Below are 144179 nucleotides of genomic sequence, written 5' to 3'. Positions count from 1 at the left end.
GTTGGTAGATATTACAATTTCTCATAATACAATAAAATAAAATATTTTGGAGGAAACTTGTGGAGATGAAGCACAAATAAAAACTGATGATTTCTACTATAATCAAAAGAAAATTATCAAATATTCTTTCACATATATTATTTGGAAAGACACAATTATAATGTAAATAATCTGTTTATACTCCTACTTCAGCCTCATTTTGGGTGATATGAGAAAAATATTTTGAGCATATTGGAAAAACAAAATATAGTTTCTCAGAAAACGTGTCTGGATAAATTAAAACCACTGATTTCAGTAAACTCAATAAGTCACTCAGAGATTTATATAAATATATATCTTCAAAATAGCACTTTTTTGAATATGAACAAATAGGAATTTTATTGGGTTCTTTTCCAGTGGCTTATGTCAACTTGATTAACTGTAGCAAGTAACACACTTTCTAAATCAATCTCTAAATCCCTGAATTTATAAAGCTGGTCTGAATATAATTTAAGGTATAAATTTGCAGTCTATTACTATTGATAGGGATAAAAATTCTCATAGATGGTTAATATGAAATATTTTTTCTGGAGGGAAAACATAAACCTTTGCATTTAAAATCGATAAAATTCAAACTTTGTGGATGATTAATAAACATTGTGTTTCACTCATCCCTAAAGCAGAAGAGGGCATTGTTTCTGTTCTGTTAAGATTCCTTATCCCAGTATTTAATTTTCCTTACAAACTTTAAATATCGAATGTCATATTGCCAAAAGACTTGCTTGATAGAGAAATACAAATTTTTGCAAAGGAAGAAATAAATCACAACTATTTGACTATATTCATCCATTCCAATTATGTATCTTCAAGAAAACTAACAGTATAATGGTATGCTACTAAATTCCATATTACTGGAGTAAATAAATTTAATCTTTAGCACTCAGAACTTTTATTTGGAGTGCCTTATAAGAAAATAATAATGATAATTAGTTAATTAAAGAATGAGTAAATTATACTGATTTATTCTCTTCCTAACATTGTTTTTTCATTTTCTGACCAGTGCTTCTCATATGTCAATGTACTTGACAGAGCAGCTTAGGCAAGCTCTCTGGCATGTGAGTGTGACATTGTCCACTTCTCCTAAACTCCACAGATGAGGCAGAGTGTTGATTTGAAAGCCACATCCTCAGTAGGAAAGTTCAGGCCTAAACTAGACATATGGTTACATTTTTGTATCATGATACTTCAAATTTTCAAAACTGTATAAATTTAAGAAAACCAATCTCAGACCTAATATGCTAAGGCAAATGATTTTTTTAATGGTGGGACAAAGGGCAAACTAATTCAGCAGTAACACTCAATAGACATTATATTGGAAATGAACTATACAACTTGGGGGTGGGGAAGAATAAGAATTAAGAGGAAAAATTCTGGAAGAAAATGAAGAAATGAGAAAATGAGAAGCAGGTGACACTTCAAAAAGAAATGTACTCAATACCCGACTTAAGTTAACTGTAACCCCTCTGTATATCACTTGTATAATAAAAATTTTAAAAAGAATATGAGAAAATGTGATTAGAATATGAGAAATCACTATTTTAGAATGTAATCTATATGTCACATAGAGGTGTTTGTACACATGCAGTTACTGACAGACTTTTTTCCCCTTTTTTAATTTATAATTTTTTAATTAGTTGTACAAAGGGTTTCCAATTTAGCATACTATTTTATGAGTACAATGCACCTTGACAAATGTTATATACTTTTAATAGTTCCCTCTCGTGTCTCCAACCCCAATCCTTCTCTCAATTTTCTTAGTTTTATTTTCACATAAATACATTGAAGATTATGACTTCATTCACCCATCTTTCCTCTCCCTATTTGTCTTTCTTTTCCTCCTTGGGTTCAATTCCCATTTTACCATGTTTCATCTTTGTAGCACTTACTTTGTTAAACTGTAAATTAGCTGTTCTAAGGGATTATACTTGGCTGTTCTCTACTTAGAGTGGTTTACTACCACCAAGGGCATTTAAGAGAGCAACATAGTGCGAAACTGAAGAAATTTTCATATTTAGGCAGTTGTCTGATTTTTGAAAGCTAGGGGAACATCAGGTAAACTACATTCTCTTTGAGCTTTCAAAAACCATACGAGATTACTGTAGCTAGCTGAGAGAAACCAAAACTTGTAACAATAACCTTGAAAATCCAACAAAATTACCTTCAAATTAAAAAAGAAAACTCATTCAAGGAGAGACATTTTTGTAGCCTTGATAGCTTGACTATTTCTTAAGTATTGAAAATGTGATAGGCTTCAGATGGCAATAAATACTAATAGATGGAAAAAGTAGAAGGAGCTTCCTCCACAGAGATGAGAGTGAATTTCTGAATGGAAATAGGACTGAGATACAATGGGTCTGGCATGTGAAACTCTGGCAAGCTTGAATAGGCTACTTTCATTATCACCCACATATTTGTATCCAACTGAAAACTCATATAATCTCTCACATTTCCTACACAAGAGCATCATAGATATACTAATTCATAGTCCCGTGAATGAAATAATCTTGCAGTAAATGACAATATCAATTAAGTAGTGAAGTGGATTTGTCACCAAACAGTAACCTGTTTTGGTTTCGGTTATTTATATCTCTCTCAGTCTGCACTTATTATGTAAGCATTTGGCACACATTAAAATGAATGGCATGCTGATGTTTATATGATGTTTTCCTACACAGACAATGACTGGATCATAGGAACTAATATTGAACTGTTACTTCCTATGGTAAATTGTGCTGGACAAATTGGGGGTGAAAGTTTTCACTTCTCCAGAAACAAAAGATTTGATTCATGGAGATCCTTGTGGTAGTTTAGTCCTATTTATTATATTCCCTATTGATGTTGGTAAACTTTTTAGTATAGGAAGAAAAATTTGAGACTGTTTTAAGAGAAGTACCATAAGAAAGAGATAAGACAGAAGTAAATATAATAGAATATGTCAGGAAGCATTTTCCCAGGAGTGGAACATAGTCCCTAAATATGTGTTCCTTAAGTTGTATTCAGTAAATTTCAGTGTTTAAAAGTGACCTGAAAAAATTCCCAATGTTACATCCCTACAAAATATATGTATGTCTGTTACTGTAAACTACAAGGATTCAGGGATGAGTCAATACTTTTATAATTTTACATTGGTCTCTGATTCTGACCTATTTGTCTTGATGCATCTCGGCTTCCAATTCATGATAAAATAAAAACAATAACAAAAGCATTTCTATTTTTAAAACAATTAAAAACCTGTTAGTGCTGAAAGCATTGACTGCATTTGGTATTTATTAAGTCTAGAGTAATACTGATCATCAAATCCACGAAGCTAATTAGAAACTTTTCCTTGCTTCTATTCAGCCCTAACTTTATGCTCACCCTTGCCTGGGAAAAATAACCATTTTCTGCACTTTTTCATGGGAGCAAAGAACCTTGCTAAGGCTGAAAAGCCTACTATGGGCTGCTGTTCACTTCTAAAATCTACAATGTGAAGCACAATGATTTTCACATGATCTATACAAAATAAGTCAGTTTACATTGACTGATGATGTAAACCTAAGGTTCTCATGTACCCCAGTCTCATTATAATATTTTATTACTTTATCTTAAATTATAGTCACCTTGAAGCTTGCTTATATCTTATAATATTGGAAAAACAACATCCTTATTTGTTCACATTAGAGAACTAACACAAAATTAACTTACATTTCAAGAGGGAGACAATATTCTGGTATTGGGTATGGTGATTGGGTTCTGGTATTGGGGTGGTGAATGAACTTTAGTCACCAAACTGTCCAACATAGAATCCAATATAGTAAGAACTGGCTATACATTCTTGAGGCCCACCATAACAAAACATAAATATCATAGTTTCTTGGCAGTCATTGAATTACATTTGGATGACATATCAGATAGAAAATGTTTAGTACTTATTTTCGAAGACTTCCTCTACCTCTTGACATCAGAACCATTGTTCTTTTGCCTTTTTGAAAATATACTCTTCCAAAGAAAAACCATAATATAATAAAAAAAACATTCAAAACAAGGGAATGCCAGATAGACCTGCCATTGATGGTGAGATAAATGTAAGAATGAGGGCATAGTGTCTCCAGAAATCAGATACCATTTAAGTAAGAAAAATCATTGAATTCTGTATAGAAATAGTGTGGGGGGAGATTTTGCTGCTTTGGTTTGTCCATGCAGGTAGCAGTACTTGTATGATCCTCTTGTTTCTTAACTTGAGCCTTCTATTTTTCTTTCACACTTAATAATTCATCATGGGAGAATCATAAGATCATTCTTCATTGAATCCGTGTAGGACACACCCAAATCTATCAGTTTTAGATATACATGTGTTAAAATGTCAGGTTAAGATACTATTACTCTTTCATAATTTTCCTACTATAATCATAATTCTCTCAGAATTAAAATATCTCTTCACATTCTCTTTTAATTCTCTTTCAAATGAAAATAATGTGGTTACTTTGAATAATCATAGTGCATAAATATGAGGACTCATTTGATCATAAACTACAAAACTACATGTAATAAAATTACAGGGCTTATATAATCTTTAATGGCCAAAGAAATTAATTTTATCAAACACAATACATATATGACATATAATGAAGTGCTTGAATCTAGATATTAATAGAATTTAAAAAATATGTTAATAATATACCTATGATGAATTATTTGAAGCTTAAATATTAATATCATTTAAAATATATATTAAGTAAAATTACCATATAAACCTATAAAATATATTTTATAAAACAAAGCAATATTTAGTGATTAATCAAGAGTTCACCTTTCTATACTTGTAACTAAATGTTAAATATTGCAAACCAAGCTAACACAACTGAAGTTCACATTCAGTGTATGATTTGGAGGTTTTTTTAAGCCTAATCTGATTTGAAGTAAATTTCATAAAGTAAAATTTTTTTCCAAGTGCAGAGCACTAGAAAATTGCTCTCAGAGCCCATAAAGCATCTGGCAGGGCTGTTGACTGAATTTCGTTTTTTCAGGTACTTTAATATAATCCTACAGGCAAACAAAAAAATAGAAACAACAGATACATTATTGTACTACTTATTGATTCAAATACATCAAAATTTTTCTATCCTGTCAAACACATAAATAAAAATATTAGTCATAGATATTTTATGTGGACTTCAAGTTCTTATATTCTATATTTTCTCACACCTTTTTTCTACTGTAGTATAAAACCTTGGTCTATTTTCAGATCTCAGTGATGTTCTGAACTCATTGATAATTCACTTGTCTTGATTATGATTAATTTATAACACTTTAGATTCTGTTACTCTATACAACAAAACATGAACTGAGTAGATTGGATTTGAAATTTCAAATCATATATTTTCTTAGAAAAAAGTATTATCTTAAAAGGTATTATTTCAGAGGTTAATATTTTACTTAACAATAAAATGGCCCCTTAAAGGAAATTTCTTAAAAGAAATTATTCCAGATGAATTCTCATACAAATGTTTTCTACACAATCTGTTTTTATTCTTGAGTTTTTATGTTTATAGTACTGTCAATTTATTTTTAATTTTAAATTGGTAAAATTCTCACTTCATATTAATATAACATTCTAAAACAAATCTTTTCACCAGAATTCTACTATGACATAACTTTTTTATTAATTTAGTGTGTTAGTGATTGGTTGAATCATTGCATTTGTATTTTACTTTCTTAACTTATACTTGTACACAAATTAATTAGTTGAAAACTAGTCTCTAAAACAGGTAGAATCAAATCATAGATAAAAATGTTTGTGTTAACTATAAACCACTGTATTTTAAACTTTTATTTTAGGATAGTATTTGCTCAAAAATCGCTAATTTGGGTAAGTTAAATAATATGTAAATGCAATGACTTAACCAATCATAACTCACATGATTGATAGGAGTGTATAAGGAAAGGTGAAAGATGTGGAAAGACTACTGTGGGTAGCATTAAACAGTTGACTGTTAGTGATCAAGTGAAATCCGGAATCTATAAAGCCTTAAATTTATGAAAGAAATGTGGGTCCTGCTGAGAGCATTTTGAGAAATGATATAGATTATGGAAATGACCCCCTGCTAATTTTGCTGCATGCAAATGAGAAAAGAAAAAGGTAATGAGCTCCCCCCCCCAAAAGAAATAAAAGCTCATGACCTGGGACTAGGCAAAAAAATAAAGACTTCAGCACAGCAACATTAGAAAAGGGATTCCGGTGCTTCCTGGCTTAATCACTGTTGGTGAGCATTGGTGAGCAGAAGAATAGACCCTGCATTTTTATCTCCACCTCCCAAAGGTTTCCCCATCTCCACTATCTTATCAAGTGTATACCCTGAAAAATGAACTTGGTAAAGTAGCCTGGTCTGAGATTCAGGGATTGATCTACTTGAGTAGAAAGGGAAGCAAGAAAAGGCAGGTCAAGGGAGAATACAGTAGTAAAACTGTAATTCACTCTCTGATAGGAAGACAAGAGAACAGCTGGAGGGTAGGGTCAGAGACCTGTGTTGTCATGACATGGGATCAGAGCCCTGGGCCTCATGCTGCTGGTACACACTGCTTTGTTTTGACTGTATGCTTACTCTCCATGGAGAAATTGTGGGAGAACAGCCACTGATCAGGAATTTTCCCCACCAAATCTGCATTGATAGAACATTTCTGGTCTGATGAAACTTCCATCTTAGTAGTCCTTTGACTATAGAAGGGGCATAGGACAGAATCCCTGTAACAGGCATCCGCTTCACATCAAGCCAGCATGGTCAAAATCCTCTTGTCTATGTTTGGACTTCAGGGGTAAGGATGCATTATATTCATAACTTGATCTGCTGAACCGAAAGCCCTGAGTACAACGATGTGAAAGAAAAAAAAAACAGAGGCTGATGGTATTGTTTAAGTTGATGAAACACCTCCCTTGCCAGTGTAAGGCCCTGTGTTCAATCCCCAGTACTGATAAAATAATATCTTCCTCTTCAATCCATGCACACTCATTCACAATCTACAAACACACATGCAGACACACACGCAGAGGGTAAATTGCACAAGAAAAGCCCTGAGAAAGAAAGAACCCATCCATTTCTCCTCAGCAGAGTATCGACTGGCAATTTTTAGATTATTTTGTCTTTTTCATGTTGACAGTATTTGACAAATTAGTCAATATTACTTTCTTTCTGTGTTTCAGTTGAAAAAATGGTCTCTGTAAACCAGTTAGCAGAGGAAGAATCAATAATTATCATATCGATAATTATGTCAAATGACATTTAATAGTGACTACTTAGAATGGCCAACTACCTTCTAACAATTATACTTGATAATCTCTTAGAGGGGCAAGGTCAGTAATTCATACATCCTATTTAGTGTGGCGAGGGCTCTAACATATTTTCTGTATGCAGTCTTAAGGGTACATTTCCAGAAGTGGTTTCATATTGCTCTAAAACTTTACAGAACACACTATAATGTGAAAATGTACTGGCCACAAATGACTCCAAATTTTTGTTTAGAAATATCTTGGCAAACTAAAGATAATATAAACTTGAAACCTGCTCATCTCTTTTTAAAATTTCTTAAGGCATCTAGACCTCAAAAGTTATGGTAGAATATGGATGTCAGCAGAGATATCATAGAAACTTTACGGAGCCTCATAAATTTTATTAGACGAACATTGTGGGAACGAAAGTAGCTCAGAACTTTCATCTCCATTTTCAAGATATATAAAAAAGCAAAACTGCTTCATCATTCTAATTCTATTGCCTAGAACAAAGCTAATGTCTTAGCTCTGGTCATAGCTTTATAGAAGCACAAAGAAATATGGTCATTACAAATGCCTTTGAGTTTTGTTTAAGTTACTTTATGTTTATATTCAGTCATTTAACACAGCACAGGTTAATATTTTATCCTAAGGTATCTTTCCTCTATAGTTGAAAACTTCACACTAAAATTTCACTAGTACCTCTACCTAGATTTTGATTTCTAAAGCAACTTTCAGTCTCTGAGTTACAGGAAATGTTTGAGCTATATTTGCACACTTATTTCAGTTATGACTTGTTATTTCCTCCATATAAGTAACCAGAAAAAAATTACATAAAAAAAATCAGTTCACAAAACAGTATGGTGTTTCCTCAAAACACTAAATATAGAGCTCCCTATGACCCAGCAGTTCCACTTCTTGGCATTTACCCAATAGTCCAGTAACAAGGATATACTAAAGCCACTAGCACAATGAACATGTACCATAACAAAGATATGGAACCAACCTGGATGTCCCTCAGTAGTTGATTGGATCAATAAGATGTGGTATTTATAAACAATGGAATTCTATGTTGTCATCAGAAAGAACAACATCTCCCCATTTGTAAAGAAATGTAAAAACTTGGAAAAATTCATATTAAGTGAAGTAAGCCACACTCAAAACAACATAGGCTCATTGGTCTCCCTCATTTGTCATAATTAGTACAAACCTTGGACTCTCCTAGCAGAAGTTTACAATAGGGCAAAATCTAGATACATAAGACCATATAGGATGAGGCTAAATGAAAGGACCTCTAGGATATGGAAACAAGAGCCATATAATGTAAGATTGTTGATCTTAATGTACTATGTTATTTTTCATCTCTTTTGTTTTCCCTTGGTTATTCTTATATTGTTACAGTATCTTACCTGGTTATCTGGTATATTGTATGTTTGTTTATTTGTTTATGTGAAAGAGGATAGGGAAGGGGGAAAATAAGATGAGTGGAGGTGGTGGTGGAGGGAAATGGGCACAAAAACATGAGAAGGAGTATCAATATTTGTGAAGTAATGCACCTTTTATCTGGTGAATATAATGTAACTCTATTAATTACAATAAAAAAGAAAACCATTCATGATGACTAAAAATCATGAATACATGTTTAAAAAAATTGGAAATCATGTGACAGTTCCTTCAGTAGCCTTGAAATAAATATTATTCAGAGGATAGAAGTAGAATGACCTACAGCTGTGCAGAGACAAGAAACTTCATTGGGCTGAGTGTGGTAGTACATCTTACTTTTTAGAAGATCCATTAACTCGAAGACAGAGAAGTAAATATATAGTACATGTCATGTATTATATGATATATTATGTGTATGTATTATATATTTATATATTATACAATGTATCTATTGTATGATAAGTAATATAAATATTAAATGCATCATATAGTATATACAATGTATTACAAAATATGCAGCATATTATGCAATATATAATATCATATGCAATGCATGTTTTATATATAATATTATAGTGTATTACATACTCTATTTTGACCAGAACATTATATGACTATGATAAAATGAGTATTCTGTGTTGATAAATGTCAATGCATTGACTAAGAACTATTTTAAACGTTTTTCAAACTAATAGTAATGACTTTCAAAGTATGATGCCAGGTCTGGGCATGTGGCTCAGTGGCAGGGCATTTGCCTTGAACACATGATGGGCAAGTTGAGGGAAGGGATTCTGACTAGTATAAGTTCTGCCAATATAGTCCTGGGTATTGAATATTATCTACAATACTAAGCATTAAGCCACTACAAAAACTAAACTGAAAGCAGGAAACAAAAAATTCTACGAAAGACAGACAATTTGACCTCCATATAGTCTAGCTAGTATATCTCACTGCTTTTTTAATGTAGTTTTCCTTATTCTTAATATGTTTCCTTCTTCTTAAATATCGATTTGAAAATTTAATATATACTGCATAGGGATAGTTTTAAATAAAAAGTTATTTTTTATCCATGTAGAGTAATTAAAGTATACATAAATCAGACTAGATGATTTCCCATTCCTTTCATCATGAATCTCCAAAAGAAAAATAACACTGGTAATTCTCTTTGCTCCCAGATGACTCTGATTTTATTTAACGAGATGCGACCTGCTTGATCTGTAGTTTGATATTTCAATTATCATCAGAATAATTATCATTCTCTACTACTATCATTTCTACCACCACCACCACCACCATCATTCATTAGTAATCACAATAAACCAAATATGAAATCTCCTATCAAAGTGAGAACGACATAGCTGAAAACATTACATCTCACATATAAAATATTTAACTCCAATCATTGTGTATGTTACAAACTTATCTCCATGTGCCAATAACCATCTGGCTTGTAATTTTATTACTGAATTTAATTTTACATATTCCTTGGCTCTTGTTTACTTAATTTCTCCAAATTTATTCAGCTTTGATGCTGGCACTATTGTAGCATTTCTCATATTTTATCATTAACTTTTGATATCATCTAATTTTTAGAAGCCATATCAAATGTGCCTTTGAATGCTTTACTCAATAGCCAAAGCTATAAATGAATAAAAATATATTGAATGAATAAATGGATAAAACTTCCCATAGTCTGACTTATATTTACCTCCATATGATGATAATATGTAAATATACAAAACTTTTCATTAATGTTCATGACCTTAATAATTGGCAGCAATATCTTTATCCCCAGCCTACACTAAATTATTGCAAAACATTTGATGTTCCTTGCTATTGTTCAATTTCTTTCCATTGTTATGGGGTCAAGAGGAGGGGATTCCACATCCATCCAGGTGGGGATTCCACGTCCCACCAGAGTCCACCACACAGAGACAGTCTCATATAAAAAGGTGAATTTATTGGGGAAGCAGATGGTGAACTGACCGCCCAGGGACACAGTGCAGACTCAGGAGCTGACACTGTGACCCTGAGCGGCTCTCATGCAGGGTTTTTAAGGGCAAAACCCATGCGGTCCAACCTGGCCACATAGGTGGCCAATGGGATAGTCACATACACAGAGGGACCATACCAGCTCTGGCCACACGCAGGTAGCCAATAGGGTTACAGACCAGTATTTGAATTTACCTATCACCTTAGTTGGAATTGGCAAGCAAATTGGAAAGGTCACCACACAAAGCCGGGCCCCTCCCCACCCAAGTGGATATCCCTCCTCATGGGGGTGGGGAGAAGGTCAAGGTTGCCCCTCCCTAGAAGGGCAAAGGTGGCTGGGCTGTACCACATATCCCTCCTCATGGGGGAGGGGTTGGGGTGGTCAAGGTGGCTGGGCTGTACCATTGTCTACCTTCCACAATGGGGCGGGGGAACTCAGGCATTCTGGATGGCGCCAGTCCTTGCTCCCCTTAATACTCCCTGCTCTCCTCAACACCATATTTGAGAACAATATTTCACAAAAAGTGACATAAGTTAATTTTAAGATTATTTTTGTCTTTTAATAGAGGCATTCATTTCACTGCCAGGTTTCCTAAAATATGTGACAAAGTTAATTTTTTTCCTAGGTCTGTCAATCTTTCTAAATAGGATGAGTGTCAACCATGTGGATTTGAGGAAGAGGTACTAACTGTAGGGAACTAATTTAAAAAAAAAAAGAAAATTTCTCATATCCCCTGTCTACCAATGGCTCCTTGCCCTGGTTAGGCTTGAAGCATGTCCACATCTTTTATGGATAGTGTAATGAGTAGGGTTTGACACTACCCTTCCTAGAATCCAAAAGGATTATATGACCTTAAAATAAAATGCTCATCACTTTTCCATCTGTAGATATCCACTTATGAAAAGGAAGTTGCTTTCTTATTGTGCTACTGGGAGAAATGAATGAATTGAATGGCACACCCAAAACATACATGTATGTTACTCAACTTTGGCCCAACTTAATAAAGTCAAACATTCCTAAATAGGGATGAAACCATTGCTAAGTGATTAAAAAATATAAGCCTCTGTACTTAAGATGTCTAAGTAAAAGATAGACAAGTCCTGTATATTACTAAGATATAGAGGGAAAATGTTTTAAATTAAGCATAGGTCAAACTGGATGATGTGTCATGTCTGTGATCCTACCTACTCAGAAGACAGGAGTAATTGTGGTTTCAGGCTATTCTAGGCAAAAATTAAAATGTATAAAATCACATCTGAACAAGGAAAGCTGTGTGTGATAGTGTGTGCCTATCCTCCCAGCTATGGCAGAAAGAATGTATAGGATACCTTGGTCCAGGCAAATTTGTGGAAAAAGCAAACTCTATGCCAACCAGAGGGGGCAAAAGAGTTGGGGGACATGGCTCAGATTGTAGAGTATTTGCCTGGAAAGTACAAAGAACTGAATCCACACACACCATTACTACCAATTCATTATACCAATAAGAAAGGGGAGAAAACGTTGTGGTTTATCTCATGTTGTTACCTTGTCTGACTTTGGTGACCAGTATATTGTGCATACGTTAATCTGTTTATTTGAAGTAGAAAAGGAAAGGGGAAAACCAAGATGATTGGGAGGGGGTGAGGAGAGGGAAAGTGGAAGAAAAACATGGCAAAGCATATCAATGTTCAAGAGGTAATGTACCCACTACCTGATGAATGTAAGTGTAATCCCTCCATATATCACCCTGACAATAACATACAATAAAAAATCATTAAAAAGAAAAGGGAAAAATACACAAAATACATATTTTTAAAACCCAAGGTAGTCAATCTTGAGAGCAGTATCAGCAGGCATTCACAGAAAGATGATTAATAATTTAGTGTTCTGTTAGAAGTATCCACATACTCCATTAAGAAATCTTAAAATCAGAATACTTCTATTCTCAGCTTTTGTTCTCATTAAAATGCTGTGTTAGAATGAGAAATTTTCATATTTTTACTACACTGAAATAGGACAAAACTAGAGTATAACAATGAAAAATCATTTGTTTTTCTCAATAATCATTTACCAATCTATATGTGGGTACATATGAAGATAAGTCTGTGCACACATACTTGTGGTCAATGTGCATATAGGTTGTTACATAATGTTGCCTTTAATTACCATTTAACTTTACAGCAATAATTAAACATTGGGAATGAAAAATTACTATATTTTTAAAGGATCTTTCACAGTAACTATAAGATATTTATTATTTAGCTAGGGAATTTTGCTCTAGAAGTTTCCTAGCAAAATTAAAAATGTAAGTTTTCTTTACTGCACACAATCTGGATAATTGTTTAAGAATGAATTTTCTTAGTCAATGCTAATTGACTCCCTATTACATAATAATATTTGAAAAGTATGCAAGTGATTACTAGAGCTTACTACTTTTTTTTCCCAAAGATTTTAGTGTGTGGGAAATTGGTTGGTAATCAGTCTGATAGAGCTTTCAACCTGAAGCTGTTTGTGTAGGCACCCTAATTAGTATTCTGCAATTCTTGTTGTTTAGAAATAGTTATGCTTAAACATTCATTTTTGAATGAGGACTATGACAATTTAATTAAAGTTTAAACTCCGGTAGCTGTTGAAGATCATACATAATCCAATTACTTATTATTCAATTAATTTAATAGCAAACCACTTTGCTATAATTACTGTTAATCTCTTGATTTTTTTTTCTTCTCTGTTTATCAATGACCTGTGAGATATCTTAGAATAAATTATATTGGGACATAATTATCAGCTATCCCAGCTAGAATTAATGGTTAAATAATATTCCATTACCAAGAATTCCCTATCTACTTTAGTTAGCAAGTGAGAAAGTGAGAATATGGTTGCAATACTTGTATGCCTTTTCTAATCTTAAGATTCGGCAATTTTAGCCAGGAGCCAATGACTCGTGTCTGTAATGGTAGTCACTCAGGAGCTGGGGATCCAAGGATCTTATTTCAAAGTCAAAGGGGACAAACAGCCCAAGAGACTTGTGTCTCTATCACAAAACCATAAGTGCAGGAATCGCTCAAACAGTAGAGCATCAGCATTGAGTAAACAAGCCAAGCAAGAGTGAGGCCATGTGTTCAAGCCTCAGTACACACACACACACACACACACACACACACACACACACACACACACGCTTGGGATCCTTGATTTTACATCTTCTAAATCAGAAAAAAGAAATGTGTTATCACGAATATAGTATAATGACATTTCAGTACTGAATATTTACAGAAATTGAATATGAGTCCAAGAAAAGAGATATCCCTCCTGATGGTAGATTTTGGAATTCATGTGTAGGTTTCTTATAGCTAATTCAAAAGACTGAAGTGTTTAGATTTTGGAATGCTTGCATATGAGACATATTGCAGAAGATCTCCAAATCTCAACGTAAAATTCATTATGCTTCATGGACATCTTAACATAGACTTGGGAGAATTTTATTAAACTTATTAAACTAATTAAATACTTTTTTTGAATGAAATAGAGTTCCTTGAGGTAAAAGTTTCCCTCTGTGACATTATATTCGTGCTCCAAGGTTTTAGATCTTGGAACATTTTCAAATTTCAAAATTTCACTTTAGCAATTCTCAATCTGTATATGAAAAATCAAGAGCCTTATTAGTCTCCCTTTGTTGACATGTTTTCTTTGCAAAGACATTTATAGTAACTGTCTGTGTCTAGTTGTAAAACATGTTAATTTTTAAGGTTTACTAGAAATCACTATAATGCATATTGATGTATTTCTGTCTGGTTTTGGTATATATGATTATATTTTAAAGGGACTTAGATTAGACATTATTTACAGTTCTGTTCTAGATCTTTCTCTTTATCTAGATCAATAATTCTGTTAACTATTTCTCCAATATTACTCAAATAGTTTTATAATATTTCACTCCATGGACAATTGTTTATTTTAACCATATTCTACTCCAGAACATTGGTATTTCAATGTTTTTTTTCCAAAAAATGACTATTCTCCTACATATTTTCTATGTTTTATTTTCTGAAGTAGGAGTATGGTATCAAATATGTTAAAGAATTATAATATGCTTTTTATGTACTGAAAATTATTTCTTTGGAAGTGTATTGTCAATGTATATTCCCATAACACTGTTTGAAAGGCCAAAGCTCTAAATACTCATTTTTAGTTTTATGTCTAATATAAAATTTCTGTAACTATGTTACATGACAATGGAATTAACACAGGTTTACTGCATTTCCTGTGTCCTTAATAGCACCATGTGTGATAACAAAATAAACAAGAATTTGAGACTTTCAATACATTATTTTTAATATATGTGTGTGTTTGTATTTTTGTATGTGTAAATCTTAGGCTCAATTACACTATGAAGTACAAAACATAGATCTCCAAATACTCATGGATTGTAGGATTATACAATAACAGATATTTTAATGGTAAATATTTGTTCAATATCTATTTTGTAAGATTGATGGAATAGCACATACTTGAGTTCTGCCAAGTTAGTGATTTAGAAAAGGGGTTATGGTTAAGCAATGCAATTATTGTTAAGGCTTGTACATGAAAGTTACACATGAAACTAGCTCACACGCTTGCTGGAAAAACTCAGAATATATGTAACCCTGACTTCTGAGAGCTGTTAAGTTAGAATGAGGCACATGGACTGATGTTTTCAAAGTATTGAACACATACATATAGTTATGGAAAATATTGAGCATTATTGTAATATTGTTAAATTATTTTCTAGTACATTTATCCAATCACCAGCAACTTATTTAAGAATTCAACTTAATCATTAAGCTCTTGTATCAAATACCTAAATGGATGTAATAATTTTAGTGAATTAGTTGAATTAAACAACATAAATAGGAGTCACACATACATGAACATGCAAATATAAACTCTACAATATATATTAGTATACTTTTATATGCTTTTTTATAATAAATATATAGTACTATGTAACAAGCAAAAGGAATATAATATGAAACATATCATATTTAGAATATAATACATACATATTTAGAATATGTATGTTCACAATGTAGATATATGACTTGGAAAATGTTTTACACATGTATAATATATAAGTATATATATGTACATATAATACATTAATAACAACATATGCTATATATTAGATATCATACTATTAAATTCATATATGCTACTCACTTTATGTATAGATGCTTCTAAATCATTATTTTATAAAGTATTATAGTCATAAAATCAAAAAACTCATGTAAAATGTACAAATATGTGATCTGAATGGGACAGCAATCTAAAATGCATATCTGTTACCCTAATTTTAGAATAATTAACTGTTTTCTCTAATGGGTATTCTATGGGTTCTTGGGGTGCGGTATTTTAGGAAGAGAAAGAACATTTATAGGCAATGTGATGTGAATTGTTCATTATAAGACTTGCATAGACTGATCAGTAACAAACTGGAACAACTGAATGACTAATGATAAAAATTAGATTCCATCCTATTTATAATTCTTTTCCATATAATTTGACCTTATGTATAATATTTTTTCTACACTACCTACTCCCTGGTTCTGAGCTCTCTATATCCACATTTAGATAACCAGAGTAATCTTGGGGAATCTCTCAATTTACTATTGTTCTCTGAAAGAAAAGTTTTAGTCCACGTTAATTTTACCAAGAAGAATGAATAAAATTGGTGGCATCTCATTTCCATTATTATTTTTAAACTTATCTGCTTAGAATTTAAAGTAGATTTAACCAGGAATATTAACCTCTAAGCTACAACATATCATTATTCTTGATTTGTAATAGTATGTTTGGGGACATTTATATGCAATAACCCATCAACGTCATCTCTTTCTTAATAGAAGTAAGGGTCACCATTATCTTCCTAGGTGTCCTCTTGTGTACAACTGGTCATGTCAGAATAAGTATAAACGCAGGCAATTAGATATCATCATATTATTAAACCTAGCACCTTGAGCTTTAATATTTCATTGTTCAATTAAATTTATTCTAAAGACTAAGCTTTTTGCACAGTGAGCAGTCAATATAGAAAACGAATAGGAATGACTTTCACCCAGAAATAAACATTGCTTAGCACTGTTTATTAATGATGTAAAGAGCATGATGTGGTTTAATTTTTAGAACAAATATTAGAACCAAATTTTGAGGCACTAAGACAGACAAGTACAAGGCTAAGGCAAATAGGTTCAAGTAAAGTCCATGCACTGTCTGGCATGTCTTGACTACAGACTACATGGGGTACCTACAGAGAGGATCAGAAAGATTCATAAGGAATACTGCTACTTGGAAATTACCGGCTGTGAACCATCACAGAGGGCCTTGGGACCTAGGAGAGGTTGAGGCTGAGAATTCCCAGACATAACCAGCAGAAAAAGTCTGAGAGTGATCCCTGCACTCAGTTCCCACAGCAGCAGGACCACTGACATGTAAGCACCATCCTGAATTCAAGTCAGCAGGGAAGACTATTCAAAGACCCGGCTCTAAATAGCCTTCTCTGCTACAACATGTTCAGAGAGGAAAAAAAATAAAACCAAACAAACACAGCTGCCCTGGTCAAAGAAGCAGAAATGCCTAGAGTTAGAAATGTATCCAATGCTGCTTCAGGAAAGCAGAAATGTCCATTGTTGTTTAGTTTAGTTTTTATCATATGTGTTGGTTTCTTTCCATGCTTTGGTTTATTTTTCTTTTAATTATTATGCCTGACAACACTGACTTTATCCTGAATATAAAATAATATGCTATGATTTTAAAAGAAGTTTTGGTACAAGGGGAGAACTATTGGATGAAGGAGAGGGAAAGAAAAGGGTAATGAGGGTAAATATTATACAAGTTTATAAATATGCACAGGAAAAATAGCATAATGAGAATTAAAACATTTTACAAAGAAAGAGGAAGCCTGGGACTGGTATCTCACACCTGAAATCCTACCTATGCAAAAGGCTTCCTAGTTTAAAGCCAGCTTAGAAATCATATCCATGTGACTCTAATCTACAATTAATGAGCAAAAGGCTAGATGGGCCAGGAGTTTGGCGTAGTGGTAGAGTGCTTGCCCAGCATGCACAGAGACCCAGGTTTTATTCCTTTGTACCACATACATAGAAAAGCTGGAAGTGGTGCTTTGGCTCTAGTTGTAGAGTGCTATCCTTGAGAAAAAAGCCCAAGGTCAGTGCTAAGGCCCTGAGTTGAAGCCCCAGGACTGGCAAAATAAATAAAAATAAAAAATTAGAAATGAGGAAATGAACCAAAGTTATAGAGCACCATCCACAAGGAGAAAAAACTAAGCAAGAGCATTCTGCTATTGAGGAAACAAGATGTGGCTGATCAAGGTACATTCAGCACCATGGCTTTGGGGGAATTATTTGTATTTGTCTTGTTTATTTCAGGATTCTTAAAATGCCTTCTTTGCCCTACAAAACAGGAATGGAAGTGAGATTTTAAAAAAGAGGTCCTTCATACCAGAGTCAATTTATTTAATTTAGATTCTGCAGTTTAGAATATGCAGAAAGTGTTCAGCAATGGCAGACCTGTTTTTTTTTTCCTTTTTTGCCAGTCCTGGGCTTGAGCTCAGGTCCTGAGCACTGTCCTCGGACTTTCTCAAGGCTAGAGCTCTACCACTTGAGCCTCAGCACCACTTCCAGCTTTTTTTTTAATATTTGTATGTGGTACTGAGGAATCGAACCCAGGGCTTTGTGCATGCTAAGCAAGCACTCTACCACTAGGCCAAACTCCCACCTTGGCAGACCTTTCTTTATATCTATATTCATATTTAGAAATTATTTATCAGAGATGTTATGGAAGTATGTCGAGTTATGTAATAGAGAACTTTGTAGATAACTGCATAACAGTTAAACAATACAACCTGTATAACTAGGATGTAAACATTTAGTAGTATTGTAGTTGAGTCTGATTGCTAACATTCTAAATAGTATATAATTCAGCTCTTAAAATCATATACTATAATTAATAAACTTTTGATGTTGGCTAATTGATTAAAAATTTATCAATATTTTCTATGAGTTTTTATACTCTGATTTGCAGCCCTCTAATTCTACTTATTTAAGGAGTGAAGGAGATATTTCTATCATCAGATAGTCAGAAATAATGATAGGATAGATATACATACACATATCTATGTATGTTGGATATGTTATAGAGAAAAAATTGATATAATTGATTCCCCTAACTCAATCATTGGGTTACTGTAAACAAAAGATTTCTCTGGGTGTGAATCTAAAGCTGTACTCAATTTTCTGATGCAAAATCTTGAGATGCATATTTAATTAATAATATTATGACCCTGGTTAATCCTAATTTATCTCACAGAATTTTTAAATATTTACGGGTATTTTATATTGCACAGATTCTTATTAATCAGAAGTATCTTTCACCCTTGTGTTGGTTTTATCCCCTATCCCCAAATCTTTCCTAAAAGATGAAGCTTTCATTTCTCTGAGTGTGACAAGTAGATTTTCTTTGGACTGTTTCCAAGTTGGAAGCTGAATTTTCACTATTGTCTGCCAGGTTTAAGATGCTTTAAAGATGCTTAACAGTTATCTTGTTAAAGATCCAAAATATGCTCACTTAATATTCCTGAAATACATGAACTAAAGAATAAATTACATTGGTTCTCAACCAGCAAGAGGAGGACTTGTCGATATGAGTATATGATATAGACACATGAATTAGGTAAAAAGTATTCGTAGCTAAGAATGAAAGTTTTCTTGACCCAGAAAGAAAGTGTTCATAACCTGAAAGAAGATGGAGACTGCATTGTGAATGGGAATCTGGGTTGTCATTAGTGGGCAGGTGCCAGGCAGGCAGCCAGACAGAAGCTTTGCCATTGGAATGTTGGCTCTCATGGAATGACTTCACACCAGCTAACATATATCATCTAGCTACAAACATACATGCAGATACAAACAGTTTAGGATGTAAACTTGGTATTTCACAGAATATGCTGGAGATAATTCTGCCAAGGAATTCTCTCTTGTAGACAATACTCAATGGGAGAAACTTTAACTTACATCATTGTGTGAGTACATAGACATAATAGGAATTGAAGCTGTGGCTGCAGAAAGGGTGGTATCATACAGCAATGATATACTGCGTTTTTATAACAAAATTCTACCAAGGTCAGTTATAATGGTAAATTGTAGTTTTGCTTGGAAGCATCACAATGTGATATTGTTTCATCTGTGATCCAACTTGGTCGATTAGGGGTCATTCAGAACATAACTACATGTTGTCATTGTAGTAAGATGTCACTTGCTCTTCTGCCAATTAACTTACACTGGCCATTTTTTTTCTGGTCCCCTGCAGGAGCAGGAGAATGTCTTGAATTTATGATTTCCCAGGCTAATATTAGTCGGGGGTATCCTTTGTAAAGAAATAAAACAAATTCATGAATGTAAAATGTTTTCCTTATTTAGAATGATAAAATTATTTTATATAATTAGAATTACCTTAATTTTATTAATGTAAATTTTGCAAAAATGCATAAGAATATTGATAGATTCCTTTGAGGGTGACATGAAGTTCAAGATTCATTTGTTCTTGGTAAGTCCATCCAGTAAAGGATCAATATAATCAGTATCCAGGAACAGTTTTCTGTTCTTGGATCAGATGATACAGTGAGTATCACTAAGATGGAGAAGCTATAATGAAGATAGCCGGGGGTGAGATGCAGTTCAGCTATAGAGTGCTTGCCTGCTAAACATGAAGTCCTATTTTCAATCTCTAATCTCTGATTATGACAGAGGCTAGGGGTGTGTGTGTGTGTGTGTGTGTGTGTGTGTGTGTCAGAGAGAGAGAGAGAGAGAGAGAGAGAGAGAGAGAGAGAGAGAGAGAGAGAGAGAGAGAGAGAGAGAGAGAGAGAGAGAGAGACGGACGGACAGACAGACACAGACAGACAGACAGACAGACAGACAGACAGAGACAGAGAGAGAGACAGAGAGAGAGACAGAGAGGGGGGAGACAGAGAAGGGAGAGAGAGAGAGTGAGAGGGAAGGAGAGAGAGGGGGGGAGATAGAAGCAGAAATGGGGAGAAGGGGAAAAAGAAAGAGGAGAGAAAGTGAAAGACAGGTAAAGACAGGAGATAGAAGATGTAAGGAAAGATAAACATGTACAGCTTCTGTTGATGATGCTCTTATTTACTATACTCAGGACACATGCTAAAAAGCTATACATAAACAAAAATGGAGAAAAGCATCATGAGTAGTTTTGGAAAGCTACATTCCTGGCATAAAGGAAAAATTTTGTTTTCAAAATGCTCTTTATTTTTTTAACCTCAGAAGTTATTGATTTGTCGATTCTAATGGGGATAAGCCAAGTAACTCCTGAATTCACTCAGGAAGAGTCACTTGAACATAGAGTTAATAAAGATTGCTTTTATTTCTGATGTTATATTTATTAACTATCGCTGTTCATATCTGGTGATTTCCCCTCCTGCACACTACACTCAAGAAGTTTCAGGAGGATAAATGTATGTTTTACATTGATTTTTTTTATCACACAGTGTTTTCCTGCAGTAGTATTAGATGGCTAGGTCATTGTAGTAATTATGCAGTCATATTCCCCCAGTGGGTCTTTCATCTACTTTAGTAATATAAAATCAATAATGTCTAAACAAGGACTGAGATGGCCTTTTAATGTTCACCAAAGAGCATTTAGGCATCTGAGATGTCTGACAAGTCTGCTTGATCCATTTTGAAAATAGTGGCAAATTTTTTTCCCCTGTATCTTAATTGTACAAAGAAAACATGCTTCTCCAGGCAGTTAAAACTTAGCATGCAATTTTAAGGTTATAGTCTGCATATGCTAATAAACATCAGCCTTAAATACTTATCTATCATTAGAGGAGTAATACATGCCATTGTGCAAAATATTGTTTCACATGCATAGAAATACATAATTAAAAATGATATTTTGAGCCAAGTGCTGGTTGTTCAGGAGGCCTGTAATTAAAAATATTCGGAAGGCTGAGACCTGGAAGATCATGGCTGAGGCTTAGCCCAGGCAAAAAGTCTATGTGACTCAATCTCCAAACTAATGAACAAAAAAGCCAAGCCAAAAAAATGTGGCATAAGTGATAGAGAAACATCTGTGTGGAAGCTCTAGTCCCTGAAATTAAACTATAGTAATGGGAAAAAATAAAAACAGTTCTGTATGACTCCTCTTAAAAATTAGCTTTTGAGATGTCATTGGAGCACACATATGGTTTGCATTTATTTTGTGTCACATTCAAAAGCAAAAAAGTAGGATTTAGTCAAGATGCAGGTGCTAATATTGTAACATCCTTTCTTTGATTTTATGTTTAATTTTTCTGTGATCTTTATTGTATAAATTAAATATATATTATATAAATACATATAATCATTGTATAAATGAAATATGTATTGTGCAAATTAAATTATATATATAACTGATTTTCTTATAAAAACAAAAGCTTGAACATGTAAATTCTTCTTGTGTATTCTTGGTCATCTAAATTTCTGTTTTAAAGAAGCCTTTGGGTCATCTTGGTTCCTTCCCCTGCCCTTGAATTAAAATGTATGATTCCTCAATGTCTCCATAGCCCCACTTTCATTTCTGTAACTGTTTAGCACATGGCCCTAATCATGAATGGGCTTTAGTAATATACTTGGGAGGTAAACTCAGAGCAAATTGAGAATTCATTTCAAGCCAAGACCTTCCATTGAGTAAGGTTAAACTGAAAAATGCTATAAGAAAAGTCCAAAATTCCACTGAGAAGCCCTTCATTTCAGTTTGAGCAATCAAAAGACCCAATTAATACAACATCTCATGCAGTATTCACATATCTTGAATTAGCAGGTCAGCTTGTTAAGCTAACTTATTTTTCCAAGAACACCATTACATCACGTCACTGAAGAATATGAACCAGCCACCCAGCTCTACAGAGTTACTGAATCAAATGAATTCCTGGCATACCAAAAAGATATTCATTTTTCCCTTTCTTTAAACATATTTTAAATTGTTATTGCATACCACCACATGAGGTATATGGTATATGTATATGAGTATGTGGTAAATCACCTAAGGTAAAGGTGTTCCCAATCTCAAATATTTACATATCCTTAATTCTTCTGTGTATACATTACCTGTAAATTTATGGAGGCTAATGATGAAGGTCTTCCCTGGGATTTAGAAGCCCACATAGTGGATGATTTTGAAAATTATATGAGACAATTAAAGTAGTATTTTCATGCTCTGAGCACCTCTAAGCCATAATTATGGCAGGGAGAATACACACACACACACACACACACACACACATATATGTCTACACTCTCTTATTTTATAATCATACATTTCTGACCATTTTGAATACCACCATGCAATCAGAATGATCATGCCAATAACTCTCTAATCAAATATGCTTACATATTTTAAACATGTTTAGAAATAATCACCAGGACATCTCCTATGTACAGATCATGCTATATTAACTGTCAAATTAATAAATTTGGAATAAATTAATGTCAAATTTCCTTTCAGTCTTTCCTAACTTCTTCTTATCAACTATATTCTATTTCTAATGCTGTCTATTGCTCTTGTGAGAAACATGTTTAACATATCATGCTTGGTAAGTGGAAGAAAAAAGATGGAATAAAGAATAACCTAGTCTAACCTTGGTGACTTTCAAGATGAAAACATGTGACATTAGTCAATTTGAATTTTTTCTATAACCTGGAAAAGGTGAAGAAACAAGTTCAACCCAAAATGAAAAGATACAAAAAATTCCAAGAGTACCTTTATTTTAACCCAGTGAGGTTCATGGCAGACTTCTGACATATAGAACTGTACGATAATAGACAAGTTTCTTTAAGACAGGAAGTATTTGTTAATTGCTTATGGCATCTGTGGAAAAGTAACACATGGGTCAAAGAACTGAAGTGAAATCTTATCTAAGCTCTAGCTTCAATCGGACAGGTGCCTTTGGAAAAATATATATTCTGGTAAAATAATTCAGCAATTTATTTTTTAGTTGACTGCATAATATATGTGTAATTACAAGATCCTGGGAGTCATAAACATTTGAGTCCCAGATTTTCTGGCAATGTTTTTTTCTCCCACAAATATTACATAGGGAAGCATACCTAGGGAAAATCAGAAGAATGTTGAGGACTCTGCTCTGGCATGAAGAAGGGAAATGTAGCCACCAAAAAAAAAAAAATTCTCCCAAGACTCAGCTTCCTTTCTTCCCTTGTGATGTCACCCCTAATCTTGAAAAGAATAAGAAAGTCTTCCATCTTTCAAAGTCTTGAAAATATATGCTGTTTCCAAGTAATCTATTTTAATCATAATGATATGAATAAACTGAAAGAATAAAAGGCTATGCCATGAAGACAAAAAATGAACGAAATACTGAATTAGTATAAGAATTTTAGATACGGGACACTTGAGGGTAAGGCATATGATCATAAAGTCATTAAAGGATATATTCTCTAAGCAGACAGGACAACCATAAAAAGTATGTCCTTAATGTACTATGTTGTCTCTCATCTCCTTTGCTGTCCCTTGGTTATCTCATATTGTTATAGTATCTCACTTTGTTATCTGATATATTGAATTTATTTGTATTTGGATATTTGAAATTTGATAGGGAAAGGGGGAAAACCAAGACGGGTGGGAGGTGTGGGGGGGAGGGGAATGGGTACCAAGACATGTGAAAGGGTATCAATGTATGTGAATTAATGCACCTTCTATCTGGCAAATATCATGTAACCCTTTTACTAATTACAATAAAAAAACGTAAAAAAAGTATATATATATATGCATATATGTATATATATGAATAGAGGTATAAAATTATGTCAAAACTGAAGGGAGAGATGAGAATATACCCATTTATAGAAGTAGGACAGGATGATTTTTCTGCCAAGAATCCACATGGGATCCTCAATGCTATTATTACTTTTATTTAATAAAATCTGAATGTGCTACACATATGTTATATGTTATACATTCAGGACATATAGATGCTACTGTAAAAATTATTACATTATTAAATTGTTATTAAACCATTATTGCATTTTTAAACTAGAATGATGTTTTGTTCTAGTTTTCTTCTAGCATAAAAAAAATGTATCAATAACCAACTGGTGTCATTGTTTGGGTTGGCAATCAATGACCATTACATGCTGAATTTGGGCCACTGCCTATTTTGTAAATAAGATTTGTTAGAAGCAACCAAGCTCATTTGCTTGTTGTCGTCTACTTTTGGATTAATGATACTACCACAGAGTTGAGTTGTTGCTATGGAAACTATGACTGGAAAAGCCTAAAATATTTACTATGTAGTTCTTTACAGACAGTGTTTGCTAATCCCACCACATGTTATAATATTAATATTGTGCCTCTCACACTACAAAATTAATGTGTGCCTTTGCCTAAATGTAACATTGTTTATAAAACAAGCTCCATGTTACCTTTTCTGGATTACTCAAAATAAGAAAGATGACTTTGGCAATAACTTTGAACAAATTATTATGAGATTCAAATGTTTACTCATTTGAAAATTTAATGAAAAATAGTATTTCTGTGCATCATTTTTAGGTGGAAATATCTGTACAAAATTATTAGGCTCGTAATTGGTCCTTACTGATTCTTATTAAAAAATATTTTAAAGGTCAGAAGATGGCACCGAGACAATAGGGACCCAGCCTAGCTCTCTCCCACAAAAACAGAGAATCAGGGAATCCCACAAGCCAACTACCTTAAGAAATCCACAACAAATTCAAGAAGCAATGGAGAAGGACTCAAACCAGAAAAGAAATCCAGATAAAGCTTATATCCAATGTTCTCAAAGAATCCAAAAAGGGAGGACCCCTCCCCCACCCCTAGCCTTGGGCTCCAAGCTACAAAAGATGGTAGAGGGCGCTGGGCCAGGAAGCCCTGAACTCCAGCTGTGCCAGCAAGAGGTGGAATCTAGATGCAGGAACCAGCGCAGGAGTTGGGTGGAGATCAGAGGGGAAGTGAACGACCCTCCAACACCAGGGAGCAGCTCACATTTCACCCTGTCAGTAAGTAGCACAGTGGGTTCCCCCAAACCCATTGGGAAAGCAGAGCTGGTGGCGAGCTACAGAACTTAAACCAGACCCCTCCCACCCCACCAAGAAAGACTGGCAAGTGTAGGGGGCAAGGAATTTAGAATCCTGTCCCTTCCCCCAAAACCCCCTCCCTCAGGCTATTGACTGCAGACTGACAGGTGGGCAGGTGCTGAGAGCCAACATCCCATCAAAGGGGGCGAAGGTGTCCCTGCTCCCACCTGCCCAACAGCCTCCTCTCCAAGGCCACTAAAACTGGAGACTGAGGGGCGCTGAGACCCTGCCTTCCAACAGCGTGTTGGGGGTGTGCATAGTCTGGGAGCCAGCATCCAACTGATCCAAACCTAAAGGAGGCGCCCTCCTGCTGGGATCCTCCAGCAAGACAGCACCAAGGGGCCCTCCATGGAGTCACAGAAAGACTCTCTGCCAAAGTGGCTGAAACACAGCAGGGAACTGAAGTGCTGAGCAGCAGGAGCCTAGCTCGTCCTCTGAGAGCCAGAAAGGAACAACTCTGCCATTGGAGACCATGTCCTCTGATGGGCCCCGTCCCTGGGAATAGGGAAGAATCCAGTTGGGCTGGTTTAGCTGAGAGTTCCCAGAAACTCCCAAAGGCTAGGCCCTCAGGTGGGCCCCGCCCCTGGAAACAGGGTCTCAGGCTAGCTGAGACCAAAGTGCACAATTCCATCCTATGGCCTGCTGTGGGGCCACTGGTTAGGCTGAGAGCTGGCTGTGCAGCAGCACACAGCCTCTGGGAACAAGCCGACACACCTGTAAAAGCTGCAAACTCTGACTTAGTCAGCGGGGGAACTAATTTGGCTTAGAACCACACATATACACAGATTCCCAGAACCACCAGTCCCAAACTACCATCTACCAAACACAGAGCGAACCTAAAACAACAGTCTTCAATGCCTTGGAAAGTGCAATGACAAATTACAACATACACAAATAATCAAAGTCCCACACAAACCCCAAAAGGAAACAAGAGTGAAGGGATGAAAGAGATGTAACCATCCCAAGAAATGACACTTGAAGAGACACGAAACATAACTCTATTCAAGGGGATGATTGTGGACATGACTAAAGAGATTAAAGCAGAATTCCAAAAACAATTCCAGGAACATAAGCAGGAAATTACCAAAATGCTCCTCTAATTCAAAAGAGAAATGGAGGAAAATATTAATACCCTCTCAGCGGACATGATCAGTTCAGTATCCACAATTCAAGCAAAAATGGATGCATTAAGCAAGAGATTGACTGAAATAGAGAATAATATATCAGGAATGGAGGATAAAACACAAGAACTGGAACAGAGAATCATCAGTCTGGAGAAATCAGTCAGAATTCACCAAAGAGAACTCCAGGACCTGGCAGAGGCAGGCAAGAAATCCAATCTTCATATAATAGGGATCGATGAAAGGCAGAGTTTATCGATAAAGGAATGCAACACTGATTCACCAAAATCAGAGCAGAGAACTTCCCCAACCTCAAAAGGGAAAATACTCACATTATTGAAGGTTTCAGAACAGGCAAGATGCTAGAAGGAACTTGTCTAGACACATCATAGTAAAAACTACACCTGAATGCCAAGGAGCTAATCTTAACTGCTGCAAAAACAAAGAGCTATACTACAATGGGAAAAAATTAGAATAACTGCATATCTCTCCACGCAAACCCTAAATGCAAGAAAAGCTTGGAAAAATATCATTCATGACCTGAAGACCAACAACTGCCAACCCAGACTGATATATCCAGCAAAACTAGCATTTACATTTGAGGGAGAAACAAGAATATTTCATACCAAAGAGAAGCTAGATAAATACATGCACATACCAGCATTACAAAAAATATTAAATTATCAAGAACAAATTGCAGAACAGCAAGAACCACCATCAAGAAGCAACCACCTATAAATCACTAAACACAAAAGGGGAAAAAAGAGAGAGAAAGAAACTCAGAAGTAAAAATAAATAATGACAAAGGATACTGACCACTTCTCCATAATTTCCCTAAATGTGAATGGGCTGAACAATCTAATCAAAGACACAGAACAGCAGACTGGATTAAGAAACAAGACTCCATATGTTGCCTCCAAGAGACCCACCTCACTGCCAAAGACAGAAACAAACTCCAAGTGAAAGGATGGAAAAAATTTTCCACTCCAATGCACCAGAAAATAAAGCAGGAGGAACAATCTTAATCTCTGAAAATATTAACTTCTCAGTGAAATCAGTACATAAAGATAAAGACAGCCACTACATATTAGTAAAGGGTACAATCCATACCCACAATATTACAGTTCTAAACATTTACTCCCCCAACATGGGAGTACCCAAATTTGTCAAGCAAACTCTCTTAGAATTACAGAACAAGATAGACTCAAACACAATGATAGTGGGAAACATCAATACGCCACTCTCACCAAATGACAGGTCAACACAACAAAAGCTAAACAAAGACACCATCAACTTAAATGACACCATAACCCAGCTGGGCTTAACAGATGTACACATCCAACAGCAAAACTTTATATATTTTTCTCAGCAGCACATGGAACACACTCCAAAATAGATCATATAATAGTTCACACAGAAAACTTAAGCAGATACAAGAGAACTGATATAATCCCATGTATTCTATCTGACCACAGTGGAGTCATTCTAGTTCTGAACAATGCAGTAAAAGTCAAAAAACATTGAAACACTTGGAAGCTGAACAACACACTTCCGAATAACTCCTGGATTACAGATGGGATCAGAGAAGAAATTCAAAACTTTCTTGACTGTAATGACAATCAAGAGACACCTCAAAGGAATTTATGGGACAGAGCAAAAGCAGTTATAAGGGGCAAATATATCGCACTAGGAGTGCGTATTAAAAAGACAGAGGAAGAGCATGTAAATAACCTAAGAAAGAAATTAAGCAACTAGAAGATCAAGAAAAAGTTAACTGACCTTCCTTAAGATCCTACCATACCACTTCTGGGCATCTTTCCTGAACAGCATAACCCAAGATATGATAAGGACACCTGCTCTGCTATCTTCATCTCTGCACTATTCACAATAGCCAGGTGTGGAAACAATTCAGATGCCCTACTGCAGATGAATGGATACAGAAAATGTGGTATGTATATATTTATATATATATATATATATATATATATATATATACAATGGAATTCTACATAGCCAACAAACAAGATAAAATAATGGCATTTGCAGGGAAGTGGATGAGTCTAGGGAAAATCATGTTGAATGAGACAAGTCAAGACCAAACTAACAAAAGGTGCATGATATCCTTAATATGTGGTTATTAGATCCAAACAGTGTAAAAGTGAGGACTCAAAAGTTGTGTACCCAATGCTATGGACATGGTACTGGAAATATAAACACAACTACATAGACATAAAAATTTATGCCTCTATAGACATAATGTTTTATTACATAGATTAATATATATCTATGACATCCAAACTCTCAGCTAATTTTGATTATGTTCTATATTCTAAGTGCCAGTGATTGTATACAGAGATTATTTGTTTGTTAAATGTGTCATTTGAAATATGATGTAAAATCAATGTTGATAAATTCTTTTTTTCATATTTTTTATGGTAATTAATAGAAGGATTACATGATATTTGCCAGATAGGAGGTGGACTAATTCACATACATTCATACCCTTTCACATCTGTTGATCCCCATTTCCCTCCCTCCCACTCTCACCCCTCATCTTGTTTTCCCCCCTTCCCTATACAATTTCAAATAACCAAATACAAATATATCCGATATATCAGATAACAAAGTGAGATACTGTAACAATATGCGATAACCAAGGGACAGCAAAAGAGATGAGAGATAACATAGTACATTAAGGACAACAATCATTCATTATATGGCTTTTGTTTCTATATCCTAGAGGTCCTTTCATTCAGCGTCATACTATATGGCCTTATGTATCAAGGTTTTGCTTTATTGCAAATCTCTGCTAGGAGAGCCCAAGGTTTCTACTGATTATGACAAATGAGGGAAACCATTGAGCCTAAGTTCCTTTGAGTCTGGCTTAATTCACTTAATATGATTTTTTCTAAGTCTTTCCATTTCCTAACATATGGGGCGATGTCGTTCTTTCTGACAGCAGCATAGAATTCCATTCTGTATAAATACCACATCTTGTTGATCCACTCATCAACTGAGGGACATCTAGGTTGGTTCAATACCGTTGCTATGGTGAATAGTGCTGCAATGAACATTGTTGTGCTAGTGGATTTAGTATGTCCTTGTTTCTGGATGGTTGGGTAAATGCCAAGTAGTGGAATTACTGGGTCATAGGGGAGCTCTTTTCAGGAACTGCCATACTGCTTTCCATAGTGGTTGAATGAGTTTGCACTCCCACCAACAGTGTAGGAGTGATACCTTGTGGCCACATCCCCTCCAGCATCTGTTGTTATTAGTTTTCTTGATCCTGGCCATTCTAACTGGAGTGAGGTGGAATCTTAGAGTTGTTTTGATTTGCATTTCTTTTATGACCAGAGATGTTGAGCATTTCTTCATGTGTCTATAGGCCATTTTTGTTTCTTCTTCAGAGAAGACTCTCTTTAAATCTTTGGCCCATCTTTTATTGGTATGGTTGTTACTTTGGAGATTAGTTTTGGAGTGATTCAATTTTTTGAGCTGTTGATATAATTTAGATATGAGGCCTTTGTCTGTTGTATGGTTGGTGAAGATCTTCTCCTACTCTGTAGGCTTCCTAATTAATTTACTAGCTATGTCCTTTGCCATACAAAAGCTGTGCAGTTGAATGCAGTCCCACTTATCCAGCCTTTCTCTGATTTGTTGTGATTCTTGGTCCTTATTAAGAAAGTTTCTACCTGTGCCAAGGAGGCCTAGTGTATCTCCTATTCCTTCTTGTAAAGTTTTCAGTGTGTTGGCTTTTACCTCCAGGTCTTTGATCCATTTGGAGTTAATTCTAGTGCAGGGTTACAAAGGAGGATCCAACTTTAGTTTTCTGCAGGTGCCTAACCAGTTCTGCCAACAACACTTGTTGAAGAGGCTTTCTTCCATTCTATTTTTTTGGCTCCCTTGTCAAAGATTACGTGGCCATAGGCCTGTGGTTTAATATCTGGGTCCTCAGTTCTATTCCATTGGTCTTCAGGCCTGTTCTTGTGCCAGTACCAAGCTGTTTTGAGAATTATAGCTTTGTAATAGAGTCTAAAGTTTGATACTGAAATTCCTCCTGAGCTGTTCTTTCAGCTAAGAAGTGTTTTTGCTATACGGGGTCTTTTATTATTCCATATGACATTTTGGATTGCTTCTTCTATTTCTTTAAAGAATGACATTGGGATATTGATGGGTATTGCATTGAATTTGTATATAACCTTTGGCAAGATTGTCATTTTCACGATGTTGATTCTTCCAATCGAGGAGCATGGGAGGTTTTTCCATTTCCTCAATTCTGCTTTAATTTCCTTTTTCTGTGTTGTAAAGTTTTCGTTGTAAATGTCCTTTACATTCTTAGTTAAGGTAATTCCTAGGTACTTTATTTTCTTTGAGGCTATTGCAAAAGGAGTTGCTTGTTAATAAATTCTTCAATAAAAAAAGAAAAGTAAAAAAGGATTTTAAAAGTTGAGATGAAATTTACTATCCATAAGAACTTTATTAGGCATATCTAGCTCCCATAATTAAATTCAAATAATTCAATTATATTAAAAATTCTTTCTTATTCATGATACTTTCATAGACATATTTATAAACTGATAATGTATGATCATGTAGCAAACAGAAAATTCAAAACCAGTTTCCTATGACTCATACCTGTAACCCTTGCTATTCAAGGTGCTAAAATCTGAGGATCACAGTTCCAAGCCAAGGTGGAAAGGGAAATCCATGAAAATCTGATCTCCAATTAACCACCAGAAACTACAAGTGAAGTTTGTCTGAAAGGATAGAGCACCACTCTTGAATAAAATAAAGTTGCAAGTGCCCAGTTCCTGAGTCCACAGTCCAGTTGAAAAAAAGATAGTACTACAGTTAAGTAAAAAAGATAAATATAGAAAAGCAAATTGATTAGATTTTTCAGAATAATGTAAAGTGTATGGGAGAAAAATTACTTGAACAATTTTAAATGTATTTTTGAGGTTCACAATAGCTCAATTGCTATGTATATATGAACACATAAAATGATGCTAATAAAAATGAAATAAAAAGGAAGAAAGAAATATTAAGCATTTTTATACTCTCGAAATTTAGAACTCTAAACCTATTGATCTGTACTCTTGACTCAACCACTCCATCCACTCTTTAAGGTTATTTGAAACAATAGCTTTTCCTCCCCCCCCCCAAAAAAAACCCTAATGTATCCTATGCTTGTGTGAGCTCACACATATGAAATTTTTCTCATAGAAATGATGTAATTTTGACCTTCCTTACCTTTAAAAGTTTGATTATTAGATGTACTTTCAATATGAAAAAATATACTATAACGATTTCTTTATTTTTATTCTATTTATAAACCTGTTTTTACAAGAAGGAAACACTCTCAACACATTTTTTATTGATCTTTTCTTTCCTACTTACACAAACTGCTGTCTGTTGAGAAGAATATGAAAATCTAAGGAAATTACAGACCTTCATACATAACAAATGAGATTTAGGGCACTAAATACACTTGGAAAAAGCTGAGATGATAAAATGGATATGAGCAGTATATCAATGGGGTGTACAAAACGAGATGTGCAGTCTTTTTCTTGAAATGAAATGTGCAATGATCCACAGTACTTTAGTAAATATATTTGAATATCTTTTAAAAAATACTTAGATTGTGTTTATAGAAGTTCAGGAATTTGGTCACTATTGTCCATTTTGTTGTTTGGGTTATTGTGAATCTGTTTTGTTTTTGGAAATCTGATCACAATTGGGTTAAATAGACTCCAATTTAAGTCTATCAGGTATTGTTTCACCTGTTCAAAGCATTCTGACTTAGATGAACTATGATTATATTATTTTATTATTTATTTTGCCAGTCCTGGGCTTGAACTCAGGGCCTGAGTCTCAGCACAACTTCTGGCATTTTTTTCTATGCACGTAATATTGAGGAACAAAACCTGGGCCTTTGTGCATGATAGGCAAGCACTCTACCACTAGGCCAAACTCCCAGCCTGATTATATTATTATCTTTTTTTTCTTTCCATATATTTCTATTGTAATTAATAGAAGGGCTACATTATATTCACCAGATAGAGGGTGCATTACTTTACAAACATTGATATCCTTTCTCATGACATGGTCCCTATTTCCCTCCCACCCTCCCCCTACTTTTCTTGATTCCCCCCTTTCCTATCTAATTTCAAATAAGCAATTAAGCACATATAAAATATATTAGATAAAAAGGTCAAATATTATAACAATATGAGATAACCAAGGGATGGCAAAAGAGATGAGCGATAACAGTACATAAAGGACAACAGTCACTTATTATATGGCTTTTGTTTCCTTATCCTGGAGGTCCTTACATTTAGTGTCATACTATTGGCCCTAATGCCTCTAGATTTTGTCCTATTGTAAATTTCTGCTAGGAGAGCCCAAGGTTTCTACTGATTATGACAAATGAGGGGGACTATTGGGCCTATGTTCCTTTGAGTCTGGCTTACTTCACTTAATATGATTTTACTAAGTCTTTCCATTTCCTAACATATGGGGCAATGTCATTCTTTCTGACAGCAACATAGAATTCCATTGTGTATAAATACCACATCTTGTTGATCCACTCATCAACTGAGGGACATCTAGGTTGGTTCCATATCTTTGCTATGGTAAATAGTGCTGCAATTAACATCTCTGTGCTAGTGGATTTAGTCTGTCCTTGTTTCTGAACGATTGGGTAAATGCCAAGTAGTGGAATTGCTGGGTCGTAGGGGAGCTCTATGTTTAGTCTTTTGAGGAACTGCCATACTTCTTTCCATAGTGGTTGAATGAGTTTGCACTCCCACCAACAGTGGGATCCCTCCTGGCCACATCCCCTCCAGCATCTGTTGTTATTAGTTTTCTTGATCCTGGCCATTCTAACTGGAGTGAGGTGGAATCTTAGAGTTGTTTTGATTTGCATTTCTTTTATGACCAGAGATGTTGAGCATTTCTTCATGTGTCTATAGGCCATTTTTGTTTCTTCTTAAGAGAAGACTCTCTTTAAGTCTTTGGCCAATCTTTTATTGGGATGGTTATTACTTTGGAGATTAGTTTTGAAGTGATTCAATTTTTTGAGTTGTTCATACATTTTAGATATGATGTCTTTGTCCATTTTATGGTTAGTGAAGATCTTCTCTCATTCTGTGGGCTTGGCACTTAACCAGTTCTTTTTAAGCACTCATAAGATCAAATAAAAGTCATAGTCATTTTCCTTCTTAAAAATGAACATTTTATATATATTTATAGACTGAAAATTACATTTCAGTTCAGCTGATATTTGGGTCTTTTGCCAATGATATTCTCTGCATAGTATTCATATTTCTCACAGAATCACATTTATTCTGATACTACATTTACATTTAAAATTTCTGTAACATTTTGGGAGTTTGCTTGGGTTAAATTTTACAATGTAAATAAGCTGTGTTTATTGAAAGCAATTTTACTTAAAAAGTCTTAAAAACTGAATTACACATGGTAGCAAATATGGTTAGCATTTTCTAGTCTTTCATTGTTTTTTGTTTTTGTTTTTGTTTTTGTCCAGTCCTGGGGCTTGAACTTGGCCTGAGCATTGTCCTTGAGCTTTCTCAAGTCTAGAGCTCTACACCTTAAGGCATAGCACCACTTCCAGCTTTTTTTTTTTTTTTAATGTGTATGGTACCAAGGAATCGAATCAGGGTCTTTATGCATGTAGGCAAGCACTCTATCATTAGGCCAAACTCCCGGACCTCTTTCATTATTTTAATGGCTGGGTAATTCTAAGCAAGGTCTATCACTTGTACCAGGGGACACAGGCAATATTGGATTGTTATATCACTTTCTGTATCAGAACAAGTAAAATGAGGAAATTGGAAATTTTGGGGATAAAAAAATAATCATTTATTCTAGCTTCTGTGAGATTTAGAAACTACGTTGTGTTATAGAGTTTAATCATTCTCATTTTTCACTGAGACAACTGCAAATTACTTTGGCCATAAAATAATCTTTCTTCTTTAAAATTCCAGGTACCTTACTGAAGTTGATCCTTTTATTCATTAATGAAACTAGCTACTAATGAAACAGTATTTAAGTTCAATTTAAATAAATTTCTACTAAACTCCAATTGTTAATATTTTATATCATTTTGTTTCTCTGAGATACAATTATTGACCTGCACTATTATAAATAGAAAAATCAAAACATGCAATGAATTTAAAATCAGATAGTTTTTAAATGATAAATTGTTAACAAATACTTCTAATCTCAATTGGCATAGGTAACATTTTTTTCAAATTACCCACTTAAATAATCTTCTCTTAAATAGCTTAACATCTCTTCTTCATTTCCCGGAATGTTCTTCAATACATTTTTTCTTTTGTTTTGTTTTCTTTTGTCTTTATCATTTATTTATTTATTTTTGTCCTGGTACTAGGACTTGAAATCAGGGCTCAGTTCTATCCCTTAGCATTTGCACAAGGCTGGAGCTTGCCACTACAGCCACACTTCTATTTCTGACTTCTTGGTTGATTAGAGACAAATGCATCAGAGAATTTTCCTGCCCAAGCTGGCTTTGAAATGTGATCCTCAGATCTCAGCCTCCTGAGTAGCTGGAATTACAGCGCAGAGCTGCTGACACTCATTTCCTAATATGCTTTTATGAATATAAAATCATTGAAGATCTTTCTTTTTCACTTACTTGATTTATTTGAAAAGGCCAGCATGTCTAGTACCCTAGTTTTCATGAACAATTATGGATACATAACTGAGGTTTCATTCAAGGTCCTCAAAGTACAAATAGTACTGAATACTATAAACTTTTTTAAAACATATCCATTATCGATTTTAACTTATGTATTGGATACAGTAAGGAATTTACAAGATAATAGTAACATTGATTTAAATATGATATTTAACTAAACTCTATCTTGTCTCTTTTATTATTAGGATAATATATAGAGGGGTTACAGTTACATTCGTCAGGTAGTAAGTGCATTATTTCTCACATATTGATACTCTTCTCATGTTTTTGTCCCCATTTCCCTTCCCCATCCCTCCCAATCATCTTGTTTTCCTCTTTTCTTCCCTATTTCAAATAAACAAATAAGCATATATACAATATACCAAGTAAGAAAGTCTGATGCAATAACAACATGAGATAACCATAAGGGCAAAAAAAGAAGAGAAATAACATAGTACATTAAGAATAACACTCACACAAGCAGTATGATGATTCCTCAAAAGATGAAACATAGAGCTCCCCTATGACCTGGCAGTTCCACTACTTGGCATTTACCCAATAGTCCAGTAACAAGGACATACTAAAACAACTAGCACAATGATATTCATTATTTACCATAGTGAGAAACCAACCCAGATGCCCCTCAGTAGATCAATGGAATAAGAAGATGTGGTACTTACACACAATGGGATTCTATGCTGCCAACAGAAAGGATGACATCACCCCATTTGTATGGAAATGGAAAGACCTGGAAAAAAATCATATTAAGTGAAGTAAGCCAGGTCCAAAGGAACATAGGCTCAATGGTTTCCCTCATTTGTAATAATAGGTACACATCTAGGACTCTACTAACTGAGGATTACAATAGTTCAAAACCTAGATACAAAGGGTCATTTAGGATGAGACTGAATGAAATGAACTCTAGGATACGGAAATAAGAGCTTTATCTTATCTATCTTGTCTCTCATACAATTTCTTCCTCTTGCTTTCAGTCAGGGTGAGTGAGTTCTTTGGTGTGCACATTAAGTATGTCTTGATCTTGTCCTCCATAACTTTGTCAGACAGCTTTAGAGCAAATCCATTGTCCTCTGTTTTATGCCTTGTAGCCTCCTTTATGTTTTTATGATTAACATTTCAGTGATCTACTACCATAAAAAATGAATTTATATTAGTTTCTGCTCCTTCACAACTCAGATCAACCTGCAATTATTGGATAGTTAATGTTAAATAGATCTTCAATCTGTAAGTGACAACATAAGCAGACATCAGTCAGAATATGTAATTGATGGCAAACGCACTGCTTCCATTCTTCAGGAAGAGCACACTTCCACTTGTATTTGAAGACATGCTTTGTAGAGTTTCCTTGCTTCCTAATCAACTTGCCCCTGCTTTGCCACAAATGGGACAGCAGCTCGGTATCTCTTGTGGAAGCTTTTTCAGTCACTACTGTGTCTGCTGTTCAGAGTGTGTGACTCCATCCCTCACAAGCACATGTCATCCTGTACTCGTTTTCAGGGAACTCCTTGCTAAAAATCTTCATCCAGGCTCAAGGTTTTTTGTTGTCTTTGTAAAACTTTAACATTTTGTTGGTCTTCGCTCCACATTAATGGTGTTTTGTAGCTATAATGTTTGCCATTTGAGTTTTGACAAAAAATTAACACAAATAAACCTAACATAAATTTGCTTTTCCATCTCATAACTTTGTAGATAAGATCTTAACAATGACAATGTATTTTTTCTTTCATTCTGAAGTTCAAGAAATTTTATCATTTGTGTGTTGGCCAGTCCTGAGACTTGAACTCAGGACTTGAGCACAATCCCTTAGCTGTCTTGCTCAAAGCTAGAGCTCTACCACTTGGGCCATGGCTCCACTTGTGTCTTTTTGCTGGTGAATTGATAAGAGTCTCATGGACTTGCCTGTATACGTTGGCTTAAACTATGATCCTCAGATCACATTAACCTGAGTAGGCAGAATTACAGGCTTAAACTACTTGCAGCAGGCCTTAATTTTTTTTTAAGAAATACATATGTTCTCTATGACATCTTTAAATTGTCAGCATCACCACATCTATGTTATGAGATCATTATTAAGTTTACTGGAACAAAAGTAATGTGATACCACAAAAGTGAAACTAACATATTGGTATAGATAATTAACTGGTAGGAATTTAACTTCTATACTGCATTATCTGATCTTATGATAAGCCAAGCAATTATTCACATGTCCATCAGGACAGAGTAGATTGACATGAAATTTTATCATGTAATTCAGAATATCATGTAATTTAAAACTGAGCCATTATTTGTGTCTGGAAATTTTCCATTTATCATTTTGAAACCATTATTTTCCATTGGTAATTGAAACTAGAAAGCAAAATTTCAAATGGGGAGATTACTACATATCAAATCCTTGTCTCATCATCAGCCAAAATCCACATACATTTTCTAAGATAACACTTTGTACATAACAAAAGTCATATTCCTCTTCTTATTTTAAGAGTTCTTTAGGGGTCTGGGAGTGTGGCTTAGTGATAGAGTGCTTACCTAGCATGAACCAAGCCCGGGATTCGATTCCTTGGTTTCACATACACAGAAAAATCCGGGAGTGGTTCTGTGAGTCAAGCAGTAGAGTGTTAACCTTGAGAAAGCCCAAAACAGTGCTCAGGCCCAGAATTCAAGCTTCAAGATTGGCCAAAAAAATTCTCTGAGTCTTCAACTTTGGAGCTTTTCCTTGTAATGGATGTCTGTGAACATACCTTTATATTTATTATGTTTCTGTAGTACTCCCAAATCTGAAAGCTCTGTACATGTGGAAAACATTCTGTCACTTTTTGTTTTGAAAGTTATGAATTTGCTTGATAGTCTTTCCAAAGTTAACTTATCTAAGACATTATGGTTAGCTTTTCTCTTATGCCCTTTAAAACATATATATATATATATATATATATATATATATATATATTTGCCAGTACTGGGCTTGAACTCAGGGCCTCAGCACTGTGCTTGGACTTTCTCAAGGCTAGAGCTCTACCACGTGAGAGCACCACTTCTGGCTTTTTTTCTATGTATGTGGTACTGAAGAATTAAACCCCCGTCTGTGTGCATGCTAGGCAAGCACATTACCACTAGGCCAAACTCCCAGCCCTAAAATGTAAATGTTTTCGATTTCAGAGGAAAAGATATAAGTCTACAGGACTTTATATATTTATATATTTATCTAATTACTAAAACTATCTTCAACTATATAAGACTTTACTATTTAAATATATTTAATATTTAAAGATAAATCATCAACTAATAAGCATTTCTAAAATGTCATGGTTAAACCATACATTGATTTAAAAAAATTTAAAGACAATTTTTAAGGAAAAAAGTACTAATAATAAGGAACATCAAATCTTTATTAGTTAACATTTTGTTTTCTATTTACAAACATAGAAGAGTTGATATCAAATAGGAAAGTCTCTGTTCTAGTTTTCAGGTTTGTTATTAAATATGAACACCAAAATTAAACAGCTCTCTGTTCACTTGGATACGGACTTGAACATTTCAGAGATATCTAATGCCTCCTGCTAAGAAGTTGAAATGCTTGGCTTTTGTGAGTAGTCCAACCTGCCAATTAGTCCTAGAGCTCAGTTAAGGGGAAAAGATATTAAACAAAGGATGCTCTTTAATCTAGAACACTTCCCACCATGACTGTATGTACTGCTAAATCTCGCAGATTGACATGTTACTCCATGGTCAAGCAATAATATTCAGCAGAGGTAGAAGCTTTGACCCAAAAGAGATGAGTGCATACGATGTTTCTCTAATGCTATCAAAGTTAATATTGTTTGAATTGTAAGAAAAATAAATGAAAGGACTGAAAATCAATCCCACTTGCTACATATCAATAATGACTACATCAACAAAACAAAACAAAAACAAAAGTTCTACTGTAAGTCTGAGTGAATACATGGAAATAAATGATTTATACTTTTTTAGATAAGTATAGAATACTAATTTATAGGCAATTCATGGGCATATGATATTGAAATCTAGGATTATTATTAGTGATAATACAGTTAAATCACTTATTTTGGAAATGAATTTAAGCTTGTGAGGCATTTGTGGATGGTCTTTAAATCCTGAATTCTTTTCTTTTCTTTTATTGTAATTAATAGAAGGGTTACATTATATTCACCAGAGAGAAGGTGCATTATTTTACAAACATTGATACCCTTTCTCATAATATGGTCCCCATTTCCCTCCTCCCCTGCCCCCGCTCATCTTGATTTCCTCCCTTCCCTATCCATTTTCAAATAATCAATTAAGCACATATAAACTTTATCAGATAACAAGGTGAAAAATTGTAACACTATGCGATAACCCAGGGATAGCAAAAGAGATGAGAGATAACATAGTACATTAAGGATGATAATCACTCATTATATGGCTTTTGTTTCCTTATCCTGGAGGTCCTTACATTTAGTGTCATACTATTTGGTCTTATGTCTCTAGATTTTGTTCTATTGTAAATCTCTGCTAGGAGAGCCCAAGGTTTCTACTGTAAATCCTGAATTCTACATTACCTTAAGATGGTAATTTAATAATTACAATGAATATTATATAAATATTAATGAATAAAAGAATTTTTTGTCCTTCCTGGAAGTTGAACTCTGGGTCTAGGCACCGCTCCTGATCTGTTTTTTTACTCAAGGCTAGTATTCTACCACTTGAGCCACAGTGCCACTTTTGGCTTTTTCTGAGTAATTTATTAGAGTTAAGAGTCTTACAGATTTTCCTGCCCCGGCTGACTTTGAACTGTAATCCTCAGACCTCAGCCTCCCAGGTAGCTAAGATAGCAGGTGTGAGTTACTGTTACCCAGATAAAAAGAGATTTTATTATAAAATACATTGTTATAGTTTGGTCACTTTAAATGGAACATAGTAATTTAGAACAGTTTTAAATTTATAGTATTTATACTTCATAAAATATAATAATGAGAAAGTAGATTAATAATCAATAAAAATCCCAATGCCCTTTAGGTATGGTCAATGACTAAATAGCTACATGCCATTTACAATTTGCTTAATGATTTAAATGATCTAGAATATGAATCCCTCCAGTTAGTCCTACCTAACATATAAGTAAACACTTTTGTTCTACTTATTTTTTTTATAGATAAGGACACTCAAAGTTAGATAAGTTAGAGTTTGAATGGAAGGATTTTCAGAACCAAGAGTTCCCTTTGGGGCTGGAGGCATGGCCTAGTGGTAGAGTGCTTGCCTAGCTTTCACCAAGCACTGGGTTCAACTCACTGTTGTAATTTCACCTATTCAGGAGGTTGAGATATAAGGATCAAAGTTCAAAGCCAGCCCAGGCAAACAAATCTGAGAATTGCTTACCTCCAATTAGTAGTAAAAAGCCAGAAGTGGAGGTACAGCTTTAGTGTTACAGTGCCAGCCTTGAGCAAGCCAAGTAGGACCCTAAATTCAAATCCTACTACATTCACACACACACACACACACACACACACACACACACACACACCACACACACACACACCACATACATATATACACAGCTCCCCACACACATGCACACAAGAACCACATTATAGCATCTTTCTTTCCTTCCTTCCTTCTTTTTTTCTTTCTTTCTTCCTTTCTTTCATGAGCTTGAACTCAGGGCCTGGGCACTGTCCCTAAGCTTCATTTGCTTAACGTTAGCACTCTACCACTTGAGCCACAGCAGCACTTCCAGCTTGTACTGTTGATGTGGAACTGAGGAATTGAATCCAGGACTTCAAGCATGCTAGCACTCTACCAATAAGCCAGATTTCCAGCCCACATTTATGTTCAAGTAAGTTAATGACATCTATGTGAAGATGTTGGAAATAGCATCTCCTAGAACTCAGAAGAGAGTTAATCTTCAAAGATAGCCACTTGGAGCCCTCGAGACAATAAGAGAATGAATAAAATATGCAAAATAAAAGAATATCAACTGGAATTGGTAGAGAAGCTTCACTACAATTTAAGCTACATAATGAATATTGTAAGCAGTGAATTCGAGTAGACAGTTCTCCAGAAGCATCATTAAAAGCTGGGCACAGCAGTCCCAATCCATAATCCCAGCTACATACGAAGACAAAGATTTGGAAGATCACTCTGAAGAAAGCATGTGCAAAATACCAGCCTAGCTCCACCTCAACGAGTTAGTGAGGTGAAGATCTTCCTCCTCCTCCTCCTCCTCCTCCTCCTCCTCCTCCTCCTCCTCCTCCTCCTCCTCCTCCTCCTCCTTCTCCTCCTCCACCTCATCCTCTTCCACCACCTCCTCTTCTTCCTCCTCCTTCTTCTTCTTCTCCTTCTCCTCCTTCTCCTTCTCCTCCTTCGTCTTCTTCTTCTACCTCTTCCTCCTCCTCTTTCTTCTTCTTTTGGTTATAGGGATTGAACTCTGGGCTTGGGTGCTTTCCCTGAGCTCTTCAGCTCAAGGCTAGCGCTTTATCACTTCAGCCACAGCACTACTTCCACACCTAAACTTTTTTATTTCCAGTCCTGGGCTTGAGCTCAGGGCCTGAGCACTGTCCCTGGATTTTCTCAAGGCTAGAGCTCTACCACTTGAGCCTCAGCACCACTTCTGGCTTTTTTCTATGTATGTGGTACCGAGGAATTGAACCCGGGTCTTCGTGCATGCTAGGCAAGCACTCTACCACTAGGCCAAACTCCCCGACCCCCACACCCAAACTTCTTAAATACAGTTTATTTCTTGGGTCTCATGAACTTGTCTTGGGGTGTATTTGAACTAAGAGTACACTGGACCTCTGCCTCTAAATACAAGGGATTCCAAGCATTTGTCACCATGCTTTGGTTCTTAAATGTTTCTTGAGAGCAAGTAAGCTAATAGTATAATAGAAAAGAAATATTATTCAGAATGAAGTGAAATTATGTATTCTGTAACATTAAATTGTCTCATTTATAACTTCAGGTCAAGAAACTTGGTAAGCTTTCAAATGGTAGAGGTTCCTTTGCCAAGTTTGCTGATTTTTTCAGGCAAAAAGGGAACAGGTGAAGCATGGAAGGGAGGCATTAATTTAGGGTGGAGATTACATTCAACCACGTCATGCCGCAGTTTTCAAATTCTTCAGTCCTTGCTAAGTCCTTGAAAATACACAGTGAATGTGCCCTCAGTAGAAATGCTGACCTGACAATACGTGTATCTTCATCTCTTTTGTCCTGTCCCTATGGCTGATGGCATTTGCACTGATGTTCTGAGAACAGCATGTTAAAATGACCATGTGGGTTATTATCAGCTTCTCAGTGACTAAACATCTTTGCGATTCTGGTATAAATATTTCATAATGGCTGATAGGATCTTTAATCTGTCATAGGAACATATAATGACATGTAAAGAAAATTAAACCCAATGTAAGGTAAGCCCAGTGGAGGTAAAGTGGACAAGAGGGAAAAAAAATGAGAAAGGACAGTTTTGTGTGTGGAAATGCTGTCCTCACTCTTTATTTGTTGATTTAAGAAGTTTTTATCTTATGCATTAGATAACTCAGACAATATTTTTATCAGGCAAACAATATTAAGGAATATTTTGACGGTGTGAAATGTACAACTGAATGATGCATCTCTCTATTCATAGCAAGTCTTTTCATGGAAGAAAACATGGTAATAATTTCACATGTGTAAGAGATACTGTTAATGAATTTCATGACCAGCGCTAAAAAGTTATTTATTTATTTATTTTTGCTGAGTGAGGTGGCTTACTCCTGTAATCCTAGCTACTCAGAAGTCCTCAGCATCCTCTGAGGATCCTCTGAGGATCACGGTTCAAAGCCAGTCCCTGGAGTAAAGAACATGAGACTCTTAACTCCAATTAATCACTAGAAAAGGGAAAATAGGGCTATGGCTTAAGGGTTAGGGTAGTAGTCTTGAACTGAAGAGCTCAGGGACAATGCCCAGGCCCAGTGAGAGGACAGTAGCCTTGAGGTGAGAAGCTCAGACACAGTGCCCAGGCTCAGAGTTCAAGCCCCATGACCCACAAAATTTTTTTGTTTTGTAGCATTCTTGTAAATAGTTGACCTGATAGAAGTGGAAGAAACCTCAGTTTCTAAAAGGGATCAAATAAAAAAATAAAACAAGCCAATATCGCTGCCATTAACAAAACTCTCACTAATAGGTGTTTTAGAAAAATACACTACATAATCCATGTCTAATGTGACAAAATGTGTTAATGGAGACAGGTACAAAGGAATGCTGTGCTTTTTCTTTTGTAATATTTGAACTGTGGGCAATAAACATATGCACCTTCCTATATAAGGAATAACTGGGCTAGTATTTTATTGAATGGTAGTATTTAATTGTTCTATAAGTACTATTCTATTTAAAATTTTGCAAACATATTTTTCCTTTTGAAGGAGTTAAGGAAGGAAAGTGAGACTATTAATTTTCTTGGACTTTTTCTTTCCAGAATACGTATATATCCTCAAATCTGTGATAACCTATATTATTCCATAATTTAGGGTTGTCTTTAATCAAGGAGAGACATATTGAAGCCAAAATTAGGAAAATTTAAAAATTATATTCAACTGACATAATAATGATGCCCATACAAGTAGAAAATGTCAGCTATTTTCTGGATAACTAGGTTTATCTTAATCACAATCAATTTTTCATATGCTAAACCTACAAAAAGTGAAGTAGGGTTTAGCTACTTAATGACATATATATGTCAAATGATAGAAGTATGACTTATTTATGAAGCCAGTCATTAGATTGACATATTTCACTTGGCAAGACAGATCTTGATGAGGTCAACATGTGCCTGAAGAAGTAATGCCTATGTAGCTAAAACCTACATCAAAGGAAACCATGTGGTCTTAGCATCTGTCCTGAACTACTGCACACCAGGCTCAACTAACAGAGGTTGGCACTGTTTTAGCTTGGTGGGATTGCACCGCTGCTTTAGGACTCAGCATCCTCCGGCATTTAAAGTAGTCAGTGTGCCATATTGTAAGGTAACTCTCCATAAAGAGATTATTGTAGAGGAATCACATTCAGAAAGCTGGAAAGAATGTTTGTTAACTCATGAATTTTGCAAGATAAATATTTCACGTGAGGAAAATGTGACCTCCGTCAACAGGGGTAATTATACAGGGTAATAATTCTCATGGGATTTGATGTACACAGTAACCTTGACCACAGGAAAAGAAGTTCCCTTTCATATTTTGGCCATCTGCTGTCTTGATTGTGTCTATGTGAGCATCTATATTGGTTTAATCACCTTTCCCTCTGCCTAAAATAATTTGACTATTATATTCTAGGTAAACAACCAATGATAGAAATGTCATTTTACACAGAGAAGAAAGGTGAGAGGCAGAAACAATGGTTGTGCAGAGGACTTTACAGAATTTAAGGATAGGGACAGCATTTTTAAATAAAGAGTAAAAGATAATTTGAGCAAAATTATCTCCTCTCAAATTAACATCTTGGCAGTAGGACTTTCCATTTTCTAGAAGAAGGATAGTGAACACAATTTTGCTTTCTGCATGTAAAAATCCACTAGTGCAATCTTCTCTTGCGTTATAAAGTTGTCTACAGAGAATCTTTCACACTGAAAAAAATTACCTACTCTTATGTAGACTCTACCACATTATAAAATTTTCTATCATTATAGAAAATCTGCTGTATTACAAAATTATCTGATAAAGTAAATCATAGAGACATAGAGATTAAGCAACATATCACCCATTTGAGGGCGTTGCATCTTGGCTAACCCCTACAGGAACACCATTAGGTCATGCTTGAGAAACACCATAGTATCTCCTGAGGGGTATATTTAGCATTCCCAGTCACTGCCGCTCTCCCCCCCCCCCACTTTTTTCCCTCTTTAAGCTATAGCAAAGTATAATTTATATACAAAACACAGATGTCGTGAAACATTGAATTTTACAATTTGATGTGTTTGTGCATTTGAATTACACCCGTGATGGTATCACCAATCATTATCAGTAAATCAAACATATCACCTCCAAAAACAGACAATAATTTATTTTGCTCCTTTCCCCTTTCCTCCATTCTTTCCTCCTCCCCTCCTTTCCCCAGCCCCTCTTCTCTCCTCTCCCGCCTCTCCCTTTTACTCTTTCTTTCTCCTGTGCTTATGTGTGTGTATGTGATAGAGATAGTTAACATGAAGGCTCTTGTCTCAAAAATATTGAAGCTCCTAGTACAGGCTCTGTGTTTGTATATCTGACTTCTAGAATGATTAGTTAACTATTCATAGCAAAGATTTTACATGGAAGACAATTTTAACTGTAAGGCAATTTCCCCTTTGCTCCACCTGACACCCCAAAGAACCATGCCTTTATTCTCTGCTTCCACAAGTTCGGCCCTCTGAGGTACCTTCTATATATTGACTCATATACTATTTGTTCATAAAAATCTGTAGCTGGATGATTTTACCTAGTATACTATCCTCCATCTCCCCCCTCTTGCTGCAAAGCTGCATTATATTTTACTATATATATATATGCCACATTTCTTGTTGCAATTCATCTATACAAGGATGAATTATAATTATTTTAACTTGCCTATTATGACTAATATTGCACCAAATACTGGGTTGGAGGAGCCTCTTTAAGATGCTGATTTCTGTTCCTCTAGATTTGTCCCTAAAAGTGTAATTGATAGATAATATTGATCATTCTTAACTTTTTGATAAGCTTTTATTCCATTTTCTATCGTCATGCTACTCTTTTCTATTATCAACTAGAACATCTCCAGTTTTCCTTTCCTCTGTTGCTTCTTCAGTTTTTTTTTAAATCAAAGGCATCTTAAGACATATGAAGAGATACTTCCTGATAATAATCAACCTTGCATATTTGGTGGCCATTTCTGTCTTTCATAGTGAAATCTCTACTTGAGTTTACTCACTTTTTTCACCATGATATTTATTGCTTTTTAAAAATTTGTATTATGTATCTATGATATACAAACCCTTAGCCTAATTTGATTATGTTCTAAAAACTAAGTGCCTCTGATTGTATATACAGATTCCCTTCTTGAATACTTGTTTAATACGTGTTTAAACATCATTTGAAATATGATGTAAAAATCAATTTTAATAAATTCTTTAATAAAAAATAATTGTATTGAGATTAGGAGATTCCTATACCATTTGGATATGAACCCTCTATCAAAATTGTCATTTGCAAATAGTTTCCCTCATACCATTGATTGCTTTCTTGTTTGTTGATTCTTTTTTTTTTTTTGGAAGTCCTGGGACTTGAACTCAGGGCACTGTTCCCAGGCTTCTGTTGCTCAAGGCTAGTACTCTACCACATGAGCCACATAGCACTACTCCCAGTCATTTCTGTTTATTTGGTACTGAGGAATCAAAGCCAGGGCTTCATGCATGCTACTAGACAAGCACTCTACCACTAAGCCAGGCCCTGTTGATTATGTCTTTTACAGTACAGAAGTTTTTAAATTTATGTTTTACTTGCCTAATTTTAGTTTTGTTGTTTGTACTTTTTGTGTTGAATTTAAGAAACTAAAATCAATGCCAAGAAAGATATTTCCTATATTTCAAGGAAGTTATTGGTGTCAGATATGTTTTTTGGTGTTCAATCCACTTGTTGATTTTGTACATGGTGTTATACCATGATATTTACTGTGAATTTCATTTTTATCATGTGAATATCCATATCCATGTCTCATGTGTTTATTAATATACTTCTCAAAAATAAGATAATGTTAGATGTATTTCTGAGCTATTTTTTTCTGCTCAATTGTGTCTTTTTAAAAATGATCCCATACTTTTAGATTGCTGTAACATTTTAATATTTCAAATCAGGAAGCCTGTTGCTTCTAGTTTGATGTATCTTTCTTAAATTGTTTCTGTAATTTATATTTTGCCATAATTTGAACATATGAAGCTTTCTCTCGTCTCCCCCAAATTCATGAATTGAAATCTAAGATTCAATATGACCATTTTATGAAGTGAGGTTGTTAAGAGGCAGTGAACAGGAAGACTCTGCCATCTGGAAAAAGATTATGACCTTCCTGGATGGCTTCCCTTTGGACTTCTTAGGCCCCTTCATTCTCCTCACACAAGTCAACCATTTGAATACATGCTGTGCTCTTTTGTCATCTTCTTTCTGTCATTCGAAGATTTAGCAGCAGGTGGACACAATTTGTAGGCATCTTAATCTTTGATCTCTCAGCCTTCAGAATAAACTGATGTTCCTACAAATATGTAACATTACATAACAAGAGGATCACTAGCAGTCTGTGTCTATGTGGATGTTAGAATTTTGTTTGTCTCTCTACAACTAGTATAATAAATGCCGTTAGACTCTGACACTGGTGATACTGAGTGTATATTTGCTCCAGATAGTCTAGACACTTCAATAACATTACTCACCAATCCATGTCTATAGGACGACTTTCAATTTTTTGAATCTTCTTCAGTTTTTTCTAAAAGCGATTTATTGTGAATCTCTTGAAAATAGTTAATGATCTCACTTTTGATGTGAAATACTTGTTGGTGCTTACTTTTATATTAGTGAATCTTATCTTACTAATAAGGTATAAGGCACTGGAATATAAAGCAGCTACCTCAAAACCTTTCTAATGAAAGTAAGTGCTTGGCAACAGTAGAATAGACCTTACTTTACATAATTCCTCAAAACAGAAACTTGAAGATTATGTATTGGTACCATATTGGTCTTAGGTTTTAAGCAATTTCAAGAAATGGGATCCTTCTTTCATGAAGTAATTGAAAACATATTTAGAATTTAGTGGGAGTAACTGAGTTATATGATAAAATATAGAATGAATTGATTTTAATAGAGTGCCAGAAATGCAAATTTCCAAAGTTTATTCCTATTAAGTTTCAATGTAATAAGGTGTACATATTTTCCAAGGAGTAGATTAATTGAATTGAGAACAGCTGTGTCTTACTGCAACTACATAAAAATGAAATGTGAACAAAAACATATTGAAAGAAACCAATTAAATTTTGAGTTTTCTCAAGTAATATTAGAAACATTTTAATTAAAATATGACAGTCTAAACACACATCCAGTAAGTTCTTGATAGGTATTTAATAGTTGATCAATATATTTGAAGTGATTTATTCAATATGCAAGTTTATATTAAACATAAACTCAGTAACTATATAATAAGATGCATTTCTCTGTCAGCATATTAAAAAAGCAATCAGTATCTCACCTGACACTGTTCATTTTATTCCAATTAAAATGAAATATAAATCCACAAAAGCAATTTCAGAAATTGCTTGAGTAAAATAAATTTTGACAAACCCAAAAGATCATCGATATTTGTTTTAAATCTTGGTAGTATGCAAAGCATTCTGCAGGAAATTATAAGATAATTCACAGCACAAGAAGAAACTCTTCCACAGTTTATTCTTTATTATGCTCTTGTGAGAATGAAGAGCTTTCTAGTAGCTTCTTTACAGTAATGATCACAGTAGGAGAAGCAAACAATGAAAGCAGAACATGACCTTGTATCTAACAGAATCTGAGGATAATGGTTCAAAATCAGCCAGACAGGAAAATTCTGTGAGACTCTTATCTCCAATTAACCATCAAAAAGCCAGATATGGAGCTGTGGCTCAAGGGTTGAGCTCTAGCTTTGAGTGCAAACACCCAGGAACAATGCCCAGGCTCTGAGTTCAACCCCAGGCTGGCAGAAAGGAAGGAAGGAAGGAAGGAAGGAAGGAAGGAAGGAAGGAAGGAAGGAAGGAAGGAAGGATGGAAGGAAGGAAGGAGAGAGAAAGAGGAGAATGAGAAAAAAAAGAAAGAAGTTAATAGAGAAATAGATGCAGAGAAAGAGAAAGAAAGGAAGAGAGAAAGAGAAAAAATGAGTTCCTGACTAACAATCACAAAGTCCAGAGTTCAAAGCCCCAGTACTGTTAAGTAAATAATAATAAAGGAATAAGCTAATTAATATAGGTAGACAGCCTGATATTATTAACTTCTCAATCAGTGTAACTATTAGGTTATATAATGAGAGTTTTCAGATAACACAAATTCTAATTCCCTATTCATTTCTTCTTGATAATATGTGATCATAAATTTCAAGTAATTTTTTCATAAATTATTTTCATTAATGAGAAGATAATTTCCTATGATTATTACTAATTCTCTGTACTTTCTACTCCTGCCTTATTTTATTTTTTAGATGTAAAGTAAAACGATGCATGGGCACCATTGATCTCCATATCCAAAATTAGCAAAAGAGTTGACTTCTCCATGGTTTTCTCTCAGATAATTTTATATCAGAGTGTCAAAAATAAGTACTTTACTTACATAACTCATAACTTCTCTAATACTTGCTAAAACCAAAAGAAATAAATTTTACAAAAATATTTTAATTAGGGATAAGCACATAAAAAGAAAGTAAAGATTTTCCTACTTATTACTTTTAGGTAATGATTCAGATCTTTCCGAAACAACATGATAATCTATATTGTATAGCTACCAATATATTTTTATTTAATTTGTATTTAAAATTTTTGCCAGTCCTGGGCTTTGAACGCAGGGCCTGAGCACTGTCCTTGGACTTTGAGCTACAGCACCAATTCTGGCTTTTTTTTTCTATGAATGTGGTGCCAAGGAATCAAACCCAGGTCTTTTTGCATGCTAGGCAAGCAATCTACCATTAGGCCAAACTCCCAGTCCAGCTACTATAATATTTTAAATGATTCACCCAATTTATACCAACATATATCTAATGACCTTAGATATTACTTTCACTTCTACTGTAGTCCATATCAGTCAGTACATGATTTGAATCATCATTCAGTATAAATGCTATGGAAATTGCATTTGAAACCCTCCAAGAAAAGCAAAGATCCGGTGATAACTATGGCAAAGATATCTGAGAAAAGCAGATAACAATATTTTGCATTTCCATGAAAAAAATGTGAATATATGAAAAAACATCACTAGACAAAGGAAGAAATAGAGGTCTACACAATCATTTATTGAATCCAAGTTTTCTTAATAGGCAGTTCAGATTATCTAGGCAAAACAAATCCTAATACATCATTTGGAGATAATATAATGGAGCTAAACAATAGCCACAGATTTAGAAGGAACAGGTGAGCTCTGTAATAATAGTAATGTAAATTAAATGTTTTGTGATGTTTTTTATTGCTGTTAATGTTGTTTGCTTGTTTATAGCCATTTTGGTGGTCTAGATATGGAATCTTAGTGTGTAATTAATTTGTATTTCCTAAGGCTAAGGGTGTTGAATATTTCTTAATGTATCTATTAGTTATTTGTATTACTTCTAAGAACTTTCTGTTCAATTTTCTTGCTTATATATTCACTGGGGCATCTTTATTTTTGTTGTATAACTTTTTAGCTCTTTATTTATTCTATGTATTTATCGTTTATCCACTGAACAACTAGTGAAGATTTCCTCTTATTCTGTGTGTTGTCCCTTGACTCTGATAACTGCTTGTTTTGATGAAAATCAAATTCTTAATTTCTTCATCTAAGTTATTAATCCTTAGTCATGGGCTGGTTAGCACAATTCTATTCAGAAAAGAATTACATATGCTTGTTATCTTCCATAACCTCCTTATGTTTTATTGCAGTTGTTTCAGAGGTTCAAGTCTTACATTAAAAATTTTGATCTTTTTTTGGAGTGAACTAACTGTAGAACTCACTACAGTGAGTGATTTCTAATGGAGGGACATGTACCAGCAGCATATGAGCAGACAGTGTAAATAAAGATCAATAATCAATATAGGTTATATGCATGTATGAAAATAGAACAAGTTCTATAGAAGTCATTTGAAAGAGTAAAAGGTTTGAGGAAGTTTAGGGAGAGAACTGAAGGAGGGTGAGGCACGTTGATTAACTGTATGGATGAAAGAACAGGCACCACTGAGTCCCCCTTGGTATAACCCATTTATACTAACATAGCCATCAGCTCATATACTTCTATCATCTGTTTGAGTTCAGTCACAAAGGTTGTATTTTTCAATTGTATACTCTCACCAGTTACAATTGTGCTTCTTATTGAATTTTTTTAGGGTATTCTTACTACATGCCAGAATAAGCCCTGGATAAAGTAGTGCTCCACAACAATGACCCGTTTGGCACAATTATTAAGTAGCTATCCACCCTCAAAACATTAGTTTAGTTGTAACAAAGCAAATCTTTTTTTTTTTTGCATACTTGTGTGATTTTTTGTTTGTGGACCTTGTGCAGACCTCTTCCATGTTAAAGATTTTCTTTTACTTTTTTTAAAAAAAATTTTTGTCAGTCTTGGGGCTTGAATGCAAGGTCTGGGCACTGTCCCTGAGTTTCTTTTTACTTGAGACTAGCACTGTGCCACTTGAGCCATAGCACCACTTCTGGCTTTTGTTGTACTGAGGAATTGAACCCAAGGCTTCATACATGCTAGACAAGCACTCTCATTGATTTTTAAAGGCAATGAATCACAAGATAAGAAGTAGCATAATAAGGCTGGGAGTTTGGCCTAGTGGTAGAATGCTTGCCTGGCCTAGTGGTAGAGTGCTTGCTTAGCATGCACGAAGACCTGGATTCGATTCCTGGGTACCACATACACAGAAAAAGCCGGAAGTGGTGTGGCTCAAGTGGTAGAGTTCTAGCCTTGAGAAAGCCCAAGGACAGTGCCCAGGCCCTGAGCTCAAGTCCCAGAACTGGCAAAAAAAAAAGAAAAGAAAAAAGAAATGGCATGATAAACTGAACCTGTCTGATTTTTTTTTCTTTTGTCAGATATTTACTTTCTATTTTCATTGCTTTTTCTGTCAGGACAACTCCAAAGGAAACAAGTTATATCCTAAAGAAACCGTTTTTGTTTTTGTTGTTGTTGTTGTTTTTCTTTATGTTTCAAATGTCAGATTTCCTGAAGGGTGTCATTTGTTCTGGGAGTAAACTGAGGTCCCTGAATACTCACTGAATCATGAGTCATAGATCACATTTCACATCATTCATTCCTCTCCAGGGAGGTAAATGGTCAGATCAGCTGGGAGAAATTAGGAAAGCTGGAGATAAACATCTACTCTCTTAGTTGCAATCAGAACTACCTCCTCCAATTCAGTTATTCACTGATACAATGACAACAAATTACCTGACAATTTCAGTAAAACTTTTTATGCCTGACCTCCAACAATTTTTACAATCAATATCTTTTTTTCTTTCTTTTTTTTTAAATTTAAAAAAATTTGAGTTCAGTCCTATGGATTGAACTCAGGGCCTGAGCACTGTGCTTGGACTTTTCTCCAGGCTAGAGCTCTACCACTTGAGCAACAGTACCATTTCCAGCATTTTTTTAAATTTATGTGGTACTGAGGAATCGAACCTGGGTCTTCGTACATGCTAGGCGAGCACTCTACCAGTAGGCCAAACTCCCGGCCCTCTTTAAAAATATTTACCAAGATAGGACCTTCTGATCAGGCAATAAGACCCTGAGACATAGAAGAAAATTTAAGTGAATAACTGGTAACTAACTGTACTTGGAAGGATGACTGAATGGCCAGCTACACACTATCATCTAAGAGAAGAAATACACACAAAATTGGGGGCTGGAAAGTTGGCTTAGTGGTAAAATGCTTGCCTAATATGCATGAAGCCTTTGGTTTGATTCCTCAGTACCATATGCTCAGAAAAAATTGTGACTCATCAGGTAGAGCCCTAGCCTTGAGATGAAGAGTTCAGAAACAGCACTTGGGCCTAGAGTTCAGGCCTCAGCACTGGTTAAAAAAAATAAAAATTCCTAGTACGAGGGGTTCGGGATTCAGTGGAAGAACATTTACCAGGCAAGAGCAAGGCCTGAGCTAGGGGGGGAACTAAATAAATAAACAAATAAAGTTTAAAAAATGGCAAAATCCTGGGGCTGGGAGCATGGCCTAGTGGTAGAGTGCTTGCCTAGCATCCATGAAGCCTGGGTTCAATCCTCAGCACCACATGCATAGAAAAAAGCAGGACATGGTGCTGTGGCTCAAGTGATAGAGCTCTAGACTTGAGAAAGCCCAAGGGCAATGCCCAGGCCCTGAGTTCAAGTCCCAAGACTGGCAAATAATAAAAGAATAAAGGGGCCAGGATTTTAGCCTAGTGGTAGAGTGCTTGCCTAGCATGCACAAAGACCGGGTTTGAGTCCTTCGTACCACATACATAGAAAAAAGATGGAAATGTGCTGAAGCTCAAGCGGTAGGGCTCTAGCCTTGAGGAAAGTCCAAGGACAGTGCTCAGGCCCTGAGTTCAAGCCCCCACAACTGTCAAAAAAAAAGAATAGAGGGTATGTATGGAGAGATAAGGGCTATTGTGGAGAGATGCTAGAAACAAGGAAAAGAAAGTTAAGAGTAGTTAGGTAGACTCAAATCCACTGCTGTTGATACTGATGGACGGGTGTACTGTGTTTCTTGTCCAGTGAAAGTAGTAGGGGTTAGATTTGAATTTTTATTTTTTGACAATGTGTTCATTAGTATATCACAACTAATATACTTTTATTATTAAATACTTAAATAAATGTAGAATCATTGCTTTTCAGTAACAAAAATATACTAAATTACTGTCGGTGGATTGATTGTGGTACTCAGATTAGATGTTCACTTATCTGCTTCAAAACATTATGTTTCCCTGCTCTAGAATATTGAGTAAAATATCTCTAATTTTTAACATCATTCAGAGAATTGATTCAGTTTTGTTCTTATTCACTTACTCCTTCTAGCCCTAAAAAATAAAATTATAAAAAATCATAATCAGTAGCAGCTATTTTCCCCTCACTTCTACTCGGTAAATTGGTGCAGTTCTGTGAATAATATAATGTCATCCATGTTTATCTCTTTGCTTTGGCTAGTGTCCTCATTCTATTGTTGAATGGGATTTCATTCTTTCTTTGAAGGCCTATTCACATCTCTAATGCCAAGGCGTGAATGGTTTATAATAAGCAAGAGCAAGGGGGTTATGCTGCAGCTGTGTGCAGTTATTCAAAAGCAGTGTGCATGTAAGAGTAAATACTAACTTCGGATAATACTGATCCATCCTCCCATCCCCCAACACATTTGTACCAATGAGCCATTGTGCAGATTCTGTGCCTGTAAACAATTTGTTCTTGTTGTAACTATGGATATTCTGGCTCCCAACAAAGATAAAGTGGCCATTTCCTCTTCCTACTAGTTATGCTATTCATTTTTGGTTATTTTTCTTTATGTGTAGATTCTGGACACCTTTGCTTATTTAATACCAAAAAATGAATGGCTTTTTGAATTTTAGAGCTTGTTTGGTATTGAATCATGGACTATAAACAAAGTCAATATGCCATTATAAACAAGCATCTTCCAAAGACACCATAAGTGTGTCCACAAATGTTTATTAACTACCAAATAAATACCAGACATGGGAAGTATTGTCATAATTATAAAATGATTTGTTTAATCACTGATATGAAAGAAAATAAACTGTATAGTTTTTCAGACCTCCAAAATGTCACTTGTTTAATTGCAAAAAAAAGAAGTAAGGGAAGAATGAATCTAAAACACACTATGAATCTTGTGAATAAATGTTGTTTGGACTTTAGTAGAGAAACCATCTGTATTTAGGATTTTATCAGACCTTGAAAACATAGTACATGGTGGCTCATTTTTTAGCTGTACACTGATATATAGATTTATTATGAATGTTGTATTTATTCCTTCAGTTAGAGACATCATTCAAATACTGAACCAGTATCTAGGTGTCTCTTGGATTTCTGTATTGTGAGTAAGGCACTTGCCCTTCAATATCTCACTAAAGCTAATGCAATTATAAACTGCCATCATAGCAGACTGCATTAGGAAACAGACATAATACCTCTCTCAGCAGCCAAGGGATAGTTACTTACTGTACAAAGGATTAAAGAGATAATATTTACTCTTTGAACCAAAGTGAAAACCAACTTATTATTAATTAAAAAAATATTTGTGCTACTTTAGTGTAGCCGTCTTGTCTTATAAGGGAAAACATCAACCTATGGTCCTTTCTGTATCTCACTGTGAAAACTGGAACTTAAGGAGCAGAGACAAACATAACATACCAGTGTCCTTACTATTATAATTTATTATTATTATTATTATTATTATTATTAGTCATGGTCTTGAAAGCTGGGCCTGGGTGGTGACTCTGAGCTTTTTCACTTGAGGCTAGCACTCTACCACTTTGAGGTAGAGCACCTTTTCTGGTTTGTTTGGTGGTTGATTGGAGATAAGAGTGGCATGGACTTATTTTGTGTAGGCTGGCTTCAAATGACAATCCTCAGATCTCAGCTTCCTGAGTAGTTAGGATTACAGGTGACAGCCACCTATGCCTGGCTTGTAATTGTTTTTAATAATATGAACCTTGATTTTGATCCAGGCATAATCTATTTTCTACCAGAATGCATAATAAAGTGGTGGACTGATGGGGTTTTTTTGGTGCACTGATTTTAATAGCTTGAAAATAGAGTAAAGTCTCAAATCCCTCACAGTTATTTATGGTCAGTGTCCAGAAGTAGAAAAGATCAAGTATAAGGAAATATTATTGTTCTTTGCAGGATGGATCAGATACCTTTAGGTAAGTCATACATTTTCCGAAAGATGATTTACATTCATGGGCTAGAAGATCAGGACCAGTGCAAGTGTGAATACTATACCAACCTATCTATAGGCTCAAGGAATGACATTTTTTTCTCATAACTTTGGAACACAATCTTAAGTTCTGTATGGTATAGTCCAAGCAATATATGTGGAAATAACAGAATTGAAGAAAGACATACACAGTCAAAACAGATGACTTTAATTTCCCACACCCAGATTGAGAATGTACCATGATACAGCAACTATGCACAATGGAGTAATGGTTCTTCACAAACTATAAAACAGAATTGATGCATGACCCAGGACTTCTATTTCTGAATATATCCTCCCAAAGGAATAAAGCAGTGTTTTGAGTTATTTGTTGACTGTTCATAAATGCAGGATTTACAATAGCTAAACTGTAGGAGCAAGCTAGGCATCTATCAAGAGATGAAAGTATAAACTACACATGGGGTTTACATTAAATGAATTTCATTCATTTTGAAATGAAGAGATTGCTAACTTGTGCTATTAAATTATTAAACCTTGAAAACATTATGACAAATGAATGAAGTAAGATAGTTACAGAAAGACAATTGCTCTATGATTACCACGGATGAGTATGTAGAATAGTCAAACATCTTAGAAAAACATGGTATTTTGAAAGATAGAGACTTATTGCTTATTGATTATAGAGTTTTACTTATATATATGTATAAGTTATACATGATTTATGCTATGACTAAATTATAATATAATATAATATAATATGTACTACAATATTAATTTAGTATAGATATATATTTTATATATTTAATGTAAATATATTATAAAATACATTTGCTGTTCCTTGCTGTTATGCAAGAAGCTGTTATGTCATGAATGACTAAAATGTACATTTTTTAGATCAAATTTGCAACTTGTTTTAATCATTATAGACAATAATAATAATTATAATGAAATGTATTCGTTAAACATCATTCAGTAATCAAGACTAATAAAAATACTATGGGCTGAGCTAACCTATTGTGATATTTATGTAAACATATAAGGAAAGACTGAAAATTATTTTCATTTTATTTTTATTATTGACGTAATGTATACAGGGTTACAGTTACATCTGCCAGATAATAGGTGCATTACTTCTCACACATTGATACCCTTCCCAATCATCTTGTTTCCCCCCTTCTTTTCCTATTTCAAATAAACATGTATACAATATAGCAGGTAACAAAGTCAGTTACAGTAACAATATGAGATTAATCAAAGGGCAACAAAGGAGAAGAGAAATAACATAGTCCATTAAGAACAATAATCACTCAAGATAAAGCTCTTGTTTCCATATCCTAGAGGTCTCATCCTATATGGACCTAGGTTTTTTGCTATTATAATCCTCTGCTAGGAGAATCCTAGATTTGTACTAATTATTATAAATGAAGGAAACCATTGAGCCTATGTTATTTTGGGTCTGGCTTACTTCCCTTATAACAGTCACTATATGAATTCTTTTTATTTTGTACACTATTGCTCAGGGTGAAATCTTGACTTTTGCTATTTCTTAATTGGAATGCAGGGTGATTCCATTGGCAGAATCACAGGGTTTCTTACAGCCACAAATTAGAATAGACGGAATCGTTCCTCTTAAAAGGAATACAAGTTATAATTTATTAATGTTATATATATTGAATGGACCTAGAAAACAGATTTCTCTAAGATGTTGTTTTTGAAAACAAATATATGTATATACACATATACACATATACACATGTATATGTTTATGGAAGCATGTACGTATTTGTGTGCATCTTTCTACACATGGTATTATATGTGATATATTTATATATAATGTTCAATTATATAATGATTAATAAGCATACTTTATATAACATAAGTATTTACTCAATGTATCTATATAGCTTCAGTACTTGGAACTGCACACACAGAAGTACTTGGAAATGAACCCATAGCATTCCAATGTTAGGCAAGCATGGTACTCACCTAAGCTAAGCCTCCAGCCCTTTGTTTGTATTTGGTTTTAAAGGCAAAGTCTCTCTAACATCACCCTAAATCCTCGATACCTTGCCTCTTCCTCTTGGATCCAAGGAATGTGCTACTATGATTCACGATTCTCTTCAAAAGTATTGCCTAGGCTAGTGTAATTGTTATTTAAAGGACAATAGTGAAGTCATTTACAGGCATTCAAACACAGCTAGTTGATACACCACTTATATCCGGCTTTACAACAGAAGGAATGGACTATTTCAGACATCAAGAGGTTTGTATTTCAGAGGCAACATAATAGTAAACATGGCTATTCTTTGAAACACTATATATATGGTTCAACCCTAACAATTCCTCATGGATCAGCCTGAGGAAGCTGCCAAATCTCATTGAATTTGCTCCAAAACTATTGTATGAAAACTCAGAAGACCTGAGTTACTGCAGGTTGATATTCAAAATAAATAATAATAGCAGGCATTTCAGTACCCCAAATTCATTGCTAGCCCAGGGCTTCCAAATAGTCCCTAAAACTATTGTATTTTTTTGGAGTTAAAATAGTTTTCCAATTTCCATTTCAGATTTTTAACGGTTGTGTTTTAAAAACAGCCTTCAAAGCTCTTCCAAGATGATCTCTCCCAGTCCTTTACTTCTTTCAAGGTAAATTGAGCAGTGGTGTTCTGAGGATTGGCTCTGTGCCCAGTTTCCACAACCGCCAAAGACTTCTGTGCACCAAGTTAATTAAAATTGACTGCTTGTTTTAGGCAGAAAGAACAGGCAGAATGCCGGATGGCTCTAAAGAGTGATTGAACAATTTAAGCAAACAGAATAACCTGCCTTCCAGCTAAGAATAAAAATACTTTATTACGTTGCTTTTCCTCAAATAAAAAGCCTCTAAAAATGTTATTTTTAATTGAAAAAATGTGAAATATACACCTGAATCAAATTGAAAATGCAACATTAGTCATAGAAAAGCAATAAAATATGCCAACTATTGCTTTCTGTAAAATCTATAAATTGGACTTTTTGATAAGCAATTGCTTTAAGAAAACATTTATTTGGTAAGAAGGAATGTTAAATTTCTTTTACTATGATCTAGACTAAAGTTTATTTTCCATTGTTATATATGTGTACATTTCCAATTCTAATCTCATTCCAAAGGGGAAAACAATAATTGGAAGCTTAGAGAAACCACACCATTTTAAAACTGACTGATATATAATCATGAAATTAGATTTTAATTAATACTGTCTAAATTCCTTTTGCTTCTAATGTCCTAAACAAAATTACCAGTTTAAGTAATTAATATATATCCTTAACAGAGCTAAATGAGTCCACACTAAACTCCAAAAGCAAAATTTGGTCATCATTTCCTTAGGAAATAGAAGGCTAACCAGCAACTACATGTTATCAATTTCTACCATTGTTTGTTAAACTCGCACTGTAATGTAAGATATATTATGTTTATTTTATAGATGAGGAAACTGAGAAACAGCAATGGGAAAAGATTTTCTTCAGAAACTGATTTCTTAAGTGGCAATTCCATTCTACCCTCCTTAAAAATGGTTTTTTTTAATGTTAGACAACTTTAAGATCAATTATTTATTTGAACATGAATTTAATTATTGTATTAAAGTTTGGAGGAGTTCATGAAGTCTGCATTATCCACTGTTTCAAGTCCTTTACTGTTAATAATGTAGAATGATTTTCTGTACATCGTCTTGATCCGATGAGTTTCACTGAGAATGCACAGGAGAACGTGAGTATCACCCTAGCCACTTAGTGGCAGAGGTAGAATAGTGGTTAGGTTTAAGTCTTAGTAAAATTTGTAGGAGTTTAAATCTAAAGTGAATTAAAAATCAGGTTTTAGGGTGTGTCTTTATCGGTAGAACCCTAGCAAGTGAAAGCCCCTGGGTCCAGTACCCCCTAAATGATGTATTAACGCTAATTTAACATTTCCTTGCAGCAACTTTGCCTTCGTATATGTCTGTTATGTATGTGTCAATCAAATTTGACCATCTGGCTTTCACTGTAAATGTAATTTGTCAGTGTGTGTCACGAATGGGTGGACTCACAATTACATTGTGCCCCCAAACTATGACAGCATAAAATTTCCTTATATCAATGGAATGAACTTCCAGTTGTTAAGATGTAATAATTCCCAGAGAAATTTCTGGGGATTTCTTTGGAAATCACTTGTCTATCACAGCTTAGTGAGGCATTAGTCAATTAGCTATCTTTATATTATGCCTTTATCTTACACAATCTCCAATGGAGTTGGAGATATGTTGAGGAGTGAAGAAAGGGCATAAGTAATACATTGTAAAGTCAAAGTGGACAATTTTATTTATTTATTTTTGCTTTTTGACATTTAGTCAATTAACCCTCTCCACTTCGATTTACCATTGCATCACTGTAATTGCTCTTTGTGATATCAACTGCTTCCCATTGCCAGTTTCTGTATTCACATATCATCCATATGTTTTAGTAGTTTCTGAGCAAACTTATGAGGACAAATGTGCGCATTGTCTTTGTGACAATAGTTCAGAAGGAAAAAATCTAAAAAAGATATTGACTGTCAAGTTAAATTTCAGTTAACTTATTGAAGAAAGAGTACTCAATGTAGTAAAAAGAAATACAGAGAGGTGATTCATAAAGGGGAAGTCAGGGGGAACTTCTATTGAGCTTAGGATTGGGTTGGATGGTTACGCAGGGAAGGTTTTTTCATATATTTTATTGTAATTAATAGAAGGGTTACATTATATTCACATACATTAATACCCTTTCTCATGTCTTGGTCCCCATTTCCCTCCCCCCCACCCCCACCCCTCATCTTGTTTTCCCCCATTCCCTATCCAATTTCAAATAACCAAATACAAATATATCCAATATATCAGATAACAAAGTGAGATACTGTAACAATATGACATATCCAAGGGACAGCAAAAGAGATGAGAGATAACTTACTACATTAAGGACAATAATCACTCATTATATGGCTTTTGTTTCTATATCCTAGAGTTTCTTTCATTTAGTGTCATACTGTATGGCCTTATGTATCTAGGTTTTGCTCTATTGCAAATTTCTGCTAGGAAAGCCCAAGGTTTCTACTGATTATGACAAATGAGGGAAACCACTGAGCTTATGTTGCTTTGAGTCTGGCTTACTTTACTTAATATGATTTTTTGTTTTTCATTTCCTTACAAATGGGGCAATAGCATTCTTTCTGACAGGAGCATAGAATTCTATTGTGTATAAATAGCACATCTTGTTGATCCACTCATCAACTGAGGGACATCTGGGTTGGTTCCATACCTTTGCTATGGTAAATAGTGTGCAGGGACGTTTTATGATGAAGATTGAACTGTATTTTTATAAGTGGTATATATGTGATTCTTAAATTATCTTAAATAGTTGTAGATGGGATTTTAATTTAACATGTCATTTTATGTACTCAGTTTTTAATACAATGCCTCTTCATGTCACTCTTCTACCATTTACTCTTGGTGTATGTTTTTAAAGTTTACAGATATGTATCAAAGACATAAAAATATAATAGTAGCCAAGTGCCAGTGGCTCAGACTTATAATCCTACCTACTCACAAGGCTGAGATCAGGTGATTGTGGTTTGAAACCATCCCAGGCAAGAAATACACTTTTTCAGAAAACCCCAACAGTTTGAATTCAAGGCCTGGGCACTTTCCCTGATCCTCTCTCTGCTCACAGCTAGCTTTCTACCATTTGAGCCATAGCACCGAGAGCTAGCTGTGTGCACAGAGAAGATCAGGGAAAGTGCCCAGGCCCTGAATTCAAACCCTAGGACAGGCAAAATAAAATTCATGATGATGATGATAATGACTAAGATAATAATGTTTTGTTTGTTGAAACTATTTGCCACAAATTCTCTATGTGAGTGTTGAGCTCCTTTGAATTGTGCTAAAGATAGTGAGCCTTCTCCCTTCTCCAAAGCAAATGTGGAATGCTCTCGTTTTACTGCAGAGATCACAAACACACTGCAATTTTAGAATCAGTGTATAGATTCCAAGTCCTGTTTCTATATAATTTTGTTCTTTGACTTTAGAAAAGTCAATGTTTGTTTCTATGTTTAAAGTCCTTGTTTTAGTCAATAATTCATGTTCAATATTATTTGAACCATTTGCCATTACAGAAAGAGAAATACTTATTTGTGTTTTAATAAAACTTGTGTAGGAAAGTAAAAAATAACGAGTAATCCTCAATTCATATGGAAGTGGTGGAGAGATGATAAGGAACTAGAATTAATAATAGCAAGAAAGTCGTAATTGCCCATATTTGTCAAAAAAAACTCACAAACATTCTCCATTTTGCCTATGAAGTACTGATTGATTTGGTGGATTTTGGAACTTTTTAACTAATTTAGAACATTTAAAAAGTTACAGGATTCCACAGAGGATATAGTTCTTCAGCTTCTCTGATGAAAATTAGACTGCCACAGCATTTCTCAGTCCTGTTCAATCTGCTCAGAAACATAGCATTAATTACTCCATATTATGCTACATTATCTTATTAGGTCTCAACAGTGTATTTACTTATATACTTATTATTTTTCTTGCTCTTAAGGCACAACAATTGTTTGCGTGTAATTTGTCTCAAGACTAAAGATTATTTCAAATGTGTATCAACTCAAACATTTTTTATTAGGAATGTGGAGGTAGAAGCTGGTGTTAGTCACTCATGCCTGTCATCTTAGGTACTTAGGAGGCCGAGATCTGAGGATCCAGGGTCAAAGCTAGCACGCAAGACTATCTGCAAGTAGCTAGTAATTTTTTAAATTAAACTATGAGACTCGACTACAATCGTGACCTTAGTGTAAGGAACTAGCAGTGAACCAAATAAAGAAAAAAAAGAATATTATAAATAATAACAATTGAGTTAGAATGAAAATACAAACTTCAACTAAATATGATCTTTGCCAAATGTTCAGACAGAGAATTTAAGGATTTTACTAGAAGCCGAATGTTGTCTATTTGTTGATTTTAAAGCACATTGCCCCATTTGTTTTTTTTTTGTTTGTTTTTTTTTTTTGCCCATCTTGGGCTTGAGCTCAGGGCCTGAGAGCACTGTCCTTGGATTTTCTCAAGGCTAGAGCTCTACCACTTGAGCCTCAGCACCACTTCTGGCTTTTTTCTATGTATGTGGTACCGAGGAATTGAACCCGGGTCTTCATGCATGCTAGGCAAGCACTTTAACCACTAGGCCAAACTCCCGGCCCATATTGCCCCATTTGTAAGGAAACAAAAAGACTTGGAAAAACTCATATTAAGTGAAGTAAGCCAAACCCAAAGAAACATAGGCTCTCATTTGTAATAATTAATATAAGTCTAGGATTCTCTAGGATCCCTCTAGCAGAGGATCACAATAGCTCAAAAACTATGTACATATGTCTGTATAGGATGAGGCTAAATGAAATAAACTCCAGGATAAGGAAGCAAGAGGTTTATCTTTGTGATTGTTGTTCTTAATGTATTATGTTTAGTTATTTCTTTTCTCTTTTTTTCCCCCTTAAAGGTTTGTCTCATGTTATTACTGGATCTGATTTTGGTGCTGGTATATACATTAATTTGAAATACGGACGAGAAGGGGAAAAACAAGATGATTGGAAGGGCGTGGAGGGAGGAAAAATGGATGAAACACATGGGAAGGGCCATCAGTATTCAAGAAGTAATGTACCCAATACCTGAAGAATGTAACTGTAACCCCTCTAAATATCACCCTGACAATAAAATACAATAACAAAGCACAAATAATCTAAACAGACTTGCTGTAGCACTCAGTTTTTGAGTGCTGTACTATTCAAACTGAATTGTGCACACATGCAAAGTAACAAATCACAATGTGAAGTTGCTGTAATTATTCTCAGTATATAAATTGAATCTTAAATTTAAGAAAAATGTCAAATATGTCTTAGTACTGAAGAAGACACAAAAAATCAAAGAATCAACTGTTCTTTTTCTTGAAATATATCATGATTTAATATTTTTCCAAGATTTTTACAGTATAAAAAGATAGTTACATTCTCCTTTTAATAATCTTTTAATACTGCAGATAGTTTCATGTATATTTTATCTTACCATTTTCCTTCACTGAATGAATCCATATATTAGAAAAAGTATTGCATAGTAATGGTTAGTAGTGGAGCTCTGTTCATACTGGCTTAACTCTAGAAAATCATAGATGCCCAATAATTGAGGAATGGATGAAGAAAATATGATATATATAAATTAAGCAACATTACTCGTGCAGAAATAAAAGTGAATTGATTTACTTTTCAGGAAAATGTATGGAACTGGAGGTAATTATGCTGATGTTTATATAAGCAAGTTTCAAATATACATGTATGTTTGGACCTGCAAACATCCAAATGTATGTGTATGCGTATGACTATATATTATGTATATACATATTTCTAGCTTTATCTTGGGACCCATTTTATACACTGATCTTTTTCTTAGCTTACACACTCAAAATAGCTGTCACATAATTTTAAACTAAATTTTAAACTAATTTATGTAATCAGTCAGGGTAAGTTAAGTTGCTTTTCAGTATTTGAGTAGGCACATACAGGAGTAAATGTTTCCAGTTTTCTATAGCAGCCTTCCTTCTCATCCTGCCATCCACATGCTAAGCACAGGAGTTGCAAACTCTTTCCACTATGGTTTTCATGAATCAGTGGTACAAATAACTGATTTTAAAATTGGCAATATGTCAAACATTCTAAGTAGAACAGTCACTGATGAAACTAATTTTTCCTAAGATTGTCATAATGTGATTATATTGCAAAATAAACACTTAGAGTTAAAAGAAATAGTACTTTCATTATCACCTCAATTCTAGTAGCCTGTTGCAACTTCTGAAGTTCTCTTTTATTTGGATTTGTAATTCTCCTGGTGTTCTTCCCCTCTTTGGTTTTACAATGCACACAATGAGTAGCGCATTTGAGCCAAAATTTCTGACTTATCATCTGTTAGTCACAGTAATACTGAGTAATATTTGAATTTCTGAGTGCTCATTTCTTCTTATTGTGTGATAAAATGTTAATACTGCTTATCTCAAAAACATTTTGGATAAACAACTTTTAAAAGTTTTAAACTTTGCAGTGTTTCAAATAAACAGCTTTTAAAACATTAACATATTTGTGGAGTGTTTGATGTACCTTGTATTCATTATTATTTCTTAGAAATTGTCTTTAAGTGATTTTGCAAAAGAGTTGCCCTTTACCAAAAAATTTTAGGCGTACCAAAATTTCTGATCCTATCTCCTTTCAAGATTCTCTACTTCCCCATTTCCTTATTTTCTTAATTTTGTATTTATATACATTGCATTCTTGACTGCATTCTGACTTCCCATTCATTCATCTACCACTCTCCCTTGCTCCCCCTCCTGGCCTTTGCAAGTATCCATCTCCTGGTGCTTATTTTGTTGGACTTTTAAGTTTACCTTTCTCATGAAATATACTATTTGAGTTTCCCATGAATCTACCATATTTCAGTTAGCACAATTGTAACCATTTACATTTATTATTTTTCAGCAATTATATTTACTAATTATAGTAGGTGCCTTTAGCCATGTTGATTTTAACATTATAAGATGTGAAGTAACTTTACTCAGGACTCCGATTAATATTAGATACCAAAATTCCCTCAATGAGATATAAATATAAGATCCTTTGTAATCACTGATAATTATAACAGTTTAAAATTATAATCTGGAAAAGTTTGTCTCATTTCAAATATAAGCATTAGGGGGTTACTAAGTATAATTGGGCCACGTACTGAAACAATACTATTATTCTTTAATAACTGGGATTATTTTATAATATAAAAAAGTAATTGAGGGGCCGGGAGTTTGGCCTAGTGGTTAAAGTGCTTGCCTAGCATGCATGAAGAGCCGGGTTCGATTCCTTGGTACCACATACATAGAAAAAAGCCAGAAGTGGTGCTGAGGCTCAAGCGGTAGAGCTCTAGCCTTGAGAAAGTCCAAGGACATTGCTCAGGCCCTAAGCTCAAGCCCAGGACTGGCAAAAAAAAAAAAGTAATTGACTAATTTTTGTATAGGTTAAACTACTAAACACAGAACCTCCTTTGAGACTCTGAAAATGTAATGACTGCATGGAAACACATTTTCTTTTTTTTTAATTTTCATTTTATTGTCTGGGTGATGTATGGAGAGGTTACAGTTACATTCATCAGGTAGTGAATATATTACTTCTTGAATATTGTTACCCCTTCCCAAGTTTTTCTCCCATTTTCTCTCCCTCATCCCCTCCCAAGTTTAAAGTTCATTTCCAGTATCTTGTCTTGTGAATATCACTGTTACATTGGTTGAACCTTGCTTTTTGTCTCATCATCTTGTTTTTCCCCTTACCTTTCTAACTCAAATAAACAAACACATATACAACACAAATACCAGGTACGAAAGTCAGATACAGTAGCAGCAGGGGATAAACTTTAAGGGAAAAAATCCATAATAAAGAAGTAACTTCACATAGTACATTAAAAACAACAACCACAAAGATAAACCTCTTGGGAAACACATTTTTCTTATAAGTTAGGAATCATGCTCTCATTTTTGTATTTTTGTACATGTTCGCTGGGATGTGTGTGTTTTAAACCCTGGATTTGGTTTCATTTTGATTAGCAGAGGCTGCAAACACACACACACACACACACACACACACACACACACACACACACACACACACAATCCATTTAACACTGCTATCAATTACTAGAAAGGGATGAGGGGGAGGAACCCACATTCCTTTATAAGTATCTCAAGAAGTTCATTTCAGCAGAATCATTCACAGTCCTCAAAATCACACTGACTCCATTACTGGCCAAAAGTAAGTAAACAATCAAGCTCACCAGAAGTGCTTAGCAAGGCCATAAATCAGGAGGAGTTTGAATGGGAGGAGATTATTGAGGTTAACTGTTGTAAGATAAGGAGGTGAGAAAACTTGACAGGGCAACAAGATAGTTATCACTGCTTTAAGGTAAAAATCATTACTTTAGAAGGGGAATTTAATTTGTTCCTAAGTAAAAGCAGATTGATTTTTGTTTTCATTTGGAGGTTTTATTTTCCTATTGAAATCTGAAGCTGAAGATTGAGGATGGTGTGGGAAGGATAATGATACTCCAAGCTTAAAAATAAAATAGCTTGTTAGGAGAAATTAGTAAGTTTGTATTGGTTGTTGTGACCATTGAGAACTGAACACATGAATCTCCCAACAATCTGCCACTGCCTTTGACTTAATTTACATTATCACTATGTTCACTAGAACACTTCACAACATGCACAAAATACAGAAGTAGAAGCCCGGGCTATGCTAACATTTACATACAAGGTGTTATCTGAACATTTATGAATGTAAGTAATCCTTTAGAGGGTACATTCCTGCCAGATCTGTTTCTGAATTCTGATAGCAACATCTTTAGATCTTTTAATGTGGTAGAATGAGTAAATCTTTGAATTTTCATAGTCAGTCCTTAGAAATGAAATATTGTTTATTGATCTCCCATCCCCAAATAGTTGCTGTTATATGTGTGTTATTTTACTAAATTTTATATCCATTTCAAAAGGTAACATAGCACATACAAGTCTGAACCATCACTACAGAAATCCTGATCTCATCTCTGAAAGAACATATAGTATCTACCTTTAAAATCCAAAGCAGCCGTGTTTATGCCTTCATTACCATGTTGAATTCCTTTAGATCTACCCAGTCACGGGCTGCTTCTGAATTCTGAACCTCAAATAATATTTCTAGCCTACTTCATCTGCACTCAAATCCTACAGGACTCCTAGAATACTGGGATTCACATTTTGGTAAATGCATGGCCAGTTTACTTCAGTTTATCCTTTGTCCTTATAGTCTGTGCTTTCCTCTCTGAATGACATTAAATCATGACCATATGTTTATTCCTCTTTTTCACCCTTATTTTATTCTTTTGTTTTCTTTTCTTTCATATATTTTATTGTAATTAATAGAAGGGTTATATTATATTCACCAGATAGAAGATACATTACTTCATAAACACTGATACCCTTTCTCATGTCATGGTCTCCATTTCCCTCTCTCTCTCCCCACCCCCCTGCTCATCTTGATTTCCCATCCCTGTCCTATTTCAAATACCCAATTAAGCATATATTAAATATATCAGATAACAAGGTGAAATATTGTAATAATATGAGATAACCAAGGGGCAGCAAAAGAGGTGAGAGATAACATAGTACATTAAGGACAACAATCACTAATTATATGGCTTTTGTTTCTATATCCTGGAGATCCTTACATTTAGTGTCATACTATATGGCCTTATGTATCTAGATTTTGTTCTATTGTAAATCTCTGCTAGGAGAGCCCAAGGTTTCTACTGACTATGACAAATGGGGGAAACCACTGAGCTTATGTTGCTTTGAGTCTGGCTTACTTTACTTAATATGATTTTTTCTGTTTTTCATTTCCTTACAAATGGGGCAATAGCATTCTTTCTGACAGGAGCATAGAAATCTATTGTGTATAAATAGCACATCTTGTTGATCCACTCATCAACTGAGGGACATCTGGGTTGGTTCCATATCTTTGCTATGGTAAATAGTGCTGCAATGAACATCATTGTGCTAGTGGATTTAGTATGCCCTTGTTTCTGGATGGTTGGGTAAATGCCTAGTAGTAGAATTGCTGGGTCATAGGGGAGTTCTATATTTAGTCTTTTGAGGCACTGCCATACTGCTTTCCATAGTGGTTGAATGAGTTTGCACTCCCACCAACAGTGTAGTAGTGACCCCTCCTGGCCACATCCCCTCCAGCATCTGTTATTATTAGTTTTCCTGATCCTGGCCATTCCAACTGGACTGAGGTGGAATCTTACAGTTGTTTTGATTTACATTTCTTTTATGACCAGAGATGTCGAGCATTTCTTCATGTATCTATAGGCTATTTTTATTTTGTCTTCAGAGAAGACTCTCTTTAAGTCTTTGGCCCATCTTTTATTGGGATGGTTGTTACTTTGGAGATTAGTTTTGGAGTCATTCAATTTTTTGAGCTGTTGATATATTTTAGATTTGAGGCCTTTGTCTGTTGTATGTTTAGTGAAGATTTCTCTCACCCTGTAGGCTTTCTAGCTAATTTGGTAGCTATGTCCTTTACCATACAGAAGCTCTGCAGTTTAATGCAGTCCCACTTATCCAGCCTTTCTCTGATTTGTTGTGTTTCTTGGTCCTTATTAAGAAAGTTTCGACCTTTGCCAAGGAGACCTAGTGTATCTCCTATTCCTTCTTGTAAAGTTTTCAGTGTGTCAGCTTTTACCTCCAGATCTTTGATCCATTTGAAGTTAATTTTAGTGCAGGGTGACAAAGGAGGATCCAACTTTAGTTTTCTGCAGCTGCTTAACCAGTTCTGCCAGCACCATTTGTTGAAGAGGCTTCTTCTCACACCATAAAGCATGTCCTTGGAAAACTCATATCAGACAATGTCTCTTAAATTCTGAGACTCATCATTTTGTTATTTTTTGGAAAAGTGGCTTGTTAATGAGACAATTCTTTTCTGAGACGTCTTTTTTCAAAGTCTACATCCAGTGAACACCAAAGCATCACGCAGAGTTCCTCTTCATTGTTGGTATTCTGTAGAATATCCATGACCTCGGAGCAATTAAAATGTTACTTTGAGACTTAATACATGAATGACAGCACCTTCTCTCAAGCTTTCTCTTGATCTCTTTGTCACTTCCAATACAGTAAAAATGGTAGACAATAACTGATGCTTTATTTTTTTCACACCATTCCAATTGTCCTCCTAACAACAATTCTTTCTCAATTTATCTCCAGATACTTTCTCCCCACTTTGCTTCAGATAATAATGCCTCTTTCTCTTCATTATAAATTGAAATAGTACCTTTAATTATCCAATTTCATTATTTTGAGTCTTTTATTGTCCAAATCTGGATTTTTTTTTGCCTAACACGTTCTTTTGTTTGTTTCTTGCATAGGTCAAAGTTCATGTGTCCATCTTTTGCTGATATTCTCAACTCATGGATAAGTGTTACATACCTCTTGGACACATCTGTGAGGGTGGAAGTCAAGCTGGAGGTGGACACATGAGGCTGAGGAGGATAGCAGTATGAAGCAGGAAAGTTCACTAGACCCTGTTTCCAAAAGAACTAGGAGAATAAGATGACTGGAGGCATGACTCAACTCTCAGAGTACCAACCAGCAAGTATGGGGGCTCAGAGTTTAAGCCTCAGTACAAAAAAAAAAGAAAAACTTACAGAGTGGAAATGATCTCTAACCATCCATGAGTCTTCGGAAACTGTAGCTTGTTTTGTGATAGGTAGTTCAGTTTTAAGATGGGATTGATATTTGTAACCCAGGCTGGTCTCATGTATTCTTTGTAGCCCAGGCTTGGCTTGAACTTGTGATCCTTCTACCTCAGTTAACAGAGTGTTAGAGATTCTACTATGTCCTGCCATGTCTAGCTTCGGAAAATGTAGCTTGACTATACCCTTATGTGGTTTTCAGAGTAGTAACCAAATAGGATTCTCCCAGATGCTTACTTACAATAAAAGATTTTTCTATTAAAATGCTGATGATGGGAGTAGATACTAAAGAGTGCTGCTGAACCCTGATGGGAAAAAATACAAACAACTGTTTGGACTGCTGTTAAAAATCTTTCTGTAAGCTCACTTTTCTGTCTTTTACTTCTGCATTTTCTTAAACCCATCTTTTCCCAGAGTATGGAACTTATTTTTCTAGGTTTTTATTCAAACTCATCAAACCTTTAAATTCAACCTTAATCAAATATATAAAAATCTGCTAAAATATTCTTCTTAAATGTATGCTGCTCAGTGGAAATTTAAATATGGTATGTAATCCTTCCCCCTCCCCATTTTCTCCTTATTGGTTTCTGCCCATCAGCATTTAGTAATGCCTACGGCCCCTATAACTCCAAAGTCTTATACAGCTGAAGCTTTGGTTAATTAACTCCCTTCAAAATAAAACTTCTGAAAGAAGTTATTTATAATTTTCGCTAGTTATTTCCTGCTTTTATATTGTTTCTCATTAGTGACAATTTGGCTTCTGTCATTAAAACTCATTTTTTTAACACTAACTAGTTGTTTACTTGTTATAAATGCTAGAACTATATCTTTGCAATTTGTACTCAACTCAATTTACTGCATGGATTGCTTTCCAGCATACTGCACTCTTTATTTTCCAATTATTTCTCAGAACTTGAACTATTGACTCTTTCCTGATCCCTTATACTAAAGGTAAACTACAATATTTCCAGTTGTTGGAATTCCTTGAATTAAAACACATATTATGAAAATTCCCCCACCTCTAGTACTTGAATGCTATAAAATATATTTTATGGATTGTTCTAAAATTTAAAAAATTATGTATTTATGTGTATCATGTATATTGTGTTTTATTTTGGGGGTGATGGATGGATAGAATTTTTTTCTTTCACCATGTCAATTTACAAGTGAAATGCAACGTGAAAAATGTCACCTCTCTTATCTCCTCTATCTCTCCAAATGTCATCTATCCTCCCTTCTAGTTCTATTTTCACATATATATATCAAATATTACTTCATTTACTCAGCTTTATTGTTTCTATTCATATATTCTATACCCTTATTCTCATACCCCTGATACCATAAATTCTAGCATCCTGTTATTCATCATGTTAAAACCTTAATTAGTTGTTAAAAAGAATTACACCATTAAAATTATCCCGTGCATATACTATATTTTATTTTATAAATTTATGTGTATATACTTGTATGGGTTTCCATATATATTTATAATTTAGATCTAATTTCCACATATGTCTTTTGTGTCTCTTATCCATGTTTTACTTAACATTATTTATTTTAGGTTCATTCATTTCTTTGCAAAAGATATTAGGTTCACTATAAATATAATTATATATCACATATAATGATCACATATAAATATACCGCATAATAGGGAAAGAGGGAGCAGATGGGGGAGAGAAATGGGGACAAAAACATGAGAAGGGGTAGCAATAATTGTTAAGAAATGTACATCCTATCTGGTGAATATAATGTAACCCTTCTATTAATTACAATAAAAAATTTTAGTGCAGGAAAAAATATACACCACATATAATTATAATTATATTTATATACCATATGCATGAAATATAAAATAAAAATAATACATATTAGTATAAATATACATGATTATATATCATATAATTATACATTTATACACAGCATATAAGAGATATATAGAAATAAATGATTATATTTAGAATATATTATATATAAGATTGAAATATATAATACAATATGCTTAAATTATATGATGTAATATCTGCTTGTAATTATATAATATGAGGTATGATTATTATCATATAATATATAATATGAATATAATGTATGTTGATTATAGTTATATTTATATTATTTATATATAAATGTGATAAAAATATATAAATGTAGCATAAATGCCATATTTATAAAATATATAAATATTAACATCATATAGGAAGTTATTACAGTAAGCTATATTTATACTACCATAGATTTATATTTAACATATAAATATATTTATACTTGCTTCACAGTGGGTTTCTATTTCAAACAAATCCATCATAAATTGAAGCTATTTTAAATAGAGTGTTTAATAATCTAATTTACTGAACATCATAGCTTAGCCTATCTTAAATGTACTCAGAACGCTTTATTCCACTAAAGTTTGATAAAATAATGTAGCACGGGCTTATTACTACAATAAAATGTTGAATATCATATAATTTCCTGAATACTTACATCAATAAATGCTGGCAATTCAGCGTGCTATAGAGCTTCAGCCTTTCAGTCTTATGAGGGAATGGCTATGGCTCACACTTCTGTCCAGCTTCCCAGGAGAATCTCACACCATGTAATGCTACTCCTGGAAAGATCAAAATTTGAAATTCAAACGATGGTGTCTACTCTGTGCATATTACTTTCCTGCCATTGTAAATCCTATGAATTTTAAGTCAAACTCTCTTGAGTCAGAAACTGCATATACATTTTACAAAGCTAAGCATACTTTAATGACAGACTCAGAGTAACATTATCCATATTCTTTTTTAATGCCCTTAGTAGTATAAATGGGCTGCCATTTAACAAGGCACTTTGTAAATGTCTTGCATCTTTATCAGTGTCACCCCTTTCAATATTTTCACTCACCCTTCCCTTCCTCACTCCTTTCTTCATACTTTGTAATTTTCTAGAATATATGTTGAATTCTTGACTACATTATCCCCCTCTTCACATTTCTCTGTTTTTTTCCATTGACCACACCTCACCTCTTTCATGTACCTATATCCTTACATTTATTTCATTTAATATTGCATTTGCCTACCTCTGAATTTACGATATGTCAGTTAATACATTTGTATATACTTGCTACCATTCAGTACATTTCCTTACAAGTCCACAAGCTAAATCTAGTTTCCTCAAAGAAAGGAAAGCATATATACAGTGAGTCTCTGGGCGTTACTTAATTCAGTTAACAGAACAATTTCCAGTTCTTTCCATTGATTTACAAATGGTGCACTATCATTCTTTATAACATGAGTAAGATTCCATTCTCTATATAAACCATATTCTGTGATCTGTGGAGGGGCATTGAGGTCGATTACATATTTTATTGGCTATAGTGAATAATTCTGCAATGAATATGGTCATGCTGGTGGCTTTATTCTTACAAGTCTATTAAAACAAAATGCAGGGAAAGTGAATGGAATATCACAAGAATACTAGAGGATGCAGGACTCTTCCCTGATTCTTACAACTAAACTGACATTTACATTTCCGACCATTTGTCCTTACACCCAAGGTACAGGATGCTGAAGGATGAATTCAAGATGGAACACCATTTCATAAATCTCTCCCATTGGATTCAGTGGAGGCTTACAAAAGTTCTCTATTTGTTTGAAATATTTGTATTATCCAGATACCTAACTATAATTTAGTATGTCTCATAATACACACACACACACACACACACACACACATATACACACACAATTATACATATACAGAAGGGAGAGAAAGAATGAGACAGAGAGACAGAGATATTTCCATCATTTGTTCCAGTTCTAAGATTCCCAGACTCTCATGTCATAGTGCTATAAAAGTCTTAGCGTCGGGGCCGGGAGTTTGGCCTAGTAGTAGAGTGCTTGCCTAGCATGCACGAAGACCTGGGTTCGATTCCTCGGTACCACATACATAGAAAAAAGCTGGAAGTGGTGCTGAGGCTCAAGTGGTAGAGCTCTAGCCTTGAGAAAGTCCAAGGATGGTGCTCAGGCCCTGCTCAAGCACAGGACTGGCAAATTACTATTCTCAGATTTCAGCCTCATAAGTACCTAGGATTCCAGGTACTCTTAGCTCCTGGCTTGGATACTTTTTGATATGGGCATTAAACAATTGTTTTGCTTGATAATGTTTAAGCTTTGTAATCATATGAAAATATACCCATTTAAGCTGGGTATTTTTATTTTTTATAGCAAGATGTAATGCCATTGTAAGTCAAGGAGCACCTGTGTGCTGTGAAACCCTGACCAAGAATACCTTAATGTTTTGTGAAGCTTCAACTAAATTTCAGATGGTTTTCCTTCTAGCAACAGACCTCTGACCTCATTTTTTATTGTTTTTGTTTTCTTTTTCCTTCCTTCCCTCTTTCCTTCTTTCTTTCTTTCCTTCCTTCTTTCTTTTCTTTTTTCTTTCCTCCCTCTCTCATCTCCCTCCCTCTCTTTCATCCTTTTCCTTCCTTCCTTCCTTCCTTCCTTCCCTCCTTCCCTCCTTCCCTCCCTCCCTCCCTCCCTCCCTCCCTCCCTTCCTTCCTTCCTTCCTTCCTTCCTTCCTTCCTTCCTTCCTTCCTTCCTTCCTTCCTTCCTTCCTTCTTTCTTTTTTAAGAGCTTACTTCCCCTAAGCCCTTCAAAGTGTACATTCTTTCCCTACACCTTGAAGTAATTCTTCCAATCTAGCAATGTTATTTCCACAAACCTGGTAGCAGGAGAAAAAAGTCTTTCTAGGTTTCTATTGGGAGATACAAATCTAACTTCAATGACTACCAATTAGTACAATTGTATGATGTAATCATTCTGACCATCCCCTCACCATTCTTCAGGACTTTTGCCTGACCTCAATCTGGTGATCAGATTGAGTTCTATGTCCTTCCTTCTATTCCAAAAGCATTAAATCATAATTACGTTCCTACTATCTTACTAAGTGGGATTTTTCTTTTTTTTGTATCTTTTTCATTTTATTTATTTTATTATTGAAGTAATGTATAGAGGGGTTACAGTTACATTATCCAGATAGTAGGTGCATTACTTCTCACACACTGATACCCCTTCTTTTTTTTTTTTGCCAGTCCTGGGCTTGAGATCAGGGCTTGAGCACTGTCCTTGGACTTTCTCAGGGCTAGAGCTCTACCACTTGAGCCTCAGCACCACTTCTGGCTTTTTTCTATGTATGTGGTACCATGGAATCGAACCCGGGTCTTCGTGCATGCTAGGCAAGCACTTTAACCACTAGGCCAAACTCCAGGCCCTGATACACCTTGTTATATTTTGTCCCCATTTCCCTTCCCTAACCTCCTCCGATCATCTTGTTTTTCCCCTTCCCTTTCCTATTTCAAACAAAAAAGAAAACATATATACAGATGTAAGTGGGATTTTTCTTATAGCAACTTCATGAATGTTCTAGGACTCTTCAGTATTTTTTTGTTTTTCTTGGTTTTGAGTACTATCATTCTTATCATGTTCTAATTCCATGATTATAACAGGTAGGAAAAAGGTGAGTAAAATAGAAACAACAGGAAACACACACACACACACACACACACACACACACACACCATAACACACCAATTACATCAAAGCAAAAAGATTGTAGTAATTTATCTTTCTTCATCTACTTTGCCTTCACAATTTCTTTTTACCCACAATTTATTCTCCATCCCACAAGAAATTTTTGCAAATAAATTGGGGCTTTGCAACTGTTAAAAACAAAGGAAATTTTTCACTGGTTGATCATTTCTTAGATTGCAGCATACAGCAGGAGTCTCTCCTAGGCTCTTTTCTTATCCATGAACACATTTTAAAGCAATCTCATCTTATGTGGTATCATTCAATAATTTGAAATGGATGAGGTAAATAAAACATTCACTGAAAAGGGAATTGCATACATTCAATCCCTCAAGGAACAGATCCAAATGATATTCCCCTTCTCCCAAACTTTACATAATGAAATTTTCATAGATAATTCTTGTCTTCTAGTTGCCAAGATTCTTATGCAAAAACTATTTCAGAAAGAATGTTGGTAACTATTGAAGGCTAATGATGCTCAAATCTGTTTTCCAGGTTTAACAAAAAGAAGTGAAAGCCAGGTACCGGTGGCTCACACCTGTAATCCTAGTTACTCAGGAGGCTGAGATCTGAGGATCACAGTTTAAAGTCAACCTGGACATAAAAGTCCAAAACAATCTTATCTCCAGTTAACTGGGGCTGTGGCTCAACATGGTAGAGTGGTAACTTTGAGCTGAAGAGCTCAAGGACAATGCTGAGACCCAGAGTTCAAGCCCCAAGACCCCCCGCGCCCCCCACACACAAAGAAGTAAATTCCAGACACACAGACACATTTTCAACGGGCTATGAAGATGTGCTGGACATTTTAAATTCAACACGTCACAATGTTGTTATCTTATTTTTCTAGAGCAATGAATGACATGGTAATTTAATACACACACAGGCACACACACACACACACACACACGGAATATCTCTTACCCTTTTTATTTTCAACAGTGAAGTGTGAAAAAACTAAATAAAACACACATCCAAAATAATCATTGACTTGATTAAACACCTTTGTTGAAATAATTGATATATGATTATTTTTTAAGTTGATCCTTTCCTTCTTCCTTACCCAGTCTTCTCTCTCACCATGGTTCCTTTGAAGTTCCTTTGCCATCAATATTATATTTTAAAGAAGTTCCTTTAAGTTCCCAGCCTGGCCAGAATTGTCTTTATTTCTGAATTTTGGTTTATTCTGCTTTTTCTAGTATTCACATTCTTCCCGTTTTATTCAACAAATTATCATTCACATCTTGATCAAGAGCACTTCTTGTATCATTCTCATCTCTCTCAACCTCACCCACCCTCTCCAGTTACTTGATTCAATTTTTACATATATACATTGAGTATCATGACCATATTATAACTCCCCTTGATGGATTTTTATATTCTTCTATCTTCATATTCATTGCTCTTATAAGGGATCTCCACATATTACTGTATCTTCTAAACTTTTATCTTGGTCTCTAGGCCACATATATATTCAGAAGACATGATATTTTCACTATCTTATTTCCAGAAGCTCAAAAAATAACTGCTCATTGAATGATTAATGAATAATAATGAATATCATATGAATTCAATTATAAATGAGAAGTCTGAGCAGCTAATCATTTTTTTTACATTTATTTAGGATACAGTGAAATGAGTTTCTCTGTACTAAACTACTAAGATATAAAATATGAGGAATGCTGTTTTGCGGCATGAGCTAGGATGATCTTCCACAATGTTGAGGCAAGTGTTTGCAATTAAACAGGAAATCAATTCGCCAACAGTTCCCATTCTATAAATGTTGTATATGATTAAGAATTCATCAGCAATGCCAGGCTGACAGGATGCTTTAGCAGATAATACACGTGCAGCTCCAATTCCAAGCTTCTTAGGTTTTCTGAACAAGTATTTTTCTTGACAAATGAATCAAAGTACTAGGTAGGACTGGAATTCAGGAGCAAGTACAGATTCTTGTTTATCTGATAGTGGCTTGAATTTGCTTCACAACTGAGTCCTTGATAGTTTCCATTAAGTCCAAGTCTGTTTTCCCACATGTACAGCTACTTTCAGTCAATGGTAACTTAGTCTGTCTTACTAACTTACTTGGAAATAAAATGCTACATTATCTCCATATTTCTAGTTCAAACGGTATACTATTTTGCCTGATCTTGTGGATATCAATTTCTTGCCTATGTTCAGAAATCTTCACATGTATTCTCTATTTGATAAGCCTTTACATTTGAATGTCCATGCCAGCCATAAATTCCATTCGCCTTTATATTTATCTTCATTCTTGCTTCACTTAGAGGTATAGTGTTTTTGTCCCCCATTTCCCATTTCTTCTGAGTACTCACCAGGAAAATGCCACATACCAATGACATGAGGAGGCATCACAATTGAGAATGGTAAGTTTTATACATTGCAAATTTCAGAACAAGTAGCCATGATTTCAATCCCTTACCTGGAACTTGGGAATTTTATCCTCTGGTGCCTGTAATCCTAGCTACACAGAAAGCTGAGATCTGAGGATCAAGGTTCAAAGCCAGCCGTGGCACAAAAGAACCTGAGACTCTTATGTTCAACTAATCTCTAGAAAACGGGAAGTGGAGCTCAAGGGTAAGGCGGTAAACTTGAGATGAAGAGCTCAGGGACAGCACCCAGGCTGAATTCAAGCCTATGATGACCCCCAAAAAATCAAAAGCAAAAGTTCTACTTGACAATGCCAATCTAGACCTAGCCTTCACTCCTGTGTTTCTACCTCAGGGAAACCCCAATACACAAATTTCAAAAAGCGACAACTAAAAATTTTATAGGATATACATTTGTAATGTTAAAAGAGTATAACTAACCAAAGGTCTACCAAGTAGAGAAATTATAAATCAAATTACAATATACGATGTGTTGCAACACTGAAAATAAAAAATTTATTCTTTGTTGTTGAAGCCTATCACATAATGCTAATTTTTAAAGAAGAATATTACAGAAGAAAATATAATATTGTCTCTTATTAGACCCATTGAAAAAATAAAGTGAGATGTCAGGTTCTTAGATAAGTATCTGACAAAATTAAAGAGAAAGCAGAAGAATATTGGGACACAAAACAGAATATTAAATTTTAGATTGCCTTTGTTGTGTGAGTGTGGGTAGGCATGGGTGTATTCTTAGTGGGGCTTGAAATCATGGCCTCACACTCTCTTTTTTTTCACTTACGGCTAGTGTGTTCTCTACCAGTTGAGCTGTACATCTACTTCCCAGAGTGGTGCTTTCTATTAGAGTGGATGACAGAGAGATGAACAAATAAACATGCAGAAAGGAAACCTTGTTGGGAATTAGTCCATGTCCTAAGCAAGTTGACGTATATGATAATGTTTATTATCTTTCTTTTCTTCACACTTTGGTATTTTCAAAACAGGCTGTTATGAGATTTAATAGGTAGCAATTATGATGTAATTGTTTTTCCTTTAGAAATACCTTATCCCAAATGATTTCTCTGTTCTTCTTTTGATGTATGCAAATGAATGTATCCAACTGTCCAAAAAATAGATTTATTTGAATAAGTATTCAATATTCTTAAATGACAAGGAAATAAAAAGCAAAGATGAGAACAAAATGACAATTTTAAAAATTAGCATTACCTTCTGCAAACTAGGAATATTGTTCAGTGAATGAAAAAAATTAATACTTCAGCTCATAAAAATGATCATTTTAATATCTATCCCATTATAGTTTCTAAATTGAGTATGTCCTTTAAATGAGTAGAAGATGTAAGTTTTAGCACAATGAAATTAAAGTTATACTTTCGTAATCATATGTGGATTTCAGGACAATTAATTTAAAATGAGAGACAAATAAAACAGAGGATTTATGAATCACTATCATCTATTTATCCAATAATTTAATCCACTATTTTCTAATATCAAAATGTCCCAATATAACTAAATATGTATAGGGTAGGTCATCAAAAAAGATCTTGTTGTTTCATATTCTTATAAGAACAGAGCAATAACGTGCATGACTTAGGAGTTGCAGTTCTCAGGTGCTCATTACAGTGCAGCTGATATATCTCCTGATTGCATTTCTTTTTGAAGAAAATATGTTGTCTTTGTTATATATCCAAACAGAGAAATCTCATCTTTTCCTTAGAGGCTTACTTTGTGCAGTGTACAATACACCATTTCCAAAATCCTCAAGATTTGTTGAAATAAATAAAACTTCCCTGTACTAGAATAAAAATATTTACAGATAATATGTAGAATATTGCTTTCCTTGGGAGACATGAATGCTTTATAATCACAAAATAGATGCTTAGGGACAGAGATTTGAAAATCTTGTTTCCTTAGACAAACAACATGCCTCAATGTACTTTCCTCTAAACAGGCATGAAAATTTATTAATTTATGACTGCACACAATTCCAACTTTAGCACTCTAGAGATCAAATTTCTTAAAAGCTGTCACATTCAAATTTGCTATTTTTCATTTGAACATATGAAAACGGAGTCAAAAAAAGATTTCTTAATTTATTACAAATAAAGACCAAAATGGAACGAAAGTTTATGTTTGTGGTAGGACTAAAGCCGTATTGTGGCCCTCAGAGGTTTTATTACTTCCCTGTTACTGGTTCATTTTCCTGTGCAAGATTCTCACTTTTCTCTCCTTCTTCCATGATCTGAAAGCTGCCTTGGATAGCTTTCATGTTAAAATAAAATGTTAATAATATGGTCATTGACACTAGAGACTCACCTAGCTGAGTAGAATTTCTTTCCAAGGAAATTGATGACTAAGATGTGTGTGTTATTTTATTGTCAGGGTGATCTATAGAGGGGTGACAGTTACATATGTAAGGTAGTGAGTACATTTCTTTCTTTCTTTTTTTTTTTGTGGATCATTGGGCTTTAACTCTCCCTGGGCACTGTCCCTGAGCTCTTTAACTCAAGGCTACCACCCTACCCCTGGGCCTGGGCACTGTCCTGAGCTCTTCAGTTCAAGGCAACCACCATACCCTTGAGCCAAGCCCCATTTCCAGTTTTCTAGAAGTTAATTGGAGATAAGAGTCTCAGGTCCTTTTGTGCTAGGACTGGCTTTGAACCTAGATCCTCATATCTCAGCCTCCATTTTTTAACCAAATGCAAATGTGAAGTGTGCAGTCAGTTATAAATCAACACAGAGAGTTCAAATTTTTCACATATGAATGTATAACTTATGGAAACATAAAGTAATATATTTGTATATGAGCTGGTTAGTAGATTCTACAATGAAGTGTCTGGTATCTTACTGCACTTTGTTTTTAGGCGCTTACAGGAATTTAAGTTGCCTAAACATTGTTCAATGATTTTACCATGCAATTCTGCATGTGCTTTTTTTTTTCCAGTCCTGGGGCTTGAACTAAGGGCCTGAATACTATCCGTGGGCTTTATCAAGGCTAGAGCTCTACCACTTGAACCACAGCACCACTTATGGCTTTTTCTATGTATGTGATACTGAGGAATTTAACTCGGGTCTTCGTGCATGCTAGGCAAGCATTCAACCACTAGGCCTCTTGCCCTGCTTCTGTTTTTTTTTTTTTTTTTAAATCATAACTTGTCAGAGCACAAGCCTCTAATCCCAGCTACTGGAGAAGTGACTATCTAGAAATTTGTGGTTGCAGGCCATATCAGAGAAAGCAAAGCTCACCAGACTCAATCTCAATCAATGGGTGGCCTCAGTTTTAGATGCTTGTCAGTTGTAGATACTGAAAACATAGTGGCTGAATGGAATGGCTCACAGCTGTTATACCTCAGTGGCCCAGATAGGATCAATGAGTTGAATCACAGTCCAAGATGACACTAGTATTAAGTTAAAACCTGTCCTGTAAATACTCAGTGCAAACACCACCACCACCAACAAAAACATTGGCAGAGTGGTGAAAAGCCTACAAGCATGAGGACCTGAGTTCAATCTCCAATGCTTCTCCTCACCTCCAAATTGTAATCATATGAGTTTAGATTCCCATTATTTTCCCATTGAAATGTTTAGTAAACTCAGCAGCAGTAAACAATACGAGAGCAAATGAGAAATAGAAGTCAAAAAACCTTGGTTTGGATCTCAAATGGAGAAACCTATATCAACAGTCCTGACAAAAACACATATGCCCCGGCTCTTAAGCGATCTTTCCCCTTCCTACATGAAATTTGACTAATTTAAATGTTCTACAGGCATTCCCAGAGAAGGAAATGGACTCCAATGAGAATTTGTATGTGTCTCGTTTTCCTTTTCACATTTACAGTCTAATCTGAGGTGTTTCCGGGGGACAAGAAGGGAACTGGATATGGATTTTTCAATCATTTGTTTTGCTTAGAATTTAAAAATAATATTTGAATTGAATTATCTTCTGTGATGGCAGATAATGTGAGGGAATCACTTTGGTTTCCTCATCTCTGGCAAGTCTTTGCCACAGTTTAGAATTTCATGTTTCTTACTTCAATTCAATGACCCCTCAGAGTGTCTGACACTACATGGTCTTTTTCAAATGACAGATATGACTTTCCTGCTGAAAAGTTTATAGTATATTTGATCATTTTTATCATTGATATTCTCTTGAAACACTTATTCCTCAGATTTTCAACATCTTGAGAGATTCTCTCTTTTTATTAAACTAATGTCAATTTTATTTTCCAGCACTTTTGTTTAATTTTCTTATTTCCAGGACTGGAGTTTTCATCCCTAGTGCCTTTGCTTACAATATTTAATAAAATTCGATCATTTTTTACTGATATGATTCCTCCTCTTATCTCTCTAAGAATTTATTACAAACACTTACCTTACATTTCCCACATTGTGTTAAGTATTCTAAAATTTCTCTTTTCTTTTGCTATCATTTTGGTTTAGTTTTTGTGACTGATTTATTTTTTGGAGCTGTTCCTCAAATATTTGAAATCTTTATAGGGCCTCAAAGTAATGTTTGAAATAAATGTTCATGGGAAAAGCCAGTCACCTGATGCATTTTGCTGCAGGATGACGAGGAATAAATCATATTATCAGAGAGTCCAATATCAAAGTGTTATATTTATTTTCATTTGATTCTTCACTTTCTCCAAATAAGTATCTTTCCCATTCTATTTGGGCATATTTGAATGGATTTTGGTATTCTGAAACTCTGTCCTGTTCAATGAATTGAGAAATGAAGATACATAGTCACTTCTTCCTGTATGCCACCTCTCTTAATTCCCTAAGACTTTAGTCTCTTTATTCCATTTAATGAATAGAGAATATAACAGTCATGTGAAAGAGGTTCATGGGCAGATGTGTAAGACACAGGAGATAATCTGAGGCAATCACTGCCATAGGTCGCCATTAAACTCATTTCCGCCCTCATACCAAGATCTTTAGGTGGTCTCTTATTCACCTACTGACTTTAAACTCTGAGTCTCCCTGGCCTTATGTGTCTGGACCTCTCTTTTCAGTTATTAGTATCCTTCTATCCACATGTTCAGTGTTTATGTCTTGTTTCCATAATTTGCTTTGATCATTCATAAATTTTCCCTTTTTGCCCTTGTTGTATCACAAGGTTTCAATGTGGCAAATCTAAATAAGTTTACATGTTCTACCATATTGTAAGAAATCTTCACACTCTAAATAGCAGGCTGGAAAGATTTAATAAGAAGAAAATGAGAAAAGTGTTTGCTCAATTCCATTATCATTACGAGCATCATATTCACCTAGTTAAAGCTCTAAAGAATTATATCCTGACCTTTTTGTGTTACAAAATTCCAAAACAGTGTTGGGAAAAAAACGAAATCACTTCTGTTTCCACTGATTTCTCAAAACATACAATACTTTTTGTTTTCCACTTTGTGTCTTTGTGTTTAATAACACATGGAGCTGCATATTCTATGCTACTTAAAACAGTGATCTTTCATGTTTTATTTTAATTCACACTTCACTTTTTCCTGTACAAAAGTGATCTTCTATTCTTCTATGACAAATTATTCTATCAAATAGGAATGGACATTTTAAACAAAATGTCAGTTACTTTTCTGAGATAAACCACTTACAATGCAAAAGAAAAAAATTGTTTTCAGTTTGGGAAATTATATCCCATAGTAGTGAGGTGTTGATCATATCTAGGCAGATGTGCAAAGTGGCTGAAGGGGCTGACTTCATGGTAGCCTGGAGAAAGAGAGGAAGGATTCTTTTCCTAAAACCTCTTTCCATCCCACAAGAACAAATTAGGCAAATTGCTTTTACTGTTGCCCAACCCCTAAAGGTTCCACCACCTCCTAGGAAAGGGAAGGTTCAATCCATAAGGAAATGGGACTCGGAGGGATAGTTAGCATGCAAAATAGAGCATCTACCAAAATAGCTTGCTGATGACAGATTGTTGGAAATATGCCATTCTGCATGAAAATAACATATAGATACCTATATTTTTCCACTTTCTACACGGAATCAATATTTAACCTGTCACAAGACAGGACAAGTAAGGAGAGACAGTCAAAACTCAAGTCATCATACAGATACTCAGATAAAAATTTACAAGATTAAGCTCATTAACTTTAAGACAATAACAATGAATATTGCCTCCCTAATCGGTTTTACATGCATGTATAATAGCATATACTATCTTACTTTCCTAAGTGTCTTATAAATTTTAAGAAAGGGTGTTCTTTTGAAATGAGTATGTAGAATCGGGCTCAATGGAGAAGAACACTTACCTTTCGTCCTAAGCCACAGCAAGACTTGGATTTTTGAGTCAATTATTTTCCAGTTAATCTTGTGAGCGAGTTAAAAGAAACAAACTTCTGTTTGTATCATTGCATTATCACTGCAATATGTAATAATAACAAAAATTAAGAAGTGTGAAGGTAGAGGCTATAGGGGAAGGGAGGGATAAGAATGTTGAAAGTGAATCCATCTGGCCCTGGGCTTTTCTTAGGTGGAAGTTCTCTAATTGCCATTTCTATTTCAGAGCTTGAAATAGGCCTGTTGAGTTGGTTTAGTTCTTCTTGGTTCAGTGTGGGTATGTTAATATTGGCTAGGAATTCATCCATTTCATCTAGATTCTCAGATTTGTTGGCGTAAGGTTTGAGAAGTATTCCCTCATGATATTCTGGATCTTGGTAATTTCTGTTGTGATATTACCATTTTCATCTGCGATTTTGTTTATTTCGATATGCGCTCTTCTTTTTTTGGTAAGATTTGCTAAGGGCTTGTCAATTTTGTTAATTCTTTCAAAGAACCAACTCCTTGTTTTGTTGATTCTTTCTATAGTTTTTTGGATTCCAAATCATTTAATTCTGCTTTGATTTTAATAATTTGCTTTCTTCTACTGGGATTAGGGATGGTTTGTTGCTCTTTTTCCAGGAGCTTAAGGTGAGACATTAACTTGTTGGTTTGCAATTTTTCCAACTTGTTGTTGTAGGCACTCAGCGCTATAAATTTTCCTCTGAGTACTGCCTTTGCTGTGTCCCAAAGGAGTTGGTATTTTGTGTGCTCCTTACTGTTAAATTTCATAAACTGTTGGATTTCTGTTCTGATCTCTTCGATGACCCATTGGTGATTCAACAATGTGTTGTTCAGTCTCCATGAGTTACAGGGTTTTCGTTGGTGGAGATGTGTGTTCAGTTCCAATTTGATGCCTTTGTGGTCTGAGAGTGTGCATGGAATAATTTCAGTGTTTCTGAATCTGACCAGGTTTGTTTTATGGCCTAAGATGTGATTTATTTTGGAAAATGTTCCATGTGCTGCTGAGAAAAACGTATATTGTGTTGTTGCTGGGTGGAATATTCTGCAGATGTCTGTTAGATCTAGTTGGTCCATATAGTTGTTCAGTTCTAAGGTTTCTCTGTTGAGTTTTTGCCTTGTTGATCTGTCCATAGGTGAGAGTGGTGTGTTAAAGTCACCGACAATCACTGTATTTTGATCTATGTATGGTTTCAGTGTAAGTAAAGTTTGCTTGATGAATTTCGGAGCTCCGGGGTTGGGTGTGTAACTATTTAGGATCGTTATGTCTTCCTGGAGGAAAGATCCCTTTAGTAGTATGTAGTAACCTTCTTTGTCTTTTCTTACTAATTTTAGTTTGAAGTCTATTTTATCTGATATGAGGATGGCAACTCCAGCCTGTTTATGGGGGCCGTTAGCTTGATAGAGTTTATTCCAACCTCTCACTTTCAAAAGATGAGTGTTTTTTTGTGTGAGATGTGTCTCTTGAAGACAGCAGAACGATGGCTCTTGCTTTTTGATCCAACTAGACAGCCTATGCCGTTGATGAGTGGATCAACAAGTTGTGGTATTTGTACACAATGGAATTCTATGCTGCTGTCAGAAAGAATGACATCGCCCCATTTGTTAGGAAATGGAAAGACTTAGAAAAAATCATGTTAAGTGAAGTAAGCCAGACTCAAAGGAACTTAGGCTCAATGGTTTTCCTCATTCGTCATAATCAGTAGAAACCTTGGGCTCTACTAGCAGAGATCTGCAATAGAGCAAAATCTTGATACATAAGGCCATATAGTATGAAGCTAATTGAAAGGACCTCCAGGATATTGAAACAAAAGCCATATAACGAATGATTGTTATCCTTAATGTACTATGTTGTCTCTCATCTCCTTTGCTGTCCCTTGGTTATCTCATATTGTTATAGTATCTCACTTTGTTATCTGATATATTGAATTTATTTGTATTTGGATATTTGAAATTTGATAGCGAAGGGGGGAAAACCAAGACGGGTGGGGGGTGTGGGCGGGGAGGGAAATGGGTACCAAGACATGTGAAAGGGTATCAATGTATGTGAATTAATGCACCTTCTATCTGGCAAATATCATGTAACCCTTTTACTAATTACAATAAAAAATGCAAAAAAAAGAATGTTGAAAGTGGTGATATTTGTCAAGATGCACTGTATTCATAAACTGTTTGATGACAATTCTTTTCATCTGCTTGATGAGAAAAAAACAGTGAGTACTTATGTTCAATGTTCTTTTTAAATACTAAATATTTGGGGTATTCTAAGCACATGAAAGTGTACACATAGGAAGAACCTTCAGATTTAAACAGGTGCTAGGTTCTGAACCTTAGCTTGAGTGACATGTATTTACATATGGATGTCCTCACTAGATGCTGATTCTTCTCTCACCAGGTAGCCAGTGGCATAGGCCTTGATCTAGCTTCTGTTATGTTGGTCCCAACTTTCCACAAGATCTGAAAAGGATGCATTGCACACAGCCATGCCATTACCTATGCCATCCTTCACTCATTCTGGGCATCAGAATATGGAAAGATGATCTGCTTGGGAATAGAAGAGAGGTGGAGATTCTACAGCTTCAAACTTCAGGACTAACTCTTCCCAGTTAAGCACAGTCCTGGACAGAATCTATCAGTGTTTGAACATTAACCATGTCTGCAGATAAGGCATTTGGGTCTGGATGTAGGAATTAATTTTCAAGACTAGACCACCAGTTTTAGACACATACTCTACTACATGCTGAGAAACATACTCACTGAACAGCTGTCACAAATTTAGTCTGAGGCTGCTCTCTAGTGCTAAAGTAATGCCAGTATTCCCAAGGTATACTAATGACAATACGATAACTTAGTCCATTGTGTAGTGCTGAAAACCTTCAAGACACTGTAACTTCACAGCAAGTGTTGAGGTGTCTAAAGAACACATGCAGAGTAAGTTTACAAACCTGGAATAAGTATATGTGTCAACACACTAGTGGTTACACATGAATAAACAACTTTTCAGTAAGCCACTGTTTTCCCTAATGAACAAAGTAAGCTGTCAAAAAAACCCATAAATAGATTAATAGATATTCAGAAACATTTGGATAAAAATATATAATATTTGAAGCCAGGCATGCTGGCTCATGTCTGTAATCCTAGCTACTCAGAAGACTAAGATCTGAGAATCTGCCACCCTGGGCACAAAAAGACCTGAGACTTTTATGTCCAATTAACCACTAGAAAATAGGAAGTGGAGCATGGCTCAAGGATAGGGTGGTAGCCTTGAGCCCAGGTTTAATTCAAGCATGATGACTCCCCCCCAGAATATATATATAATCTGTTCTTGGAGGAAATGCAATGAACTTCATGAAACATAAAGAGTCACTTTGGAGTAATGCATATCGATATTTTTTCATTGTCTCTGTGCTTGAACTCAGGGCCTGAAGACTGTCCTTGAGCTTCTTTGTGCTCAAGACTACTGCTTTACCACTTTAGCCAGAGCTTCACTTCCAGCTTTTTCTGGGTAGTTTATTGTAGGCATGATTCTGACAGAGGTTTCTGCCTGGGCTGGCTTCAAATCATGACCTCGGATCTCAGCCTCCTAAGTAGCTAGGATTAAAGGTTTGAGCTACTGCTCCAGCCTAAATTTTTTTTAAAGAACAATGTTATGGACATGGTCTTGGGGATATAAACATAACTGCATAGACATAAAAATCTTTGATGGGCTATATACTCTATGGCCATAATGTTTTATTACATGGATTATTATGTATCTATGACATACAAACCCTCAGCTTAATTTTAATTATGTTCTAAAACCTAAGTGCCAGTGATTGTATAGATTCCCTTCTTGAATACTTGTTTGTTAACTATGTCATTTGAAATATGATGTAACAATGTTAATAAATTAATAAAAAAGAACAAGAAAGTAAAACAAGAGAATCCTGCTAGACAAATGTCTACCATGGAGATACATTCTTAGCTAAAATATTTGTCTTTTTGTGACCTGTAAAGCCCCTTAAAATTCTTTCCTGATCCTCCTTAAAAGATTTATGCCCTTTAATATTAAGCACAGTTCTAAAGTGTGATTCTCTTCTCATTAGAAAAAAAATTTGTTTTAAAGTTTTATTTCAACTCTTTGGAGACAAAAATCAAGAAGTGGCGAAACAAACTTGAAAAGCTGTATTTGAAAGTGATACCATTAGCAGTGCAGGGGAGATAAACTCTGCACTGAACTTTAGATTTTCAAGATATCAACGCTCTTAGTTGGGAGTATATATTTTGTACTTAGAGACTTGGAACACAATTAGAGTTGGGACAAACATTATTTTCCTTTTTCCAAAATTTCGTACATTAAGAATCTCACTGTGCATTTCAATGTCATTTGTCCTATGATATTTTGATATCAAAACCAAATCACATTAAAATCTTGACTAATAAGGCTTGAGTACTAGAACTAAATACACACTACCAAGTAATGACATGATATTAGATGAGGTGCTTTGTTCACAACAGAAACACAAAAAGACAACTCTTTAGCACTAAAGTAAAGCAATTTTTGACTAGCTAAAATACAAAGAACATTTGAAAGCAAAATGAAGTTGGCAAGGGAATGTTTACTTAAATAATCAGGTTTGGATACGGGTCAACCAAACACCATTGCAAATGCATGCAAAGTTTCCAAAGTTTCACAGGGAATGTCAGCCTATTGACAATCACTAAATTAATTTGTCTGCCTTTGCTTCAAGTCGGATTGTTCAATTAAATAATTTGGACGAATGAGCCAGCACCTGGTCAATAATGAGGTATTGAAGGTTAGGCGTGTGCTTAAAGGAGTAGCTTTCCTTGACATCATTTCCAATATCCCCTGAAAATGTAGCTTTGTTTAAGTACTGAGAGCTGCTCTTTATAATCAATGGACTAAGTGATGAAACTGCCACAGCTTCAGCGGATCCATAATCATATCAGAAGTAATTATGCTATCCTAATGACTTTCTCCAACCAATTTCTGCCCTCGGCAAGTGAATTTCAGGGTCATGGAGGAAAAAATAATAGGTTCACGTATGCATATTTTGCAGAGGTTAATTTGGTTTATGCTAGGAGAGTGGAAAAGAGAACACAAAATAACTATATCTCTCGAAAAAGGAGTTGACAAAACTTTTGTAGGTATATAATCTGTGTCACTCTATATCCTGCCAAAGAGATTTGTATTGCAAGGACTCTGAAATTATATAATGATGAGATTGTCTCCTGCAAATCATAAAGGAAGATGTATTGTTGACTCCCTGTAAAAGAATGATGTGAAAATGTGGCTTAGAGGAGCAGAATATTTTCTTTTTCTTTTTTTTATTTTTTTTAAATTTTATTTTTTTATTGTAATTAGTAAAAGGGTTACATGATATTTGCCAGATAGAAGGTGCATTAATTCACATACATTGATACCCTTTCACATGTCTTGGTACCCGTTTCCCTCCCCCCCACACTCCCCACCCGTCTTGGTTTTCCCCCCTTCCCTATCAAATTTCAAATATCCAAATACAAATAAGTTCAATATATCAGATAACAAAGTGAGATACTATACCAATATGAGATAACCAAGGGACAGCAAAGGAGATGAGAGACAACACAGAATATTTTCTTAATTGATGCCAGAGCAGCACCAGTAGCAGTGGGAATGGAGTCATTTTCCCCTCTGCAGTCTAAAAGCCCATGTAAAATACCCACAGTATACGAAATGTGAACTATTGCAATAGTATGTTTTGGTTATGTATGAAATCTATGACTATATGTCTAATCCTCCATTCCACTTGGGAACCTGATATTATTGTGTTGAAAATGAACTGCACAACTCATGGGTGGTGAGGGAAAAACTGGGCAAAAGTGAGGGAAGGGGTGGTATTGTTCAAAAAGAAGTATATTCTTTATCTGATTTATGTAACTGTAAAACTCTTTATATCACCTTCATAATAACAATTAAAATACATTTAAAAAGAAAGAAGATACTATGCCCATAGAGATGCTCAAGTTCGCACAGAACCTATTATACTCTGCTATGGAGCTTCATTCCCTTGGTTCTATTTTTTGTTGTTTTTTTTAATTAAATAATTTATTAACATTGATTTTTACATTATATTTCAAATGACGTATTTAACAAACAAGTATTCAAGAAGGGAATCTTTATATACAATCACTGGCACTTAAATTTTAAAACATAATTAAAATTAGGCTGGGAGTTTGCATGTCATAGATTTATATTAATCTATGTAAAAAATGTCTATAGAGTCATAAATTTTTATGTCTATGTAGTTGTGTTTATATTTCCAGTACCCTGTCCATAGCATTGGGTGTGCAAATATTGAGTCCTCGCTCTTGTACTGTTTGGAACTAATTTTGATCAGTAACAGTGGTTCATTTCTCCTTGAAATACCCATATACTCACAGACTCTAAAATAAGAAAAGCTTATCAAATGCTGGATCCCCGAAATACATTTTTTGAAAAGGTGAAATCCTAGACCACCTTGGGTTTTCATAAGAAAACTCATGCTTAGTGCTATATTTAGAACTGTTGAACATGGAAGTACATCGAGTAGAAAAAAATGGCATTTAATTTTAGACTCGAAAGTATAGATTTGAGCCAAGGGAAAGTTGGTGTTTCCTCAAACTCACATATTGGCACTCTTATCACCCACTGTGGTTTAGTTGGAAACAATAGCTCTGAGGAAGTAACTGCAGTAAAATGAGATGGAAATGATGGATCTTGGGTCAGATAAGATTATGTCTGTTCCAACAAAAGATGCCAGAGAGCTCTGCCACTTTCTCGGCATGCATGTGCCAGGGAAAGACCATACAAGTAATCAATGAGCAGGTGTCTGTAAGAAGAGAAGAAGTCAGAAGAGAGCCCACCATAAACTAGCTGTGCCTTCAACCTGATTTCAGACTTTCCTTTGGATGGAAATGTGTTCTGTTTTTAAAATCTCTGCAGCTATCTAAGATGACTATGACAAAAGTCCTCTGAGGTAGAAATTGCACATTTCTTAAACAAGAGTGAACATGTATTTATTCACATTATTTAATGTGAATGGGTAGCATAGGAGTGAAGGCATCTGGGCAGAAGTTGATGTAAAAGAATCAGCATAATATGTTTGATGAAAATCAAGAAGTCCCACTGAGTGCATCAGTCCCACTGAGTGCATCCAGCAGGCAATCACATCTGCTCATGTAGGGCCTCCTAACATCATTATAAGAACATGAGATCTCTACTAGAGAGGAAGATAAAAAAGGTCACATGACAATTAATGAGATGCTTTTAATGAAAAAAAGAACATGAGATCTCATTTCAGGAGATATGAAACTTCTGGAATAGTTTAAGGAGGGTAAAGGCATGATATAATTTATAATATTAGAAAACTATGTTTTGCATTTACTCTTTCTCTTTTTTTAGAAAATACTTATAAATGTACACTTCATGTGCTACCTTAAATAAATATTTTTCAATAACAAAATCCAGAGGAATCAGTAAATAACCATTAACATTAAAGTTGACTTTTATGGGAGAGATAGTAGTGGTCCAAATTAATAAGAAATTTCCAATATATTAAAAAATGACATTACCAATTTTAATTAAAATTTGTGCAATGTTCAAGTCCAATCTTTAAGTTAGAGGACATGAAAAATTTATCATCAAAATATATTTGCTCATTCTGGACATTTCAATGAAAAGAAATAGCATTGTTATACTGGCATCACATAGTTTTAACAGACATACTTTTTTAGGATCCTGAAGTTCAAATATTAAATTTATATCATAGAAGTAGTAAATCTGTCTTTGGTCCTGATGGTTTAGAAATGTGATCAGGACATGAAAAAGCCAAAAGTTCATGGAAAGGGAGAGGATGCAAACTTTGCATAATGGAAACTTAAAGTGAATTTCATTCCTTAATAAAGTGTGATTTCTAAAAAATATCAGCTTATCAATGAAGGGAATAAAATAACTACCAGTTTTCTGTAATTCATTTGAGGATGATAAGATTGTTATAGGCCTACGATATGAAGGTCCATATTCATTTTGAAGTCATAAGTAATGGGTAATAAGTAATGACATGATTGAACAATGAAAAATATCTTGTATAATTGAATATAGATTTAATTTTTCAATGGAAAAGGAAGACAAATGGCATTATTAAAAGTTTTAAAACTAAATAATTTCCAAAATGAGGAGGCATTTTTGACAAAGATATAAAGAAAGAAATACTTTTATAAGAAGAAGCAGAGAAATTGTTGAAACTGTGTGAGTATTTGTACATGACAATAACTTTTGTGTACCCTCTGGTATGAGAGGATTTTTGTAAACTCTCTGCCCATGCATTTAACTATAGGTGACAGACTTTTTGCTCTTGGCATGCTGCTGTTTTGCATGAGAGGCTAGGGTATGCTGTAGCAGTGAATTTCTGTACATACTTCAATATCTTTTTATATAGTGAAAATCTTAATGAAGTTGTATATCCAGTGCAAAGACTTCACTTAAGCAGCCAGGCATCAGGCTTCAAAATTTGTTGCTATATATCAATTGAAATATAAGATATGTCCATTTAAAACTTATCACCCAGACAGCCATAAGTGAATCTATGTTTTCAAGTGGTAGAACATTAGCCTTGAACAACAACAACAAAAAAGGCTCAGGAGCAGTGTCCAGGCCCTGAGTTTAAGCCCTGCAACTTACAAAAAAAAATAGATAACATTCCTAAATTTATAGATACTTAAAGATTTTCTAAGGCACAACATCAATTTATCAGTGTTTTTTATCTTCCCATTTATATTTAGGGTTCAAATATTGGTTCATTTTCATCTACTGATTTTGTAACACAATGCTCTCAATACCATTATGTTCTCCCATTCAATCTGTCACATTTTTTTGCTTTTATTTCCCATTTACTCCTTCAAAATGATTTTCATTTTTGCTATGAAGATTGCACATTTTCACTTACTGAACTGAATGTCAAATTAATCACTATATGAGTAATATTATAACCAAATGCAATGAATGCATATTTTGGTGAAGGTGATTCACCAAACAAGCATAGCAATAAATGAAAAATCAAGAAAGTTTTTTCTTTTATTTTGAACATGAGATTATTTTTTCCCAAAGGAAACATGGAAGTTTGATTCATGGACCCTAGGAAGACTCATGTAGGAAAACATGCTAGGGATAGTTCTGTTCTTCAGGTTGCTCAGGAAAGGTGGTGGACACATTTTAGGGCATGCTTCGGTCAAGGTCATGGAGCACCTATTCAAATGATTAAAGTGGCAGACTGAATTTGTTTACAACATAAAGATCGCAAACAAGCATGACTCTGGAAATGCAATTTTCTGCTCTCTGTATCTTCACTTACAGGTCTGATTGACGGCTTAAAATTAAAATACTAAGTCTAAATATTCCTTGTTTTTACTCAGACCTACTTTCCCAGTCATTTCCTAATTAATGAATTTCAATATTGATAGGAAATCTATCTGTCTATCTATTGATCCATTTATCTATTGATCAATCTATGAGCCTAACATATTGATACAATCTATTTCACATATATTATAATATATGGCATATGATATACATAATTCTCAAATAATAAGTATTTAATTTATACTCTACATACACAAATGAACACACACACCCTATCCATAAAACAAAAGACACACAGGAGCTAACTTGTGGTAATGAAACTTTGAGATATGTAGTAAATACATCTAAATAAATATATTATAAACACATTCAGGACATATGTATGGGTATGTGTATAAATAATACATACATATTCACTATTACGTGTGTGTGTGTGTGTGTATGTGTGTGTGTGTGTGTGTGTGTGTGTGTGTGTGTGTGTGTGTGTGCTGGTACTTGGGCCTAAATTTAGAGCCTAACCATTTTCCTTGAGCTTTTTTACTTCAGACTTGAACTCCATCACTTGAACCATAGCTCCACCTTTTGTCTTTTGATGCTTAACCTGTTTGGACTGGCTTTAAACTGTTATCCTCAGACCTCAGTGTGCTGAGTAGCTAGGATTTAAAGTGGCCCCTGGATTTGAATATAATTTTAATAACTCAAATACAACCAGTATTTGAAGTAATTAATTTGAATATATGTGTTTTCAAATTCTGGAGGTAGGCAAATCTTCTTGGAACTAATACATATTATGATGTCCCCTTATGAATTATTTACCTGCTGATTGGCAGTGGATACTACATGTAAAGTCGGCTGTGCCTACTTCCCAAACCTGAAAATATTTTAGGATGTTTTTCTTTATATTGAAATTCCTATGCTATCTCTCATCTCTTTTACTGTCCCTTGGTTATCTCATATTGTTACAATATTTCACCTTATTATCTGATATATTTTATATATGCTTAATTGGTTATTTGAAATAGAAGAGGGAAGGGGGGAAATCAAGTTGTGCGGGGGAAGGGGGAGAGGGATATGGGGACCATGGCATGAGAAAGGGTATCAACATGTGTGAAGTAATGTAACCCTTTTATTAATTACAATAAAAATATATGAAAAAATCCACATAAAATAAATGGAATTTTTTGTTGTTGAAACTAAAGTCTCTAGTTTCATTTCCTGCTTGATTTCATTACAACAGGGTTTGAAATAAGAAGAAAAAGCAGTGTGATGGGTGAGAATAGAGGAAAAAAAAAAGACATGTTTGGAGGGAAAAGAGGCAGCCCTGAAGATTTGAGTAAGTAGTGTTTTTAATGTGATTGTCCCGCGGTGTCAGTATCATCAAACCATGTATAGACTGGAAGCTAGCAAGTGAAGCAAAGTGCTCTAGTTAACTTGTACAGTTCTTATTTCTAAATCAGTTATCTCTGGAATAACTCTAGCATATTTCATTAAGTTTGGACAAAAATATTTGCACTTGCCATTTCAACAAAGCAAATTGTATTTTTCTTCTATAATAAACCCAGATGTATTGTTAGTAAGTGGGACAAGATAACACACACATTTTACAACGTGATGCATGTGCAGTGTCTGTAAATACAAGCCATTGCATGCAAGAAAAATAAAATCTATTACTTACAAAATGTTAACATTATATCAAAAACTTTAATTGTCATATTAGATATTTCAATATCTATTTAGCCATTAGATTGCAAAATAGTTTCTCTTTAGTATTGGTACAGTAGATAGATCAGAATTGATTTGTTGTAACAGGATAAAATAGCTCTAATTTACTTAATAGAGATAAATAAGTCCCAGATTTTAGCTAGTATAGTGTTTAGAGAGCATTTGACAGAATGGAAGGAGATTCTTTTACAGTACCACAGAGCAAGTGCTCTGGCCATCTGTTTTTGTAATTATCTCTGCACCATTTCAGGTTTGTCTGCTCCACAGCCTTTATGCTGGCTTTCTTCATCTCTTCCTGTCATTTTGAGGAATCTGTCACAGTTTTATCTTAATTTCTCAAATTTACCTAGGACTTTTTTCCCCCTCCAATTGTATTCACTTTAGATACACATCATTCCATCCATCTCAGTTTCAACATTTCCTCGAAAGACAAGCTGTATGAATCTTAGTTTTTTATCATCAAAACCCTAGTCAAGGTACAGTCAAATTCAATTATCATGACCATGCGTGATAAATTACCATCAGACATAGAATGCTTATATTAAATAAATTTGTGTGTGTTGAATTTGTGTATATGTATGTTAATATTATTATTTAACTTGCAGTCAGCTTTCAACAGCTCCAATTTCCTCTTTCAAGTGATCACTTGCTATAGGTTTAGCAACTTAGGGTTTAGGTAAAGCTGAACTGTGATACCTGCCTTCACATTTCTCACCAGTTTTGGGGGTGATATTTTATTGCATGACCTCAGTTCTCTGATAAATCTAAATGGTTGTTTTCACCTTGCTCAGCATTTTTTTTCCTCTTGGAAGTAGGAATGATGATTCATGCATTCTTTTTACACTGGAGTGGAAATTGAAAATCTTTCAAATGCAGTTTTAATACTATCTTGTTTTTCTTCTCTGCTCAGGAGAGATGTATGAAGAAGGAATAGATCAATATTATCTGCAAAATTCATGTATGGAAGTCTAGTGTATTATTAACAACTCATTTAGTTGCCAAAACACTATAACAAATTCCTTTCTTAAAAACAAAACAGACTGGGCACCAGTGGCTCATGCCTGTAATCCTACTACTATTACTGCTACTCCGGAAATTGAGATCTGAGGAATGAAAATCCATGAGAACTCTTGTCTCTAATTAACCACCAGAAAATAGGAAGTGTGCTATGGCTCAAGTCGTAGAACAGTAGCCTTCAGCTGAAGAGATCAGGGACAACATCTAGGCTCAGAGTTCAAGCCCCATGACTGACAATAAAGAATCAAAATAAACCATCAGGTGCCAGTGGTTCACTCCTGTAATACTAGCTATTCAGAAGGTAGATATCTAAGGGTTTTGGTTAAAAGCTAGTCTAGGCAGATAACCAAGAAAAGGTAGAATCACTGCCCTAAGCTTGACCAAAGATTAGATAAGTTACTCCAAACTCAGGCTCCCAGACCTTTTACTTTTAAAGGAGGTACTTTGAATGGCTTTCTCTTGTCCTTTGACATGTAATTGTGTGTGTGTGTGTGTGTGTGTGTGTGTGTGTGTGTGTGCCAGTCCTGGCACTATCCCTGAGTGATTTTGCTCTACCACTTGCGCCACTACTCCACTTCCAGGTAATTCAGTAATTCATTAGAAGTAAGAGTCCCAAGGATTTTCCTGCCTAGGTTAGCTTTGAACCATGATACTCAGATCTCAGGCTTCAGAATAAGATTACAGACGTGAGTCAGTGGAGCCTTGACATGTAAATCATTTTACGTCTCTGTTCAGCTTAACACCCTAGAGCTATCTTTTTTAAGGCTTCAGAATGTCCTTTAGAAATGTCAGTAGTAGAGAGTAGAGCCAGTGTCTGCTATTCCACAGGAGAGTTTAATTTTAAATTGTAGCTGTTGCTACCACTAGGAAAAAAAGTTGTCTTTTGAAAGTTGTTTGTCCAAAGAGCAGAGAACTACATTTCTCTCTTATTCTGGAGTTTGCCCTTTCTCTAAACTTTATTTTCCTTCAGTGAGTTTAGACTGAGTTCTCATCTCTTTCTTCTACTGCAAGAACTGGTGAAGAAGAACAAGAAAAGGTGGGGAGGGAGATGAAAATGAGCAATAACTTTTAAACCGTTAAAATGATTGTCATTGTTCCCAGTTTCCATACAAAAAGGGTAATAACAGAATTGCTTCTTCATCCAGTTCTGAGTTGCTCAGAACATTTAGGTTTCTATGTTCTTCCTTGGCTTGTTCAGTTCTAGCAAGGATTCTACTAAGTATAAGGAGTGATTGATTACTGAGTATAGATTTTAATTTCCGTTCTGAAGATTGATAGTGAGGATGGATCAATAATGACACAACTGTACTTAGTGCTATTAAGCTGCACACTTACAAGGACTATGATGGTACATTTTATGTAATATGCATTCTACACAATGAAAAAGAACCTCTCTAACTCTAATTCAGTTTACAATCCAATTCAGAATCTTTTGCACTGACTATCTAATCACTGATCATCTCAGTCTATATTACCTGCTCCCCCATTCGGGTTATATATCTCTACTTTTTTTCAGTAAGTCTACTTAGTTTGTTTAGCCAGAATCTCCCCTTATACCTTATTCATTTTATCTGTTGGCTATGGGGCTTGAAATCCGGGCCTAGGCACTGTCCTTGAGGTCTTTAGCTCAAGGCTAGCACTGTATCACTTTGAGCCACACCAGCTCCAGTTCTGATTTTCCAGTTGTTAATGGGAGACAAGAGTCTCTCGGACTTTCCTTCTCTATCTAGTTTTGAACTGCAGTCCTCAGATTTCAACTTCTTGAGTACCTAATATTGTAAGGGTGAGCCATCAGCACTTGGCTCTGCTTTATAGCTACATAGTCTAAGTTTTCGTATCGTACGTGTGATGAGCTCAGATTCTCTCCCTACACAAATCTCTATTCAATAATCCCTACACTAATCTTAATAGCTTCTCCCTCTCCCATCACAATGTTCAGAGAATGATTCATCCCAGACCTACCTTATGGCATTCCATCAGCACACTGAGCCTTCTGATTTAAGACAAATTGAAACCAGCATCAAATGACTCAAGCCTGTAATCCTAGCAAATGAGAAAGATGAGTTCCAAGGATGACAAAGACAGCTAGCCAAGACAGGAAAATCCATGAGACTCTTATCTTCAAGTTATCACCAAAAGAGCAAGAAATAGAGTCTTTGCTCAAGTGGGGGACCATTATCCTTGAGCAAAAATAAAGCTCCATCAGGCCTTGGATGTTCTTCTAAAAAATTACATTCCAGCCTGCAAAATGTTCTACATTCTTCTTTCCCTGTGAAATGAGACACAAGCTTCCATGGTTGGCTAGAGGGTGATTACACTGATTCCTTCCTGCAAGCAGTGAATTTGTGTGCCTGTCTCCTGCTTAATGTCCATCAATTTATTCCAGCAAAATTTCAGAAATGATCATGAAATTTGCCTTTTCTCATGCTCTATTTCTAACACGTATCATAAATAGCCTTAAGAGTAGGTGTAGGATTGTAAGCTTGTTGCATATAACATATAGCAGAACAATATATATATATATATATATGTTTGTGAGATAAGTTTGATAACAGTGATTCAATCAGTTCAAAATGCAAATCATTTTAAACTATCAGAAATAGATTCTGCAAATGTATCATTTGGGTCATTGTCTAATGTGGAAGGTTTTGGTCACTTATGAAATTCTAGGTTGCTTTCAGTTTTCTAATGTTTAATTAGTGTGTCATTAGAAATTGCCTTTTACAAAGGAAAAAATAGTTCAGTATTAGAAATTTTGAGTTAATCTAAACAGAGTGTACTTAAAATAACACTCTTGACAACCACTTTGTGATCTGGCATTTAAAAAAATGAAACCCTACTTATTATAAATAATATTCCTTCCTTTGTGGCTCTTAATTGCAGCCAAACTGTATTATTATGATAATTTCATGAAAGTCAATCACCTAAAGGATGATTGATTCTCTCTCTAAATTTATACTCCTATGTAGAGAGAGAAGAATATTTCCCAATTAGCATCTAATATTTCTGAGATAAACAGAACAGATGCATCCTCAACTGAATAGATCACATATTTATGTGATTTGATCATTCTTATCTTACCTTTGTTGCAATAGTTAATTATGGTCCTTTTAAATTAGTGTACAACAGATGGTAAAGGCTTAGTTTAAAGTGATATTTCTTTTGAATATAGACCATGATGCCAAGTGAGCTCATATTACAAAAGTATACCACTAGCTTCACCAATTTATTGACTGAGGTACAATAAGCTAGCTCACTTGGCACTCCAGAGTCACAACATGGAGTGCATACATTTAATCAAGAGGAAGAGAGATGATGTATGCTGGGTTCCTAAAAGGAATTTACACTGTAAAATGACAAGAATCAGCATAATAAGAAATTTAATTTCTATATGCTTCCCTTATGGGGAGAAAAGAATCTGATAGGTCCATGAATGTAATCGTAATATGATTTTAAATAAGCATGATAGTTTGCAAACAAATGGCTCACTGAGATATTTTTGCTTTACTTGCACATGTCATTATGTTTATAAATAATGAAAAGTGCACATGAATACTCATGCACACATAAATTTTGTATAAACTTGGATAATGTGTGTGTGTGTGTGTGTGTGTGTTCTTATAGACGCACATGTCTGTGTTAGTCAGTTCTGCAGCCTAAATATTGTCCATGAACTTTGTTGCTCAACGATAGTGCTCTACTACTTGAGCCATAGCTCCACTTCTGGCTTTCCTGGTAATTCATTGGAGATAAGAGCCTCAGAGACTTTCCAGCTCAAGTTGGCTTTGAATAGTATTCCTCAATCTCAACCTCTTAAATATTTAGGACTATAGGTTTGAGCCGCTGATGCCTGGCTTCAACTGGTTATAAATAATGGATGCCCACATATCTTTAATATGTTATTAAATAAATATATATTGAAATATATTCATATATGATAGTTTATGAATATTTATCTAGCTTTCCCAAATTTTCTGGATAAGCAATTACCTTTATACTGTACTCACTGAAACTTCCCTATTTTAGGAATTCATTCCTGTTTATTCACTGAGAAACTAAATAAAGGGTCCTAAATCATTTGATTTTTCACTATAATTCTTTAGTGATTATTAGCTTTCATTTTATTATTGCTATCTTTTTCTCTGGGTTTGGGATTTGAGGAATACTGACTTTCTAGAATGAGCCTGGAAGACTTCTGTCTTCTTAATTTCTTGAAATAGATGGAAAAGAATTGATATTAGTTCTGTAACTGCTTGGCAGAATCTCACACCAAAGCCATCTGGTCCTAGAAGTTTCTTTGATGAGAGAATTTTTACTACTGATTCAATTTTCTTACTTGTTATTGATCTCATCAGATAATCTATTTTTTCTTAATTCAGTCTTAAAGTGTGTGCTTTGGTGTGAGCTAGTATGGATAAAGTTCTGCCCTGTCACCTCATAGATACCATGAGTGAATGACTCTTCCAGATGAAATATGATACTTGCTTTGCATAGGTCAATCCTCAAGTCCTTTCATTTAATATTCTGAAAAACAGTGTATAAATAAATCAGTTTTAACGTAAACCTTAGAAGACAAAGAAATGTTATCTTTCCAAATGATAAGAATTTGCTTCTTCACCACAATTGTCTGATGAAGCTCTTTGTTTCATTATATTACCTCAAAATATAAATGACTTTTGAAATACTATACAGTTTAAGCAATGCAACTTTCCACTTACAGAATTTATGATACATAAAATATTTGTGTTTTATTTTTCTAATTTTTAAGTTATGTTGACTGATCAATGGGAAATCACAAATTCCCAACAGATAGGAGGAGAAGTAATGTAACTTGCAAAGTTCAAATAATGCAAATGCTTTTAAAGAGGAATGCTGTTTTGGAAATGTGAATATAAACAAACTTTACAAGCACAACCTTATGCTACTATCTCCTTTGGTGCCAAGAATAAATGCTTTGCAAAGACATGTACTGACTGGCCTTAAAACCTACCACATTTCCATGCAAGGCTTGATTTGCAAAGCTGAAATGAATCAGAAAGAGCTCTTTACTTGGTGAACAGAAAAAATGTGCCCTTCAACACTTTTCACCAATAAGGTAAAGCACCTTTTTCTTCTCTCATTATGCTTCCAAATGATTTGACATTTAACAGCTTAAATGCAATCAAGGCTAAATATTAAGCATCCATCAAAAGATTTTCAGATAAATATTTATATGTCATCCTTTAAGGGGAAAGATGCTAATGGCTCTAAACCACAGATCTCAACTCAGTGCAGGAAATGAAGTATCACTGCAAACAGAGTGTTTACAAGTACTGGGTTAACATTTTCTTCTAAAATCCTTTCTGGTATCTGCTTCATGACCAAAAGATTAAGTTTTACAGAGTAGGAATCGAAATGCGTCCTATTACTTATCATTCAACACCACATACAGAGGGAGACAAGCATTAAACAGTATCTTCAAAGAAAATACCATCCCATTAAAAGATGAGCCAAGAACTTAAAGAGAGTCTTCTCTGAAGAAGAAATAAGAATGGCCTATAGACACATGAAGAAATACTCGACATCTCTGACCATAAAGAAATGCAAATCAAAACAACTCTAAGATTCTACCTCACTCCAGTTAGAATGGCAAGGATCAAGAAATCTAATAACAACAGATGCTAAAGGGGATGTGGCCAGGAGGGATCACTACTACACTATTGGTGGGAATGCAAACTTGTTCAACCACTATGGAAAGCAGTATGGCAGTTCCTCAAAAGACTAAACATAGAGCTCCCCTATGACCCAGCAATTCCACTACTTGGCATTTGCCCAATCGTCCAGGACATACTAAATCCACTAGCACAACAATGTTCATTGCAGCACTATTTACCGTAGCAAAGATATGGAACCAACCCAGATGCCCCTCAGTTGATGAGTGGATCAACAAATGTGGTATTTATACACAATGGAATCCTATGCTGCTGCCAGAAAGAATGACATTGGCCCATTTGTAAGGAAATGGAAAGACAGAAAAAATCATATTCAGTGAAGTAAGCCAGACTCAAAGGAACATAGGCCCAATGGTTTCCCTCATTTGTCATAATCAGTAGAAACCTTGGGCTCTCCTAACAGAGATTTACAACAGGGCAAAATCTAGATACATAAGGCCACATAGTATGACACTAAATGAAAGGACCTCCAGGATATAGAAACAAAAGCCATATAATGAGTGATTGTTATCCTTAATGTACTATGTTATCTCTCAGCTCTTTTGCTGTCCTTCGGTTATTTCATATTGTTATAATATTTCACCTGGTTATCCGATATATTTCATATATGCTTATTTGGTTATTTGAAATCGGATAGAGAAGGGAAGAAAACAAGATGAGGGGTGGGGGTGGGGGGAGAGAAATGGAGACCAAGACATGAGAAAGGGTATTAATGTTTGCGAAGTAATGCACCTTCTATCTGGTGAATATAATGTAACCCTTCTATTAATTACAATAAAAATATATGAAAAAAGAAATGCTTTCTATTTTATATTTAATTGTAAAGATTATTTGGGGGCTGGGAGTTTGGCCTAGTGGTAGAGTGCTTACCTAGCATGCATGAAAACCAGGGTTCATTTCCTCGGTGCCACATATATAGAAAAAAGCAGGAAGTTTTGCTGAGGCTCAAGTGGTAGAGCTCTAGCCATGAGAAAGTCCAAGGACAGTGCTCTGGTTCTGAGCCCAAGCCCAGGACTGGCAAAAGAAAGATTTATTTGTGTTATTGGCTTTATAATATATAAATATGAATATAAATATACATACAGTTTAAGATAGTTTGAGAGCATGTTAGATCTTGAGTAAAGCCTATCTCAGACACAAATACTTAGAAGGATTTATGTATCTTTTAATCAGATCGATAATTCTCCCTCCTTAAATGTACATGAAAGTAATTTTCTTTCCTTTTGGGTTGTTCTGCTATGGTAGTTTCTTGTAGTTGTCAACTGGCTTTGTTATATTCTGAGCAATTTAAGGCAACGTGAAGCTTGGTGTTCTGTGAAGGTTTTTTTTTTTTTTTTTAGTTTGGTTAGTATTTATACACAATGCCCTCTGAATGTTTTTTTGGTGGAATTGTGTCATTTATGAGAATGGTCTTACACTCAATGAAGCTCAGACCAGCACTAGTGTATTAAGAGCAAGTTTATTTCCAGTCAAAGATCCTAAGTGTCCAGCCTCAGACTATGGTGCTTTCTTAGAACCTGAGACTTGATAACACTAAGAGCTGAGGGCCTGAATATCAAAGCATGCAGAGACTAAGGGGGACATGATAGTCCAAGAACAAGCATGGAAATACCTCAGTGGGGAGCTAAAGGACTTCATGAGAACAGCTGAGAAAATAGGCTGGTAGCTTTAGGCTGAGTAAACAGAGTAGGAGTGAAGATACAACTGTCAGTTTCTGAGGAAACTTGGATTTCCTCAGAAATAAAACACAGGACTTGGTTTTATTAAATTTGGTATGCAAACATGATCTGTCCGAAAGATGGCACAGATTCTGGCGTGAGAGAACTTTTCCTTTGTCATATAACTGCACTCCTTTGTGGCTCAACCTAAGTGATGGAAGTAAACACTAATTTCTAATAAAATTGTATAATGCTAAAAAAAAAATGACCTTACAGGTAAGAGTTGAGTTTTCCTACTAAAGAAATTCTGCATTGACTTCAACTCCTGCCTGAGTTTCTTGCCAGCAGTTCTGCCTGCCTTACGAATTTCTATTTTGCTGGCCTCCCAACTACATGCCACAGCTTCTAGAAATATCTTGTCAGACTGTATCAAGGGAACAGGGCTAAAGAAGGCAAAGAGAAAGGGTGGAGTCAATCTAGTCACAATAGTCAATATACACATATATAAATGGACTCAGGTAACTTGAGGGGATGGAGAGAGTTAGGAAAGATGGAAGAGAATTATAAAATAAAGCTACATTGCTCAAGATGCACTGTGCTAACAAACTGACGTGTTAAGTTGACATATCTTTACAAAACTACTTAAAGATCATAAGTAAATAAACATGTTTCTTTTCATCACAAACCTACCAATTTTATATTATTCAAATTATACTTTGTATATTTTATGCTATAAAATCTTTTATTGTATAGACTTACTAGGATTTTTGGACTTTCTAAACAAAAAGTCGTATCTTCTAAAAATGAGCTTTGTTTCTTTCATATCTTTTTCCTTTTTTATTGTGCTGGCTATTGTCTCCATCATAAAATAGAAATGGATTGTAACTATCTGGCTTTGTTCCTGGTTGTAAGAAAAACACTCAGTATTTCACCTTCTGCTATGATTTTAATGTAGATTTTGTTAAAAAAAATACTGAGCAACTTAAAGCAATTTTCTCCCATTTTCAACTTGCTAATAAATTTTAGTAAGAATTAATGTGCTTCAATTATCCCTTGCTGGCTTTCCTGAGATAATTGCGTAGATTTTTTTTCATTCTACTAATCTAATGAATTACTTTAATCGACATCCAAGGGTAAAGCTGAAATTGTGTTCCTAGAAGAAATTTAATCATGCTTTCATCATTTAATTCTTTTAAAATACTCTTTATTTGATTTGTTAATATTTCATTTATTATTTTTAATTTTGTTTTCTTTTTTAACATTTTTCTTTTATTCTCTAAATTAGGCTAGGTTTCATAAAATTAGAGTTTTAACTTTAAATGTAGTCCCAAAAGTGTGTTTCTTATATCCTGTTTTCTTTTTAGTTATATACATTTCCAGTTTTGTAGTTTCTATTTTATTGGTTTCTTAAAAAAACCTTGTTCTATTTTATTGGAATTTTCCCAGCAGAATTTTTTGTATATTTTATTTATAATTCATTGTTTTCATTTACATCTATTTCTTTCCTTTTATTTTTTAATATATTTTTATTATAATTAATAGAAGGGTTACATTATATTCACCAAATAAAAGGTACATTACTTCATAAACATTAATACCCTTTCTCATGTCTTAGTCCATATTTCCCTACCACCACCCACGCCACTCATCTTGCTTTCCCCCTTCCTCTCCCATTTCAGAGAACCAAATAAGCATATATACAATATATCAGATAACAAGGTAAAATACTGTAACAATATGAGATAACCAAAGGACAGCAAAAGAGCTGAGAGAAAACATAGTACATTAAGGATAACAATCACTCATTATATGGCTTTTGTTTCTATATCCTGGAGGTCCTTTCATTTAGTGTCATACTATATGGCCTTATATATCTAGGTTTTGCCCTGTTGTAAATCTCTGTTAGGAGAGCCCAAGGTTTCTACTGATTATGACAAATGAGGGAAACCATTGGGCCTATGTTCCTTTGAGTCTGGCTTACTTCACTGAATATGATTTTTTCTGTCTTCCATGTCCTTATAAATGGGGCAATGTCATTCTTTCTGGCAGCAGCTTAGGATTCCATTGTGTATAAATACCACATCTTGTTGATCCACTCATCAACTGAGGGGCATCTGGGTTCCATATCTTTGCTATGGTAAATAGTACTGCAACGAACATTGTTGTCCTGGACGATTGGGCAAATGCCAAGTAGTGGAATTGCTGGGTCATAGGGGAGCTCCATGTTTAGTCTCTGGAGGAATTGCCATACTGCTTTCCATAGTGGTTGAACAAGTTTGCATTCCCACCAATAGTGTAGTAGTGATCCCTCCTGGCCACATCCCCTTTAGCATCTGTTGTTATTAGATTTCTTGATCCTTGCCATTCTAACTGGAGTGAGGTAGAATCTTAGAGTTGTTTTGATTTGCATTTCTTTATGGTCAGAGATGTCGAGTATTTCTTCATGTGTTTATAGGCCATTCTTATTTCTTCTTCAGAGAAGACTCTCTTTAAGTTTTGGCTCATCTTTTAATGGGATGGTCATTTCTTTGGAGAGTAGTTTTGGAGTGATTCAATTATTTGAGCTGTTGTTATACTTTAGATATGAAGCCTTTGTCTGTTGTATGTTTAGTGAAGATCTTCTCCCTCTCTGTAGGCTTTCTAGTTAATTTGCTAGCTATGTCCTTTGCCATACAGAAAATCCGCATTTTATTGCAGTCCCATTTATCCAGACTTTCTCTGATTTGTTTTGTTTCTGGGTCCCTATAAAGAAAGTTTTCAACCTGTGCCAAGGAGACCTGCTATGTCTCCTTTTCCTTCTTGTAAAGTTTTCAGTGTCTCTGCTTTTACCTCAAGGTCTTTGATCCATTTGGAGTTAACCCTGGTGCAGGATGACAAAGAAGGATCTAACTTTAGGTTTCTGCAGGGGCTTAACCAGTTTGCCAAGACCACTTGTTGAGGAGGCTGTCTTTCTTCCATTCTATTTTTTTGGCTCCCTTATCAAAGATTAGGTGGCCTTAGGTCTGTGGGTTAATATCTGGGTCCTCAGTTCTATTCCATTGGTCTTCAGGCCTGTTCTTGTGCTAGTACCAAGCTGTTTTGGTCATTAGACCTCTGTAAGAGAGTCTAAAGTTTGGTATTGAAATTCCTCCTACACTGTTCTTTCTGCTGGGAGTTGTTTTTGCTATACGGGGTCTTTTATTATTCCATATGACATTTTGGATTGCCTCTTCAATTTCTTTAAAAGAATGACATTGGGATATTGGTGGGTATTGCATTGAATTTGTAGATATCCCTTGGCAAGATTGCCATTTTCACGATGTTAATTCTTCCAATCCAGGAGCATGGGAGGTTTTTCCATTTCCTCAGTTCTGCTTTAATTTACTTTTTCAGGGTTTTAAAGTTTTTATCAAAAAGGTCCTTTACATTCTTAGTTAAGCTAATTCCTAGGTACTTTATTTTCTTTGAGGCTATTGCAAAAGAAGTTGCTTTCCTGCTTTTTGCCTCATTTCTCTCATTGTTGGCATAAAGGAAGGCAGTTGATTTTTGAGGATTAATTTTATACCCTGCTACCTTGTCAAAGTTTTGAATCATCTCAAGCAGCTTGGGAGTGGAGTCTATAGGGTTCTTTACATACAGAATCATGTCATATTTCACTTCCTCTTTCCCTATTTGGATCCCCTTTATTCTTGGTTCTTGCCTTACTGCTCTGGCTACGAATTCTAGTACTCTGTTAAAGAGGAGTGGAAAGAGTGAGCATCCTTATCTCATTCCTGATTTTAGAGGAAATGGCTTTAGCTTTTCACCATTAGGTAAAATGCTAGCTTTGGGTTTGTCCCCTTGGTCCTTTTTTAAAAATTGAATTTTCTAGAAGGAGACGTACAAAAGGTTTGCAGTTACATAGTTAAGGTAGTGAATATGTTACCCCTCCCAAATTTTTCTCTCTCTGTTCTTTCCCCATAATCACCCCCGCAAGTTTTAAAATTCATTTCCAATATATTGTCCTGCTTTGATTCTCATTTTGTCCTTTGTCTCACCAGTTTCTTGTTCCCCTTACCTTCTCTAATTCTTAGGTATGTATAAGACACATGATACCAAAGTCAAATAAAATGAAAAGAGGATAAACCAAAGGGGAAAAATGAATGAAATAAATAACTTCTGTCAGGTTCAGTGGCTCATACCTGTAATCCTAGCTATTCAGGAGGCTGAGATCTAAGGATCACAGTACAAAACTAGCCCAGGCACTAAAGAATTTGAGACTCTTATCTCTAATTAACCATTAGAAAACCGGAAATGGGACTGTGGCTCAAGGGTTGGACGGTAGCCTTGAGCTGAAGAGCTCAAGGACAGTGCCCAGGCCCCAAGTTCAATCCCCATGACTAACAAAAAAATGAAAGAAAGAGAGAGAGAGAGAGAGAAAGAGAGAGATAGAGAGAAAGGAAGGGAGGGAGGAGAAAGAAGAAAGAAACAAAGAAACAAAGAAACAAAGAAACAAAGGAAGGATGAAAGAAAGAAGGAAGGAAGGAAGGAAAGAGACGGAAAGAATCAACTTGTGTAGCATGCATGAAGACCCAGTTTCAATTCCTGGGTACCCTTACATTTAAAAAAAATCCGCAAGTGGTGCTGTGGCTCCAGAGGTAGAGCTCTAGCCTTGAGAAGTCCAAGGACAGTACTCAGGCCCTGAGTTCAACCCAAGACTGGCAAAACAAAACAAAACAAAACAAACAAAAAACTAAGAAAAACCTCTTGTTTCTACATCTTGGAGTTCATTTCATTTAGTATCATGTGGTCATATGTATATCATATGATCATAAATGTACGTAGCTGTTGAGCTACTGTGATCCTGTTTTAGGACTACGCTACACATATACTAATTATTACAAATAAGGGAAATCATGGAGTCTGTTTCTTTGTTTCCAGCTTACTTCACTTAATAGGATTATTTTCCATTTCCTTATATTTTGGGTGATGCAGTTTTTTTTTCTGATGGAATCCTCTTCCTTTGTACAACCTTCCTAATCTACAAGTACAATCTTAATGGCATGCTCAGATAGTCTTTCTCTTATATCTTATCTATGCTGTGTCATCACATTCTTGTGCTTCTATTTCAGAAAAATAAAGTATTAGTTCCTTCTCACCATGCCAGTTGAGCTTCTTAGGATGCAAGCCACCATTATTTCTAATCTGGATTCATGGTATGGCAATTTTCAGGATTTCAATCTTGACTCAGTCCAACACTCAGAATCTATACAAATGCGGGACATGTTATCCCATTCCTTGATACATTCTGACGGTGAGAGCAAAAATCCGAATACTTCTAGTAATTTCACAGTATGTCCTCTCTTCAATTTCTTCTTATTTCTGAAGATCAAGGTTTTCTTGTTTCTTTTTTTTTATATATATATATATATTTTATTGTAATTAATAAAAGGGTTACATGATATTTGCCAGATAGAAGGTGCATTAATTCACATATATTGATACCCTTTCACATGTCTTGGTCCCCATTACCCTCCACTCACCCCTCCCGTCTTGGTTTTCTTCTTTCTTAAACACTGAAACTTTTCCTAATTGGATAATAATTCACTACTGAATGAGGAAGATTATATATATATATATATATATACACACACACACACACACACACACACACACACACACACACACGCACATATACATACATATAATCCAAAACAACTTTTTTTTAGTAGCATGTATTACCAATAGTTTTCTTGTAACTTTATCTTTTCTTTATTATTTAGAAAAAATATGAAGGTCATGTTGATACTGTTTTAAGTGAACATACAATCCTCTACATAATTATGAGGTATAAATTGTGGTTCTATGTATCTTTGTGATATAAAATGATCAAAATATTACAAAAAGCATTCCTGTATCATGAAATTCATCATTTTATTATATGTAGGAGTTTTATACTCCTCTCTTCTAGGTATATATAAAATACATGATTAGTTTTGTGAACTGCAGTTACTTTACAGGGCTATCATATACTAGATTTAACCTACCATCTCAGTATTTTTCCAGGATTTTATCTGACTTCTTTCTATTCTAAGCCCCTTTATCCTTCTTAACCTCAACTGACCACTATTCTTCTATCTTCCATGAGACATTTATTATCTTCCACATATGAGAAGCACACAGTATCTGAAGAATGAGTGTCTTCGTGTCCTTGAAACTTCTTAAGTGCTTTAACTTAACTTTACATATTGATCAACTTTCTAAAATGGTCCAATTTTATGATACTGCTCAACCTACCCCAAATTAGCTACCAGCAAACAATATATTTCCTAAGTTTTAAAACATATGCATCTAAAGAGTAGGATTTTCACTGTGTCTATTTTGGTCTCTTTCAATATTCCTTTTAAGAAAAACCAATGGAAAAAAAAGAAAAACCAATGGAGATACTGTTGTTATAGAATTTGTGATTTTACTACCTTTCCCCCCGTGCTTATTTATGATTCTCTGTAAATACTAAGCACGTTATTCATTGATTTGTCCTTGTACAGACTCCATTACCTGACCATGTTTTGACCCTTAAAAGGATTTTATCCAATGATGAACTCTAGCTGCCCATTATGATTATCTCAGTAATATAACAAATTTTAACCTCATGAACTTGCCCTTGTTGTCAATGGCCTTCCAGATTTTACTCCTTCAACAGAATTTCAAAGGGTTATTTGGAAGTAACTTTCATAAAAGGATTACTGAAGACTTTAGGCTGAAATCATCCAGTATTTCATTCTTTTATGACAGGTATTATAAAAACTTCATATGAAATTCTTCCTAATCAAAGAAATCCTAAATTTTATTTTGAAATAACTATCTTAATCTGTTTTGTCCTTGATTTGTTGCTCCTCAGGATTAGGGCTCAAGGGTAGCCCACTACCACTGTGAGGTACAGCTCTATTTCCATTCACAGCTCCATTTCCATTTCCACTTTCTCTGTTCAAAGAAAATGCAAGTGTAGATTCTACATTTTAGATTCTGAGTCAATCACATGAAAATGAAAAATTTAGTTAATTAACTGTCACACAACGTTATACTCGCAGAAAACAAAACTAGTAAGAATTCTTTCTACAATATGATAAGCAGATATGATTATTTTACCTTAAGTCAACATGGACTTTTTCATACTCTTCTTGAGTCTTGATAGCACAGTAAGATGAATCAGAATCTATTCCTGATAAATATCAGCATAAGAAATAGTATGTAATACATAGTATTACTTTGAAAGTAAGTTTTACCATAACATTGGACAAATGAAGACATTGTCAACCATATTTTTTTCTAATTAAAAATTTGTCTGAAAATGTTCTGGCTTGGAAAACAGTTCTTATTATAGGAAAATCATTATTAATATTAACATTATTTACAATGAAATACAAAGGACTCCTTATCATCTATAAAAATTTTGCTCTTCCAGAAGAGATTGAATTAAAGGCACTAAATTGGTACATTTAATGAACATTAGTTTAATGAATTTTTATATTAAGATTTGAGTAATAGAAGATTCATCTTTATAGTTAAATGTTTCACCATGTCCTCAGAAAATTGAGAGGTATAAACAAAATTTGCTTTCTGAAAAATCAAGTTGTATCTGAACTTTTCTCTTTTGTGTTTATGTTACAGGAATGCATAATATACAGTCACTAATTTTCACTTCTTTGTTCATCAAAAAATTGAGCTCAAGTATGTCTATTCTAAGTGGTGAAGAAAATTTCAGAATATAAATATGATATGAATTTTATTCATCTAATCATTTTCTTTAGGCTTGATTCAAATTTAAACTACAGATCTAACAAATTCATAATATGATTGAGAAATTTATTTGAGAGAAAGGAGAAGCTATATTCAATTGGCATTACTATCAACAGAGAAATAAATGAAAATATTATAGGTTTATTTCCAGTATATTTTGTGACAAAGTTGCAAGACTGTGTGTTTCTTGGGTATATTCATTCTATCAACTGTCATTCAGATTGATTAGAATGTAAAAATAGGGGTCGGGAGTTTGGCCTAGGGGTAGAGTGCTTGCCTAGCATGCATGAAGACCCGGGTTCGATTCCTGGTACCACATACATAGGAAAAAGCCAGAAGTGGTGCTGAGGCTCAAGGGTAGAGCTCTAGCCTTGAGAAAGTCCAAGGACAGTGCTCAGGCCCTGAGCTCAAGCCCAGGACTGGCAAAAAAAAAAAAAAAGAATGTGAAAATAAACTAAAATGTTCTTTATCTCACATTTATGAAGAAATTTCCATGCAGGGCCGGGAGTTTGGCCTAGTGGTAGAGTGCCTAGCATGCACGAAGACCCAGGTTCAATTCCTCGGTACCATATACATAGCAAAAAGCCGGAAGTGGTGCTGAGGCTCAAGTGGTAGAGTGCTAGCCTTGAGAAAGTCCAAGGACAGTGCTCAGGGCCTGAGCCCAAGCCCAGGACTGGCAAAAAAAAAAAAAGAAAGAAATTTCCATGCAAAGGAAGACATTTCTCGAAATGATTAATCTACATTTCTTAAAACTGGTAGAACTCCATTAAACATTTGAATGCACCAAACTCCTCAGGGCTACTGAATTCCTGTTGTGCTGGTGGGTAAATTAAAATAAAATGTTTTAGCTTTAGAATAATTCAATTTCCTTTGATTAAAACCCCAGAATTGGGGCAATTCCTCATTCGTTTCCAGTGAAATTTCTTGAGTTAAAATTTCACAAGAATAACAGCTTGGAAAGTGAAATCTGTGAAATTACTGCTCCAGAGTTTTAGAAGATACAGCCACAAGTTTCTAGCTTGAAAATAAGTCGAAATGCATGCAAAAACGTTTAATATTAAAGAGTTTCCCAAGTGTCACATCTGAGAAAGCCACAACGAAAATACATATAAAAAAAGAAAGATTTGAATGACTGAATATTCATCATAAGAAAATTGTTTTATTCTAGTTTATGTAGAAATGTGAGAAACACTTAAAAATAACTTTTGAGGGGAGAAAAACTCTCTCATATAACTGGATAGATAGAAAAATGCACAAAAGGAGAAAGACTTCATTTCTAAGCACCCATTTTCTCTCAAGCATTTTTGTCAAGCAAAGTATTTCTATGTAATAGGAGAGGTGCATCTTAAATATTTCTACCTGAGAAATTGGAAAAAGTAACTAGGGCGTCATAAAGGGATAATTGTGTACATATGTGAAAGTGAAAACAGGTAATTTGAAGATATGGTTAGGGAAGGGATAGATTGATGTATTCTATATATAAATTGAAATGCTGAATTGGAATTCCTTCATACAACTAGTACAATAAAAATAAATTTTACAAAATAAAAAAGTACACAAGTTGGCAAGAGATTACATGCAAAATTATAAATTGAAGTGCTGTACCTGTAGTCTGTTGTTCTATTGTACATTATAACAGTGGTTGAGTATTTAGAGTCACTGACTCAAATTTTAAAATCTGTGTTCCTAGTTAGATTATCTGAGCCAATCACTCCAGTTAGATTTTTCAAGTGTTTAAAATAGTGTCCAATGATGCTCCTGGGGGTGGCTCACACCAGTACTCAGGAGGCTAAGATCTGAGGATCATGGTTCAAAGTCAGCCAGGGAGCTAAAGAAGTGAGACTCATCTCCAATTAACCACTAGGAAACAGAAAGTGAGGCTGTGGCTAAAGGGACAGAGTGGTAGCCTTGCCTTGAGCTGAAGAGTTCAGGGACAATGCCCAGGCCAGAGTTTAAGCCCCATGACAAGAAAAAAAAAACAACTAAAACTAAATAACAGACACACGTCTGAAATTCCAGCTTTGCAAGAGAGAAGTAGAACCATTACTTCTGTGGCTAGCTCAGGCAAAAGGGCAAAGTAGAATCTGAAAAAAACAATAAACAAAAATGAACTGGCTAGAGGCATGGTTCAAATGGTAGAATCTTTAGTAGAATAAGAACAACAGAAATAGAGAGAGAGAAAGGAAAAGAAAGAGGAAGGAAGAAAAATAGGAAGAGAGGAGAGAAAATGGAATAAGGAACAGAAAATATTTGAAAATATTCGAAAACTTTACACACTTGAAAAGCATTCATCTATTTGCTCAAAAATTTCCACATAGAAGGCCAGGTGCTGTGGCTCACACATGTAATCTTAGCTACTCAGGAGGCTGAGATCTGAGGATCAAGGTTCAAAGCCAGCCCAGGCACAAAAGAACCTGAGACTCTTATCTCCAGTTAACCTCTAGAAAACAGGAAGTGACTTGGATCAAGGGTAGGGCAGTAGCATTGAGTTGAAGAGCTCAGGGACAGTGCCCAGATAGGGTTCAAGCTCCATGACCCACAAAAAAAATAAAATAAACAAACAAACAAATAAATAAATAAATTTCTAGATAAAATAAATACCAAGGGTTTTCACTGAGATATATATAGTTAATTTTTTGAAGTAACAATTCAGTTTTTCTCCTAACACATCTACCTTACAAGAAATAAAATAGTAATGAAATTTCTTCCACTTGAAATGAAATGTCAGCAGACCATAAGCTGAATCATTAGAGACTCAATCTCACAACCAAAGAAACCAACAGTAAGCCAAGATAACCACAAACATGCTCGGGATTATGTATAGTCTTTGAGAAGTGGCAGTCATAGATAGGAAGTTGTCACCCAAGGCCAGGACAAGCCAAAATTTGAAAGCCTTCCTGAAAACTAAAAAGCAAAGTCGGTCTGTGAAAGTAGACATACACCTGCACAGGAAAGCTGGAGTCTCAAATGACCCATACACATACAGACCATGGATTTTGATAAAAATTCAAAAAAGGTTTTGCAACAACTAATGCCACCATGACTATAAGTTACATACAAATAACAAAATATTGACCCATGCTGAAATTTCATAAGAAATTTGGTTTAAAATGAATTTAAAAACATAACCAATTATAAAACATAAAAGTGTAGCCAGGTGCTAGTGGCTCATACCCATGGTCCTAGCTACTCAAGAAGCTGAGATGAGTGGATCAGAGTTCAAAGGCAACCTAGGAAGGAAAGTCCTTGAGACATTTATCTCCATTTAACTGCTATATTTAAAAAGGAAAAAGAAAAAAAAGCTAATGTGCAACTGTAGCATAGTAGAGTATTGGCCTTGAAAGTAAAAGTAAAAAAGTTCAGAACACACAGGCCTTGAGTTGAAGCTCCAGACTGGAACCACAAAAAAAAAAAAGAAGAGAAAAAAATGTAATATATATATGTATATATATATATATATAATTTTTTGCCAGTCCTGGACTTGAGCTCAGGGCCTGAGCACTGTCCTTGGACTTTCTCAAGGCTAGAGCTCTACCACTTGAGCCTCAGCACCACTTCCGGCTTTTTTCTATGTATGTGGTACCGAGGAATCCGACCTGGGTCTTCATGCATGCTAGGAAAGCACTTTAACCACTAGGCCAAACTCCCGGCCCCGAAAAATCTAATATTTTTAAACAAAAGTATTGTTCTGCTCTTAGGTTAACTTAACCAAATTTTTGGTTATGACATCAGGGAAAAATATATGAATTGAAATATATGAATTGAAATATATGAATTGAAATAACCTGAACTACAAGATTTTCTAGGTGTAGTGAAAATTTTATTAAATAATAATATAGTAAAAATTCTGAGAGTTTGTGAAATATTTCATTTGAAAGCTCAAGTATGAACTTGGTTTTATTAAGTATTGTCATCAGCTAATTAGCATATCATGATCTTTAATTCTTTTTCAATTATGTGTAGTGTTAAAAGGTCATGGCAGTCTGAATAAATGGATTGGCAATAGAATCTACCATATATGTTTAAAATGATGAAATATAAAACCCATCATCACAAAATATACATGAATATACTGTCCTTATTGAAAAAGGAGTCATTAAGACCCTGTGTGTGTGCGTGTGTGTGTGTGTGTGCGTGTGTGTGCGTGTGTGTGTGTGTGTGTGTGAGGAAGAGAGAGAGAGAGAGAGAGAGAGAGAGAGAGAGAGAGAGAGAGAGAGAGAGAGAGAGAGAGAGAGAGAGAGAGAGAGAGAGAGAGAGAAATTCTAGGGCTTAAAGTTAGGGCCTGATGCTTCCCTTATTTTGTTGTTTTTGCTCAAAGTTTGTACTCTACCACTTGAGCACACAGTCACTCTGGTGTTATTTTTAGTTAATTGAAAATAAGAATCTTGGACTTTCCTGCTAGGCTAGCTTTGATCTTTGATCGGCAGATCTCAGCCTCCCAAATAGGTATAATTCTACGTATTAGCCACCAGCACCCAGCCATCGATGTCTTTTTCAAAGAAGTATACACTTGAATTTATTAGATCAAAATATACATCTAATTCATTTATTACTGTTCTGTTGCTTACAGTTGGTGATAAAACTAAGTTTAATTAAACAGTGCAGCTTAAATTTTATGTCTAGCTATAATTCCTCTAATAAATGTCACAAAACAATTATGAGATATTTCATCTTCTTAAAATATTTTATTTTGAATATTATAATAATTTTAAAACTTTTCCAGACCACCGATGAAAATTTAATATTTTTCTGAAGATTGTGCAACAACATACCCAAGCACAGAAAGCTAAGTTGCTGCTAATTTGAATACTACCAGAAGAAAAATACATCTATTTAAATGAGAATAAATAAACTCAGCATGATTATTTTAGGTTTGCAATAGCTAAGTAATAATTTATGATAGAGATTTATTGCTTATGAAACTGTTGTAAGAAGCTCATTATTCTGTCAGGAAATGAAAGGGTAATGGTTGTTGAAATTTTTTCCTTGTTTCATTATGTTGCGACTTCAAATATATCAACTCTTGACAGACTATTGAATCTACAGGTTCATTCATTAAGCTCTTCTGCTTTCAAGCACATGCAAGCAATTGTTTTGTAGGTACCTATGCCAAATTTGGACACTTTTACTTGTATTTCTTTTGTGTAACACCTTGACCTTGATGGCCCTATACCACTGTATCTTAAAAATCATTGTGAAGTCCAGCACTTCTTAAGAGCCAGAAGCTCTTGATAAGAGGTGCTAACAACAACAAAAAATTACATAATGGATCTGAGAAGCTAAAATTTTTATTCCTTTAATGCCTACAGTTTTGGAGCCACACACACTAGTTTTAAGACAATATACTTTATTACATAAAGGATTTCTAATTAATTTGAAGTAAGTATACAGGGCTTTCAATTCTGTGCTTAGTTTATGAGTACAATTATCAATCTCGCCCTTTCATCATTTTCCCTCATTTCTCCCCTCCCCACCCAACCTCTCAGGTTCTCATATATGATTGCCTGTTATAACCCACCCTTCCTCTCCTCATTTGTTCCAGCTTCTGATTATTCATTTTGTTACATAGTAAGTTAGTTGTTCATAGGAGTTACATTGTTGGATTCCTCCCTTGTATTTCACATAATTTGGTATATTTGTTTTTTTCTAATTTTCCTGTGACCCTCTATCTGTTTTCATATATGTTTTTAATTCTGATCTAACTTCCAGAACGATAAAGTGTGCACCCATTCTCACTCAGAGCCTGATTTACTTCACTTAATGTATAACTTTTCCAGATCCATCCATTTCCCTGAAAATGATATTCTTTCTGACAGAGAAGTAAAATTCCATTGTCAATGAAAATATTTTTTGTGAATGAATCTATAAAGCAGTTACCTCAAACTGATTATTTATGAACGAGACTTTCTTAGAGCTAAGTTCCAATGTAAATAAAAATTAAATGCCCCTTCATAGCATTTACTCATGAGCAAACTCCATTCTCAGTTCTATGTAACTGTCCACCCTTCCACTTCACACATTTTACATAACTCTCTGTATTGTAAAGATGAGTTTGAGGCCTTTGCACGTTATACAAAAAAATGGGAAAAAATGTAACTACAATTTCATTTTTGTCTCTTATTTTCTTAAGAGCTTACTGATGGTAACAATATTTTGATTCCCATGTGTTAAATTAACCAGATATCAAAGTGCTTTGACTTAAATCATCCATTTTTGACAAGAGTGGTATATAAAAATTTCTAAGTGCTTGGTAGTCAGATTGAAGAGCAGAGTTCACAGATTTTCGATAGTCTTTCCAAGGTCACACCATTAAACTCAGAGATTCTGGCTTTCTGAGACTAATACATTGATTTAGAGTAAAACTCAAACTCAAAATCTAATAGTCAAAATATATTCTCCCCATAGTTGTGATAACTGGTTTTTTTCCCGAGAACTACTTATATACTTAGCCCCATCGAGCATAGTGTTAGTCATGTTAGGATCTGATATTGATGACCAACACAACCATTTCTTTCTTTTTCTATTGTATTTTATTGTCAGAATAATGTATAGAAGGGTTACAGTTATATTTTTCAGGTAATGGGCACATTACTTCTTGAACCTTAATACACCTTCTCATATTTTTGTCCCTCTGTCCTCCTCCCACCCCTCCCAATCATTTGTTTCCCCCTTCCCTTCCCTATTTTAATGAACAAGTAAGTGTATATACACTATATCAGATAACAAAGTTAGATACAGTAATCACATGAGATTAACCATAAGTGGGGAAAGAAAAGAGAAAAGAAATAACTGCACATAGTACCTTAAGAAGCATCACAAAGATAAACCTCTCAACCATTTCTAGGAACTCATTTGAATTCCTGCTGAAGATAAATGATAAAGACATACAAAATTGTAAAAGTGAAATACTCTGGTTTCTCTGCAAATCGTATAAATCTTCTGCCTTTTATAAAATAGTAAAAGGGAAAGTTTAAATTCTACAAATGATATTTAAAAACTCATTTGAGATGTTGCTAATTGTCCACTGAACCAGAAAGAGATCAAATCCTGGGGTGGATCTGACACATTGATCCGAACCCTAAATTAATCAGTGCTGACCTGCAGATTCTGTAAGTCACAAGCTCACAACCCTCAGGTATGCCTAAAACATTGCCCTTGGACAAAGACCTACTAATTGCAATAATAATCTGACTCCATACTGAAGGCTGAAGAATCAACCGGCAACATTGCCAAGTCCATGGTAGAGGTCAGTTGAAGAAGTTATGGGGGAAAAAAGCAAACAAACAAAAAGATAGAATGACCCACAATCAACTTAATCTCCATTAATAAAATAATGCCACAAAATTATATTGCTATCTAGACAAAATTTACTGAGAAAAATAAATTTGTTCCATATGAATTTCATAATAAGGCTTCAAACATATATTCATGCATAAAAACAAGTAAACACACAAAGAGTAAGACAAGAATCAAAAATTATATACATGTATACATGTTTAAAATCGATACAAATTTTGGAAATAAAAATGTAGTTTCCAAAATGACAATGAACACAGTTTAGGTTCTGAGGTGGTGTAATGAGTTAAGAGTTAATTAGAGGTAAATTCATCTAAAATGAATCACAGAGTATGGAATTAGGACATGGTTTATGGGAATAATGTTTAATATTGACTAGAAAAAATAGGCATTAAAGAAATAGTCCTTTAAACAGACACATTTTAAAACACCATAGCACTACCAAGTAAAAGCAGTGAAATAAATCCAAGCAAAAGAAACACTAAGGCAAGCATATAAAACAATCATAACGTTTCTCTCACTTGTACACACTTGCTTGTCTCAATTTCCTAAAATTATTTTATTGTAGAAAACAAATTATTTTCATTTCATTCTCTTAATATAATACTAGATTATTAAAATGTGTAGATAGAGGTGCAAAATATCTTAAATAAAATAGTATCTATTTGGTAACAAACTACATCTTTATTTTTCTTTTGTGTATGTGTGTGTATGTGTGTGGGGGGTCATGGGGCTTGAACTCTGGGCCTGGGCACTGTCCCTGTGCTCTTCAGCTCAAAGTTACCACCCTACTCCTTGAGCCACAGCCCCACTTCCCAATTTCTAGTGATGAATTTGAGATAAGAGTCTCACGTTCTTTAGTGCTCCAGCTGGCTTTGAACTGTGATCCTCCTGAGTAGCTAGGATTACAGGTGTGAGCCACAGCACCTGACAATATACATCTTCAAATACATTTTATTTGCACTAGCCACTGGAGGGATTGCTTGAACATCTTTCAGCAGAGTCTAACTTTCACCTAATTTTGCATTCACATGAAGGAAATCATTCTTTCAATAAAATGGTCTCTGTGTCAATGCTCTTTTAATGCTTTTACATAACCCAAAACACACAATTACATTTTGAGATGTAATTACATAAGAAAGTGTTGATTATATTACAAGCAATCAAAGATCTTTTTTAAAAAGTCATTTTATGACCACTTATCTATTTTCCCATGCCTTTCAAATCTTTGTGGGGATTTGAGATTCAGTACAGTACCATATTAGCCACTTCCTCTAACATTTTTTCTCATGTATTTGTATTTCTGGATAAAAAATATGTGTTTCACTTTTTTGGACAGCATCATTTCTGACAATGGATTTATGAACAATCACTTACAAAACGAAAAGGTACTTCTCTACATCCTACATAACCCCATCTCTCCTTTTAAATCTCTATGAGTGTATTGTCCCTTCTCTCACAAATCAGATTTATGTCCTGAAGAGAAAGATAAGGAAAAGGACATGAGGAATTAAAAGGATAAGTGGATGCCTGTCTACAATTGTTTTCCCCTCATCTTCCAATTCTATACTGTAAGAGATTGTAGGGGAATGTGCACAGATGCTAATGATGCTCTATTATTTCTTTTAGCATAAATGGGCTTCAGATATTCATTTGGCTAATTTTTACCCACTGAGCAATAATCTCACTGAGCTTCCACTGGTGGAATTTAGTGCATTTTTGGTTTGTTGGTTGGTTGGTTGGTTGTTTATTTCCTGGCCCTACTAGTAGGTGCTGAGAAAGATTCAAGAACTCTTGGGAACTTGCTTTTTTTCTACTTTTTATTTTCTTGGCAAGGCTAGAAGGCATACAGGATCAACCCAGATGCTTTACTAAGAGTTCCAGAAGAATCTCTGAAATCTTTGAATAAAGAAGCTAAATCTCTCTCCATTTTCATGAACATGCATAACAAATACACATAAATGAAAAACAGTGAACCTAACAGGCTGCTGTGATGGAACCAATTTCAGCTTTCCTCGGAAGCCTGTGTTGCCAGGTGACTCAGGTCAGCCTTATCACCCACCTCTGGCTTTTCCTGTGTCTCAGAGATTTCATCTCGGAAGAAGGCCCATCTCAGGAAGAACTTGTTAACTTCTCCTTGCAATCTTTGGAAAATGTACATCAGAAATAGAATAGAATTAAAATGATGAAAATTTTAAGAAGAAAAAGAAAGAAGAGAAAAAAGGAAGACAACACAACACAATGCACCATATTTAGTTGAGGCATTTGTAGTTCCTTCAGAACCATTCCTTGAAAAGATTAATCCCAAAATTTAAAAAAAAGTAGTGCCACTAAATAATCTCATAGGTTAGTTTATGTTTATCTTAAATGTTGCGCAGGAAGTTTCTTAGATTCCTTTTGATGATCATTAATAGACTAGGGAATGTTTCAGAATGCAATTTTCCAATGGAAAACAATATTCCTACTTGAGTGTAGGGTGGAAAAATGAGAATTCAGGGATAAATAAGGCATAGTAACTATAGTCATTTTCCACTGTCTTAATTTTAAACATTTGTTATAAATATGGAAGGGTGTTTTCAGTATTTGTTATTATCTGTTGAACAAACATATGGAGTCAGTTTGTGAGTACACTCCTTCTGGATCAGTATTACTCCTCTCTTTTACTCTTCCCACGCACTCTTGAACTTTCTCAAGGCAAGCACTCCTCTACCACTCGAGTCATAGCACTACTTCCAGCTTTTTCTGTGTATGTGGTACCAAGGAATCAAACCGATGGCATCATACGTGGTAGGCAAACACAAGATCTGATTCTTAAATCAAATCTTCCTTGTAGGAAATAATTCAAAAATTAAAATTTACCTAAAAATTGCCATCATGTAGTATTCAGTAATCAGAAAAAAAACCTCAAAATACCGATAATTGTTGGTAGATTTCATAAGGCGAGATGTCTATTCAGAGTTATCTCTATATAGTTTATTTTCAACTCCCAGGAGCAAATGGAAATTCTTTGCTTAAAGGGTGAGAAATATTTATTTAATGAAGCACAGAACAGATGCTTGACAGGACAAAGCACATCAGTGGAGTCCCATTGATGGTTGTAATTTGTTTCTCCTTTCCACAGGTGAGCTTTAGAAAGGCTCTCCTCAGCTTTGGCTGTGGTAGGAAAGTCATCCTCAAATCCCAGTGCATTTCAACACACACACACACACACACACACACACACACACACACACACACACACACACACACAATTTCTCTGGCACGCTATCAGCTGCTGCCTCAGCTTTGCTCTATAGTCTCAGATCTGTGCTCAAATTCATTTCACTCTGTGACCCAGAAATTCCTCTGAACTGGGACCCGCTTTTCTCGTGGAAGAAGAGGGTGACATGGAATCTGGCTGTAACCAGGGGCAATGCAGGGATGGCATCTAGTCATTCATACTTTACACCATACAAGCACACATTCTCATGGTCCAAAAAGTAATATAACAAGGATGTGGGGAAGGGAATAGCCTGTCTGTATAAGAAGACCTGGCAAGACTGGAGATGTAGCTCTTTGTAGAGGAGAAAGTGGATTATTGAAGACAGTCACACAAACTACTACTGGAGGCATTGAGTGCTTTCTATACTGGGGAGATTCTCTCAGGCCATTTATATGAGTATCACAACTTCCTTCCCTGATAGGCACAAACAGAATATTATTTCCCAAAAGTTTTCAGAACCATTCTCGTTTCTTGTGAACAAATATTTGCCAGATTTACATATTGTTTGGATTCTAGGGATATGTTTTTAAAATATATTTGTCTACTAAATATGAATACTCCATGCAGGTATTTCTAGTCCTCTTGGGAAATAAATATTTATCATTACTTATCCAGCTGACAGATTCAGTGGAAACTCTGAAGAACAAACTTTAAGGAAGAGAAATATAAATGCATACAACTTTCATATAGCTGAGTGCTGGTAACTCAAATCTGTAATCCTGTCTACCCAGAAAGTTGAGACCTGATGACTGCAGTTCAAAGCCAGCCCAGGCAGGAAAGTCCATTGAAACTTGTTTGCAATTTACCCCCCAAAAGTCATTGAGCTGTGACTCAAGTAATAGAGAATGTATAGATTTTCTGTGAGATATACTGAGTCCATTCTCTGAGTCATACTGTGATAAATCTATCAGTAAATATCTAGGCAGATGTATATGATGGCATATAAGTTATTGGTATAGTTATCAACACAATACAAAATGATCCTGATGGGGTCACTCACAATATTATAGTTACTTTGGATAGTGGAGAATACCAGGTATTTATCAGATATGGACTCCAATTTCCATTTGCTTTTTAGGAAACATATAGCAAATATACATATACCACTTCTAATAAAATGAACTTGTATCCATATAACAAATACAAAATATTTAATGTAGATAAAACTCAGAACAGCCCTTTGTAAAACACATCAACAGCCAGATGTCAGTAACTCCACCTATAATCTCAGCTGCTTAGGAGGCAGAGATCAGAGGATTGTAGATTGAGTTCATCCTGAGCAGAAACGTCCAGCATACTCCATGTGCAGTATAAGTAATAAAAAGTAAATTGGAAATCGTGGCACAAGTGGTAGCATGCCAGCTGTGGGAAAGAAAGTTGAGCACATATGAGATCCTGAATTAAAAATTGCAGTCCCAGAAAAAATCAATTAAAGTCATTAAAATTAAATTTAAAAAGATATTTATATTGTTTTACATTGTCAGTGTCATGTGTCACACATAGGAATCAAATATGTCAAGACTGAGATCTTTGTGCCCTAGAACTAAATTCTCACAAATAAGTTAAAATAAAAAGCAGTGTTTGAAAAATGCATAAGGGTTGATCAGTGAACAAATACTTCCAAGGCTGAAATTACAACCAGGCAGCTGTCATTGTGACCTTTGAAGAGGTACTGGAAATGCCACAGAGCCTAAATAGCATACTCAACATAGGTTGAAGTGCTCAACAGAATCTAAGCTGGGACAAACAAGAAGCAATCTGTCAGACCAGCTGTTCCTAGCCTTCAATAAAGCACTCCTTCAGGAAAAGAATCATTTCTCAGACAAATACCAGTGTGCTCTTTGTTTACATATTTAAGGATTTCCACAAGTCCATCTCACACAACTCAAGGAGCAGCCACCCAGTAAACATTGCTAAGACATTTTGTGTGTGGTAAAATTACAATTTGACTTTTGTGGGTGGATTGATCTTTATGCTAAAATGTGTCACAAGAAGGTAAAGCGCCATTAACATTATTTCATGCTTCCCATCACAAGCCATTCCTTCTTTCTTACATTATTTTTAAATTTAGGAGTAAAGTTAAACATTTCTGCTGAGGTACATTGTATAAGGTGTTCACATTTCATTAGCCAAATCATGTCACACAAATAAATCTGACTCAGTAGACAATCTTATAACAGTTGTTAGAAAGATAGAAAAACATGTTTATATAAGTAGTTATTTTATAAAAAATAATAGTCATGATGTAAAAAAGTGTGTAGTTTTCTATATTTATAGCTTTCAATGTCATACTTTCTCTAGCTTTGAATGTAGGACTGTTTTATCCTTTTTTTTTTTTTTTTTTTGGCCGGTCACAGGACTTGAACCCTGGGTCTGGGTCTTGTCCCTGAGCTCTTCTGCTCAAGGCTACCACCCTACCCCTTGAGCATAGCACCACTTCTGGTTTCGTGGTAATGAATTGGAGATAAGAATCTCACGGACTTTTTAGTTCCTGGGCTGGCATTGAACTGTGATCCATAGATCTTAATCTTCTGAGTAGCCAGGATTTCAGGCGTGAGCCACTGTGCCCAGCTGTTTTTACCTTATTTGCATTTTTATTTAGTAAAAGGCGAAAGATTTATATGATCTGCAGAGAAACGTATTTTTAGTTAGGTAAATAAAAGATTAAATCATTAAGAACTTTGGTTTATATACTCCATCTTTAGGGAAACATTTCTTTAAAAAATGATATATTGGAAACAAAAATGAGACAATGGCTACAGGAAGAACTCAAATATATTTTCCTATCTAGTAAATAATTCACCTATATAAAAATAGTAGATGCTTAGCAGGTTAATAGGAGGGCTCAATGAACAGAGAGGGGTTTATTTCTGAAAAACAACTAAATTTGGGGTAAGAGTGAAAACTTGTTTGTGACCTTTTTTAACTTGTGTTGCTAACTCTAGATAAGAAAGGATAGCTTATGTCTCCAGGCCACAGGGGCATGTAGAGTCTTTGTTAGGAGCAGTGGTATGCTCTGCTGCTTCAGGTAGGATGTTGAAGAATAGACAAAAGGCAATCAAGTCAGCTTACAGTGGATGGAAAATTGAAACTATTCTTTTTTCTAAAGTCATATATGTATGTATGTAGGTAAGTATGTTGTATGTATTTATGTAGGTAGGTATGTATGTTTGTATGCTTGCTTGCCAGCCCTGGAGGTTGGACTCAGGGTCTGGGCACTGTCCTGAGGGTCTTTTGCTGGAGGCTAGCTCTCTACCACTTGAGCCACAGCTTCACTTCTGGATTTTTGGTAGCTACTTTGTAATAAGAGTCTCATGGATTTTCCTGCCAAGGCTGGCTTCAAACCACACTCTTCAGATCTTAGCCTAACCTAAAATTAGAGCCTGGTCTTCGTCCCTCTTAATGCAGTTGATGTATTTGAAATATTTGCTCATTTGTCTGAAAGTTGTGAAGAGTGTTGTGGTAAACTCATTTTGGTTGATGTAAAGCAGTAGCTTTGTTCTTCATGAATTATGAATTATATTGCTTCTGATGTATTACTCTGGTAGAAATTTACTGGAAAGCCAATGCAATGTCAGTGAAGTAATGGGATTTCTGTGGTGATTTCATTGAATGTGTTTTGTCTAATTGTGTCAACTTTGCAAATAATTCATTTAGCATACAACAAACAATTGTGATCTCTGAGATATCCTTTCCCAAATTTATCTAAATATCTATATATCTATCTACTGCATTATCTACACATATGTATATGCATATCTAATACATATATAAATAGGCATATATAATACACATATAAATATAGAAGACATAGTATAATTTGAAAGCTTACTATGTGTATTATAAATTTAAAAACATGTTTTTATTAGACGATGCAATCAAATATTGAATTCTCCTGTCATTCCTTCAGCAAAAACAATCAGTAAAATTTTATTTTTCTAGTTATGATGTCAGTTTTTGTAGTTAGATTTTAAAATTAATTTCTGTATCCTTTGATTAAGTAATAGACACGAATCACCACAGTATGTTTATAGATATTCATGTCACTAATGTGTTTTGTTGTTGTTTGTAATGTTTTAAATGAAGCCTTAATTTATACTAATTACATAGAAATATATATATATAATGACTAAGAAGATTTTCAACAGAAAAGTGAGCAAAATTTTCCACTTTAACTCTATAAGGTTATAGCTCTACTTACTCTCCAAAAGTAGAATAATAAACATTACAGAGAATATTTTATATTGGTTAGCATCTTGCATACTTGCAATTACTTTTCTCTGCCTTTTTTTGCAAGTTTTTAATATAAAGGAGGCAGTTGAGTTCCCCAAAGAGGATTAAGACACAAGAGAGTACAATGTCTTACGTGAATTCTACTCTTCACACCAGTATGCATGGAAAATAGTTTCTGGATCAGTTTTTTTTTTATTTTGCAAATTATGCACCATGAAATTCCTTAAGGAATTACGCTACAGAGGAATTACATAACAAAGCTATCTAAAACATGGTGACTTAGCCTCTTCCGCCAAGCCCGAAGACGTTGGCTGCGCTACCACCAAGACCGGGAAGAAGGCGGCTCGAGTCGTCATCCAGAAGTACTATGTACCACTTCTTCCACGCCAACCAGCGCGTGTGCCAGGAGATCGCCATGCTCCCCAGCAAGAAGCTGCACGAGCAGATCGCCGGGTGTGCCACCCAGCTGATGAGAGGCCCGGTGTGGGGCATCTCCATCAAGCCGCAGGAGGAGGAGGAGAGAGAATGGAGGGTTCACTAGTCCGGGAGGGCTCAGCCTTGGATCAGGAGATCATCCAAATTGACCTTGACACTAAGGAAATGCTGAAGCTCCTGGACTTCCGCAGTCTCCCCAACCTGCAGGCCACTCAGCCTGGGATGAACTTCAAAACACCACGCGGAGCTGTGTAACTACTGTATGAAAGGTGACTTTGAGGTTGGAGGCATGGGTCAGATGGTAAGCAAGGGATGATAAGCCAAAGCATCAGATACAGAGTTTAAGTCCAACTCTCAGAGAAGAAGAAAGGAGGAGGAGGACGACGACGAAGAGGAGGAGGAGGGGGAGGAAAAGGAGGCGAAGGAGGAGATTGAGGTGCTGGAGGAGGAGGTTAGGAAGAACAAAAGAAGGGAAATAGTGGTTTAAATTCATAGAAATTATATATTCTCATTGCTGATGGCTAAAAGTCCAGTATCAATTATCAGTGAGTTATTTTCTTCTGGAGTTCCTGAATTTAATTGCCTGTTGTTTTCAGTGTTCTTTTTCTGATAGCTATGTCACTCTACGCTGTGCCTGCATCATCTATTGCTTCCTTCCTATATGCATGTGGGACCTCTTTACTTCTTATAAATAAATACATCAGTCACTGGGTTTTGGGGTCCACCTAATTCAGTATGACCTCCTTTTAACTATGTATGGAAGTTCTTTTTCCAAAGATCAAATCCCAAAGTTCCTAAAGTCAAACTTGAAACTAAGGATGAACATGATTTTTGGCAATCAGGAATCATTAATCTAATTGAACAGTAATTAAATAATATTATTGATAACCTCTATAGTTTATAGAATAAAGGAGATGGGCCAACTGACCATTCCAGTCATTATTTTATTTTGTAAAATGTTATATCAGCATGAACATTGGATTTGTTCATACTTCCTTTTATTACATTTTCAAATATAAGTAGTCTAGTTTCCCTTTCGGTTTTTCTTCCACTTTTGGAAAGGAAGTTGGGAGTCAAACCAGGACTCCAGGCATGCCAGCCAAACATGATGCATCTCAAGCCCCCAAACTCACCCTTTCGAAATAAGTCCGTTGCTGCTGTCGAATCCATGCTTCAGGGTACGTCTTTAGGGATACAACTTGAGTATTCACATTTCCCTTTCTTAGCTAATTGAAAAAAACACAGAAATTCTGAAGTTATGGGCAATGTAAGGTAATAAAATTGGAGACACTTTGTAAGGGATATTGAAATCTAGATGACCTTTGTGACCGTTAAAAACTTCAGATAATGTTCTTCGTCAGTCTACATTTAGTTTGCGTGAACAGTCATTTTGAATGATTTCTCAAGTGAGTTTCTACACTTATTAAATGTGAATTTGCAACACCTTCCTGGAATCCTCTTCTGTTTCTATGGATCCCATGTGTCAATCTAGATGATGTACATTTGAATATCAGCACACATAAAAAGTAAATTAATCTGCAGTTAATTTGAGGAGTTACTTACTGTGGTGGCTGAAATTTCAGTTCCGCAGGCACATCAATGCTTTCTAATTTGAGATGCCATTCAACATACACATTGCCATCAAGAAGGGGAAAAAAATGTTCTCTAAAGAATTCTCACTTCTTTCAGGGACAGATCTTTGTTCACAAATTCTGAGACTATAACTAGGAAATTACAGCTACAGAATTACATTAGGGAACAGCGCAGTGGTTGCTTTTGCAGCCAGAGGTTGCTTTCCAGGCTTCTCCTCCCTGTTGGGTAGGCACTGTGTAATGAAGTAAGGCTTCCAGCTGTTCTGGGTCCTCAGGACACCAATTAAGCCATGTATTTCTAAAATCTGTTTCTGTTCCTCAATTAGGTGCATTTTTTTTGGATACTCATTTATTGCCCTCTAAATCACATTCCAATTATGCTGAGGAGGATGGTGAAAACACAAAATCTGAGTCTCAGCCCCCTTATTTGATAGGAAAAACAAACGTCTCTGCCATCGCTTACACTGATATCTCCATTAACATCGCAGCCATTTAACACCGTTCTGTAATTTCCAACTTGTCAATAACAATTGCTCCATTTCCATTTAAGTGACCTCATAGTCTATATTTCTAATCTGCCCGTACCCTGAGAAGAGTCTTTAATGATGTATTTGTTATATACAAAACACGAAGCCAAGATCAAATATTAAAATGGTGATGAATTCCAGACAGCAAATCTCATGGAATTATAAATGCAGATTAATAACTGCAACTGGCTTTTTGGTCTGATGAAAACAATTAACTTTTATGATTAAGAGAGAGTTCTTATAAATCAAATTCTTTTGCACTGGGGTCAAACATGTATATATTACTTTAGTAATCACTTCAATCTGTCATTATCTACAATAATAATAGTTATTGGAGAGTCTGTGTATCCAAACTAAGGCTGCATGTGAATTCTCAAGAGAAAATGAGACTTTATAATCCATGAAGATTCTTCTGATAATTAGTAATTCTGGTAAAAAGTAACCTGATCATATTATTGACGTAAATTTAATCCAGCACTGTATATTCATGAGAAAAACTTCAGATGCTATTGATGCCATTTTCCCTAACTGTAACATTCCTGTCATTTCTTTCTGTCAGAAGGCAGAAGAGGTTTCCAATTCTTTTTTTGTTTTTGTTTTTTGCCAGTCCTGGGCTTGAGTTCAGGGACCTGAGCACTGTCCTTGGGTATTCTCAAGGCTAGAGCTCTACCACTTGCGCCACAGCACCATTTCCAGCTTTTTTGTATGTATGTGGTAACCAAGGAATCAAACCCAGGCCTTTGTGCATGCTAGACAAGCATTCTACCACTAGGCCAAACTTCCAGTTACAGGTGTCCAATTCTTGAAAGTAACTCCAATGCTTAAATTCATTTGTGTTTCAGCTGAGTTGAATCCAGTATCTTCACAGCACTGTAATCATAATGGAATGCAATAGAATTTATTTCTATTGTTCATTTTGTCTGATATGTGTTTTCTATAGTTTTTTCTGTTTCATTTTGTTTTGTTTTTTGCCAGTCCTGGGCTTGAGCTCAAGGCCTGAGCACTGTCCTTGGGCTTTCTCAAGGCGAGAGCTCTACCATTTGAAGCACAGCACCACTTCCAGCTTTTTCTATGTATGTGGTACTGAGGTATCGAACCCGAGTCTTCATGCTTGCTAGGCAAGCACTCTACCACAAGGTCAAACTCCGGGCCCTATTTTTGTGTATTTTAATTTGAACTACCTCTCTGTACCAGTACTTACTAACCCCTGTACTTGCTGTTAATTATCAGGATATGATTCTCAGTATTATTTCAAATATTTAAGAAACTAAAATTTAATCTCTGTTAATCTGCAATAATTATGTAGAGACATTCAGAAATTTTAAAGTTGAATCACAATTTTCAACAATTTAAAGTTTAATTCTCTTAGTCCCATAAACTAGAGAGAAATTAAAAAAGAAATAAGACCAAATAAAAAGCCACATAATATAGAATCAATGTATTGGGCTAAGTATTATTTTTCATGAAATAATAAAAATACATAGTGGGAATGAGGAGAATTGAGCTTTCTGTAGGAAAATAGGTGCTTTATATTTCAAACTAAATTTTGAATTTTTTTGAAAACAAATCTAGTCTTTGGTGGACATTTTATTTTACAGTAAAGAAAAAGAAATTATCCACTACACATCTTAATATCTTTTCAAGAAAACAAATGGAAGAAAGTATCACTCAGCTATAGTTTGCCTGTTGTTTACATCTAACTGTCCAAGAAAAGTGCAAAAAATTACTTGCCTGAAAACAAGCTCACACCCAATTATGACTCATTCTGAATGGTGACAGAGAAATACACTACCATACCTAATTAAATTAACTAAATGTTACTGTCTAGATTTATCAAGCTGTTGTAATTTAATCACAGCTAAATGAGATCATCGCTTAATTACAATTGAAACTAATTAATTGTTTCAATTGTTTCTATGAGAGAAAAAAGGTTCCTAACAAAGCCACTTAGATGAGGAAAACAGGATGATTTGGAAGGCTGCCTTAGGACCATTGCTGTGAATCACAGTCATTCACAATATAATCATCCTCTTGCTTGGAAATAACATGAGCAATGAAGGGAAAATATTTACTTTAAATCTTGGCACGTCTACTGCTATGCATCTTAAAACAAGAAAGCAAGCTTTTGGGGAACTAGCAGTTCTAAGACAATTATAAATGTGTAGCAAAACCATGAAATCATCACTTATTTCTTGATCTCCAAGTGAACTGATTGTGACTGGGTTTGTTAATATCTCCTATGCGTGTGTAAGTTGACTTGATTGACGTATGCATTGTATGTACCTCATTTATTTCAGTGAGCTCTTTTCTCCTGATTTTTATTCCACTACCCTGTTTTGGGTAGTGGAATAAAATATACTATCATGTTAATGATAGTATATTTTCCACTTTGCAAACACTTGCTATGTCACCAATGATGAATCTGTAGCTTCAAGTGATCTGTAATTTCACACTAATAATATACAAATACTTTGGTAAGGTGTGTGGACTCCCTTGACTCAACCATCTCTGTGGGAAAACAAAAGACTATTTCTAACATTCCTGTTCAGATTTCAAGATCTCTAAGGATTTGAATTCTAATTTACTTAGTTCTTCATTCTCAATATCTTTCACATGGCCAGGCTTACAGTTAATATTCCATAAATTCATGTTTTCCTCATTTTTTCTTGGTTGTAATACAAATGAATTTTCCATTACAGCCATATTACAAATTGTGAAAATATGACAGATTTATTGATGTAAAACAGTGATTTACTGAATTATTATACCTTCCGTCACTTATCCAGCCATTTGAAATCACATAAAATTGTATTGACAAAGATATTTTCTAAATTAGAATTATTATTTGGTTATATTAAGTAAAATTGATTTAATATTTAGATATAACAATTTTGAATTAAATTTCCTACTCTTGTATATATTACCACTTAAAAATGAAAATAAAAATATAAAACCTCTCCTAGTATAAGGATGGGATAGCTTCCATTGTTCTTAATATGAGGCATAATTTCAAGCTGGTAACTATGGTGTAGGCCATGATAAGAACGTGATAGAACACAAGAACCCTCAGTTATGTGCAGTGCTTATGACATGATGCTTCATTTCCCTAGGTAAAGACCTTAACACACTGACAATTTGGTTTGTCTTAGTATGTGGCAATAGTTTTTTCTTTTACTACATCTAAGAACAACTAATAAAACTTCACTTTACCTTCTCATTTAGACAGCTGAATAAATGTTTGAATGCTTGAATAAATTTATGTGACAAGACAACGGAGAAAGTATGGAGAGAATATCACTTCTTGAATTCACTGCAGGAGGATGTTGTGCTGGAGAATGATCTTGGAGGTAAACTGAGTCAATGACAGCAGTACTCAGATTGTTGTGGTTTTTTTCCCAAGTTGCTTAATCATGTTGAGGATTCTGAATTGTCCATTTCAATTGCTTCACACTTATTCAGGCTCACTACTACTTTACAGATGCTATTGTGGGTAGAGAAAGCATAGCTTAAAAGAACATCTCATGTTTAGGAAAATCTCACAGTTCTTCACCATATGTAAGGGGACAAAAACATCAGCAGTTTTATATCCCAAGATGCAATAGGCATGGCAAACTATCATAACTAGTAAGACACGTCTTTAGTAGTAAGACACATTTTAGTAGTAAGACACATTTAACTAGTAAGACACATTTGTGTCTCAGATTCATTTCAAATCCTATTCGGGTTTTCTGTAGGCTTTAAGGACATCCCACCAGAAATGTTCTCCACTTAGCTAATGAACGAACAGTGAGGCCTTTTAGTAGCTACTAAGGGGCATTTTTAGTGAGCAACTTTCTCTATTTACATTTTCTGGGCTGAAATTGTGTTATTAGGTCCCATAAAGAGGCAAGAATATTGTGAATGCAAGTCTTGAAATTTTATTTTTTATAAGATTTTTTCATTTTATTTTAAATTAGTTGTACAAAGATTTGTCATTTAGCAAATCAGTTTATGAATACAACCTATCTTGATCAACAAAAATAATGGCTTTTGATAAGTAACTCATTGCTATTGCAAACATTATTATTTTATTCATATAAACTGACAGCTCACAAATGGATCCCAAATCCGGCAGGCACACTTTGTTTTGAGCAATGAATGTTTACATGTGTTCCATTACTAAATATACTATAAATGATTCTGCAAATACTCTCTAGTTATCTATCAGCATCAAACACCAGTATTTATTTATACTCTAATCCTGCATAATTAGATGCAGTTTTTGCCCAACGACTAAAACACTTTGTAAATTCATTAACCTATCACTAGTTCAAAGGGGACAGGGAGTTATTCTGCAGTTATCTCTAAAGACTTAGTTTCAGAATTTCCCTTGATAAGCAGATTTTTAATCAAGGAATTTAAGCATTGTTAATTATGCACACAGGCTGTGGTTTAAAGTGATTCCTTAACTGTGTGCTTCGTGCCTTAACACACAGCCCAGGTGTGACCTAGCAATTCTTCCTTTAACTGATGCTGGCAGAAATTACAGCTAGACACAAACTTAATGCAATTAGCAAACTCATCCTCTAGTGAAGAGTAGCAAATTGCTGACACTTGCAAAGGCTGCTGTTTGTGATCTGCCATTGCTGTGTTGTCTAATTGTACCCTTCCACTAACACAGAGTGGTGTCTCACAGTCCAGCAAAGAGTGAGGTATGTCTGAATATTTAAGTGCTGCTATCTCATAGGAAACACACCTCATTTCCATAATTTCACAAGACCTAGTCTATTAAAGATAATTATTTGAAAAAATAATTTAAAAGTATTTGAAAAATGCTTAAAAATTAATTGAAAAATACTTTTAAATAACTTTCTGTAAATTAACACAAGTAACTTGGTTTGTGTTGCTATCTAAAATTTTAACTCTAGAGTAAAGAAAAAATAGGAAAAAAGCAATGGAGAATAAAAATCTGAAGTAGCTTATAATTTTCAATGTTATACTTGAATGTATACTTCACTATGAATGTACATGACTATTGAGATTACTAAAGTAAGTTTTTGATAGTATAAAGTATACAGGTGATATTTCATGTTATGCTTCACGTAGGTCAATTCTACAGCAAAAGGAAAATTCAAAATGGCTATTAGAGTCTCTCTGTAGTGGGCCTCACAATGATAATAATGGAAAGTGGGATTCCCTGGTTTGTATTTAACCTGAAAGACTTCTGGCCAAACTGAATTTTGTCACAGGTCAGCAATCAAGAATAATCTCCATATTGCATTGATAGAAATCTAACAATCGAGACCAGGCACCAATGGCTCCTGTCTATAATATTAGTTACATTGGAAGATCACTGTTCAAAGCTTTCCTTGGCAGGAAAACCATGAGACTCTTGTCTCCAATAAACTACCAAAAACCTGGAAGTAGAGCTGTGACTTAAGTGGTAGAGTGAGTAGCCTTGAATAAAAGATGCTCAGGGACAACACTGAGACTCTGAATTGAACCCCTGGACACACACACACACACACACACACACACACACACACACACACACACACACACATTCCTATGTGAATTTAATATTGAGCAAATACATTTGAGAAAAACTTATATAAATTTGAGAGTGGGAGTTTATGGCTCTATCACTAGTGTTTCCTAATTATAACTGTTGTCTTTTACTTAGCCCTCCTCTGCATTACAAGAATGGTACACTTGTGTTTGAGGTGGAGCATAGACATGCTTTCATTTAATCTATGCAGACAGTTTTCTTCTCAACAGAGGGCTCAGTTCTACTCAGGATTCACTTACCATATCCTTAGTAATGACAATACGTGGTAACAGATTCTAAGGGCTTAGAGAAGATAATCTCTAAATAAAATTTTACATAGATTAATATATATTTATATTAATGAACATATACAAAATTGTATAAGTATATAGATTGTATTTGCCTGTATAACAACATAGAAAAGAGTAAAATAGTACATTGTGTAATATAATGAAAAACAAGTTATTATATCATTTTATATCATTATTATAATTTTTATTATATTAGATATAATACTTTAACTTATTATAATGCCACATATTATTAATTTTACTACATTGAATTTAAGTAGACTATTAATATTGTATAATAATATGCAATATTTACAATTATATATTTAATAGCTTTTATAATATGTAGTGGAATATCTTTATAATCATATATAATAAACCTAAATATGTGAATAATTAGCATAATTATATATAATGCCTTATAATATAAGTATTTTTGTCTATCACAAAACTTCAAGTGGAGCCTGAAATATTTTTGATCTCTCAAACTTTACTTCAGTGGTAAAGCTGCGATATGATTCATTGTAGCTTAGTAAGGATTAGTGAATTAAAATCAGTAAGTTAAAAAAGAAGACAATACCTTTTGTCCTCTGTGGGGTTAATGAGTATTGTTTAGTTGTTCCATAGATATCTACTCAAATGATCCATATAATAAGACAAAATCATTACCTAATCAAAATGCAAAATGCACTGCAGTGTGATGCAACCAAGCAATAAATTCTGGGTATCTTAATTAAAAAGAAAATGAAATAGGATTTTAGGGTCAAGTCTTCAAAGCCCAAGTGCTATAGTCTAATTCAGCAGAATTGCAATGTCACAGCTGAAACTCTATGAAGTTCAAAACATTAGGGGCTGGGCAGAGTGGTATATACCTGTAATCCTACAGGATTGTGATCCAAGGCTAGTCTGAGGCCAGCAAAAGCCAGAGAGCATATCTGAAAAGTAACAAAGACAAAAAACAACAACTACAACAAAAATGAATGTCAAACTGGACCAAGTAGTAAGTCTCTTACCTATCAAGTACATGGTCTTGCATTCAAATACAGTGCACTCAAATAAGAAAATAAAAATTAATGTGTGCATTCAATATGTTCTTTGACTTAAAAGAGTACTACAAAACTCTTTATGAGACCTAATGGAAACTTGCCTGCTTCCCCAGTGAAAAAGTAATTCAATTCTACATTCAAGTAAATAACTCATATTGCTTTGCTAATGTATATTTTAAGATAAATGTGAGCTCTGTTAAATTACAGAAAGTTATGCAAATTCTACCCACATCAGATAGAACATAGAAAAGAAAATGATTTTGTGAAAAAAAACACATCATGAAGAATATTAAATGTGATATTTTTATTTTAGTCCAGTACATTTGATTTTATTGTAAAATTTATTGTACCACATTGAACAAAATATTTCTTAGAGTATATCTTTCCATATGAGCATTTACATACATTAAAACCACAATTCTCTTTCCACAAACAGATGAAAAATCATTTCACTTTATCTCTTTCAAAATTATTTAAAACTATAAATATGAGATAATTGTCTCATTTAATAAGAGAGGTGAGTCAGTTAGGCTAAGGGGAACTATATGCACAATGGCGGGTGCATGCTCACAACACATATTCATGAACAAAAATACACATATACATAATACAAGTTATTAAAAAAGCACCTATGAAGAGCTCGAAGTTAAAGCCTTGAGCTATCCCTTGACTTTTGTCATTCAGGACTGGTCCTATAACAATCATACTCCCACTTGAGGCTTTTTACTCACTTATTGGAGATTAGACTTCCTATTTGGACTGGCTTTGACCATGATCTTCAGATCTCCTCTGTCAACTGAGTAGCTAGAATTAGAGGTATTAGACACTAGTCCTTGGCTACTTTTCTTGGAAACATTTTTGGAAAAAGCTATGAGGTTAATGTGGCTGGAAGAAAGCGCATTAACGGACAAGAGGTATTTTCTCATGGCAGCAGTGTGGAAGGTGAAATAGAAATCTACCAGTTATTTCACTGGCAAGAAAAGAAAGATCTTTGTCCAAACAGTAGATACTATAAAACCCACATGCATTTCTATTATCGTTTCTCTTTTTTGACATATTTCTTTCTTTTCAAGGCTTCCATGTATTAACACACAAAATGTTTTAGTGATGTGTTTTAAATGAAGTGATTAGTTGAAATGAACAATCATATACAGATAGATCAACATTCATTGGTTGGCATTCTCCCATTGGCGTTTTGATCCTCAGAGGTCTGTAGATTTCCGTAAGAACTGACTATGTTGTATAAAGTACATTCTTAAAATTAAAAATAATTAAGCTTCTATAGACATAATGTTTTATTATATAGATTAATATATATCTATGACATACAAACCCTCAGCCTAATTTTAATTATGTTCTAAAATCTAAGTGCCAGTGATTGTATATAGAGATTCCCTTCTTGAATACTTGTTTGTTAAACATGACATTTGAAATGTGGTATAAGAATCAATGTGAATAAATTCTTTAATAAAAATGTGAAAAAAATAATTAAACCATAGCAGAACTTGAAAATAATAAAAAAGGTGCTATTCTTTTAATTACAGACATTGCAATTTATTCTTATTTCTATTTAAATTTTATTGTAGAGGTGATGTACAGAGAGGTTATAGTTACATAGATCAAGTAATGAGTACATTTCCATTTGAATAGTGTCTTCCCTACCTCATTCTCTCCCATTTTTCCCATCCTGACTCCTTCCCCCCCCACCACACATACAATCACATCATATGATTCATTTCCAACAGAGTGTCTAGTGAGGGTCGTTACTAAATTGATTCACTCTTTGTCCTGTTGTTAACTATGGTTCAACTTTTCCTCCCCAAAGCACTGCAGTTTTCTTTTCCTCTTTTTCCTTCGGTTTGTTCCTTTTTGGCACTGATCTTTTATTTCTATACCCTTTGCCCTCTATATAACACTATATTAATTCTATTAATATTGTGCTAAAACATACAACTAACATTATGCACTGCTTGAACAAAGAGTTCAGAATTTTATTTGCTTGAACAAAGAGTTCAATTTTTTTTACGTCAGTCTAATATATTTGGGGTTTGTGAAATCCAAATCCATAATATTTTAAAATTGAAATTATTTTCAAAAAGCATTTTGTTTTCAAGAAACAAAATAAAGTCTGTTTATACTTGGCTTGTTTAGAGAAGATTAAGAAATAGTACTCCAGTTTTGACACATTTTAAGGAAATAGTAAACAGGAGTCTTTTTTTTTAATGACTAACTTCCACTGATCACTGAGCTCCAAATTGAAAACAAAACCACTTTTGCATAGTTATATTGTAAATTGTCATCTGCTTTTTCCATGTCCTTCCTCTTTCTCTTTTTAATTTTTCATTGTCATTATAAAGACAATGTCATTGAATGGCATTCGCAGGGAAGTGGATGAATCTAGAGCGAATCATGTTGAGTGAGACGTCAAGACTTAAGGAACAAAAGGCGCATAGTATCCTTAATATGCGGCTATTAAATCCAAAGAGTACAAGAGTGAGGACTCAATAACTGCATACCCAAAGCTATGGACATGGTAATGGAAATACAAACATAACTATATAGACATAAAAACCTATGACTCTATAGACATAATGTTTTATTTCATAAATTGATATGTTTCTATGACATACAAACCCTTAGCCTAATTTTGATTAAGTTCTAAATACTAAGTCCCAGAGATTGTAATTAGAGATTCCCTCACTGAACACTTGTTTGTCATAAACTTGTCATTTAAAATATGATGTAAACATAAGCCATATAATGAATGGTTGTTGTTCTTAAGGTACTATGTTATCTCTCATCACTTTTGCTGTCCCTTGGTTATCTCATATTGTTACACTATCTCACTTTGTTACCTGATGTATCAGATATATTTGTATTTGGTTATCTGAAATTGGATAGGGAACGGGGGAAAACAAGATGAGGGGTGGGGGTGGGGGGAGGTAAATGGGGACCAAGACATGTGAAAGGGTATCAATGTATGGGAATTAATGCACCATCTATCTGGCAAATATCATGTAACCCTTCTATTCATTACAATAAAAAATATATGGAAAAAAAAGAATGCTCCACGGACTTGAGTTCAAGTCCCATGATATACCCCCAGGAAAAAATAAAAGACAATGTCATTGCCTATTTTTGATAGTTCATCTTTTTGTCTTTTTAAAAAGAGTGCTTAAATCTGTGGGATTTTGCCTAGCAACTCATTATTTGCCCATGTATTTAATTGCCTTACTAATAGCAGTAGGATTATCTATTTTCAAATAGCAATCTCTGTCTTTTTTTTTTTTTTTTGTGGCTCATGAGACGACCTCAGCAGCCTGGTTGCTGTCCCTGAGCTCTTCAGCTCAAGGCTACCACCCTACCCTGGATCCAAGCCCCACTTCCTGCTTTCTAGAGGTTAATTGAAGATAAAAGTCTCAGGTTATTTTAATGCCCAGGTTGTCTTTAAACCTTGATCCTCAGATCTCAGCCTCCTGAGTAGCTAAGATTACAGGCATGAGCCACTGCGCCTTGCACATCCAGCAATCTTGTCTGTGAATTGTTTCTTGTGACATATTTCAAATGATGAGAGATGCAAAATGCCAGGTATCAACTGGTTTATCCCATAAAAGAAAGTTCTCATTAATAAAGAAAATGGGATGGGGTCCCATTTAGGGTTAATCTATGCAAAAGTTAGAGTTAGATGTGATCTTTGTGCACATAATGCTTTTCAAGTGTAATAAGTAACTAGTGTTGACTGGTGTGATGACTTTTGTCTCTCCTGCCTTTGGCCAGCAGGAGAAGCTCATCTTAAATCAACCAGTTCTCTTAATTACAAATAATGAATATGTTTAATAATAAACATGAATCGTTTGTATTACAAAAGAATATAAACATACAAAGACGTTTTAATTAGAAAAGCTCCAAACCAATAGTGCCCTGTTGAGAAACGTCCAAGTAAAATTGCACGTTAAGGTTGCCTCATCATAATTATGGCAGTTATTTTAGACTTTTAGGGTTTCTACAGTGCACTGATAGGCATTACTTTATTTAGTCATTTATTCACACATCCTTTTCTGGACAAACATGTATAATATTTGGAAATGGAAAGATTTGGTGCTATTCACTGAGAGAGAGCTCAATTGTCATAACTTGCCCTATTATTTTCTGTTAAAAGGGCTAGTCGTGAGAGAATTTTCATGCATAAACTACAATCACTAACTGATTTTCTTTATGCTAAGTCTGTGTTAAATTCAGGAATAAACCTACTGTTAAAACAGTTTTGGACTATTGTCTTTGTCTTAGCAGGGTAGTAATAGAGATTTGGTAATATCTATCTATCTATATCTATCTATCTATCTATCTATCTATCTATCTATCTATCTATCTATCTATAACCCTTCTTGTCACTAAATAGCAGATTATAACAGTACTCCCAATATTTCTAGTTTAGAATGTAATAAAATACCCTTAATGCAATTTAAAGCCTATGAACATTGAGATGACATAAATATTGGGTTGTGCTTGTCATTTTAAATGATAATTATAGTTCATGCAAGTACATAATAATTTCTGCTTGAGCATTGATTGTATATAAAGAAGTATATGGGGAAAATTACAGCTGGGAAGCTGTTTCCTGTAAATATTTTGAAAATATTGGTAGTGTATATAGTAATACAATAATGTCTTTTGAAAATGGAGTGCATTTCAGTAACTATAATTTATATGTGATAATAGGCCTTATTACACTTACCATGTACAGTAAATTACCTTTATATTTAAAATGATAGATGAATATCTTAAGAGAAATGGCCCATGTCACATTAGCAGTATTCTAACAACAGTAAACAACAAATCACAAGTACTCCGTATGAAATACGAAATCAGCTTCACAAAAAAAAATCTGTATTTATTTATGTAAAGAATTTCCAGGGTGATATGTAGAGGGGCTACAGGTATGTTCATGAGTACTTTGGTAGTGAGTACATTACTTTTTGGACATTGTTACCCTTCCCATATTTCTTTCCCACTCTCCGGTCCTCCACTCCCTCCCAAGTTGTAGAGTACATTTTCAACATATTGTCTTGTGGCTATCGCTGTTACTCTGGTTTACCCTTTGCCCTTTGTCTCATCTTCTTATATTTCCCTTCCCTTTCCCTATTTCAAATAAAGAGATTAATGTATATACAAAACAGCAGTTACCAATATCAGATACAGTAACAACAGGGGATAAACAATAAGGGGAAAAAAGAGAGAAAAGAAATAATGTCACGTAGTATAGTAAAGCCAACAATCACATAGGTAAAAGTCTTATTTCCATATCTTGGAGTTCATTTTGCTTAGCATTGCCCTATATTGCCCTATACAGCTATTGAGCTATTGTGATCCTCTGCTGGAAAAAATCCTAGCCGTATTCTAATTAGTACAGTACAAATAAGGGAAACCATGGAGGCTATGTTCTTTGGGTCTGGCTTACTTCATTTAATATGATTTTTTTCCAAGTCCTTCTATTTCCTTACAAATGGGGTGATGTTCTTTCTAATGGAAGCATGGAATTCCATTGTGTATAAATACCACATTTTCTTGATCTATTCATCTACTGAGAAAAAAAATCTTTTCTATTACCTGGAAGAAGTCAAGACATTTACACATTCTCAGCTTTACAATGAGAGTCACATTGACGATCTAAAATTTTTCTTTCAACATTTGGACAATGTAGACAAGCAACTGGGCAGTCATTCCCTCAATGTTCCATGGTGGCTCACTTTCACATTGTAAATATTGTTTACCTTGCATTCATTTAATTGTGCAACTGGAATAGGGATTTATAGAGAGCTAATCCTACACTAGCTCTTCTTTTGCATTATAAGCCAGTAGATATATTAGTAACTTCAATATCACAGAATTTTTTATGAGGTTCAAGTCCTGGTCTGAGTCAGAGTGTACCTAATGCTCATTGCAAATGCACTTATTCACAGCATACCATGATCTCATCTCTCTGTCACTGCACCTAAAATATTTAAAAGTGTGGGTGTGGAGCATGCCTTTGTTTATATTGATCAATATTCTTGGTTTTATAATGAACATCATTTATAGAGCATTTTACACTTTTGAAAGATGTTATATATTTTTATGCTAATAGAAAAAGGTAGATATGAATGCTAGGAAAGTATGTATTTTCTTAACATTTTTGGTAGGTTCCCAAGAAATTAATTCATTGGTAGTGAAATGATTGGATTTAAATATTTCATCCTATAACATTCCAAGTAAGTATTGTGATAGTTTTGCATTGAAAAAGTACTAATTACCATCCTGACATTGTATCACCAATTTTCCCTTATTTGTGATGGCTCATTACAGTTTCCTCAAAATGATTATACTCATAAATTGACATGTTGAATTAAAACCACTTTGTACAATTATTTTAAGCTAATAACAATTTTTTTTTGCCAATCCTGGGCCTTAAACTCAGGGCCTGAGCACTGCCCTTGGGCTTTCTCAAGGCCAGAGCTCTACCACTTGAGCCACAGAACCACTTCCAGCTTTTTTCTATATATGTGGTACCGAGGAATCAAACCTGGGTTTTTGTGCATACTAGGCAAGCACTCTACCACTAGGCCAAACTCCCAGCCCGCTAATAACAGTTTTAATAAATTGTCCTTTACTAATAATAATGATTATCCATTAACATTTTGTTATTTTTATAAATCTTGATTTACTTTGACACTTATATTCTCAATTACTGTTGCATCTTGTTAGAAGATAATTTCTATCTGTCCTCACTTTACTTGAAGGGAAACAGCATACTTTGTGGTAAGTCAGGGTTTGCAGATCATGGAAAATAACCCCAACTAAAGCATGAAATTATAGTTAGCCCAAATATGTCTCAAAATTGTTTCATATTCTATGAAACCACAATTAGTTTAGCAAACTAAACCCAGTAATACTTAAGTTTGCTCTACCTAATAGCATATTTTTCCCATTTTGGTATTTTTTTTATATCTGAAGACCACCATAAACATGGAAGCCATCTTGTATCATTTCTATCATTCCATTAGGTCACTCACAGGTCACTGTTTCATCACAGAATGGAGCAGCATTTGGTTTTCTGAGCAATAGAAATGAAGTGACTATATTTCAAGCAATGGATAAAATTCAGATTTGACATAGAAGCATACACTGACTTAAACCTTTAGAATAAAATAGCTATGAGTTATAACCACAGTAGCAGTGATAGATATTTGCATTGTTAAGAATTCCAGGAATTCTTTCATGACATCTCTTCAAGGACAATGCTTCTCTATTTCACGAGAAGGCTCACATGGCACTCTTGAGTCTTTAATGACTGCTGAATTTTTTAAAAGTTGTGACACACTTCCATTAGTTCCTGTTGCTTTCATTTGTCCTTATAGCAAGGCAAAGACCCCAAAATCAATACAAAAGGAGCTACCTTTTAAGCCTATAATCAATAGTTGCCGATGATGAGTAAACATCAATTATTAACTATGGATGTGGTTTCAGCTGTTTTACTTATGTCTGCTTTTAACGAACTTATAATGGATTGTTGCTGTCAAGGGCATCCAGTACACAGTTTTCTCATGCTGAAAACACTAAGTAAAGAGAAGAGGCAGGAACAGTTGAAAAAAAGATATTCCACAATACCATGTCACCTCTTTTAGATTCAAAATTTTCTCTCTTTAATATCCAAAAACATGTAGTTTAAAGATGGGTTTCTTCTGCATTGTCTGTACAAGAAAAGAACATTGAGATTATTTCATAGAGAAGTTGTAGACTTTGCTACAAATTCACTACTGGTTAGAATTTGTTAAGGATAACATA

At 34.8% G+C, this 144179-nt stretch overlaps 1 pseudogene; it reads left to right on the top strand.

Moving 5' to 3' along the window:
• The first annotated feature begins 25624 nt into the window (after positions 1-25624).
• Positions 25625-127631, top strand: LOC150067138 (small ribosomal subunit protein eS17 pseudogene; annotated as a pseudogene).
• The last annotated feature ends 16548 nt before the right edge of the window (positions 127632-144179 follow it).

Source organism: Megascapheus bottae, chromosome 2 (genome assembly GCF_031878675.1).
Source record: "Megascapheus bottae isolate mThoBot1 chromosome 2, mThoBot2.hap1, whole genome shotgun sequence".
NCBI lineage: Eukaryota > Metazoa > Chordata > Mammalia > Rodentia > Geomyidae > Megascapheus > Megascapheus bottae.
This window is presented reverse-complemented; position numbering and strand designations above follow the sequence as displayed.